The sequence below is a fragment of the Melospiza melodia genome, chromosome 3 (genome assembly GCF_035770615.1).
Source record: "Melospiza melodia melodia isolate bMelMel2 chromosome 3, bMelMel2.pri, whole genome shotgun sequence".
Taxonomy (NCBI): Eukaryota; Metazoa; Chordata; class Aves; order Passeriformes; family Passerellidae; genus Melospiza; species Melospiza melodia.
The window spans coordinates 105,251,621-105,387,717 of NC_086196.1; the positions used below are offsets into that span (position 1 = coordinate 105,251,621).

Consider the following 136,097-nt stretch of genomic DNA (forward strand, 5'->3'; position numbering starts at 1 on the left):
TGTTGGCTGCTGCCTTCAAACATGATGTCACCTTGCCCCAATCAGAGCCCATTTTCTGGGAGCGTGATGTGAACTCCCCAGAGAAGCATCCTCTGAGTGACAGCAGCATCCCGTGCGGCCGTTGCTAGGCGACAAGATTCGGCTTTCAGCAGGATCTAATTTTAAAGTATTTAACCCTAGATCTGTCAAGGTTCATTATTTCCAGTGTGCTGCTTCATCCCTACTTGTTGGTGCCCAACTTCACAAATGCCCTGCTCCTCGCAGTGGTGCTGTTTTATTTGTCACAGATAATGTCTCAGAACGAGGAGAAGCAAAATCGCCCCAGGTAGAGCTCAATACCAAATTTCGTTTTAGCTCTGATCTATACACAGAAATATGGGACACAATTAGAGGTGAAAATCCTGCATTGTTGTTCTGGGAATCTTCCTTTCTTTGCTGGCTTGTGCAAGGGGCTCACCCCTGCTTTCCTTCTAAGGAATGCTGGATTTCAAGTGAATGAGTGCTGGTGGCAATAACAATTAGGCTTCAATTTTTAGTAATATTATGTGTCCTCTTGTTTCTAGCTGTATTTCATCTAGCTTAAGCAGCTTGTCATCTTATCTAAAGGCATTTGAAGAAAATTGTGTCATTTTAAAATTTGAGGGGTTTTAATACAGGAAAACTTTAGTTCTTTTAAATCATTATAGATAATGATGAAGATAATTATAGATAATTCTACAGAGAATTTTTGTTGGTGTTTTTTGTGGGGGTTGTTTGGTGTGGTGTTTTTTTAATAGTTAACTGCATTTTATTTCTTTCTAAAATGTAGAGGGCTGGAATGCTACTCAGGTATAAAAAAAAAAAAAAAAAAAAAGAAATAAAAATCTGACTAGCTGTGTCACTCTTTGATTAATTACTACACATCCCTGTAAGTGCACTCAAGTCCACTGCTACCTTCTTAATGTGATATCTCATTCAGCTGAGATAATGCTGCTATAACTGGTCAGTATCATAACGACAACAAAAGAAAAAACACTGAGAACTGCACAAGCCCTTCCTCCCCACAATTGCATTAAAATTTTAAAAAAAATTTAGATTATTCATATTTTAAATGCTAATAGTTCATCTCAGCCTCATAATCCCACCTAGGATTCTTCCTCCTCCTGTTGTTAAGGCTTGAAACTGACACCACCTTGCTCCTTGTGCTGTATCTCCTTCCCAGTTCACTAATGCACAAAGACAAACCAGTCCCTGCCAAAGCACTTTTCTCAGCAGTTGATTTGATCAGGATATTCTCCTGCTGCCTTTTAATCCTCCCTTCCACTGCTCCAAGCTCCCATTCCTATCTCTGGGCTCATGCTGCCCAAAAACCTGTTTGTGGCTTTCTCCTCCTGCGCGGTGTGTTGTGCCTTCTCCCTGTGCTGTCAGTGAGGAGCCCTGCCCCACATCTCCTCCATCCCCTTCTTTTGCATCCTGGTCTTTACACATCAGAGACCTGTCTTTAGCTCATTCCAAAAGTCCAAATTATTCCCAGAGGCACCACAATCCTTTTAAAAATAATCATAAAAAGTAGATCATGAACAGGTGTAATTATGATCAAAATGTTTCCTAAACTCCTGGTGGACCTCCCAGCTCTCTCCTTTCTCTGCTCATATGTCTGTCACCAGAGAGAAGACAAAGCCACAACATCTTTGCTGTGGTAACAGCTCCAGGTTTATGGATGGATGTTCCTTGCATGGCTAAGTCAGGACTTCTTCCCAAGGCTTGCAGATCTGTATCACAACTGGGGCACACGAGAGAGCATCCAGTTCTCATTCCACAATCTTCACAATGCTCCTCCTCCATTATTTCTTTCTCTGTAAAATCAGGCAATTTCTCTCCTGGGATTTTAATGTATATTGCTTTTATTTTTCTTTCACCAGCAAACGTGCAAGACTCAGGGATTTCAGTGTGGGCAGTTCTAGCCAGGCTGAGGTTTCTCAGCTATGGCCCCTGCAAGTGTGAAGAAAGCAAGAAACGAGGCTGTAGAAGATGCAGAGACCTTCAACAAAAGATGGCAGAGTTTGGGAAGAGGTTTCACTTCCCTGCAGAGGGGGAATTCCACATTCAAACCCCAAACTTTTTGAGCTGTTACTAAGTTCTGCTGGTTTCTGGAGTGAGTATCAGGATTTGCTGTGGAGCGACAGCAGTTCCTGCTGCTGCACGCAGGGCTGGTATGTGCTGTACCCACGTGGAATGTGAGCTGCAAAGTTCAGCTCTGACTTATCACAGGCAGCTGCCTGCTCACTTTTTCCATCCTCTCGTCCTCAGCAATTTCTTTCTGTACAAAGGCACCGCTCCCCTGGCCACGCACACACCCTATAGATGACTCAAGCTATTCAACCTATGGGCTGGGAAGGGACATGAGAGAGAGAAAGAGAGAGACTTGTTCCCATTTCTATTTTTAAATGCTGTGAGAACACCGAAATCACGATAATGAATAATAACTAAACTGGTCTGTGAGGTGCACTATCTGTACATACATATACCTTTTTTTTTTTCTTTCTTTCTTTAGTTTTTTTTTTACTGCTTGCCCTTTTCTATCAGAGCAATCAGGTTTTGCCGAGGTGAAGGGTTATTCTTAACGAGCAGCGTGTTACAGTCACCATGAGAAATAACGAGCGTGCACTGTGAGCACACATCCTGCTGTTCAGACTTGCCGTTGCTACGAGAACAGAAACAAAACACCAGTTTCGGCTGCTCGCAGCTTCTGAGGATGTGGTTTATTTGCTGCTTGTGATAGTCTGATGACTGAAGATGGCTCCCTTCCAATCATTTTTGAATTTTTCCTGTCTCTTAGAAACCCTTTTGTTGTGAGTGCTTTTGAGGACATAAGTGATGACAATGAAGTTTATTTTCCCAAAGCATAGAAAACATGCTGGATAAGCTGAAACATGTTCTTTGTTTATTTCTTTATCTGCACCTATTCCCAGGGTCTGTGAGTAAAAGTTTTGACAAATAAGACAGAAGAAAAGACACAGTTTGAGAAGGGAGGAGAAATGAGCCTGAAAGTAGGATGATTTTGAAACAATCACTGTAATTCTTAAATAAATTCGTTGTCTTGAGATAGCCCCCAGAATTCAACACCCATTGTAGCAGCTGCTGAGCACAGACACAGGGAAGGACAGCCTCTGTCTATCCTTTGCTGTCTGTTCTCCCCATGGAAACAAAACTGCCATAAGTGTTGGGAGGGATTCCCTTGCTCCACACATCACCTCTGAGCTTGCATTAAGCCCTGCTGCCGTAACCTGTATTTATTCCCGTGGGTGGGGCACAGAAGGCTGTATTTTGGGGGTCCTGTGCCAACCACCCCACACTGCTTGGCATTCCACCCCCATGAGCTCTCCCACTCCAAACTCCTGCCAAGAGGAGCAGTCCCTTGCAATTACTGAGTCAGTGCTGAGGGAGCCTCAGGACACCACGCTGTGGTGACACGTCCCTGAGTGCTGGGACAGCCTTGCTCTCCAGGGAGAGGTGAGAATTAAGGATGTGCTTGAGAGGAAACAGAACAAGGAAGACATTTTTTGCACAGCTGATGTTTGGGGAAGTAGCACTCACAGCTGCCACAGCAAATCAAGTGGATGAATCTGAGAATTTCCTGCAAAAGAGTGAAAAAAACCTCAATAAACCAGCAAGTTAACTTCGGTCACCTGTGTTTTCAGGGAAATTTGCTGAAGCTGTTTGCCAAGAGCCACCATGGGATAACTGATAAATTACAATGTTGTATGTTCTTGATATTACAGGGACTCTGGGATCTGTGAGAAACTGGGCAAGAGACAGAACCACTGTAAAACACAAGAGGCTGGCCTGATTCTTAAATACACTGCAGTAGGGCTGCTCTGGTGAGCCTAAAAATCCTGCAGCCAGCTCTCAGCTTAAAGCAGTAAGGGCACCCAGCTTTTATTTGCTCCTTTCACTTGTTCCAAGCAACTGGCATTGCCTCCTGTGATAAATGCCCTATATGAAGTACACTTGGGTCTTATCACTCTGTGTGGACGCAGGAGAATAAATTCTGTGCTCTTCCACTCCGAGTGCTCTCTGCCCAGCCAGGAGCACTGCTGCTGTCAGTGGGGAAGCAATTCATTCTGCCCCAACCAGGCACTGTAATTCCCTGAGCTCCTCTCCCAGCTTTCAGCTGTGAAACCTCTCTGCCAGCATTCACTGCACCAGAGACAGGGGAGAGCTGCATCCCAAAAGCATCTCTGGAGGCAGCACAACCTCGGGAGTGCTTGCAAAGAGTGTTCAAAGTATTTCAGTGCAACATTGCAATGAAAGACACATCCTAGAAAATGCAAACTTAAAAGTACGGGTTGGAGTCAAATGTACAGGCTTTAAATAATTTTGCTATACAAAATTTACTGCACTGACATGTAAGGATATACCATGGAAGGCATGCTGCTCTTATCCCTGATCTGTTTGCAGCAGTTGCAAACCTCTTTGCTTCACTAGAAAACTTCTGTAAGGGATGCAAAATGGAGTGGAAAGAGAAGTGTATCTGCTCTAATAGTTCAAAACTACAGCTTCCTTATTTCTTATTCCAGGATTGCTGTTTAAGCTCTTCTAGTCAAGCAGAACAGCAGCAAGATCATTTGGATGAATGATGACAGTGTGTGTTTTGCCTATCTCCCCTTTTACACTTCCTAAAAATGCACAGGGCTATTGCTGGCAATAGGGATCAGCAACATGTCCTCCAACACTAAGGCTTCCTGTGGAGACACAAACATGTTTACTAATCTGGCCCGTGTCATATTTAGGGCTTGCCAACTTCACTACTGTGATAAGCAAAAGAACAGCACACACCATCAAAGCCTCAAGACTAAGGAAAAAAATGAGCTTCCATTATGGGCACCTTCTATTCGCTCCTACTGGAGGGGAACAAAGACAAAAGGAGGTAACAAAAAGATGATTTATCACCTCTAGCACTACCCACTACTGAGGAGCAGCTATGAAGACACTGTGCTGAAATCAAGTGGAAAAAAATGATACCATGGAAACAGAACAAAAATAATAATTTGCTGCTACATCTCTGTCCTAGACCAGGAAGCCCTTAACCTGCAAATCACCAGATGCTCAGCATATACTGGTGAAGTCTCATCACATTTTTGCCTTATTACACTTTTCCTTACACATCTGTTTCCAGTCATGTTCAGAAACAAAATTCTGCATTGACTGGCAGAACCAAATACACCTTTTATGATGTTTTCATTTTCTGCTTGAAGTGTGCTGATGGTTGCATGCACATTTGAATGTTTGGCCAGTCTGAGGATAAAGAAGCAAATATGAGGTAAGTAGAAGCGTCCCAGCAATGTCAGAAGGAGGATGAATGCTGGAGAAGCTCAAAGGTGGCTCTGAAAAAGAGACCTACACGCTGGAGAGAAGGGACCAGAGAAGGGCCCCTCCAGGACAACACTGGGTGCAGAAAGCCAGGATCACAAAATCAGAGAATTGTTAGGGTTGGAAGGGATCTGAGGAAATCACCCATTGCAACCCCTCTGCCAGGGCAGGGTCACCTGGAGCGGGTGGCACAGGACGTGTCCAGGTGGGCTCTGAATGTCTGCAGGGAGGGAGACTGCACAGCCCCCCTGGGCAGCTGTGCCAGGGCTCTGCCACCCTCAGTGTAAGGAAATTGAGTGCACAATTGCTCTGACACCCTCAGTGTAAAGGAGCAATGTCTGTAAACTGAAACACAAGAAGTTCCACCTCATGCTGAGGTGGAATTTCTTGTGTTTCAGTTTACAGACATTGCTCCTCATCCTCTGGGCACCACTGAACAGAGCCTGGCACCCTCCCCTTTGCCACCCTGAGATATTTACACGCATCGATGAGATCCCCTCTCAGTGATGCCCCAGACTGTGGAATTCGGGTTTCTGCACGGAGAGGGCAATGCATGGCCCGGGATCTACCCGTGCTCTCCTTCACTGGGATATAATGGATACGCTCAGCATCTCCTGGTGAAAAATGTGTGTTTTATTATTGGCTTTTCACAAATATTAAAATGAATATTATATGTGTTGTGTTAGAAAGTTATGCTGTGTTAATTTTTTAGTAGTGTGTTAAATATAGCTTTAAGTTATAATGTTAAAATAGAAACTATGCTAAGTAAGATACTTTTTAAAGAAAGGACTCGCAGCGAGATAGCAACTATAGGACACCTAAATCTTTCAGAAAAAAAAGAATTTATTGCTCCATTATCAGAAGAAATGAACGTCTTCCTGCCTCGCTCAGCCATAAAGACGCCGGCAGGATTCAGAGGAAGAAGCTGACACTGACCAGACAGAATCCTGTGTTTGAATGGAATTTATGCATCATGTATGAGCTGTATGAATATGCAACAGGCTGTTGTTTTTAAGGGTTAATCCTCTATTAACGTGTGTCCTTTTTCGGGCTTATTTTGCCCAGAAAGAGGTACCCAGACTGTCTGTAATTCTTTGTTTCTATTGTCTCATATTGTCCTAACCCAAATTGCCCAAAATTTTTATTACTCTAATTATATTACTATTTTAAATAACCATTTTATTATCATTAAAATTTAAAAAATTTAAAAACAAGTGGTTGGCGTTTTTCACATCCCTCATTAAGGGCTGGAGGCTGCGGGAAGAGCCGGGCGCGGGCACTGACCCGCACTGGGCGCTGAGGGAAGTGTCGGACCCGCCTTTTGTCTCACTGATCCGCCATGGGCCCGCGAATACCCGCGGCTCCCTCAGCGTCTGTGCGAGTCCCGGGGCTCCCCCTGCCGACAGCGCTGCCCGGCCGGGGAGCCGCGGGACCGGCACGATGCGCCGGGATGGCGCCGGGACACCGGAGCATCGCGATTATCGCGACGTGAACCCGCACTCCCGTTCGCGAGCGAAGCTTTTTGGGCGGGGCGGCGCCCCGTAGCCCGTTGCCGAGGCAACGTTGCGAGCGCCTCGCCAGCATCACGTGACCAGGCTGGCTCCACCCCCGCAGCCGCGCCCCCCTTCCGCCGCCATCTTGGAAGTTGCGTCAAGATGGCGGCGCCGGCGGCTTAAAAGCTCCGCCCCCGCCGCCTCGCGCACGGCGCGGTTACGTCACCGCGTTCCCGCCGCCCTGAACCCGGAAGTGCGTCTTGCCATTCGCGGGCGTGCGGGGCCGGCGGGAGCGCCCGAGTCCGTCCGAGCGCAGCCGAGCCCGGCCGAGCCGAGCCGAGCGCAGCCGAGCCGGCGGGGCGGAGATGGCGGCGGCGGCGGAGCTGCAGGGGAAGTACCAGAAGCTGGCCCAGGAGTACTCCAAGGTACCGGGCACCAGCGGGGCCCGCAGCTCCGGGGCTGCAGCGCTGCTTTCCGCGGGGTGCCGGGGGTGCCGGGGGTGCCTCCCCGGGCGTGAGGCGGGAGCCGCGGGTTTGCGGTGCCGGGGGAGCGCGGCTGAGCGGCCCCGTGTGCAGGACGTGCTGGTACAGCCACAGCGGGCTTGGCTGTGCCGGGGCACTGACACCGGCCGCGCTTCCCTTGCTCCTCGCTTCCAGGCGGGCTCGGGCCCTGGCTTTGCCCGCTGAACATTTGCCCGGTGCCGGCCGTGTGAGCTCCGGGGTGCGGGAGCTCGGCGGTGTCGGTGGCGCTTGGAAGCGAGCAGGACATTTGCTTCCACGTTTGCCTCCTGTCTGTCCCCCTTCTTCTGCCCCAGGTGATTTTACATCCCGTTCCTGGTGCTGCTTTACGAAGATGTGTACCCATAGTGGAGAATGCCTTTCCTTTCCGAGGTGCCTGAGGTGAAATTGTGGAGCCTTGCTCAGCACAGAGCCCTTCATTCTGTCTTCTTCACTGAAAGGAAGAGGAGATTCTTGGTCTGGAGTGGCAGAGTTCCCCAATAGCTCTGGGGAAGAAAGGCAACACTTTTTGTTCAGCCTCACATCAGCAAGTGGCACAAGGCGCTTGTCTGTGTTTGACACTCCTCCCAGCTCACAGAACCATGTCTTTAAACACTCTTCTTCTTGGAGCTGGTACAAAAACACCATGTGTAGCATCTAAATAGTTTACAGATAGATAGCCTTTTAGTGCTGCCACAAAATAGCTTTAAGAACATTTAATTTGCTTTGCAGCCTTGTAGGTCACAGAATTCACATGCCTTGTTTTATACAGAGGCTCTCTTATTCCTTGGAGATCAGTAGTGGCTGAGGATGAGATAATGGAGGGATGTTGGTGCTTGATTCCTGAATGAGCATTGGAAATGTGGACTTCTGACTATAGCTTCCAAAAGTTCCCACTGCTGGATCCTTTTTTTAAGTATGGTGCCCAGAAGCTTTCTTTGAGCTTCACCAAGCACTTCTCAGCCTGTGCCATTCATCCTTTTTGCTGGAACTATTTTTTTTTTTCATCTCATCCTATTTCTCATGCAGTGCAGCTCATTGTGGGACTCCCCCTTTGCAGAAATCTCTTCTCTTTGTTGTTGGCTGCTTGTTGTGTGCAGTGGAAATGGAGAATAGCCCTGGAGTAGCCTGCTCACCCAAAGGTGCTCTGAAAGCCGTGGAGAGAGGGGGACAAGAGCCTGACAGACTCAAGCAGTGCTGGGTGAAATCCCTGCCAAAGGATTGCTTTTCCTCTTGGTTCACAGACCAGTCCAGAGGGAGGATGAGGAGAAGAAGAGACTCTGACAAGTTGCAGCTGCTAGCTGTCTCCTGAAGGAATAACCAAAGCAGCTTTGGGGCAGCCTGTGTGGGTCCCACTGCAGCTGAGTCTGTGGGTGCAGCAGGACTGAGCTGCTTCATTCTCTGCTCCTACAGGAGCAGCTGTGGCCCAGAGACAGCTGTAGAAAATTCCTGCACTTCTCCTTCTTGCTAGGGAAATCTGTGCTTGGAAGTTTTTCTCTGTGCTCTGGGAGGTTTCTTGCCTTGCCTTTGTGATGCCTGAGCAGCACAGTGGGAATACTGCAGGGGAAACAGCTTAGCAGTGACTTCTGACCTTTCAAACACACTCAGTCATCACACTGAAACAATGAGCCACTGCTGGTTTACCCTGAGTCTTGCTTTTTATGCACCTGCCAGATACCTGCACAAACCCTTTTAGTTAATATCTGCAACAGCTGGACTCGCACATGTCAAATGAGTGCAAACTGCCTTTGGAGAAACTGGGATCCAAGCAAATTTTGAGGAATGGGAAGATGGAAGTGTCAGAGTCCTCATTGCTGCAGGGTAGAGGTACTCTGTGGAGTGACTCTGTGGGAAATAGATTTCTTGAGGATCACTTTTCACTGCAGTGATTTTAGCTCAGATTTGGGTACTGTGCAAGTAAGGCTTAGAGGGCTTTTCCTTGTATGCTTTTTGTTCTCTCTGGATCATCTGCTGCCACTGGCAATAAGTAATTTTGCATTAGATTCCTCTTGAATTGATACAGATTTTGACTTTGAGTCCTGCTTGTGTTCCAGAATTGGTTATAAACAGTTTTGGGAAGAAGAGGGGAGAGACAGAAATAGCCCTGAATATGACCAAGAGCTTCATAAGTTGAGGAAGAGGTTGCAGCTTTTCTATATTTGTTCCTAGTTCTTCATATCTTAATTATATTTAAGTAACTGGTCTCCAAGGATATTTATTAAGAATTCTGTTGTATTTGACCAAAATGTTCAGGGATAAAATTACTGCTTGTTCTTTGGCAAGTCAGGATATGAATTGGATGCCTTTTAAACCTGATACCACTGCTATTTACCACTAAGAAAGTACTTGAAAAAGCAGTCATATGTGGCACTCTCCTGAGAGAATGTGATGCTTTCTGCACTTTCTCATGGATGGTTTTTGTTCATTCTGCTGTCTTTCATAGTTACTGGCATCTCTTGTTTTTCAGCTTCGTGCTCAGAACCAAGTCTTGAAAAAAGGAGTTGTAGATGAGCAAGCAAACTCTGCCTCACTGAAGGTAATCTCTAAAAACTGCTCATGTCAGGTGGACTAAGCTGTGACAAAATTAGTGTATAGGGGTACTTTTTACTAAAAAGTAATGTCAATAAAAGAATGAAGAGGGAGCTTGATTTTAGTAAAAGAATTTCTGTTTTGCAGCTAGCCTGTTCTCTGTAAGTGCTGAGTTTGTAAAAGGGGAAGTTTGATTCTTGATAATTATAGAGTGAAATAGCTACTTGGGTATGATCTGTGACCAGCTCAAGGAAGTGAAATACATTTTTTTTTAGTTCAGAAATGATACTTTCTATCTCTTCAGTGTTTCAAAAGTGTAGCAACTTTCTAACTTGTTTTTAACTTGTAAAAATAAATGTGAAGATTTTAAAATTATTTTTTTTTTTAATCATTCAGGAACAGCTGAAGATGAAGGATCAGTCCCTGAGGAAACTGCAACAAGAAATGGACAGCTTGACCTTTCGAAATCAGCAACTTGCCAAGCGGGTGGAGCTACTTCAGGATGAACTTGCATTAAGTGAAGCTCGGGGCAAAAAGAACAAGGTATGTGCTGGAGGCAAAGAAAACTTGCTTAGCAGATGTCTGCTCCTCACCTGTCAGAGCCTTGACCTGAGTTTTAGCAGTGGGTATTTTGTGGCAAGGGTTGAGCTTAATGTTCTTGTCAGAACTTGTGTTATTTTACCTGATGTGAGTGAAAACACCCATAAAACACATGTTTATATATATATATAAAATGCATGATGTGTAGTTCTCTACTCTTCTAGTCTGTCACCTGGCTGATGCTGAATTGCTGTCTTCTTTTATGGGTATTTATTAAGTGTTCAAAAAAGTGGGAAATACTTTGGAGCTCTGTGGTTAGTCAGCTGCTCTGCAGAAAGCTGATCACTCCTCATTTCCCATCCCCACCTCTTTGCTTTGTAATTTTGATGTTGGTAGTTAATTCTTCAGCCTGTGATCATAGCTTTTCTATGTGAATCTTGTCAAAAGCTTTGAAATCTAAATTTTTAGCTTGTATTCTTTATTTCAAAATGACAGAATTATTTCAGCATTGTGGTCTTTTCTGCCAAAATGCTTGCTGATTAAACCTTGTGATGTCATGTTCTAAGGCCAGCTGTGCCTTCTGTAGGTGATATCACAATTCCAGGGGTGATGTGCTTGGACTTCAGTAATTCTTAATTCTCAAGCATTTCTTACTGCTTTTCTCATGAAGAATCCCCTCTTAATTACTGCTGTCTTTTCTTTTTTGTGCTGTCTTTTCTCAATGTGCTGTAGTTATCAAGACTGGCTTTAAAGAAATCATTCAATTGATTAATAATATGATCATCTTCCTACTTTTCCCATAAACTCTTGCCAATTTTTCTGCTGTCCAATTCCTTCACAAGCACAGTGCTTCTGACTGCATTATTCATGCACCACAATAGATTGTTCTTTCAAATGCAGCTTGACCCTTCTGTTCTTTTATTTCAAACTGTGTAAGTTACTGTTTTTCTAGCTGTGTTTCCAAATTTTCAAGGACATCAGCCTGTCTTTAGTAGCTTTGTAAACAATTGCCACTGAGTTTCTTTCCTGTTAAAATGCACAGCTTTAGTTCCCTGGTCTGTGTTAGAGTGCAATCCCTTTAGAAGGAGCAGAACATGTGCCCATATCTCAGGTGGAGTCCACAGGCTGGCATCAAACACAGAGGTGACTTATCTGCCCTCACATCCCTAATTCTTGAGGTTTGGTGTTGAGTTTAAATGCACAGAGTCTCCCCTGTGTTTGGAGATAATACCTTTCCTCAGCAGTGTGGTATGGGGATTCAGTGATCTGAGTCTTTTGGATTAAATGAGTGGAAAATGAGGAAGAAGGCAGAGGGATATGTATGGTTGATGGGCAGGGAAGAGCCTGTGCTTCCATGGCACCTTGTGCTGCAGCCTGCTGAGAGCAGCCTGCCTTACACCTGGGCACAGATGTGCCTTACACACAGCCAGCAAAGCAGCTGAGCCTGGGTATGGAGGGTTTGGGATTGCTGACTGCATGGGATCATCAGGATCCCAGTGAATTCAGGTGGGCTGCTGCCCATCCAAGGGATTGATTGATTCCTGTGGGTGTGAATGGGACTCCTGAGTGGAGGCTTTCCCCAGGCAGGGTCACGGGGGTGTATTTTAAACAAGGAAGGGAAAGTGTGCTGCCTTGAGGCTGCTGCTGAGTGCAATATTCACACTTTTGATGTGTCACTCAGTGTCAGCAGGACATCTCCTGGTGTGCCCCTCTGGGAGTTACCTGTGGGAGCTGTTCCCCCAAACCTGGCACTTGGAGATAATGAGTGCATTTTGACTCTTTTAGAAAAGTGTAGAATCCTCATCTCAGCTGAGTCAAGAACAGAAAAGTGTCTTCAATGAAGATCTGCAGAAGAAAATAGAAGAAAATGAACGACTGCATATACTTGTGAGTGAAATTGTGTTTTGCCTTTATTGTTGGTTCAGAGAACTGGTGTTACAACCAAAGATATGGAAAGTAAAGTACTGTCTGAAAACTGCTGGGTTTAGAAGCTTAGTTGTATGCAAAGCAGTAGATTAGATCAGATTGTTTATAAAGATGTTCACCAGGCAAATCAAGTATGTTTTGACTTCTTAAGACAGTGTGTAGAATCACATAATATGTGTTTTCTCATTCAGATTTTTAATTTTTGGTGACAGCTGCCCTACTGAAAATAGCCTGGTACTGATAGGAAATTTCTTATTAGTTCATTTACTGTTTCAGAATTGCTTTAAAGTTTAAAATATTTTCTGCAAGTTGCCATAATTAGGAACTACTTCACCAAAGTGGAATGCATTTCACTTTAGAAAACTTGAGAAAAACCTTTTGGCTCAAGTTCAGTTTTTCATGTGCCTGCTATTAGTCAGCAATATATTTAAAGCAATATATTTAAATATATTACTACTACAAAACTTTCCCGAATCTTTTCTCTGTAAATAAAATAAAACTTCTATTTTTCTGAGAACTGGTAATTGCTGTTAACCTGATCTGCCTAATGAAATTGGAGTAACTTAAAGGACTGGATTCAGTAGTAAAATGAAGCTTTTAAAAAGAACTTTTCTTTCCTTGCTGTAGTTCTTTGAAGCAGATGAGCAGCACAAACGTTTGGAAGCAGAGCTGAGGAGCAGACTGGAGGTTTTGGAAACAGATGCTGCCCAGCACCAAGCTGTGGTGGACAGCTTAACAAAGAAATACACAGAGACCATAGAGAAGCTGCAGAATGATAAAGCCAAACTAGAAGTAAGGAGTTTTTCCTCTTGCTTGCAAGTTTGCAAAGTTTTGAAATGCAATGTCTTGCTGTGTCAGCACTTACATTGTGAGATTATCTTCTTGCATAAAGATCAAGTCTCAGACACTAGAAAGAGAAGCTAAGGACTGTAGGCTTCGAACTGAAGAATGGTAAGTGGCTTTATTTCATTGATGTAAAGAAATCATTGCTGTGAAACATTAACTGGATTGTTTTTAAGAATAATAACATTTTATAAAGGGGTTTAATTGAAAGACTTTGATAAAACTCAGTTTGTATTATCATGAGGACAAATGTGAGCAGTGCAGGTCAAGCCTCCTTTTCCTTTGCTATGTATGGAACCAGACAATTCCATTAGACAGTTTCTGCTTTGAGTAAGAGCAGTTTTGTCTCCAGGCTTTATCAATACCAGTAATGTTGATGAAAGTTTGAAGAATTTATTTGTAATTGAAAACCATAGAGAGTAAAAACTGTATGAAACAAAGATATGTGAGTTTGTAAAAACTGCTTCTAAGAACAAAGTTTGGGTAACATATGCTGAGAGAACTGATAGAAAAGAGTTTCAGAAATCCCCCTTCACTGCAGAAGCTTCTCGAACAATTTTTTTTCTTCGGGTATAGTGTTCTCAGCTAGAATATTTGAAAGTTTTTATCAGGGAATGATATTGTTAGTTTTGGAATATTTTCATTGTCTTGAAGACAAGTTGTAGAAGTTGAGGACTGTGGCCCAAATGAAATTAGGGTGCATTTCTCTGAAGTGCATTAAGCTGCATTTTTTAGAACATACATGTGCAGTACAGATCTTTAATGTAATGAATAAGATGTATAGTGAGTGGTCAGATGCAGAGTTCCTGCTTTCACATGGTAACCTTCAAGTGTGTATTTTAATTATGTTGATAGATGTGAAGATACTTGTATCCAATAACTCCACTAATACAAGTCAGGGTTTAACTAAAAATGACTTACAAAAGAGGGAGAAGGCTGTGTTTGGCTGCTAGTTGCTTTTTTTGTGGTGTTTGAAAAGCTGTAGTTTTAATCTGCTACTAGTCAGTTCAGGCTTTGTCTATCATGTTCTATGGGACTGGGTAATTGATGTCATTGTAAGAAGTTATCCCTACTATTTTAATTATACCATATTAAGTTTTAAAAATAATAAAGCCTGACACTTCATGTTAAACACTGCAGTCACTGTCTGCTGAACACATGGCAGGATGTGTCCCTGAGAATGCTGCCCTTCTGTTTCCCTGCTTTGTCAGGGGGAGGGATCCATTTGCCTCTGACACCCACACTTTACTCAGAAAAGCCAGAGGATATGGGACTTGACAGCCTGCATGCCTTGAAAATTAAAGGGCAGAATGTAAGGCAAAACATGTCAAACTACTTGTTTGTCATTCCTGTAAGTCTGAAAAGGAAATATCAGTACATTTGCAGTTTGTCTTGGAGTTCATTTTCTATCATGCTCAGTGCTACTGCAGTACCTGCTGTACAGTTTCTGTGCAATTATGGAGCTGCTCTCCAAGAAAAGTATTTAATGTGCATGAGCTACCTATTGGCCAGTTTCTTCATATCTTCCTTGTCTATTTTGGATTATTTTGCTTTGTTAGAGTTGCTGAGTTTCTTTGCATCAAATATTGTAAGGAAAGAAAAAAAAAACCCTGTCACTTTGACCCTCCACTATATGTGCAGGAGTTCTAGATGTCAAACAGGAAGCAAAACAGTGAAGAATTTGGGGCCCTAAGTTGGGTAAGGTGTGGAATTTGGTCTGAATCAATAATGGACCTTCTTTGTAGATACATGTATATAATGCTGGAATATGTTACTGTTCATCTCTGCAACCTATTCTCATTATATTAGCAGTCTTAATTACTTAGGTTCACATGTACATGCACAGTCAAATGCAAATGAAGAAAACTTAGAGAAAAATCTCTTGGGAATGCATCAGGAACATAATTGTCAAGTCATGTCAGAATAGGCAGTATCATAGCAGTGTTTAAATATGGGTTTTGAAAAGCCTTTGAGGTATCTCAAACAGTGATGTGACATAGTTAATTGAATTATTGACAACTCCTTGCCTGCTTATTGGAATGCATTGGATGCACAGTAACTAATTTGGAGGCCCTGTTACCTTCCCATCCAAATTCTAGTAGAAAAGAATGCTTTCATATAGCTTATATAATAGTGGCACTATAAGAAAATGAGGTGAATTTTAACTCTGAAGTAAATGGAGCTTCTCAAGAATGAAATTTAGGATTTTCAGGTTTATGGTAACTTCCTGCTTTTGTTAGGATTAGGATTCAATGTTGTATTAAATATGAGATAAAGAGGACAAATGACTCCCACTGTATTTATTCTAACTTCTAGAAGGACACAGATACCTGTACACTCAAGGGATGCCTCTAGTGAGTTATGGTGTTGGTGATACAGATGAAATTGTAAAGGTTTACAATGTGTGTGTGTGTGGTTTTTCGTTTGTCTCTTTGTTATTTAGCCAGCAACAGCTAAAGAATCTTCAAGCAGCTTTGGGCAGTAGACTGGAAGAATCTCTATGCATAATTAATGAAAAAGTTCCTTTTAATGACACAAGTACGTATTGCCTTGGTCTGGGTATCTTGTTTGATTCTTTTTTTTTGGGTATCCATCTGGAGGGAGTACTCCTTCTGAATTAAAATGTATTAGCTGTAAGAAATGTGGGACATCTGAACAGACACTTGGAGGTAACTGTAGTAAGTATTCCTGATACTTGTCATGGTCTTCTTCAGTAATTCTAAAATACCAGGTTTTTATATGTATAATGAAAATTGCAACTTTTGAAGGCTTTTGAGTGATTTGCCACTTGTCTTATTTAGTGTTGACAGGATGAAGGAACACTGTCAATTTAATGGCTGCTCCATAAAGATTGGATACTCATCTCAAAGAGTATTGTTTTTGGCAGGGTATATTCAAGAGGTGCAGTAAGTTAAGGTGGGGGAAAACTGGTGGCTGCAGAGATATTGCATCATTATTGATGCACTTATTACTGGTGGGGAATTTCTGTCTCATTGATCAGAAAACACACAGAGTAGTTCTTACCTGAAGGCTGCTTAGACTTGTTTGTCCCTTCATGGGGAAAAAAAGCCCTTTGGACCTGGGGACTTTTACCTGAAGCAATGTTTTTTCTGCTTCCTTTCCAACTGCTGCTAGATCAGCTGAAGTGCAGAGGAGCCCCTGGAGTTAGGAGTGCTCAGCCTTTGCATGGCTTTGTTGCAAGCATGGGTTAGTATGTGCAGCTGTGCACTGTGTGCTTTCCTAAACAGCTGAACACAAGGCTGGGCAGGCACTGCCTCCTCTTCAAGACCAGGAGGACCTGGAATAGTGAAAAAGCTCAAAGTAGTGAAGAAAGAGCAGAGAAGTGAAAACAGGCTTTTGAATTTCTTGTCTATTTCATTGGTGGCTGTTTGCATTTTTCATTCAGTTTAAAACCTGCTGACAGTGTTTTAAGTAGCCTTAGGCTCTCTAAAAGCTGATCTGGCAGGTGTTGCAGGGGTGAGTGTGCCAAGCTCTCCAGTGGTTTGGCAATCCAGTGAGTCTTGGCTTGGGAACAGCAGATTATCATCTCTGCAGGAAAAGTTGACTCCCATACAGCATATCACACTGAGGTGTTGGTGCCTGGAGTTGGGATCCTTTTCACTTCTCTCACTTTGCCTGGCATCTGCTGCCTATTTCTACTTCTCTGGCTTCTTTAGCTTGCTTTTTTTTAGGTGCTTATCATTGTAGCAAGAACTTTGCTAAAATAATTTATCTGCTCACTCAGCTGCCATACCTTTGCTTGTGTAGTAGAAAACACTGCAAATGGAGAACATTTCTTTAGTGATAGATCAGTGGAAGTCAGGAAATGTTTGTTTGCTCTGGATTCCAGCTGTCTTCCTATAGACCCTGTAGTTGGCTTCAAGTTTAACTAGCAGCTAATTTCAGTAACAATCAAATGACTGCTAAGCATGATTTACAGAGCAGAAAGTTTCCTGAAGCATTTATTTAGAAGTAGGATTCAATAATTTTGGACAGGGTTATTTTCCTCTAAATGTAACTACCTCTTCCCATGTTTTAATAGCCAAATGTGAATGAGACAAAAGGAATAAAAAACTGTAAATTTCCTTTGTGAGCAAATTTTAAACTAAGCTGGTTGTTGTTCAACTGAATTGAGAATGGATGTGACCCCTTTTAAATCTCTAAGGCTTTGTAAGCTGTTCTCTAGGTACAAATAGCCCTCTGCCCCTCTAATTGTGGCTGCTTGTAACTGAATAATCATTCTGGTTACTTCATGACTAGAGAAGAATGCTGAAATACATGGAGAGTACCTCTTAGTCTTAATTATCACCATATTAAATGTATACAAGAGCTTTAAAAAGCATGGAAACCATTCAAAAATATATTAGTCTTACTTGGCCTCTCCTTGGCATGTAATTGAAATTTGAAGATAATCTTGAATTCTTTAAGTGTGTTTGCTTTTAAAAGATTTTTTCACTCTTGTTTGTGATGAATATTGTTCTTTAGGCAAAAGGAGTCTGCTCTTATTTCTCAAATTCAGGGTCTTCAGATGATTAAATTTGACTTAAAATCTGAGGCAAGTATTGAACTGCTTTCCCTTCCACTCAATCACAGAAATCCTTAAGTGAGGATATTTAGGGCTACTTTATTGGAGTCAATTATTTGTATCTCTTTAGTTAAAATTGCTTACATAACCTGTAATATCCCTGCAATTAATTTTCTTTTTTAAATCAGTATTTACAAAAAAATCTCTCCCCCACAATTTAACAAGTGCATAAAACTGAATTTTTGTCCTGTAGGATCTGCTCGATACAATGCTCTGAATGTACCTTTGCACAACAGAAGGAATCAGGTAAGTGCTTCTTGTGCTTTCATGTGGCTCTGCACGACTTTCTATACAGATGCTCAAATAAAACCAGTCATTTTAGTACCTCAAATGGCAGAAGATAGCCTGTCTTACTACTGTCATGATATTCTGAGAGCATTTCTGCCCATAGAGCCTCTGCAATTTTCAAGACCTTGTGTACATTGTTGTTACATCAAGGAGTCTTAATAAAGTTATAGGAAATATTCTTTTATTGTGTCAACCTTCAGTAAGCTAGAAGTTGGAACACTTCATTTTTAAAGTTGGTTAAAACTACAGTAGTTCAGAGGTTTTTTTGTTGGAAAAAGGTAGGTTTGGTATCCTAAATTCCTTTTCCCTCAAACTGAGCTTCTTCAGTCACATCACTTGAACTTTAGAGAATGTGTTTATTTGTAACTGCACAGTGGTGTGTGCACTAAAATGCTGTATTGGGTGACATTACTTGTCACCAGTCACAGCCCTTTCAAGGAAAAAATCATGTCACTTTGAGATCTCTGCATGGTTCATTTACATTTTGTGGGATACTTCTTGCCAAAGCACCTCTTACTTGCAGCAGAATAACTCTTATATATTGAAACGTTTTTAGAAAACAGTTTCTGTTCACTGCTGTAATTTAACGAGATTCCTTGGGAATGTTGTTTATTCAGTATTCAAAAATGAGCATTCTGTGAATGGCTGAATATTTTAAGGGTTTTTACAATAGCAAATCAGAAACCTGCATGCAATCAAAATTTTCCTGTGTTGCTACCACTGAGGATGGACTATTCAGCACTGTGGGGTTTTTCTATTTCCATGTGTCTCTCAAGTCTTCAAGTTAGTGCATTCAGATGCTGCAGGAAGATTTAAAATAGCTGCTTTCTCCATTCTTCAGAATTGCCTGTAAAGAGACCTTTTTCCCAATAATGTCTGCTGTGAGAGCAGGTGACTTGCTGTTCAGTTTTGTGATGGAAATAACCTTAAATTTCAGGTTGCTGCTGCTGAGTTCCAAGAAAAATCTCAATAGCTGCATGGAAACTCCCTCCTTTTACTATTTTCTGCCAGCACTATGTCAGGCAGCCTCATGCTTCAAGATCTGCAATCTTGAAAATACTTCAAGACAGATTTTTATGACTGGCTTTGCCAGTGGAGGCAAAATGTTGGTGTATTAGCACAGGCTGTGTGTGTTTCCCTTCCTTACATGACTAATTAACATATACAAGCTGGGTATAATGACTGCTTTAATTACTTGCCACCATCCCAGATCCATAATCAAGACTGACCTGATTTAACAGTCCATTGAGGCATTAAGAGTACATCTCTGAAAGATAAGTTATTCTTGGCTGAAATGTCACTATAACATTATTCTCTTCCCATAAATCCCAACAGGGAATAGTTTTCTTCTCTCTTGAATTTATGTTCCATTCTGGATTAATTTTTTTGGTACCTTCCTGCTTTACTAAAGCCACAGAACAGCCTTACTCATGAGCAGTAGCTCAGCTCTGTCCAGGAGAATAAGAATTGAGTGTTCTTAGAGGAGCAGACACCTTTAATTCTGGGAGAAAACATCATTGCTTTTTACTAATTAAATTGAGGTTTCCTTGCAACCTGGTGTTGAGCTGTTGTCAGCAATTAGTCTGTTGTGCTTTGGAAATTTCAGACATGGTTTCTGTAATTGTGCTGACCTCTCAGTGTTTTTGTGGTTTGCAAGTTTGAAAAATGCAGCAGAGGCAAACCATCACCAGTTGTGTGAAATAAAAAGATACTTTGTTGTCAGAGAACAATGTGCCCTTCTGTAGTTTATGAATAAAAATTAAGTTAAAAATAATTGCTGTTGTGTATTTTAGGCTGAAATAACAACAAGAAAGAAATTGCTGATAATAATTTTTTGTATCCAAACAGGTTTTTTTCTCATATTTAAATAGATCCATTCAAACACAATCATTTTATTAATGTCTTTCCAGCTGAAGCTGCGAGACCTTGCTGGCCAGGCCCTGGCTTTTGTCCAAGAACTTGTAACAGCTCTCCTGAACTTCCACACATACACTGAGCAGAAGGTACAGATCTTCCCCATTGATTCTGCAACAGACACAATATCACCCTTGAACCAGAAGGTAAAGTTTACACACTTCAGCTACAAATATATTCAATTAGTTAGACTTCAGTGAGTGATTGATCCTAGGGAAAATTGCACCACCTTTATTGGAATGCTGTGAGTGTGTTCCTGAGAGCCAGCCCCTCCTGCATGGGACATCTTTTCTGCTCCATGAATTCTCTGAATGTGGATGAGGTGTAGCTGCAGAGAATCCTTTTCCTCTGTGCCTCTGCTAGAAGAGAAATATTAATCAAATCAAAGCTTTGCTTTTTTAATTGCTGAATTGAAGTGCATCTGTTGAAAGTTCTGCTGACTTGTTTTAAAATAATAATGCACAAATATTGCACTGCTGAATAGAGCTTGTTTTAGTTAATGCACTGGGGCATAGGAGATGTTGAGGCAGAGCCTGGTCTTGTGTTCAAAGTGTTTAGCTGTAATATTAAATAAAGAATAAAAGGTAGACTTATATGAGGGAGAGAACCTGGACTCTGTTCCCTTGTCAAAAAACAACTTTATAATCTGATTTTGGGCTGCTTGTGTGAGGAGGTTTCCTGTAACTGTTCTGAAGCTTCAAGTTTGTAAAGCACGTTGAAATTAGTATGAGAAATCTGACTCATCTCTTTTGACACAATTCCATGGAAAGATTTTCTGAGAGTGTCATCCAGAGCTGTTGAGCTGCATGTTTTGACTTTGTTTTCCTCTGCTGTGAACTAGAGAAAAAAACTGTGCACTAGGATTTGTGTGGGGATGCATACATGTGTGCTTTGGAACAAATTGCATTGAGAGAAGAGTTGACTTCATAGTTTAAGGGGATCTGTGAGTATTTAAGCTGCAGGGAGTATTTTATGATTCAGGCTCTTAATTTCAGTTTAGGAGTTGCCAGGGCTCAGACTTAAGGTGCTGAGGTGAATTGTGGTTTGCATTGATCAAGTGGCTGCAGTGCATGTGGTGTCAATGTTAACAATGACAAAACTTTCCTGTTCTTTGGAGAACCTCCTATAATCTCCTTTCAGGTAACAAATATTTTTATGAAGGTGGTTATCCACTAGAGAAATCCCTTTCTATTTGCCTTCTCAGTTGTTTCAACTGATTTAGCCAAGAGCACCCTTCTGCAGAGATTCAGCATAGTTTGAGAACATTTTCTTGCTCCTGCCACCAAATGCACTCAGAATGGCCCGTCCTTCTTGTGAAAATGGTGGGGTTTAGTCATCTTTAAGAGTTTTTGGGGCAGGAGTGGTCTCTTTCTTTTTTTAACGTGGCTCAGTGTAGTGACTGCATTATCAGATATTACTGCAGTTTACATTTACACTAAAGCAATAAAATCAGATTTCCTAGACATCTCTCCTCACAGATTTTTCCCTGACCTCCTAGTTAACACTTCTTTATTGTTTTTCAGCACAGCTGAAACAGGCAACTTAATCAGAACCATAATTTCATTTTCCTTTTCTTATAATTGAGTCTGATTCAGTAGTTCAGGCTTTGTTTTCATAATTGTCTCTTGTAGTCTGCCCCACTGTGTATTCATGGCCTAATTCCCTCAATGCATGCTACTTCTCAGGGCTTTTGCTGTGACTTTCCAGCACTGAAGCATCTTTTTTTGCTCACTGAAGCTGTAGTTGCTCCTGTACTTTTTATTAATTTATCTATTTGCTTGGCAAGTGTTCTCAGGGTGATTTTTTTTTTTTTTTAATTTTAGTTTTAGCTACTCCACCAAGTTGGTCAAAAATGTCCCCTTAATATGGTAGAGAAGATGAAACAAGTGTCAGATAGTGGCTTAGCAGACTTGCACTGATTTATTTTTCCCCAACTCCAGGTCTTGTCTGGTGCTTTCAAGCTATTTTCCCCACCAAACACTCAAAGTAGATGTGGACAATTCCCTGCCAGGTTCAAGTATTCCTTTTCTCTTTAAGGGTTGGATTGCTGGGTTCTGCTGGGTCTACAGCATCATGCTGGATAATTCAAGTCCTCTCTCTTGCAACACAAGCCAGGAGCATTCTGCATGTGTTATTTCTTCCTCTTTAGATTTAGGAATTTTCCCTAATTCCACCCAGGTTTGTGCATGCATGGATCAGAGCTTAGCATCTCACTCTTCTTGTTAACACTGTGTTACCACACTGTAATAACACACGGAACAATTAAAACCTCTTGTACTCTGTTTGCCTGGGATCTTTAGCTGCTCTTGTGGTGTAAATAATCAAAGGTGAAGGGATCTTTCTGTGGGGTAAAATAAAAGCCAGGATTGCTTTTGACTACCTGTATTAATTTGTGGAAGAAGCTTTTTTGTGATACTGAAGTACCAAATTGGAAAGCTGATGGTGTTGTTACATTTGATGTGTAAGAGTACACCTTATGTTCTCAGGTCTGCTTTTTTGAAGGCAAAATTTACTGTAGGATTTAATGAAGCAATTTTTAGCAAAGTCAGGCAGGTCCATGAGGTCCATAAAATAAGAATTCTCCTGTGATCAGTTGGAGCTCCATGCTTTGCATTAGCATAAGCATGCTTTGACTCCTGTTGAAAACTGGGCTGGACACAGGTGAAAAGACAGAAAAGACACAGGTCTTGCTCTCAGCTTGACTTGGGTTTAGTTCTTCAGTACTTTGCACAGCACAGCTTTGCAAATGTTTGTGCTGATGGATAAGGCTGGGAGGCAAACTTCTTTTGGGAGGAAGGTGGGATAGTTTATTCAGTGGCTAAATGGTGCATGGATCTAGCCTTAATTGGATGGAGTTGAGGAAGGAATGTTTAAAACTATAAAAAGCAAGGGTTTGGTGTGCTGTGCATGGCAGCTGAAATGAGACTGGATGCCCTGACAAAGCCCTAGGTGTGGTTTTGCCTGGACTTCCAGTGCTTCTCACTTTCCCTCAAGGTGTTTTTGACTGTAGAAGAGGTTGCTGTGCATCACTGGACTGTTGTCTCTCATTAGTGACATCTTAGGCATCATTAAGGGGGACCGGGCTTGGCCAAAATGTCCCGTTCAGGTGTTACCTTGACTAAGGAGATCACAGGAGCTGTCAGCAAGCACCGTTTTAAAACCTCTGTGTCCTCAGTTCTCACAGTATCTCCATGAAAACGCTTCCTTTGTTCGCCCTCTGGAGGAAGGAATGCTGCACTTGTTTGAGAGCATCACGGAGGACACGGTGACAGTCCTGGTAAGATTTCCTCCTTTTAGTACCCAAAAAGGTTTTTACAGAGCAAAAACACTTACCTATTGTTTTTTCCTTTCAGGAAACAACTGTGAAGTTGAAGGCCTTCTCAGAACATTTAGCTTCCTACTTAGGCTTTTTAAGAAAGATTCTTCCTTATCAGTTAAAAAGGTACCTTTCATTTGATAGGTCAAATTTAAAGGCACTGTGTCAGGCATGCAGCACCATCAGCACCTACAACTCAAATATTAAGTCAGACCTTAAAATACTCTGGCCTCTGCTGTCTTAAAAGGCTGAACTCTTTTTTGTGTGTTTCTTTTTTTTTTTCTTTTCTTTTTTTTTTTTTTTTTGCATGTTGTTTTCTAAACCTTGAGATTAGGCACAGCTTTTTGAGGCATTAGGACTAAAACCATGTATTTTAAAGCTCCTCCACACACACCCTCCCTCACAGATGAGACTTAAAAAATAATGAAGCTTTCATTAATGTTTCTTAGTTATTCAATAGCATTGATACTATTCAGGTGTGATACACTGTAACTGTTAATGCCTTGAGCTTCTCTGAGGGTTGTTCATCAATCAGTAAATGTAACAATGTTGTAAAACTTGGCAAGGTCTACATCCTTTCTGCTGGAAAATCTTTGTTCCTGAATTGATCGAAGCGAGATGAATTATAAGTACAAAGAGTTGCTTTAAGAGAGGGCTTGGACTAAGGAAGGAAAAACCCCCTTGATTTATGCCTCCTTTATACCTGTTCTCGTGCTCCTTAGGAAGCAAAAGAGAATTTATGTAGTAGAGGGAAAAGTCTTCAAACTTAAATTGTTGCAATCAGTTCCTTGCTGTGAGAGTAAATCATTCCTGGCTTGTGACAGAAACACCTGGGAGTGGCCATGCACACAGTAATTTTCATGTATTGCTAAGTTCCTCTGCTCTGTTAGCCTTTTCAAAATCAATTCCTGGCCTGCTGTTGCTTTCCACTGGGGAGTAGAGAACACCTATGTGCTCTAAAACTCATGAGCTTGTTATTTTTAAGACAATTGCTTGCTTTTAAAAAAATAATTCATATATTCCTAGTTTGGAAGAAGAGTGTGAGTCTTCTCTTTGCACAGCTGCTTTAAGAGCTAGGAATATGGAGCTGCACAGAGACATGAAAAGGTTGACTGCAGTCTTTGAGAAGCTCCACACATATGTCAGTCTTCTGGCCTTACCAAGTAAGTGTCAGTGCTGGCTTGGCTGGCTACCTGTGACTGCTCTTCTGTGGGTTTTTATGGGATGATTGACAGTCTGCCTCTTAATTATGAGTTAGTTAATAAACTACATTTTCTTCCTAATCATCACTTCCAGCCCCTCGTTTTTGTAAGGTTATAACAGCTGTCTAACTTTACTAATAAATAATGAAATAAAATTAATAAAATGAGGTAAAGCCTTTGTGTGTATGTGTTTGGGGAAACTATCTCCAAATGCATCCTGTAAATAGCAGTAGAAAAATGTTTATTTTATAGCTTCAGGTTATTTCAGTCTTCACTCTTTCTGAAGGCCCAGATTCTTTCCTACATGTCTTTGAGTGAGCATGTCTTTCTGTATGTGTGGTTTTTGACACCAACGCAATTGATATTTATGAAATCTGAATAAAAACTAGGGGACTTGAAAATCTTTCACCTGCCTGTTCTGCCAGAATTGACAGATACCAGTATTTGATATTGAAGGGGAAATTTAAGTAAATTAATCTGTTGTGACTCATCCTCCATGCAAATGGTTTTAGTAGGTGGAAACTGAATTATTTTCAAAGCTAACTTTTTTTCATTCATGCTCAAGTCTTAGTTTTGTGGTTTTCCTTCTTATGTGTTACTCTTAGGTACAAGACCAGAAGGACTCCTTAGGACAAATTACAACTTTGTGTTTACAAACATTGCTGCAGGTCTTCATGGATTCCATGACGTTTTAAAAGGTGAGAGTTGGGAGTGTTGTCTTGTTTCAGCTTTGCTGCTTTCTTGTTTAGCGTAGCACACATGCACTCTCTCTGTAACAGTGCTGAAGGTATTGTATGTGATCAGTCTGGTTTGTTTTACCTTTACAAGCTAAGAAACTAAACCTACTAACCACTTGTTTTAGACATTCATGCATGGTTTTCATTCCTCCTTTCTCTTAGCTTTGTTCCTCAGAGTTGCTGGATTATTTAATTGTGGCTCTCCAGATTTTCCTGAGCAGCATCACTTTACTTTCTGAGCTTCATTGCTCTGCTGAAACTAGCACACAGAATGGAATGCTGTGAAATGTACATACTTTCCCTGCTATATGTAGCATTGACCTAGTACCTGCCTTCAAAGTTGAATTCTTCCTTACTATTTTTAAGGTGATGACTATTTTTAACATGAATATGTAACCAAAGGTTACAAATAAGTCTGAGTTCTTTTTGAAACTTGTCTTCTTCTGCAAAATTGTTTACCTTACTTTTATCAGAATAACATGGATATGTTATGTTTTCAGTGAAAGGGTATTTGGTTGAACCTCAGAATTTTGAACTGATGTTCCTGCATGTCCTAGAATTTCAGTACCATGTAGCTGTTTCTGGGGAGAAAATAATCCCCAGAATGAACATAATAGTGGATTTTCGCTATTCTGCTGTTTAAACATTAAGCTTTCCTAATTTTAAGCAAAATTAGGATTTTTTTTCCTAATAGCATGAGTATTCTGGCCCCATTTTGCAGAGTCCTTCTTTTAAAGAAAAAAAGAAGATATTAAAGATTGTACCTCACACAAAATGAGACCCTAAAGTATGAGTTTTGTAGCTTAGGTAAGTTTAGAATACTTTCTACCTCTTAATCTGGTCACTATAATGTAAATTCAATCCAATTTATACTTTAAAGGAAATACAGAAAATAGAAGCAGTGAAGAAAACTGTCAGTAGAATTCATTAACTATCAACAGAAATATTCTTAATATCTCACACTCCCATACTCCAGAATGTTTTATTTCTCTCTACTTTCTCAATCCCAACTAATTTTGAACTTCTTAAGGTTATTTCAGTTTACAGTTTGTGGTGGTGATGAGCTGGAATTTCTCCATTCTGTAGCAATAGTACTCTGTTTTAAAATAGGTGCACGTTGTTCACTTGTCAATTACTTTTTTTTAATTAGGCCACATTGAGAATGTTCTTACATGAGAAATACTTGATTCTTTTTAAATGTTGGTGTTATTGAAATTAATATATTTAGGCTAAGATGCTTTTGTGAATGATTTTCAACAAGTTTTTTATTCTTAATTTGGCGTAATATGCTTTTCATTTTCCAGATATTTCCAAGCACTATAGTCAGAAAGCTGCTTTAGAACAGGAAGTTCCAACTGCCACACAGAAACTCATAACTACAAATGACTGTATTTTATCCTCTGTTGCTGCTTTAACAAATGGAGCAGGCAAGGTAATGGATATTTTTGTTTCAAACAATGCCTTAACTTGTGCAGATTTTTAAGAAACAAAAATAAACTTAGCTGAACCATTTAGAAAATCTGTGTGCCTCTGATATTAATAATCTGTAGTGTCATGTTGATTCTTGAGTTATTTTCAGGATATGAGTTTAAAACAACTGAGTGATAAAAGTAGATCCTGTGAGGGGGATGCTGTGTGTTAGGAAGGTCTGAGTTACATGGAAGAACCTGCAGCTTGTTTCAAAGTCTTGTTAAGAACTCCAGCTTCACTAAATACTTGTCTTTTCAAAAAATAATTGCTCCAATGACTCTTTCTGGTCAACTTAATTCAAAGAGCCACTTCTTGATGTGTTTAGATGGCCTCGTTCTTCAGCAACAACTTGGATCACTTCAGCACCTCTCTGAGCTACGGCCCCAAGGGAGGAGCAGAGTTCATCAGCCCTCTCTCAGCTGAGTGCATGCTGCAGTACAAGCAGAAGGCAGCTGCTTACGTGAAGTCCTTGAAGAAGGTTGGTTCAGCCAGTGTGCCTGCATAGAGGGAGCTCAGTTCTGCTGGTGGTTATGCCAAGCAGAACACAAACTAAGGGTTTGCAGGGTTTGGAATGGTAGAGATTGTCTGAACAAGAGGTTTTGGCTGAGGATATAGCAATAATGCTGAGGATAGCATTGCAATAATGCTGCTGAAAACTTTGGTGTGTAGTTGCCCTCACAACTGAGGGTATGTGCCACTTCTGGCATTACCCATTTCCACTAATCATTTCTGTGCCAAGACTCCAAGGAGAAAAAGGGTGACTGCTTATGTAAATTTTCTCATGCATTCACCTGGAATATGGAGTGAATGAAAACATGTTCTTACACTTGCATTCACTGGAAGACATAAAGGGAAAAAAAGGAGGTAAACTGGGGAAAATGTGCTGAACCAAAGGATTAAATGGTGTCAGATCTCCCTGTTGCCTTCATTAAAATTAACAATTAAGTGATGTGCTTATCAGTTGTCACTAAATCACTTTACTGCAATGTTTGTAAAGAGGACCTTAAGATGCCTTTGATCATTAATTAATACTCAGAGTTTTATGAGCACTTTTTAATCAACTGCTCCTTTTGGGGCTGTATTTCTTGAGAGCTCAAACTATTTTTTCCTTATACCTGGTAAACACTTGGAACATAGGGTTTTTTCCCTTTACTAAAGTAAGGAAAGTAGTAAGTAAAGAAAAGCAGAATGCATATTCTGATCTAATATGTAACATGTTTTGAGAGGGGTTTTTTGATTTTTCTGCAGCCTTGTGCAGATTCAGTGCCTTATGAAGAGGCTTTGGCCAATCGCAGAGTTCTCCTGAGTTCTACAGAAAGCAGGGAAGGTCTTGCACAACAGGTATTGTGCTAACATGTAAGGCAGTGTATTTTGTAAAGGTGAACTTGTATCAAAGTATCCAATTTATGTCTGTGGTCATTTGTAGGTGTATATGGATATGCTGAACCTTAAAATTAGACTGTAGATGTCTTGTAGAGTTTTGAAAGTAAAACCTTTGTCAGGCTGGGTTATCTGCAGGATGTACATGTAGGTAGATATAGGAGCCAGGATTATGTCATTGATTCCTTCATTTGGAAATACAAGAAGTCAGGTAATCTTTAATAATTAAAATAAATGCAAAATAAAGACAGGAATAAGGCATACGAAAGGATTAATTTTTAATGATGTGTACTGATTTGAGTCCTCTTTTGGACTATGCAGGAATTATTTGCACTGGTTAAGGGCACTGATCTTTCATTTCAGTTAGAGTGATAGATTAGAGTTTCTATCTGCCAGTATGCATATATATATATTTTATTTTTTTTTTTTTTCTGGAAGGTGAAGCAGGATGGGTAACATGGTATTTAAAAGGCCTACCCAGTTTGTCTATTGCTTCATGTGAATGAGAATAACTAATTAATACTTACACTTTATTAGCTTGCTTACTCAGCCTATGCTTGATTCATTGTTATTGGGCTGTTACAGAAGCATGTACTTTGGTAATTTTTTTCTTTATAGTTACCAATATTCTAAGTGTATTAGTAGGAGTGAAATGAATTTCAGCAGAAATGTGCAGTGATTAGATGTGTTCTGTTCCATAGTTGTTTTCTTACCTGGACAAAGTGGGTGGTTCTGTCTGTGTGAGGTGGGACAGCTGGGAGGAGACAGTTTGTCTTTCTAGCATAGGAAAAGCTAGTGATATTGCCAGGTACACATCTTTCAACATTTTATAAAATTCTTCCTTGCTTTGGTTTTTCACCTAGTACAATGTTGCTATTTTTATGCATGTGTCAAACTAATTAAATAATGTGGCCATTTTTGACAAAGAGCCACAGCTAAGCACACAGCTCAGAACAGTGGTTGTTTACCTGCTGCACTTTGTTAGCTCACTTATGTAATGGTTTAAAATAATACTGCCCTCAAACATTTCCTGTGTGTGGGTTTTTTCCTCCCTGGGTTCAATAACCTGGACTGTAAACTTTCCCTCCTAAAGGTCCAGCAGAGTTTGGAGAAAATTGCAAAACTTGAACAAGAAAAAGAACACTGGATGTTGGAGGCTCAGCTAGCTAAAATTAAGCTAGAGAAAGAAAACCAAAAACTGAAGAATTCTCTCAGTGGACATTTAACTGAAACTATCCAGGAGCATTCAGTCCTGCCAAATACAGCAGAACAAAAGAAGGAAACCACAGAAAAGAGTCTGAGGGAACCTATTAAGAGCACCAGTCTGGTAAGTGACCTTTCCCTTCAATAGAGAAAAATCCACTTTCTTTAGTAGCAGTGCTGTTTGATCAGTGGAACACTAAAAATGAAAGCCTTTTGACTGTATTGAAAAGCATTCACTCTTGGGGTCCTTGTCTTTGCAAAGCTGCTTGCAAATTCTTTCTGCAGAGTTGGGCACTTCTTGGATTTTGAGACTTTGTTTGCTGTCTTTAGTATTGTGAAGATATTTTTGTAGTTCTGTCCATGTGTAACTGAGGGGGAAATAATAGGTGCTTAATCTCCTGATTTGTCTGTACATAGGGAACTTTGCAAGTGCTGTGTATCTCAGGTTGGGCCTATGTTTCCAATACTTTTATTCATCTCTAGGTATGTTATAGCAAATGAAAGTAGGTAGGTAGTGATTGTCAATGGGTTTGAAGACTTATTTGGGTCAATTTGGGTTCAGCAATTGCTTTTGGAAATGTAGCATGCATTCTTTCCTTGCTGTTCTGTGCTGGTAAATGGCTTTTTCCTGTTTACTAACATATTTTAAATGAATTGGCCTTTCCCCTGAATTCCACTTCTGAAGTGGCATAGTGGTATTAACAGGAATGTCATCTGTAAGAAATAATAAATCCACTCAGCATTCAATAGAATTATTTTTTGTCCTCCCTGCTTTCCTGCTCCAAGATAAAAGTAACCAATGGGTGGTTTGAAAGCCCCAGTTCTGAAGTACACTGGCATCTTAAGTTTTTGATCCCCTATTTGATTCCTTAGGAGTTTGAGGAAGTTACTCATGGGTCAACATATTGTATGAATGTTCCCCATAAACAGGAATCTCTAGTCCTGTTGAGATCAGGGGGAAAAAAGCCCCTTAGATTCTCTGGGAAGATATCCTTGCCTGAAACCAGGTATTGGCTTGCACTGCTCCTGTAGAGTTTTGTCAGTGCTTACTAGGCAGAGGGGAAAGGAAGGAATTTGGAATGTATTCAAGAAGTCCAGGTTGATTTTTCCTTCCTCTTAAACCTGACAAGTAATGTTTCGGTGTGCTAACGTGGCTCTGAATTAGTTTCATATGATCAAGCAGTTGCATAACCATGGGAGCCCAGCTGCATCTTGTTGCTTTTATTGCCTTTTCCCTGTGTACCTCCTAAGACAAGAGATATATTTTTGAGCTGGTGTCAGGTTTAATTCTGTTCAAGGCACTCATGTAACCACTCTTGTTTAATTTACAGGTGGAAGTACTTAAATTTGATTTCAGTTTGCATGGTTGCAAGATTGTTTAAATTCAAAGTCCTTCTAAGACTGAAACCAAAATGCAGCTATGGTTTCTATTTTTTTTGCAGTTTCTCATTAAGTGTATTTTTTTCCTTGTTCTAGATTGGAATGTTGACTGTAACTACTGATAATGAAAAGGTAATCTGTTTTAAACATTATTAAAGTCCATCTGTTAAATACTTCAATTCTGATTCTGCTAAACTTATTCCACAGGTCTAATTACCAAGAATACTCCTGTATAATGGCACAAGTTGACCACATAGTCTTTATATACTAAATGGTCAAATTTCTGAAATCCACCTGTTCTTTAATTTTCTTTTTCAATTAGTGAACTGTTATTTGGCCCTTGTGAGCCTTTTGGAGCAGTGTGAACTGGAGTCAGGGTCTGCTCTCTGAGGAAGGCACTGGTCATTGTGGGAATCTATAAAATCAGAGGGTTTTGGGAAAGCTGCAAAAGGCAAGGCCTCAGAGACAGCAGAACTGTGGTTAGAGCTAAGCAGTAGCCATAGGATAGGTCAGCAGAAAAATTATGTAAAAAGTAGAAAAGCAAGGACAAATAGAACAATGGTCTGTGTATTAACACTTGGCTAGAATAACTCCCTAAGCTACAGAAAAGTTTATCTAGTGAGATATTAGGGAGTTCTAAGCTTAATAATGGATCTCTGTGCATTGTGTTTAAGGCTTACAAGTAAGTATTGTATTAAAAATAAGCAGGCGTTGTTTTACCCAAAGGTACATGTGCTTATGGTGATTGGATAGAACTACTGTCAATGTGCTTTTGCTTTGTGTGATTGGGCAAAAAACTTATAAAATAAGTTCTTGGTCTGCTGCCTGGGATGTGAGCTGCTGGCATCTTCCCATTGTCATCACCATGTAATGAGGCTGATGCTGGAAAATAAACCAGCTCAAGGCGCGTTCCTGGCAGTCCCATCCTGTTGGTGGTGTTTGCAGGGACCCTGGCTGGCGATGGCCTGGCTGTGCCTCAGGAACCCCAACTGTATCCCAAGCCTCCACTCTTAACCCCGGGGGAAGGGCTTAAGCATAAAACACCCCTATCTGCAGTTGCAAAGTACAGGTCACACTGAAACAAAGCTTGAACCAGCCCTCAGGATAAATGTTAACCCTTCATTTAGCCCTGCTATAATGTAACGCTTGCTCCAGCAGGAACTGCTGAGAGTAAGGTTCACTGCTTTCCCTTTTCTGATATCACAGGGAGCTGATGTGTACCTTAGTGCACTCCTCCTTCTGAAAGTGTGATTGAAAAGGGGTAGGGGGCTAGATAGTAACTGATACAAGTCCTTAGAGGCTTCTGCACAGTGCTGAACTTGAAGGTAAATGACAGATCATGTGAAAGCTGACTCCAGTGGGTTAGTCTGTAAACTACTGATTTGTTGGTTTTTTTAATTTTTTATTTTCTTTTTTAATTTCAAATGTCTAAAACTTCTGGAACATGCAACATTAGTAATGGTTATGATTTTTGTATGCTTCTGAAATACAGTTATGTGAAGGAATTCTTCCTTGTTGGGAAGAGACTGTAAGTTTTCATGTAGGTGAAAGCTGTTCACTTCTGGATTTTCATCTTCATCAGACACATGATATATTAAAGCAAGTTAAATTCTTACCTCTTCAGTCAGCTCCTTGTCCTGTAAGGAAATCTGACATTGAGTCCCGATCAGAGTGACAAATTGCAGTGTAGCCTGCTGTAATTCATCTGTTGTCTTTGTGGAATTTGATACTTTTTGATCAAGTATCATCTCTATCTTTTTGATAGAGCAGCTAGGGCTCAGAAGGAAAGAATTAAAAAAGTCTATATAGAGGCAATGTTGTGATTTGGGTATTCAGTCTACTAAACATCAATGTTGTTTGGTTGAACTTTTCCTTGCCAGGCTCCAGATGCTGAGTCTCGTGAAGACCTGATAAAAACTCACTACATGGCCAGGATAGCAGAGCTGACCTCTCACCTGCAGCTTGCTGACAGCAAATCAGTGCACTTCCATGCTGAGGTGAGCATGCAGGCAAGGACAGTAAATCTCTTTTTGAACTTCCAACAGGCAAGTGCTGTGATAGTGAGTTTCAATACATGGAGCATAATGTTTTATAATAATCTGTTCCTGGAATATTTTTGATTGTGGTCTGGCACGCATAAAAACAGATACTATAAAAGAACTTTTTATGTTTAATAAATCCTTTGGTAGCCATGTCTTGGCTGTATTAAGTAGTATAATGTGTGTCATGTATAGATTTGTTCACATAAGCTGAAGCAGCTGGCTTTAGTTACCAAGGAAGTTTTGACTTAATTTTATAGTGATGCTGATGTCATTCAAAAATATTAGAGTGTATTATGAAGCGATGGAAACAGCTCTCCTGAGAAAATTGGCTCTTAGGCAGAAGTTATACTGCAAGAATGAACAAGATGATGCATTGTATCTATGGTTTCCTTTTCATTTCAAGTCATGAGGGAACTTTTCTTGAAAGTAGTTGCTGTTTTGATTTGTGTAATAAATGATATGGAATATACTAAAGCTCCAGGTTAACAGAGCAAATCCTCTTAAATGTTATTTTTTTAATTGAAGATGACATAGTATGGATGAATCATCTTTTCTGTGATATTTGAGCCTTGTGTGAAGTGAGTTGTTTGCATTGCTTTTTACTTATGAGAAGTTTTGTAGCAGTTACATGAAAAATACAATATTTAGAGGATTGGCAATATGGTAGCTCTGTAAAATGAAATATTTCATGTTAACTATTCCATTACCTCTGCATTTAAAAATGTGCACAAGCTCTTGAGTTTCTTGAAATCCAAGTATCACAGATGGAAAAGTCCAAAGCAGGCACTTAAGGATGCCACCAGGCAGTACTGAGGAAGTGACTTTTGTCCCTTGTACCCTCCCTGTCCTGTTCTTGGTAGTGTCGAGCACTTGCCAAAAGACTTTCTCTGGCAGAGAAGTCCAAGGAATCACTCACAGAAGAGTTGAAGCTCGCCAGTCAAAACATCACCAGATTACAGGCAAGTAAATTTTTCTGTAATGTAGTAGAAGCACTTTGTAATCATGTGTAAGGGGAAGTTAGAGCAGAAAAATTACAACCATCTAGCCTGGCTATGCCATTCCTAGGTCCTGTGTTGTGGAATACAAAATCCAGTGGTATGTGGAGAAGAGCCTTGAATAATACACTTTAAATCCCAGGTATAAAGTTGAAGTGGAACAGGCTTCCAAGAGAAAGTAATATTGCCAACTTGCGTGTTTTAGCCCATTTGATGTCAAGGATTTTCAAGAAAATGAGAGAGTTGTAATGCCAAAAGGGGTGGTGGTTTGACTGATTCCAGATGAAGTAAGGAATTGTTAATCCTTTCTTGCACCTGGGTCTGAAAGTTTTAAAAAATGCCAGTTTGATTTGGATTTTTTAAATATAGGTACCTTAATATTAAGCAAAGATAGTTATGGGGTAATCTTTAAGAAGCTGTTGTTAACAAAAATCAACTCTTATGCCATCCTGTGAGTCTCCTCTCCCTTTGTCCTTCTCCTCCACACAGCTGAGAAAGAAGCCAGTAGTACAATAAAGTATAAATAAATACACAATTCATAAATTCCTTCGTGTTTTCTTTACACTTAGTTCATATTATTATTGCTCATCTGTCTGTGATGGTGAGTACCAAAATTGCTCCATACAGACTGTGGATATAATGTTAGAAGCTTTGAGCTGTTGTGCCCGTGAACAATCCTTTTTAAACACTTTCTTGATTTGTTCCTTTAAGAAATTCCACAATAGATGTTGAACTCAGCATGAGATGTTAATTTTCAACTGCATTTTAAACTTCCTAGGAAAAGATAGCAGGCACACACCATTTATATGTTTAGTAGTCTGCATAGTACTGAATAATACTGAGGTTGGAAGGGTCCTCTGAAGGTGATTTACCCCCTCCTTTGTCAGAGCAGAGAGTTCAGATCAAGCTGTGGAGCTGGGTATTTCCTATACAGCCATGCTGGTCTGCTGCCACAGTCACTCCATGACTTAGGCATTGCATTGCTCCTTGTTCTGTCCTTGATCATTCAGCTTTCCTGGGCCCCTGTAACTTCCAGGGCAGTTTTACCTGGGACCTTGCCAAGCAGAAAGAAGTCCGAATCTACTCCTCTAGGTCTAGGAGTCTAAGGCTACTGTAATTCTGCTATTCATCTTGCTTCCCTCAGGATCCTGAATGCCACTAACTCAGCCAAGGCTGCCATTGGCTTTCACATCCCTGAGCAGCTTTCCCTTATTTGTGAGTAACAGGTCCAGCAGGGAGCATCTCTTGGTCCCACTGATCACTGCTGTCAGGAATTTCTATGCCACACTCAAGACAACTCCTCAGTTGCTTGTGTTCCACCTTGCTGCCCTTCCAGGACGTGTCAGATAATTAAAATCCCTAATGAGGATCAGGGTCTGTCAGTGGGAGATTTTTATCTGCTTGCAGCAGATGCCTGTCATATCACCCTGTTGTTCTCCTACTGATCAGATTTATTAGTCTTCAAGCCACTTCTTCACACAGAGCATAATTTCTTCCCTTCTGTCCTCCCTGAAGTGTGTTTATCCCTTCATTGCTGTGTTCTAGCCATGCACACTATCCCCCCATGTCTCTATAATCCCAGAGACATCATAACTCTCTCTAGCTCCATGTGGAGTGGTGCTTCCTTCAGCTTTGGATGTGTGTGCAGGCCATGTTTTAACCCCACAAACATTACTTGTTTCCTGGCTGGAAGCAGTGGTGGAAAACTTAGCTGTTACCCCTTTTTTGTAAGCCATAAAAAGTGGGGGAAAAAATCTAAAGGAAACAACACAAAAATAAAGGGAACAAACCATGCATGGGACTTCAGGTAAAAGAAAAGTAGCTGCTGACTTCCTTTTATAAAACAGGGGGTTTTTTAGCTGAATTGCACACACTCAGCATCAAAAGTGGAGCTGACTAAGTGGAGGTGGAAGTGTGCTGCTTTGCCAGGTATCACTAACACTGAGCCAGGGCCTCTGGTTGTTTCATTTTCCCTTAGGATGAATTGATGACGACAAAGAGGAGCTATGAGGACCAGCTGAGCATGATGAGTGACCACCTGTGCAGCATGAATGAAACCTTGACTAAGCAAAGGGAAGAGATTGACACCCTAAAGCTGACCAGTAAGGTGAGCTGGCAGTGCAGCTGGGGTGGGAGGGTTACATTTGGTGTTCCTGCAGCACTGCCCTTGGACAAAACAGCTCACAAGCTGTAATTCTTGCTCTGAACCAGTTGGAAGGAAAACTCCAAACTTGTTCCTTCAAGTTTCAGTGAAGAAAACAATTCTTGCTAAACATGCATGTGGGAAAGAGCAAGCTCTTCATGTCACTGCTTCACATCAGGTTCTCAAAGTGTACTCTCTAATGGCAGATCACACCATTTTTTTGTTTAAATGTGGTGAAAATGCAGCTATTTGTAAACTCAGCTGTTGAGGCTGGGTGGTTATGATGTAGTTCTGGGTGGAAGTGTCCTTTCTGCACTCCTTTGGGTTGCAGCATGCTCTGTCCTTGGCAGCTGGTCTCTTTCCCTATTTCCACATTCTAGCTCATCTGTCCCTTGTGCAGGAATGAAAAAGTTGCCACTTGTATTCTTCTGTGAGCTTGAAATGCACACTTAAATTCTTTACCAGGCAAGGAGTCTACCCACTTGTAAAAAAATCAGAAACAGGTTTTTTTACTTATCTAATGATGAAAAATACAGAAGTCTGCTTTTTTGAGCAGCCAGTGATTAAACCATGGTATATCCTATTCTGATACTTCTAGGGAGGAACAGATGTTGTGAAGGCCTTTTCCCTTCACTTGTCTGACTGTGAAACAAATAAATTATTATCATTATTTTCCTTATTTTTGGGATGCATGGAAGCACGTAGCACTGAAGGATTAATAAAGTAAAAATAATAAATAAATTCTATGTTCTGATTAAAGATCCTATTATGGTGATTTTAATTTTTTAGAGTAATCTTTTCCCCCTGCTTTTCTTCAGATTTCTGAGTGTTTTAACTTGGCTTTGTATTCTTTAAAATGACTTTGTGGTGTAAAAGCCGTTGTGTTTGCAGAAGGAAGCTCTTGGCTGCATACTGACCGTGGCACTCAGTGTTTTTATAAAATGTTTTCTGGAATTTCTCACTTGCCATAACTGTAAGAATTGAAGTGGTACTCTGTCTGTAAGGACCTCAGCACAGAAGCCACACAGGTTTTCAGATGTTAACAAATGTAGAAGGGGATCCACTTGGAATCCAGTTGGAATCCAAGTGATGCAGTTAAAGCCCTTATCACTTGGAGAGAGTTGTTGGTTAGATTCAAAACAAATGTTATCTTCAGGAAATAGGAAGACTGAGAATTGCCAGCAAGTAACTATTGCACAAAACTTTATTTTAAGCTCCACATTTCCTTTGTGGAATTACTGAAGGTCAAGTGTGAGTTGGCTAACTGGAACAAACTCTGTTCTGAGCTAGGAATAATCTGTACAACCTGAATTAAAATAAAATTCATTTTGGAAAAAAACTCCATATGGTGGGGGGTTTTTAATGTGATACAGTTATTCTGTAAGAAGTTATTTGGAGTAGCACATGAAGGAGGGTTGTGATTTCACTTGGCCTCACTGCCCTTACAGAATTAAGGGTATTAATACAATTGAATGTCTTGATGTCCCTCAAATGCTTTGTCACAGGTTTGTTGTAGTAAGGCACTGTGGTGCTTGTTTGAGATATCTGGTACTTGCCTCTGTTGTGCTTATAGAAACAGAGGAATTTTCAGAGGAAATGGTTGCAGTCTGTCAAACTTAGGAGTCTATGGAGTGTTTATTTTCAGTCTGACTGTACCTTGCTTGCTTGCTGTAGGCATAAATAATTAGACATCACATTTTGTATGTTACCTGTCTAGACTCCCTTGCCTGAATGATAATGTTCTCTTTGCTTGTTTCTTGTTGCAGGGAAATTCTAAAAAGAACAAAAATCGATAGTTTACAGCTGAGTCTTTGGAAGCTGCTGCTGCACAGGATGCAGAGAGTGACAATTCATTATCCAGTTCCTGTTTGTTCCAGGAAGCTGAGGCTGGTTTTGGGTCTAGTAAAAACTGAATTGGTGCTGTAAATGGCTTGAAAATATTTAGAACTTGTGACAGATAAAACAGAACTTAATGTTGGCTCTAAACCAGGAAATACACACTCTGTGGATAATTTATATAGTAATTACCTTCAGTTTTTACTGTGCACTTTTTAAAACCAGGTTTTGATTTCATGTAACAACTTCAGATTTTGTATATTTTCAAATATGTTTCTGCATTAACAGATTTGGATTGGTGCAGTAGGTGTCTGTTTTTGAGTTCTCCATTTAATGGTCAGCACATGTACATTCCATTACTTGTTAATAACAGTTTAAAAATGAGTTCGGAGACTTTTTTTGGCCATGCAAGCTGTGCAGTTACTGTAAATGTATTCCTCCTGTTCTCAGCCCTCTAGAATTAATTGAAATTGTGGCTTGAAATGATTTTTACAAATTCACCAAGTAAATGGGATCATTGTTAGACTGCAACAGTGGAAACCTTTCCTGCTTGTATTTGGCACTTTGGATTTGGAGGTGAAGAGCACAATTTGGCTGAGTTGGGCTACTTCAGTGAAATTGCTTTAAGGCATTTCTGTAACATTTTGTTTACACATGTATGTATATATATATATATATTGGTTGAAATAGCTGTTTAAGGCTAGAGGAAACTGTGATTGTCATTTGCCCCAAAAGAGTGAAACAATGTGTGTAGAATAGATCAGCTTACTGTGCTCTCTTACAGTAAAGAAGAATATGAGATATGTAGAAGATTTAAGCACTGAACTTGCAAAAGGTCTTCATGGAATTGAGTTGTGATGGATTCACTGGGGGGATGCACATGGCTTTTCCTGTGTTTTCAGAAATTTGTGAACTTTAGGCCTCTCCTAAGTTGTTTTCTTTTTTTTTTCCAAGTGAAGTTTAATATCACAAAGTTTCACAGCATTGATTGTTGGGGGTGGGGTTTGTTAGTTTTGGGTTGGGTTTTTGTTTGGTTGGTTTTTTGGTTGTGTTTTTTTTTGGTGGGGTTTTTTTTGGTTGGTGGTTTTGGTTTTGTTTTGTTTTTTTTTTTTTTTGGTGATTTTCTGGTTTTTTGTTTTTGTTTTTTTTTTTTGTTTTGGTTTTTTTTTTTTTTTTTTTTTTTTTTGGGTTTTTTTTTAATCAGATGCTGTGCTGCTCCACACTTTTTACACCAGTCTTCTGTTCCATAATTTCCATTATGGCACTTACTTGTCCCACAGGGGTTTACTCTGATATCAGATGTGCTGAAATGTATTATCAGTATGTAATAATAAAATCAACCACATGAAACCAGCTTGACTTTTTCCTTCCTTCTGGCTCTGCCCAGGCTGCAGAGTGTGACATTGTGGTGGAGGTTCCAGATGTTGCTGGTGGGATACCTTACACCAGTCTAGGTGCTCTCAGTGCTTCTCTTTGTTCTGATAGCTTTTCCTTTCAGAAATGCAAAATAGAAGTGGTGGAGATGGGGAGAGCCTGCAGGGTTTCCTATTGATGTTGAATTAAGAACTCTGTGCTGGTGATAATGAGGGTTGGGAAATGTTGGCTTTCTCTCCAGCTGTTTTATGGAAGCAGATACAGCTTCAACTGTTTCATTTAGGGTTGGGAAGCTAATTGCTTTCTTCCAATTCTTTTGATGCTGCCTTTTCTGAGAACCTCCATCTTGCACTGAAGGTACTAATCCAGTTATTTTAATTCTCTGAATCAAATGTCTGAACTGACACTACTTTTACTGATACTGCTTTTCATAGGTTGCTGCCTTTAGAAAAAGATTTTGCTTAGACCATTTTTTTTACATATCTGAATAAAAATAGTGTGTGTTTAAAATTTGCATTAAAAAATCAAATGCATGTTCAGAGTATACCCCAATATCCAAGCTGGAATTCATGTAGAATGTACAGGCATTTAGGTACAATTCCAATGTACATCAGTTATCGGCATTTTTTCTTTGCAGTGTTATTTGGGAATGTATTTGGGTGTCCCCCTCACCAAACAATAACCATGCTCAAGAAGAGACAGTTCTGATCACTTCAGCTGCCTTCAGTTTTTCAAGGAAATGTTTTCAGTAAGTTCTAGACAACTGCAAACTATCAATACCCAACAGTAAAATCTGGCAAAAGAAATTTAAATCAGTGTTTTGGATACTGCTGTAGTAGTGTTTGTAAGGGGCCACAGGATATTACATTGAACTCAGTGGCATTAGAAACTGGATCAAGTGGAAATACAAACTCCTTGTGCTTATTATCTGCTAACCAGGTGATGCTGAATCTTCCTCAATGTGTGAAATGCTGTTAAATGCCAAAATGGCTACTGCACAAGGCTTTGCTATTAAAAAAACTGAAGACTTGTTTCAACATTGCAGCCAAAAATTCATCTTTGAGGCAAAGTTTTCCAGAAAAATTATTTTGAACTACAATATACCTTATTATATATATAACAATATACAAAACCATGTACAATGGTATATGCAGGGTATCATGGAATGTGCAAAATCTGGGTAAGGAAATTTTATTAATGGAATAAATCTTCAGAAATGTACAGTGTGAATGTTCGCCTTCGAGGTGGTTAATTGGGGAAACCAGTGAGAAAGTGTTGTAAAGTGTAAAAACCTTCAGCACAATACAGTGTAAAACCAGGGGTAAAGAAAAGCCTGAAGTTATCTTTTTTAAGGACAGTTCACTATGACATGCAAGTTTTAAAGCATTTTTTGAGTGCTTAATTAATTTCTCCATAGTGTTGAGTGCCTCATGAATAATCTCTCATTCTCAGACTGAAGTGGCTAATTCAGAAAAACACTATTTTAATGGTTTTAATTGGATTTTCAGAAAAATCTTTGAGCTTTGTTTTAAAACTATACTAACATGTTCAATGTTTTCAAAATGTTCAGCTGTCCTAGGTTTCTGAAAGCACATCCCCAGCAACTATTCTGGGTGTTCAAAATAAATATTTGCTGTAGTCAGACATTAATTTGCTTCAAGATTGCCTTCTTAGGAACCATTGCTTCATCAGTCTGAAACTGCCCAAGAAGCACCAAATCCATTGTCTATTTTAAAAGGCTTTGAGCTCCTGGAGGTCAGAGGCTTCCCTGCCTTGAAAGCTTAACTTCTAAAACAGGAATCTTAGGCTGGTGTCATAAGCTGTGCTAGAGTGCTGCATCTCTTTGCTGTTTGAACAGTGATTATTTTGAATTATACATATACAGGGATGTATATGCTACATCTCTGATTTAAACAGCAGTCAGCTGAAGTGTTGGTTCAAAGTTGGTGGTGTTTGTCATGTCTCTTGTTAATCCCTTCAGCTTCATTCTGATCCAGTTCAATGTTTCATGGCATGATGAAATGTGCCAGATCCTCTCCATGCATGTGAAATATCCAGGCTGGAACAGTTTGCTTTCCTACCTTTGGCCGTTTATATGGTTATTTTACCTTTTTCCCAAGCCAGCTTTATTTTTAATTTGTATTCATAATCCTGCTGCTCCACCTGCCCTCCCTTCCTTTGCTGGCAGATGAAGTTTTGGTGTGAAGGGCTTTGGCCCAGCATGTTTCCTAGGGGCTGACTTCACTGTTCAACTGTGCTCCAAAAACCAGATTTGCTCCCACGTGCAAGGCATCACTTGCAAACAGGAAAGGAAATAAACTTTGTATCCACATACTGCCTATCAGAACAAGGGAAAAGTTATTTATTGGCTTGGCTGAGCAGTGTCAAGGCTGTGGGGTTTTTTTTAATAGTGTAAATCCTATGATATATTAAACTTTGCAGAACCATCTGGCCCTGTAAATTGGGCAAACCTGTTGTTTAATACAGTCTGTATGTAAGGTAATTTGAGAGCACTATCTTAGCAACAGGAGGGTCATAATAAAAACAAAGCCTAGTGTGGTAAAAAATTGTAATTGCTGCCAGAGGTCTGATTACTTCCTCCCACAAAGGCTGGATGCTGCTCTAAGAATGCTTGTTGTGTCTTACTCTGCCTTTTCTGCCTCTGTCACTACCTGCAGTATTGCTTGATTTCAATCCATGTTTGTTTACAGAGGGCATTTTTGCCTAAATTCCTGAATATTTCTTTTAATCACAGAGTTAAAAACTTCCTTTCAGTGCAGTTGTGCCTGCAGCTCTGCCAGCCTGGTTCCAGAGGGGGTCAGGGAAGAGCTTTGGGGGCCTTTGTAAGGCAGGGCTGGGCTGTGAGCTGCTGCACATGGAAACTGGCCTGGGGCAGCTCTCATTGTGTGCCCTGCTGGGTGTGCAGGCAGCTTTAGGCTCTTCAGTGCTCACTCAGAATCACCCAGCTCCTTACAGAGGCAAATACTCCAATTGCTGCAGTGCTGAGCTGCAAAAAAAACCCCAGCTGTGTGATTCTCCTTGGGTTTAATTTGCAGGGCAAGACACCCCACTAACAGGCCCAAAAGAATTCTGGTTATAAACCTCTTACATGGAAATTGCAGAGATAGCAGTAGAGAGCATAATTTATTTGTTTTAGCACTGATTCACCCTGTGAGTCCAAAGCTTTCTAAGCTGATGAGGTCTCAACTAATGAAGAACCCTTTGAAGCCCAGGCCTGGTGTCAAAGCTGTAGTTAGTCTCCCTTAAACAACACAGCTTTGTCCTGAGAAGAGTTAAACCCACAAAGCTCAGGAGTCCAGGTCATTTCCAGTTATTTTAGGCACTCGGGATTCTTTCATGAATTTCCTTGGCATCTGGTTAATGGTGGCATGTAGCTTGCTGCAGGCTCTGTCAAGTCCTTCGCTTCTGAATTGAGTGTGAGAACACCTTACACTGCCCCACACTCCCCTTTGAACAATTTACACTGCCCCACACTCCCCTTTGAACAATTTACACTGCCCCACACTCCCCTTTGAACAATTTACACTGCCCCACACTCCCCTTTGAACAATTTACACTGCCCCACACTCCCCCTTCTGCCCCCTCATCTGCTCTCCCTTACAGCTTCAGCTTTCTTTTCTCTTGCATTTAAAAGCCTTCAGTTTGGGTTTGGATAGTGAATGCAGAGCACTGTATCCAAGAAAGATTGTTTTAATGAAGTTATGAGGTTGAAAAGGTCTGAACTGAGAATTTCAGTGCAGTTTCATTAAGTGCAGCCCTTGGCACAGGGAACAGCTGAAATCCTGGAACTGGTGCTGCTCCTCTTCTGTGCTCAGTGACTTCCAAATTGTCTGTAGCATGTGCAGGTCTGGACAGAAAATATGAACCTGGAGAGGGGACAATCATCTTGACCAAAAGTTTATTTTTAAATCTGGAAAGTCTGGTTTATTTTTAGTCCAAACAAGCAGGCAAGAACAAGTTTCTCTTAGATTATTGATCTAGCCCATAAGGTCAAGAATATTTGAAGCCAATTTCTCACAAAAAGGACAGCAATATGCTAAATTTCTATAACCAATTTATATGTAACAAATATACATCATTTAAATAGTGAATATAATACACTGGTACGTTTTTATTAGCAATTTTATTCAGTGAAAGATGGATTCATTTAACCTGAGGAGAATTTGACTTTTCAAAACAAAATACGTCTTTGTTAAGATGAACTTTTGCAGAAATTTCTTGCTAAAAAAAAGCAAAGCAGTAGAGGAAAGAGTTACAAATAAGTCTAGAAACAACTGTTTTTCTGTCTCTATTTACAAATATTTGGTTCTAGCCAGATATGAACTGACAGGTTTCACTTTTGATAAAATAGTCCTAGACAGTAAACATTTGATAAACAGGCAATACACTGCAACTCATGTTAAGATCAATTTAAATATAGTCAGCAATGTAAACCGAATTTGTTGGTGTTGTAAAATGTTGAATGAGCTTTATAACTGCCTCTAGCAACATATAATACTGTATCTTTATGTGAAATGCTCTTCAAATTGTATTTACAGTAGAAATAACTTTTAATAGTTGTAATTTGTTCTGCATATACTATTCATCAAAGTAAAATTTTTTAAGGAACTTTGAATCTCAGTATCAGTGGGGTTTTTTTTCTCTGATGCTTCAGTTTATATTGCACTGAATTGTTTTGGAAGAGAAAATGATAGCAGAATTTACTGGAGAAGAATAGTCTTGCCTTGAAAATGTATACACTTGCCTCAGCAAAGGAAAATCTGATCTATTTTTAGATATGCATGCTTTGATAAGGAGATAAGAGCCATTAATACCCTTCCCACTTGAAAACCACTAGGAAGAGCTAATATGGAAGCTAAACGGGAAAAAAGGCTTCTTTGAATGTTGTGCAGGGGAACATGAGAGTTTGAAGGGCTCATTTTGGAGTATGCAGAAAATGTTAGAAATTATTTCCAGTTTCCTGGAATTTTGGCAAAACAGGGGGTATTGATCCACTGGTTCCCTCTGCTAAGAGGTTGAGTGTGTCCTGGGAGAAGGCAGAAGACTGAATTATTTATGGAAAATACAGTTTTTATGGAAATACAATTTTGACGTCAGGCCTGGACTTCAGGGGCAGAAGGCTTACAGGGATGGAATTCCCAAGGGAAGAGGTTGGGATGAGGTCCTGGCACTTCCAGGGCTGCCCTGCTGGGATGAGGGAGGCAGGTGGAGCTGCCCAACCCTGTTCTCTAAGCCTGGAGACCTCAGTCTGGCAGTGCTCAGAAAAGGCCTTCAAGGAGAGGAGAGAAGAATGTGACAATTCACTGGCTTGAAAGGTTAAATTCAATGGTTAAATTATGGTGAAATAATTCTGTGCTAAATTTGGCACTGGATTTTTTAAAAAATTAAGAAAGCAAATGCCAGAATTTTTAAAACCACAAATGGCCAATGTTCATCCTAGTGCAATTTGTGTAGTAGCGGTGTTCAGCTTACTGAAGAATTTATTTGTAGGGCAAACTGTACTGAACACTTCTATTGCAGATGCAGACAGAGCCTGAATGGTACTCCCCATGCATAAAACAAAGAGGTAGGACTGCAAAAAAAAAAAAAAAATAGTACCCCCCAGGCATAAAACAAAGAGGTAGGATTGCTTCGTTTTCACAGAAAACACAAGAAAACTTTACAGAGGAGATAAATGGGACAAAAGAAACCAGCTTGCAGAAGGAGGTCCTTCCTTACTAAAATACAAGGGAAACTGCAAAAACTGGAAAGCAGTGGAGCTGAAATGGATGTATAATGCTGCACAAAGAATTTTGGATGGATTACACGAGAAACTGAAGCTCACTCTTTTAAGTGAGCTGTCCCTACTACTTGAAACCCTTTCAGATGGGCAATTTGGGTGTCTGCAAGTCTGCTCCGTGTCCCTGGAAATTGTCTGGAGGCTTTTATAGGTGGTTTCCCCCTCTTCATCTTCCTCATTCCATCCGTGTGCTGTGGCCTTTCGGGAGCAGCCCTTCTGCCCCTCTGCTGGTGCACGCAGAGGGGAATGGGCGAGAAGGACACTTAAGGTACCACAACCGCACACTCCTGCGGGTTATTCGGACATTTCCCGAGCCTCGGAGGATCTCCCATCCCCGGAGGAGCTTTCCCGGCCCTGGCTGCCCGGGCTGCCCGGCCTTTCCCGGGGATGCTCGGGCGGGATGCGCCGGGCGGGGCCTGTCCCGGCCACCGCCCCCAGCCCGGCCCGGCCCGGCCGCTGCTGCTGCGGCGCTCCCGGCGGCGGGCGGGACCGGAGCGGGCACGGAGCGAGTGAGGAACGCGACCGGAACGGGTAAGGAGCGGCTCTGCCCCGGGACGGCCGGGCCGGAGCAGCGGGGCACGGGGGGGACTCGGTCCGAAGTGGAATTTTCCCGGTAGCTGAGGCGCAGCCACGAAGTTCTGCCTTGGAGCGGGCCGGCGGATGGGGCTCTTTTGTTTTGGTGTAAGAACATGATGCATTTAACAGAAATATTCGGCTCCTTTTTCTTTTTTTTTAATTTCTTTTTTCCCCCTATCTTCCTTTCCTTTCCTTTCCTTTCCTTTCCTTTCCTTTCCTTTCCTTTCCTTTCCTTTCCTTTCCTTTCCTTTCCTTTCCTTTCCTTTCCTTTCCTTTCCTCTCCTCTCCTCTCCTCTCCTCTCCTCTCCTCTCCTCTCCTCTTTTTTCCCCTTTCCTTTTTCTCTTTCCCCCTCTTCCTTTGCTCTTCTTTTCCAGTACAACTGATGAAAAGGGGCTGGTTTTGCCCAGGGGATGGTTTTGCCTGGGTACTTTAAACCACGGCGGAAATCGGGAGGGTTTGTGAGCCGGGCATCCTACGGGATTTCATTCCCATGACTTCTGCCTTGTTTTAGGGAGGAGACTGGAGTGTTTTTCTTTAGTACTCGAAGTGAGTTGAATTCCTGGAGCCTTTCTCATGTTTTCTTAGCGGTTCGGCTGATGATGTTAAAGCGTGCACGCAGGGTCGGGGTGTTTGGAAGCGTGGCTGCAGGAATCGCTCCCATAGATCCAGCGGGGGCTTTGGGAAAACGCCCGGAGCGGATGCAGAGGATGTGCTGCACAGGGCTGGGGTGTTTGAACCATGAGTCCCTCTAGTGCAGACCCCAGGGATGGAGCTTTAAGGATGGTGTAAACGAGAAAAAAAATGTAGAAAATATCCCCTTTGTGGCTTTAGGTAAGTGCTCACCAAAGGGGGGCTTTGTATTAAAGTGTTTTTTTTTTTTTTTTTTTTTAAGGTGTAACTGTTCTGATATTTATGGGAAAAAACAAGGGTGCCGAGAAAACCGCTGACTAAGCTGTTCTCCGGACCCAAAGTAAAGTTTCACAATTCTATGCTTCCACGGTGTTTTTGCTGTAAGGTGGAGAAACCCTGACTGATTTCTCTCCAAACAGGACTTAGCTTTTTTTCGGGAGGGTGGTAACGACCGACTGGGGAGGAGGGAACAGAAGTTTTGGAGCCTGAGGCTTTTAAACAATGAACTGTTCATTTTGGTGTTAACTCGCTTTGCCCTGTCTGGGGACCGAGACTCTGCTGTAGCTGTGAAAGGAGAAAAAGCAGCAGCTGAAGGGAACACTTTGCGTTGTCTGATTTGTGCAAGGGGAGAAAATGCTGTGAGGAAAGATCAGCTGCCTCCTTTCCTCGGTGCGTGAGAGGAGGAGAACTCAGCCCTGTGCTCTGTAACCAGCTGTGGCTGAGCTTTAGAGTAATTTGTTTAAACAGGCCAGAGATTGTATTTACCTGATGCTGGAGCTGTAAATTACACCCCTGGGAAAAGCTGCCCCAAGGCAGGAATGAGGTCCTTGCTTCATGCTGGGCTTTGATTGTTTTCCTCCTCCCTCATGAATATGCAGTAAGTGTCATTTTCTATCACTTCAAAAGTTTTTGGGGTTTGTAAACTTAGTGGCCCAGCTTGTTGATGATCTCTGACTAGCAGGTTAATGTGGGTTTGTAAGTTAATCTGTGTGTGGACATTAACTCCAGCATGAAAACTGGGCAGTGTTTGGCTTTGTGTTTGGATAAACAAGATCCCTCTAGTCTGGCACGCCTTTTCTCCTGCTTTTGGTTGGTATAAATATAACCTGATGTCTTCTCCTTCAGCAAAGCAGGCTGCCCACGTGTCTGTCTTAAAAGGCTTTTGGAGAGGAACCCAAATGAGGCTTTTTTTGGTGTCTGTGTTAGGAATTACACTTTCTGACATGACTGTCATCAGTTGCTATTAACAGTACTTGTATCCAAACAAACAAGGATTTAATCATTACATCTTCCCCTCAGTGCTGGCATTCCTGTAGGGCCTGAAAGCAGGGACAAGGGGAGTATCCCACAGATCAGGTGAGAGCTGCTCTGCCAGAAAATGTTCCTGACAGCTGCCAGACAGCACTTTTCATGTCTAGAAGACCTCCACAAATCTTATGTCATGGGTTATACTCCAGGAAGGTATTGCCAGGTGTTTTTTGGGCTCTAAGGCATGAGGCAGTTTTAAGACATAAAAATTGACTCAGAACTAAAAGTAAATTAAAAAAAAAAAAAGGGGGCTGTTATGCTGTTCAGTGATTTTCCTAAATACAGTATTTTTGTCAGCTTCCCTACCTTATATTACTCACTCTGAGATTAGTGGCAAGAGTTTTGAAGTATTCTTCTGTGCTGTGTGTTCTTTGTGGCATTTCATCCCTCCCTTCCCTTGGACACTGCAAACACTACAAGAGAACCAGACTTAAACTTCTTTCTGTCCACAGCCAGCTTAATATTTTGATATGTGATCTGTGTGCCAAAGTACTCAGGCTTTTTTTTTTTTTTTTTAATCTAGAGAGCTGCTTAATCCTAAAAACAACAACAACAAAAAAAAATTGCTGTTACTAAAGTGGGACAGCCACCCATAACTGCATTTCTGCTGCTTCTTAGTCCATTATAAATCTGTCTCTGCCCATGGGGAGAAGAGAGGGAGAGGTTTGGGATGCTAAAGTACTTGCCAGAGCCCTGTGCAGAGCTGCTGTGACCACAGCACTTCTGTGGGATGTGCGTGCTTTCCTAATAAAAACATGTTTCCTAAACACAGTTAAAAAAATTGCTTCAGTAGATGCAGTAACATTCCATTAACTTAGTGACCTGCAGGAGTACTGCAAATAAAAATAGATTTATTTTCCTGTCTCTTCTAGGCCAGAGCATTTTTAAATTATTATTAAAAGAACCCAACAAAGTTCTGTACAGTGAAATGACAGCTGGTGTTAATAAACAATTTACATGAATCCCTGCTGTCCCTTGGCTCTCCCAAATGTGCCTGTGGAGTGTAAGCTGTGCCATGACTGTGGTGATGCTGAGGAGGAGTGTGGTTCAGAGGATGAAGCAGGACTAGCCCAGGGAGCTCAGTGTGAGTGGGCCCTGTGGGAGATGTACAGGTGACAGGAACACAGTGAAATAAGTGAATTAAATATGATTTACCTGTCTTGTCTATGCTAATAATGGGAAGAAATTAAGTGGAACAGCACAGATCAAAAGCCAACCTCCAGCAAAAACGCTTTTTAAGGGTTACAGGTTTGCAGTGAGCATTATCTAACATTAAAAAAAACAAAGGCGTTTTCACAATACACTGCTATGTGTGACTGTTTTGCTTTGAGAAGATGCAATCATGCCTTGCATCACCCCTTGCAGTCACCTCTTGCACACAAGTGATGTGTCTTAGATGGCACTGTGATATCCAGAAAAGAAGAGAATAAAAAACTCTGAGTAGTTAATATTGATTTCATCAGGCTTTTTATTATTTCTTCTAGGAAAAACAAACTTTTTCTGTTAAAGATGTTCACTAAAGCATAGAGAACCATTTTGTGGTTCTCAGGATTTAATCCAGTTCTATTTTGAGCTGGTAAAACGGTTCCTAGTGTCTTTGATAGCAGGCTGTGTCCTCCTGAGGGTTTCCTGGCCATCCCATTTGCCAGCAAATGGGGCATGAGCTGGGTGCCCCTGTCCTGCCTTCCCTGTTCCAGCCAAAGATGCACAGAACCACAGGTCACTATACCTGTGTTGGTGACACCTGGGACAGTCTGTCACCTCCTGAGGTGGGGAATCTGCCCAGGAAACAGGAAAATGCTGGGATGCCATCTGCAGGAACTGACTGAGAACTCAGAACTGATGTGCTCAAGAAAGATGCTCAGACTCGTGCTGGGTACTGCTGTTTGCTGTTCTTACACATATGCCAGAGACAAAGGTGGTTTTTATCACTTTGGTTATGTTAAAAAGAAAACCAAACAGGTTCTAAGTGTACCTGTGGCTCTTCTTTATGTAGCAGAATTATGCACTTTGTGGTGTGATGCAAGATGTTATTTCATCTCCCTGAAACAAAGCAGTTACATGTAGCTGTGGCTTGGGAAAACTTTTTTTTTTTTTTTTTTTTTTTTTTTTTTTTTAATGTTAGAAAGTGCTTGTTGCAAGCTGTGAGCCTTGGATGTTTGGTAGCTGGAGGCTGATTTTTTGCCTGATTCTTTCTCCACGCTGTTCCATTCGCTGGTTTGTGTGTTCTGTAGGGGGTCTGGCTCTCCTCAGGTGAGAGAGGTGGCCTGTGGGGTCAGAGGGCCTCTGCTGCTTTTTGCAGCTTCAGGTCGGCATTCCAGTGTCTTTCCTGATGGCAAAGATACCCTGGGTCTCTATTTTAGTTTCTATTTTTTAAAAATATATTTTAAAAAATTATTATTTTTAATTTATTCTATTTATTTTATGTTATCTGATTCCTAAAGTTATGTTCCTGATAAGCTCTGCAAAAACCCCCTGAGGGTGCAATGAGGGTGCAATCCCAGGTGGCTGTGCAGCTGTGATTTGTAAAAATCCCTCGATCCCTTTAGGAAATACCTTTGGTTTGTCTCCATAAAATCATACAGACACTTCCAGTAAATGTCCCTAAGCTTTTCTGCCTTGATTCCTGTTCCCCACTAGGGAAGCAGGGAAGGACAAAGCTGATGTGACTCAGAGTGGTGATGTGACTGTGGGGTGAGGGAGGGTGTGGGAATCACGGCTCGTGTCCATGGGAAGGGTGGCTGAAGCTGATGGAGTTACACACAAGACCAGTCATGCATGAGGTTTTGTTGTCTTTTCCAGGCGGATTTGGAATGACTTCACATCTGAGTGTTAGGGAAGGACTCCCAGAATGGATCTGCACATGAAAAGGAGTTTTTTTTACAGTGTGTAACAGCTGAGGCTTGAGTGATTATCCATGGCAAAGATAGGAATTGTTCTGAGTAGCTCTGCTAAATTTTCAGATCCAGTGGATATCCTCAGCATCCAACCTCCTCCTCTTGTCAGCAAGGAGAGCTACTCCTTTGGGGATGATCCACTGCAGGCACAGCTGTGCAGAGGTTAACAGAGATGTGACTCTGGCTGCTTTTCTTTCATTCTCCATTTGGGAGCATCCCATAGGATTTCCCTCTGGTGTGACTCTCATATCAGCTCACAGCCTTTTAGAGCAGAGCAGCTGGAATTTCCTCAGGCCTCCATCATGCAGTGCCTGTGGGATCCCTCCCTGGCTGCCTCCCAGATGCTCTCCTGGTGTGCAGGGACAGCAGTGCTGTGAGCTGCTGGTGGGGAGTCCCCCACACCCCAAACCCTGTGACATCCTCCTCACTGGAGAGTGTTTTAGCCTCTGCCCAACCCTTTTCTCTATCGAAGAAAGTGAGTGTTGTCTCTCCTTGAGAGTTGTGATGGGCTGTGTTGATACCCTTAAAAATGTCAATTTTTTCAGGCTTGTGCCTTCAGGCAGGAGCAAGCAACAGCGAGAGGTGTTTGAGGGAGCTGGGCCTGCCTTTGCTCTGGGGACGTGCGCACTGTCAAAAGCTGAAACCCTCAATTCCTCCAGCTCTTGGGGCCAAGAGCAAGGAATTCCAAATCAAACAGATTAGCTGCAAGCCCTGAACTTCTCCCAGCTGTGCCTATGCCCCAGAGAGTGAGCAATGTATATAAAATGTCACACTGCACTTTGAAGTCGGTGTATTTTTGACTATTACACCAGTTCCTTATTTTTTAAAATGAGTAATGCAGTGGGAGGCTAAATTCATATCCCAAACACAAGAAAATGCCAAGAAATTCCTATGTCCCATCAGCTGTGACTTTTGTTTATGTTTATTTCAGACGTATAGACTGGATACATTTTTTTATGTGTATTTAGGATAGAAAAAGCAGAGTTAAATAAATAGAAGTGAAGCCACATGTAATATCAAAGTAAAATTTGAGGCAAATCATCATAAATCAAGCAGTATTTTATGCAGAAGTTGTGCTTCGAGTTTTTTTCTTTTTTTGCAGAGTTAAGTAATAACCAAAACAGTGACACAAAGAATATGGCAGTAAAACACAGAGATAAATCTGCCATGTTTTTCTTGGATATCACAAGGGTTTAAGGTGTTTTATATACCATATGTGCTTTATTGCTTAAACTGCAGAGAATTTGTACCTCCCTGAGGGACTCTTGCACTCTGTGGCAAAAAGCTTGAAGGATTCTCTGGGTGTTTGTGGAAAGAAAAGCAACAACTCGTGGTGTGGTTGTGGGACAGCCTCACCACAGCGTGCACAGGATGCAGAGCTTGGCATTAAATTTCCATATGGCCTGTGTGCAACAGACAACCTTGCTCCTGGAAATAAAACTGACATGTAGTGGTGAATGGGGTCCATAGTTTTTCTGGAAGGGTGGAAATAAAAATGGCCAGGCGCTGTCCACAAACAGAGCAGCTCACGGGAAGAGCTCAGCTTATTTGGAAGGGATTATTTAACTCTTTTGTCACACTGCATGTAGATGAATCTGGGGGGTTTTTTTGAGCTGGGAGCAAGTAATGAGGCTGGTGTTTACCCAGCTGAGCCAGTGGCACACATAAGTTTTGTGCTTGGGTGTTCCAAAGAGAATTTGTTTACAGGATGTGTAGCTTAACAGTTCTGGAGCTGCAATGGCCTCTGGAGCTGGACAGGCAGTAAGGAATGTATTTATAAAATTATGCTTTTCTGTGTGTTGGGAGTGTGAGTACTGTCTATTAAACTCTGCATTTACTTGCTTTGTGCTTTGCAGAAGGGAGGTGTTTCCCTGACCTTCCTCTTTAGCTCCTCCAATATTTTAATAGAGGATCTTAATGTTTGAACACAGGGGCATGTGCTTGAGGGTTTCAATTGGTGCCAGATTTTAGGGAAGGCCCCTGAAGAGAGGGAGATGTGCAGGGGGTGCAGCTGTGCACTGCGTGGTGCAGGAGGTGACAGGAGGCCGTGCTGTCACAGCGTGGTGGGGACATGGCTGATGGCACACCCTGAGCACCCAGCTGCAGCTGGATCAAAAGTGCCAAAGCCAACGCCTTGGGACGCACCTCAGAGTGAGCAGGGAGTCATTTATTAGTGCAGGAAAAGGTAACAATATCCCCCAGCAAGTCATGGAAGTTGAGCTGTGTTTTTGCTGCAGATTTGATCTGGGATTTCTGAAGCAACAAAGGACCCAGGGATAGCTACAGCCTGTAAAATCTCTCAGTAACGGGATAGGATTTCTCTTCTTTCCATCCTCAAGGTATTAAAATGAAGAAATTAAGCTGCAATGACTGCTCATTAAATGCTGAGGGAGTGTGTTAATCTGATAAATGGGAAGATTGTTTTCAGGCAGAAGAGGATGAATTGAAATGAATTGCAACTTTTGGGTTCACTGGTATTAATGCACCTAGGATCAACTGTTATTTCAGCCAGCTTTTTTTTACTGGCAGTTTCAATATTCTAAAAATGGTATTTCCTGCCTCCTCTCTGAACAAGATACCACACATGCTTGTAATTTAAATGTCACAGGCCCCATAACATGTGTGATCAATGGTATCTTGTATCATTTTCCTTTTACCCAAAGCATTTGGGTTACATTTATGTGGGTCCCATGGGGGCCCTTTGCTTTTTGGAGGGAAAACACATCTATCCTGAAGCCTGAATTTTAGTTTGATTTCAAGGAAAAACGTTCCAGTTCATAGGAAGGAATTGGAGCACAGTTTAGGACACAATAGAAATTGAAAGCATTATTTTATTGCTTTGTGCAGATGTAAAAGAATCAGAGAACAAGTGATGTAAAGCAGCATAAGATTGATTTTTATTTTTTTTTAAATAGTAGATGAGTGGTGCTATCCTTAACACAAAAAAGGTTGCATTTCCTTGTATTAGCATGACATTCTCCAATCAGCTTGTAAAAATCCATTTGGGCTTTTTTCCTCCATTCCTAGTAGTCATTTTTTGGGGATCAGTGAGCAATGTTGCTCACTATCTATTTCAACACTTGTTGCATGTGTGTTTTTATTATAATCAGCATCTTTTTTTCTTTTTAAAAACTCCCATGTAACTGCAACAGCAACAAGACCTGAAAGCTGCAGCCTCTGACAGGTACACTGAGAGCATTGTGACTGCAGAGGAAAGTGATTTTTCCCACTTTTTTCCATGTGGAAAAGTGGATTTCTTCATTGACACGTACTGACTGAAGTTAAATGTTTGGCAGGTGGAGTTCAAACATCTTTTTTTTTGTAATGGGAAAAAAAAAACCCTGCCAAATAATCTGCAACACCACATTTGAAAAAGGGAGTAGTAACAGACCTTGGGGGGAAAAAACCCCCCTGAACATCTGGGAATAATAAAGGACACTGAAAAATTCCATTTCTAACAAGAAAAGGAAACAGTCTGCAAATGTGTTCTTTATTGTAAACACCCGATTTTATGGTTTCTTTTCCATTGGTGCATCTCAGTGTTGTGTGATTTCCCCTTGAGCATGGCTGTGGTCGCACGGGAGGGTTGTGGCAGCATCCCCAGAGCCCCTCCACAGAGAAAGGCTTCTCTCCCATCCACATTGTGTTTGTTTTCTCTCTCTGGCCATCCCTTATCTCCTGTAAATGCCAGAGGAGTTTTTGGTGGCAGCCTTAGAGGCTGTTTCCTTATGTTCTCTTGTCCACCAGGCTGCCCCAGTGTCCCAGATGTTCCAGGAAAAAGCCACACCCCGAGCCAGCATCACATTAGCTGCTCCTAACAAATGGGGCTTTGAAAAGAGGGCTGAAACCTTTGAAACTTCAGCTCTAGAAATAATTAATGCTGAAAGAGCCATGGTGGCAACAAGAGGGAGAGGAGGAGAAGGGTGTGATATGGGAGGAAAAAGTGATGACCAAGTCAGAGACCAAATAGCTGTGATTTTTCTTTCCATTGCTGCGCTTTATGATGAAGTGATTGTGTGGGTGAAGGACACACTGGTAGTTGTGTGTGTCTGAGCTATGACAGTAATTTGTACTTGTTTGCTCCTTTTTTCTCTCTCTCCTTCTGTAAGTGGTGATTAGAGTGCTTATAAAATAACTAGCATAGTGCAAATACTTTTCTGAATGAAAAGGTCGAGAGTTCAGAACCTAATGAAGGAGCAGAGTCCCCCTCTGTTGAGAGCTCTCTGTTGGCCAGCCTCAGAGTGAGCTGATTGTGCCACAGCTTATGGCACTTTCTTACTGGCTACAAACTGCCCCAGAAATAATGGAGTAATGATAAAAATAGACACTTGTAGCACAAGTTTCACTTGGCTGAACTGCAGCATGTCTAGAAGTGAACTGTTCTCTATGAGTTACAGATAAAGAATGGCTTTTATGGTTATGTGATTCTGGAGAGCAATTAAACAGCCTGACTGTGGCTCTCTGTGCATGAAGGGCAATAGCTCCAAGTCATCATTAGCTGACCTTAATTACCAGAGTAATGTCCACGCAGGTGGTTTTTGTCTCTGTGAACTCCGCCTTCCTTGTGCTTTCAGGCAAACGTGGATGTGTTCTGACAGAACAAGAGTAACTTTCTATCAAATGAGCTGTGTTTATATGTGCCCCCCTGCTGTTTCATTGTACTCCATTCCTCCTCAGGCGCTGGCAATTTTTTGCTTGCTCCCTCATCAGGCAGGAGCAGTGGGGAGGAAAAACTTTGGGGGCAACATGCCCTGCATAAGGATGCAACGAGCATTTAAATTTCAGCGCACAGTTTAGAACCACGAAGGCAAGATTAATGATTTACTGGTTGCAGTCCTGCTTAGAGGACATCCAGCTGAGTCCTTTTACCAAAGACACTTTGTTTGATGAAGTGTAGTTTATTAATTGGTTTAAAGACCTGTCCTTTTTCCAGGCCACCAGCCAATTCAGTGCTTGGCAGATGTGAGTGCTGTTGCTTGGCCTTGACTTGTGTTTCATCAGCGTTTTGTCTGCGGTGCAGGCTTGCAGTCTGCTCCTCAGCAGGAATGTACTGCTCATCCTTTGGGCTAATTTCTTGTTTAAAAGTTTAATGCCTTTCCAATGCTTCCTTATAACATTTCCAGTTAAGAGTGTAAGCCTGGGTTGAAGGAACTGATGTAAAGGGATTCCTGCCCATGTCAGGCGGGCATCCAGGTTTCTGCCCTGATGACAGCAGCATGTGTACCTTTGCCATCAGCACTGAGTTGCTGCAGCTTTTCATCAAAAAAATAATCCCTTCTCTCCCTCCTGATTCTATTTTTGGAGACAGCTGCACCATTCTTAGTAAAATGCTGGGAAGGAGGGGAAACCTTACCCAGAGGCAGATGCCTGGTATGGAAAAATCTGTCCATATTTGAAATGATGCATAAGCTGTATAGTATTATGTTGTATATAATGAAGCTGAAAGTATTATTCAAGCAATCCTGTACTGCTGTGGGGCATTCTGCTCTCTCTGATTGAGAGGCTCTGTGCATCAGATGCTCTGAACAGCTGTAGAGCTTAGAACTCCCTTCAATCCCCAGCCTAGGAGAGCAGTGGGGATTCACAGGCAGTTTATCAGTTTCTACACAGCTTTCTCAGATTATACATGTAAAACAAAATACACTGGATTTGTGAACTGCTTGCAAATTTGAGCTTTGTGTGATTAGAATTTGATTTGAATAATGTTTTTTGTTTCTCCATAGATGGCTTGCGGGTGATGTGCTGTGCAAGTGCCTCAAGTTTTCCTACAAGATGTGTTCCCCAAATCCAGCAAACTGGGTCACCTTTGATGACGAGCCTCTCTTCCAGTCACCTCAGAAACTGGTTGACAATCAGAGTAGCTCCAGACCCAATGGCCTTAAGCTCAACCTGTGCAGTGTTCATGATTCTTCAAGCAGGCCATCCTCTACAGGCAGCACTCCGCTCTCGTCTCCTGTGGTTGATTTCTACCTGAGTCCTGGACCTCCCAGCAATTCTCCACTTACTACACCTACCAGAGACTACCCAGGAAACCCCTGCATTCCAAAGTCTGGGATTCACATGCTTTACCCCATACCTGAATGGCCATCAAATGTTAACCCTTCTCCATCCCCTGGGACGTGCTCATCCCTGGCCTCACAGAAACCGAGCAGCCTTCCTTTGAGCCCCTCACCTAATGAACATCCAGGTAAGACTTTGGTCTCCAAATCAGCAGATGCAGGAAGTGCTAACCCACCAGGAAGCTGTGAGGAGCTGGCTCCGGGACACTTCCCATACTTCCACAGTGACTGTGCTTTTTCCAGTCCTTTTTGGAAGGAAGGGTGCTCCCTCAGCATGTCTCCAGCTAATGCCAGCATGCACAGGAAGGACAAAGTGCTTGACAGGAGTGGGTGTCATCCTAGAGACAAAGAAACATGTAATGATCAGAAAAGTCTTAACCAGGGCTCCTTCAGTTACATCTGTGAGAGGCTTGAACACCTACAAGCTGACAGCTGTGAGACCCTGGAAAACCCACCCATCTCCAGCAGCCCCGCGTGGCACAAGCTCTGCCCCGCCATCCCACGCAGCCTTTTCAGGAGCCAGAAATCAGACGGGTGGCCATTCATGCTGAGGATTCCTGAGAAGAAGAACATGATGTCATCTCGGCAGTGGGGCCCCATTTACCTGAGCGTCCTGGCTGGAGGGGTGCTGCAGATGTATTACGAGAAGGGCCTGGAGAAACCTTTCAAGGAGTTCCAGCTGCAGCCGCAGTGCAAGCTGTCCGAACCCAAACTGGAGAGCTACAATGTCTCAGGGAAAATCCACACTGTGAAGATCGAGTGCGTGTCTTACACGGAGAAGAGGAGGTACCACCCCAAAGTGGAGGTGATCCACGAGCCAGAGGTGGAGCAGATGTTGAAGCTGGGCACCACCGACTACAACGACTTCACCGATTTCCTCGCCACGGTCGAGGAGGAGCTCATGAAGCTTCCTACTGTTTCCAGACAGAAGAGGAATTATGAAGAGCAAGAAATTACTCTGGAAATAGTGGATAACTTTTGGGGGAAAGTCACTAAGGCAGAAGGAAAACTCGTGGAAAGTTCTGTCATCACACACATTTACTGCCTGTGTTTTGTGAACGGCGGCGCCGAGTGTTTCCTAACCCTGAACGACCTGGAGCTCCAGAAGAGGGACGAGCGTTACTTTGAGAAGGAGCAGGACAAGAAGTGGATCGAGATTCTCGATTGCCATTTCCATAACTGTGTCAAAGCGCAGGAATTTGAGCAGTCACGGATTATTAAGTTTACACCCCTGGACGCCTGCAGGCTGGAACTGATGCGTTTCAGGACGCGCTACAATGGGCAGGACCTTCCCTTCTCTGTGAAGGCTGCAGTGGTGGTTCAGGGGGCATACATTGAACTTCAGGCTTTCATCAACATGGCCTCAACTGCTCACATCCCCACACGCTTACCCTCTGTGAAATACTGTGAAAATGTTATGATACGCTTTCCTGTTCCCACACAGTGGATCAAAGCACTTTGGACCATGAACCTGCAAAGGCAGAAATCCCTAAAAGCCAAAATGAACAGGAGAGCATGCCTTGGGGCTTTGCATGAGGTTGAATCTGACCCCGTAATCCAAGTCTCGGTTGGAACAGCAAAATACGAGAGTGCCTACAGGGCCGTGGTGTGGAAGATTGACAGGCTTCCAGACAAAAATTCAAGTAAATAATTTGTGCTGTGGGCTTGGATGTGTGTCTTCACTGGGTTTGTGCTTGGGTTTTTATCTGTTGGTAGAAGCCAGAATAATTTTAAAAAAAAGTCTTTTAGACTTACCAATTTCTTTAAACCATGATTTCATAATTTGTTTGATGGAGGCAGGTGTACTGTCAGTCATTTAAAGTGTGTGGTATCATGGAAGCAGAGCTGTTCATTCAGAGTGAATCTCAAGTCTGTAGCAGTAAGGCTGAGGGAAGGGTTTATGCTTCCTGTGTACCAGCAGGGCAATGGGTGGAATGGGAAGCAGAAGTTGGTAAAATGATTTATTAACCAAATATCACACAGGTAATAGAAAAGGTGGTATTGGCACTGCTGGGTCTGGGCTTTCTAGCATCATTTAAGAAATGGAAGGTATGATACAGAACTAGAGGGTGCTGTGATTAAATTTGCTGTAGGAAGTGCTGTGCTTTTGCCAAGGATGGTTTCTGTTACCTCTTTCATGGGTTTGCGCATTGAGATTGTACATTCATGGCAATAACTGCACTGACAAAAAATGCCTCCCACTTTATTCCCATTTCTTTCTGGTGGTGGTACCTCACTGAAAACTTGTAGCAGTACAAACAGCTACGTTTTTAATTTTACATATGGAAGTAGTTAATTTAATTTAAAGGTGAAAATATGACTTTTTGAAGAAGAAAAAAAAAATAAATATTTGGGTTTACAAGTCCAATTTTTAGTCATATTACCAGTACCTTTCTAAAGGCATATACTACTTTTCTAAAGGCAAAAAAGTCTTGAGGAATACAGTATCCCGCTTCAAGTTCTGCAGAGTGAAGGCATTTGATCCTTTGCTTGATCCTTTGCATTATGTGTACCTGAGGCTTTGGGGATCTGTGTAAGACAAGGGCACTTGTTAAAGCATTTAATGTAAAGTATCTGTAAAATCTGTACTTTTGAAAAAGGGGGTAAGGGTATGTTACTAACATAGGGATCTTGTGTTATCCTGTGTGGGCTAACTGCCTCTTTAAAACGTCCAGAAAAGATTTTACCTTCCTAAGTCCCCTTTCAGGCATTCTACTACTAAGCCAGGACTAATGGTGGGGGAAGAGCAATGACAGAGGGAGGGAAGTGAAGGGCATGGACTGAAAAATGGACAGGGAGGGCAGAGGAGTGGTGGAAAGATGTAGGAGAATGAGAAGGCAGAAGATTCTTTAGGTCTTCAAAATCCCTGTCCTGTGCTCCAGGTTTCAGAGATTTGCACCATGTTGCTATGACATATGTGTTTTCCCAAGGCTTACAGGACTGTTTGGGTAGCTTTTAGTATTCTGTGCTTTTTAATGTAGGTTTCTGTAAAATCAAGTCAGCAGTTAAGGCAATTTTAAAGAAGAATCTAAGTCTTACAAATTTCCTGCAGTTCTTTCACCTGAAGATTTGGTGTGCCCAGTTAACTTCAGATTTAACTTATTTGAAAGGAAGAACTGGGGTTTTTTTTTTTTTTTTTTTTTTTTTTTTTTTTTTTTGAGGCATCTCACAACTCTACTTTATTTTCCACCAGTAGCTTAATCTTCTGACATTTGAATAATTCCTCTAGCTGAGATCTGCAGAATCATTTGTCTCTGTGAAATGTTCATGCATTTGAAAAAAACATTTTGGTAGTAATTCTGCCCAGTCAAATTTTAAGCCTCTATATCAAGTGCTCTGTACACAGTTAAGAGTTTAAAAATAGAGTTGTCCCAAGGCTTGCCAAAAGTCTGGAGACAGTCAAACTAATAGAAATATGTAAACTTTCATAATGTGTTTACCGCCAGAGGAAAAATATGCTGAGGACTTTGCTTTCAAAAAGCCTTTGTCCAAGGCTTCTTAAAATAAAATTTTAAAAAAGGAAGGGAAAAGGAAAGGTTGCTTACAGTTATATTGTGGCTCCATTTATGGGCATTGAAATATGTTAATATCCACTGGATTCTACTGGAGTGTTTTCTTGGAAAAGTGCTGGCCAAGTGAAGTCAGTAGGAACTGCAAGAAACAGCAGACTTTTAAAAGCTGCCTGTGCCTATTCAGATATATAGATGTTATATTGGGAGTCAGAATTTTAGCATTATTTTTTAAAAAAGGAAAAGAGTTTTGAAGGGCTGATCCAGTGAAGTTTCTGCAATTTGAGTCTATGTTTGTGAAACTGGGGCTTAGTGTGAGGAAGTGCAGAAGATGTTATGATTTTAGCACAGTACTGGGGCCAGACTTTGCAGCGGAGAAGCTGTGTCAGCTGCTTCCCAGGGAGTTCCCAGGGGGCAAGAGAGACTAAACTGCAAAGCACTGTGCTCTAATCACTTGCTGTGTAAATTTGAGCCCTGTGATTTTTCCTGCTAGGAGAAATCCTCCATCCTCGAGCCGTTGTGTAAAGCAACAGTTCTTCAGCTGCTTATTTCTTATTTCATTCTGCATCATGGAGGCACTGAGGAAGCAGGTCCTAAACAAGACAGCAGACTGGAGGTTGTGGCTGCTGGCAGCCTTGTTACAGCATCTGTGCATGGACTCTGCTGTGGGAGGTGATGTGGTTCCCAGGAACCACCAGGTGCTGCTTTTCTTTCTTCTAAACTGCCCAGGTGGAAACTCAAAGCCATGGCTTTGTCAGGGGGGCTCCATCCCTGCCCAGCCACCTCCTCCTGGCACTGGCACCACCGTGAGCTGGGGCTTGGTGGTGGCACTGTCCCTTTACTCCTCTGTTCCCTATGCCCTTCTCCCAGCAGACTGGAGAAATGCACCCATTTAGAGATGGCTGCAGGAGTTACTAGCTTCTAACAACCCTGATGTCTGTAAATCTGTCCTTAGTAATTGTTTATGTTTTCATGTTCAAAGTAAGAGTTTTAGAACTGGACCTATTTTGGCAAAACTAGAATTATTACATAACTAAGATAACCGGTACATTATTTTGGCTTAAAGTGCTTTGCTTCATGAGCCTTTCTCAGATTAAAGTTGGTTGAATGCTACTTACACAGGTGAAAAAGGGCCAAACTGCATTAATAAATGCAAAGTTAGATTATTAATTGCTTTTGAAATGCTTTTTGAATTCTAAGTGATATCTGAAATCTAGTTTCATAATTCTACTGATCTTTTGTTTGTTTGTTTTGGCTTTTTTGTTGGTATTCCTTGGAGACAGAGAGCAAGAGTTTGGAATACTTTTAAGAAACAAGAGCCAGATTTTCACATTTGAGCAGACTAAAATCTCTCAATTCACAGAAGTCTTAACAAGTTGCACAGACACCTAAACTGCAGGGTTTCTGTCTCATAAATTAGATAGTAAAATGTCAGTAATCTCCCTAGATTTTTCTGGTGTGGTTTGATTTCATCAGTTCTGGTGGTCATGTGTTGGCAGTGCCTGATAGGCCACATTTTGGATAGCTGGGCTTGAATGTGTCATCTTGAATATGTCAGGGCTCTGAATATGCCACCTTAGCACACTGTGCCTGCTCCAACCCACCTGTCTCTCTCCTCCTGGCCAACGCCTGGCTTTTTCAGCATTACAGTTTCTTTTGCAAAAGGATCTTCTACACACAGCCTCTCTTTCTTCTTCCAACTCCAGTGTGACACAAGGCCTGGGAAGCAGTGGTTTCACGGAGCAGAGATGGAAAGAACTTTTCAGTTTTAGGTGAAAACTGGGGGGATGTTCAGAGCCTTCCAGAATGCTGGTCAGTCACTTTGTCATCTGACAGCTGATGGGAAGAAGTTGCTCTGTGCTCCCAGCACAGCCCAGCAGTGGCAGAACTTCACCACAAGTGAAGGGGTGAGTACTTCCCTTTGACATTGGTGTTGGTGCAAGAGGCAGATGGGCTGGGGGAACCCTGTGTTTTAGGAATAGGCAAAAAGGTCCAATGGAATCTGTTCCAGAGGACCCAAGGGGTTATCCTTATCCAAATCCCAAACCTGTTGTCTCTGCCTTTGCAGGTTACCATCTAAGGAAAAGGAAGCACCCCAGAATTCCCAACACCAAGACCACCTCATGGCTGTCAGTCAGCTGGAATATAAACCCAGAGGTTTCTCTGGATAGTCCTGAATCACAACTATGCCATGTCTAGCAGGGAAACTTTCAGCAACAGCCCAAGAGGTATGGCTCATCTGTGCCTGTACTCAAGTGGACATCTGGATTATCCAACATTTACCGTCCAATATCTGCCAAGGAAAATTCCAAGCTGTGATTATTTCTGGATTCCATTTCTCAGAAGACAGAATAGTTTCTAGACAATTCCCATTGCTTTTTGTTTCTTCATAGGCCTCTCTCCCAGAAAACCCAAAGAAGATTCTGAATTTGATCTCCAAAAGCCCTTAGATGTATGCTGGTTGCCTTCTACCACAAATTAACTACAAGCAGCAAACTCTTTTTCCTCAGATCCTTGGTTAACCACAGCCTCAGAGGGCTTGGCCTTTTCCCTGGCCAGGACATGCCATGGCATCTTGGTGCTGCAGTTCCTGCTGTGCTCTCCAGGATGCTTCACTTGTGGCTGGCACTGTGCAGAGTCTGTGTGTGCAGTCAGCCCAACCCAGGAAACAGCACAAAGAACAGGTCAAGTAAGTTGTGTGTTGCCAAGCTGCATCCTGGCACCACCATGGGAAAGGGGAGCAGGTCCTGGGAGCCAAAAGGAGCACAGTTCAGATGGGACCACATCTTGCAGTGTGGCTCTAACAGGATGTTCCTCATGGTGTCCTGTTGCTGGGATGATGGAGGAGTCAAGGATGGAGAGGTTCCATCAACAGAGGTTCATTCCACCATGTCCAGGCAGACTGGAAGAGGGACTGAGGACCAAGAGAGTGTTAGTGCAGCAGAAATGGCCTTGGACAGAAAAAGAGGTGACAAGCAGCAGACCATGGACAAGGCTCACATCACAGAGGTGCAAGATCTGCCTGTCCCTGGGCACAGGAGTGATGAACACCATCTCCTCCTCATGCTTGTTCTGTGCTCCACTTTCATTCTCAAGACAGTGGCAGGTGGCTGTAATCCTTATTTCTGACTTGGTTCCCTCCTCCATTTCCACAATAAAGTCCCTGATGTTACAGTTGTACTTGTCTCTGTGTTTTGTGTTATTGTCCTGAGACATCAGCCGTGTGCTGCCTGCCCCTGGCATGGCACTCCTTGCAAACTGGGGATCCTTGTGCTCCAGTGCCTTGCAGGACCCTCTCCTGAGCTGTGCCCAGAGGGCTGTGTCATGTTACAGGGAAAACCTGCAGCACAGACAGGCACCCACCCCAAGGCTCCTAGGAGCAGTGGAGATGCAGCTCTTTTATTTATTTCTGCCTTACAAAATGCCTGTGAGCCTGTGGATGTGGAATATTAGCATGATTTTCCCCAGGGGATGGATAAAGCTCAGTTAATGTTAACTCCATCTTCAGTATTTCCTTTATTCTCTAACAGAATTGATTCCTGTCACTGGGGGAAGTCAGTGCATAAAGAATGGGACATTTTTCCCTGAACTTCAAGATTCCATTCAGTGTAATGGATGAAAACCAAATATACACTGCCAGGCTTGCCTTTGACAAAATACAGGCAATCCTTTTTCTTCTTATTTTTTAATTTTTTCCCCCCTGCCTGCAGCCAAAGCATAGTTAGTTATCCATGCTGGTGATTAAAATCCTGGAGAGAAGGAGAAATGCAGAATTGCTACGTTTTGCCCTGGAGAATTTGGAGAGGATTCTTTTCATTATATTAAATTATCCTGCTTTCACACACACAGTCAGTCTGCTGACTTCAGTTGCTTTGGGAAGCAGCTTTCACCCTGTGTTCCTGTGTGCCAGGAGAAGGGCTTGCCCTTATCATTGCCACATGTAAGAAACGCTGAAGCAAGTGATCCTTAGGATCATCCCTAGGATGATTAAAGTAATTCAGAATATGCTGCACAAATCCTTAATGACTCTGCTTTATTACATCACAGTTATTTTAGCAGTACATTTTTTTGTTCTTTGAAGAAATGGGGTATGTTCTTTTCCCAAGCAGACAGGGGCTCCAGGTAGCCTTTATCCTGGCAGGTGGGATGTATCTTGTTTGAGCAGCACTCTGAGCTGCACCTTTATCTTCCTGCTGTGGACATAGTGTAATAAATGATGGTACACTAGATAGCTGTAGCACTTGAAATAAGCACTGCAGTAAAATTTCTACAGCACAGAGCTCTGGAAAGGGGGTTATTGGACACAGGACAGCATCTCTGCCCTGTGCATCTCTGCAGCATCTCTACACTGGGACCTTCCAGTTTTTATTTTTCTGTCAGAGTTAGAAATGCATTTTTAAGGGAAAAGTGAGATTCCATCAAATAGTTTGAATTTAGCAACAAAGCCCTATATTTGTAATATCCTCTCAATGAGAAGCTGAAAGGATCTGGTAAATCTTGTGCAAATTAATTTGTAAAATTGCAATGACTGTGACAAGTGTGCTGAAGCAGACAGAAAATGAACAAAGGGCCACTTTATGCCCAAATAGCAAAAGATTACAGATAGAATAACCTTGTATCAAACAACAGCTCTGTGTTTATCAAAGGTGAAGCTGTGCTCTCTTGCTAGGAGATGAACCTAAACAAAGAAAAGATAATTCGCTAATGGTGTGGTGGTTTTCTTTTTCTTTCCCAAGGTTTAGATCACCCACACAGCCTGTCTTACAAACTGGAACTGGGATCAGACCAGGAGATCCCATCTGACTGGTACCCATTTGCTACTGTCCAGTTTGTTGTCCATGACACCTGTGCCTCAGGAACAGAAGTGAAGTCCCTGGGCATAGAGAGTGACCTGCAGCCCCAAAAACACGTGGTGCAGAAAGCTTTTTACAGCTGCCAGGTATTCTCAGAGCTATGCTTTCCATGTTTTCCTCCTCTTCTCCCTCCCTGCTCCCCCATGCAGTATTTGAAAAGCATATTTGCTTTGTATTCGAAACATATCTTGCATGTACTTTTGATAATGACTTTGAGCAAAAGAATAATTAAATAATAATTCCTTGTCTGATCAAAGATGAGACTGAAAACTAGAACTGTGAATGCACCTGCTTTTTTTTTTCCCTCATTTGAACTATTTTGGGGAGTAGTGGTTTTGAAATCTGTTGGGTCTGGAAATATTTTGATTTTGTGTCAAAGCTTTTTTTCATGCTGTTGCTGCAGTTCCCACTTTCCGTGTCCAATTATTTGCTAACTCGTACCTGCTGTTTTTTGCTTTGTACCTGCAGGTTGAAATTGAAAAGAAGTGGATTAGGCTTGATGGAGAAGACCCAGATAAGGCTGGCAACTGCCTAATGCAATGAAAGAGGACAGGAGGCACTGTCACAGGATATTAGTAGGAATCAATCTCCATAGGAAATTCTATTGTTAGAAGAAGGGCAGTGACCTAGTTTAGGGTAAACACGGTCATTGAATTTTTTTTTTTTAGTGCTTATGGGTTTGAGTCTGCAAATCAGTGCTCATTGGACTGGCCTGCATTCAAGTAAATTTCCTGTCATGGGAGTCCTGGTATGAGCAAGGTCTCCTTGTCAGAGCAGCAGGATGTGAGCATTTCACTGACTGATTCTAATGTACTGTTTTCCTGTTGTGTGACTGGGGAATGATCTCACACTCCCTACTGAAACCCAATGGCACTACTCAAAAGGTTCATGTCACTTGGGCATGCTAATAAAAACTCATGATCTATCAGCACCTGTGTAAGGTCCAGAAGGACCAATTACATTTTTTAGTGCTGTTTGAAAACTGAAGTCCCTCATGTTTTGGCTCTCCTTGATGTATGTGTGTAGAACAAGTCCAAGTAATATTCTCAACAAGAGCCTTAATTAATGAGTTGGAAATTGGGTGATTTCATTGGGAAAAAGGGTCCTCTGCATAATAATACTCTTTATTCTTCTGTGGCTGCAACTGTTCCCTCCTCAGCACTTTTTAGGTCCACTCAAAGTAATCTCTTGGGCAAAAAACCCCATATGGCAGATGTGATTGAAGTTTCTGTGCCAGCATTACAGTTCCTTTTCACTGCTGCAGCAAGTGAGGTAAGGGGTGGATTCTCAGTGAGTGTAAATCAGTCCTGGGCCCTTTCATCTGATGAGGCTTGGAGAATTTACACCAGAGGAGGCTTCCCCCCACAAACTGGAGAAAAGACTGGTTGCTGCTGTTTGCTCTGTGTCTCCTTTAGGATGCAAGCTCCAGATGTTGGTATGGAAACTGCAGGAGCTGTGGCTTTGAGTAACTTTCAAGACATGCCTGGAAAGGGAGATGTTTTCATGCTCCTGGCTCTAAAGGCATTTTCCATGGGGAAGTAATGCAGGAATGGACTGTCACAAGAGACATGAAGCTGTGATGCTTCATCAGGCAGCCTGAGCTACTAATCACCAATGTCAATGTGTTAATTGTGTTTTCCACAAACAATTGGCCTTTAGGGAAAGGTTTTAATACTTCCCTTCAACCATTATCCCCTTTGCCATTTTCTGCAGGCTGTAATTCCATGTCTGAAACAATATAATAAATTTTAAAAATGCCCATGATACCCTTTTTTTTTTTGGGCTGCAGTTTTCTTAAAATTAGCCTTACTTCAAACTAAAATTAGTGGAGAACAAAAGTATAGGAATGCACTGCCTCACTTTATATTTTGTATAGCTTGTAACTGTTTATATGAACACTGTGTAAAAATACAGATTAATGGTATTCCCCAAAAGTAGAAATATGTGGGATATACACAGAGAAAATTACCAGTCTGAGGAAACAGAAGACCATAATATGAACCTAGTTCATCACAATAAACTTTTTCCCCCATCCAGAAGCTGAGAATGAAATGGGTAATAGATTCTACAGTAAGTCCTGAGGGCAGGTTTTTTATGGGTATTGCATTGCCAAAGCCCCAAATAGACTATTATGGTATTTGGGCTTCTCTATATATCCCTTTTTATTAGCAGATTATATTGTTATAAATCTAAGCAAGCGTTGGACTGTAGCAGTGATCCAAATATGTCTCAGCTGTTGCCTCCTCTGTCTGTGTTTTGACTTGAGAAGCCATTAGCACCTTCAAGTAGTGTTTGGTGTGTTTTATTAATATTTAATTTTGGTTTATATTCTGCTCAGCTGAACCAAGGGGCACAGTGTTGCCACCAGGGCAAGGTGTTTATACTTGGTGACATGGCAAGCTCTGCAGTTTGCTGAAGTCCATGGCTGTACTACAGCTACAATATTTATTAACCTCTTTGCTCAGTGAGGTAGAGGAAGCAAAATATGCATTGCAATTACCTGCAGTTACCTTTGTCTGGGGCTGGCTTGTTTTGATTGGCATTAAACAGCTAATTCAGTAAATCTGCTAGCAGTGGTTGCTCTCCAGAGCCTGTCTCACCCAGCTGGCCCCTATCTTTCTGTTTTTAAGCAGGAGGAACTTATATATCTCCATTCCATCTCTCTGTCATCTTAGGATGTCCATTCACAGCACTCACCTGCTGGGCACTGGGTACCTGGTGGTGTTACAGGTCCTGCAGAAGCTGTGGCTGCTGCTGTGCTCTCAGGTGTCTGCTGTGTCTCAGGATGTGTTTGAGGAGCCTGGGTAGTGTTCAACCTTCAAGATATGAGCTACTGCTTGCAGTGAGTGGCTTAAATAATGAATGATCACCTTACAAGTCACCATTCCTGTTGGAGAGTTGTATTAAGGTGTTATGGTGCAAATGATCATTCAGACTTACTGAACTCAATAGCATAAAAAGGTCAAGCCACAGCTTTATCTGTGTTGCAAACCCCTGGATTTTCATTTGAGGCTTGCAAGACTCGTGATTAACTTTAATCAGAGTTGGATGAGGATAACAGGGAATTAACTCCATAGAAATACTGCTACACTGAAAGAAAGTTACTCTGTTTAATACATGGCTTTCAGTTTAAACTGACAATTAGTGCAGCCTAAGATTGAATAATTGCCCTGTTCAGTCTCACACTGATGTTCATATGCCTTGATGTCAGAATATTTAAAAACAGGCTGCAGTTTAATGAAAGAAAATTTGGGTTGTCTGACTTTTTTCCCCGCCATCAAATTCCAACTTCCTATTATATTGCAACATGCCAAACCAGAAATAACCAGGCTTCTCCTTTCTTCTGTGTTGTCTTGAGCATAACTTACTGACCAAATATTCTTAACTTTAAGACTCATTGCTAACATTTCCCATGAATGTTAGCTGCAGTTTTCTTAAAATTAGCCTTACTACTGGTAGTATCAGCAGCTGATACTGATCAAACATATGGGCTCTGAATTCTTTAGGCTACAAGTAGTCTAATTGTAATTTTGGGAAAGACAATGGAGATGAGGAACAGTTGCTATAAGCTGTTGGGATGCATAAGCAGTGTCCAGCTAGCAGGAGGACTGGAGCTTTAAATAACCCATGAGGTGTTGGCACCATGTGAGGAGCCAGGTTTCACACGTGTCTGATCTCTGCTTCCCGCAGCGAGCGCCTGCAGCCACTGAAATGCTTCCAACTGCCTGGGTCACTTCAGATGCTGGCATTTCACTAACATTTACTTCAGAGCAGTGTTTAGATGTTATCTGTGTTTCCTTCACAAAGGACCAGCAGGGTTTGGGAGATTTTGTATTTAAAACAGAAATCAATGAGAACAACTATTTTTATAGTGTGTTTGCCTTACTTAGTGTCGTATTTGCTGAAACCGACAAACTTTATCTTTGCATTCATCTTTCTTGTACTAATTGTATTACTCCAGGTAAATGGTACTTGATGTAATTTTGGATTCAAACACCCATTGAAGTCATTGGAAGCCTTTTTACTGATAAAATGAGGTCTGCATCAAAGTCTCTAAGAATAAAAGAGAGGCAAAAAAAAGAAGAAAGGAATAGTGGTAATGGTCTGTAGATGACTTTTTATGTCAGTAAGTAAGAAACCTGCAATGCCTGCTTATTCCAACCAGAAGACAGCACAAAGGGTAAGAAAAGAGGTGTTACTGCATGCCACAGCAGAAGCTGGGCAGAGATGGGGAACAATGGTTCTGTTGCCCCTGGGTAGAAACTCTGAAGAAATGAGGATGATGATGCACTCCATTGAGCTTGATACCAAGCCACTGTCATCCTTATGCTCCTGGCTTTATTTTCCTCCAGATTCTGTATGAATTGTCCAAAAGTATTTTACATCTGAACACATATTTTCACATGTTACTTTTGGTTGTGTTTATTTTACCTGGCAGACTTCTTTGCTGTGGTATTGGTGTCCATACTCCTATTTTGCATTTATTTGTCTTTTTGTTACGTAACACAGTAACTAACTGCTGCAGTTAGTAGTTCTTAGCAATAATTTTGATAACTCTGAAGCAGTGCTGTTACTTCTAATGGAAACTATAATTTTATTTGGGTCTTTTGTCAGTATAAGTGCAAAGAGATCATGCTGATAATCTTGTAATAACATTTTGTAGATTGCATATTGATTAAAAAAATAAAGTTGTATTTCAAACTAGCAGTTTCTTGTCACCTTACTAGAAATGTATCAAGCTAGTTTTGCAATTACTGTAATTAACTGGTTGATCTTGATCATCAGGTATTGTAGCTCATAAGAAAGAGCAGTTCTAGTATGTGAGTGGGGAATATCACTCAGATAAGGCTGGTAGCAGAAAGCTACCAGCAGATAAAGCACTAGATTACATTTATCATAGAAAGGTTTGGGGTGGAAGGGACCTTGCAGATCATCCAGTTCCAATCCCCCTGCCATGAATAGGGACAATTTTCCCTACACCACATTGTGCAATGTCCCAGCCAACCATGAACACTTCCAGGGATGGGACATCCACAGCTTCTCTGGGCAACCTGTGCCAGTGCCTCACCACCCTCCCAGTAAAGAATTTCTTGCTTACATCTAATCCAAACCTGCCCTCTTTCAATTTAAAAGATTCTTCCTTGTCCTAGCGCTAATTGCTCTTGTCACAGCTTTTTGTAGCCCCCTTTAGGTGCTGTAAGGTCTCCCTGGATCCTTTTTCTCCTGCAGGGAGAACAGCCCCAGCTCTCCCAGCCTGTCCTCACAGGAGAGCTGCTCCAGCCCTCTGAGCACCTCCGTGGCCACACTCTGAACTCACTTCAGCAGCTCTGTGTCCCTCTTCTGTTGGGGCTCCCAGAGCTGGATCCAGCACTCTGGGGGCTTCTCACAATGATTTATGGCAGACCCTTTTCTGCCTTATTTCCTAGCAGTACTAACCCAAAGAATGCCGTGGTTTTTCCTGTTGAGTGCTCCCTCTGGTCTCTCTGGGGTATTTGAATATAATGTAGTGACAACTGTTTAAGACTTCCACAAATTTTCCAAGTCTGTTCTGTTACTAGGGAAACAGTGAGACCTCTGTGGGGAAATATGGGAATGAGGCAAGAGGTTTATGAGGCAGCATTCAAAGAATGGGCTTAAAGAATAAAATAACCATGCCATTTGTCCTGTGCTGCGGTGTCTGTAGCAAAGCAATCAGCTATTCTGGGAACCACAGGGAAATTGAGTTAACATCCATTTTCACTTCAGTGCTGTGCTATCCTTCAGTGAGCACCTGCAAATGGAAAGCAGGTGCTTTGCATCCAGCAAAAGTATGGTGCCCTTAAAGAGCTTAAACATTGTGCAATGTTTAAAAGTATCAGCGAACAACATGATTCAGGGATATGAAAAAAATGAGATGGGAAATTGCTAGAATATAAGTAAAAACATGAAAACATTTATTTTGGGACAGCTTCCTAATATTTGCAATGCCTTGTATGTGCTATTTTATAAGACTATTCTTTCCTTAGCAAAAACAACCAGTAATTTTTTACAATAACAAGCATAACATGTTGTAAGTGGTGCTCTTGCTCCCTGCTGAAGCCTCACTAATAAAAAGAAAAGAAAAGCACTGGCTCAACATTCTGCTTTGCCATCCCAAATCCCAGGGTGATTAGGTATTTCTGGCTGTGAGTGGGTACAATCCAGTATTACTTTGCACACCTGTGACGGCCTTTTTGGTTTAATTGAGAATAACTTTCACTTCCATTCCCAGCAATAAAAGCCCAAGGGGAAAAGGTCGGAAGCATGGATGTGCTGGGAGTCGAGGAGATGCGTGAGGAGTGACCAGCAGCGGGGGTAAGAGAGAGGAATCAGGGAGCGAGCCGGGAGCCGGCAGGAGAGGGCAGCAAGCAGAGCGTGTTTGCACAGCGCTGTCTCTAAGGAGAAATGATCTCTCTCCAAGTCAAGTTGAAAAATTACCAAGGAAAGGGACTGAAAGACAGGAAAGCGCGGGGGAACCCATGCAGAGAAGCGCCTTCAAGGGAAGGTATTGGGAACAAAGTTGGGAATGGCTGTGGGTGGCAGGGTGGGGTAAAGAAGTGAATGGTCTCCCGGGGTGGGGAGGAAGAGCTGAAGCGGCTGGAGAAGGAGCAGGGGCAGAGCCGCTGCAGGCACGGCAGGTGCCTGTGAGACTGATGGGGGGCACAGGGAGGGTTTCCTACCCGAGCAGGGCAGGGACAGGCCAGGCAGGGGACCTGCCGGTTTTTGGCTTTTTTTTTCTACCTCTGTCGGGCTCGGGATTGAAGGCACTTCAGACTCAGGTGTTTATTATTTCTTATCAATGTTACAGTCTCACACCAGTGAGTTCTGCAGTCCTTCATTAGCAAGCCACAAAATGGCTAACAATCTCTTCTTACAAGGTCTTTTAAGGCTAAACCATCCAATTAAGAAATGACACCTAAATTATTTTCACTTTTAACCCCATAACTGATCACTCAAAGTCCTCACTGTGGATTTTTCTATCCAGTTACAAAACACCACCCAAACCCATGAAGAAGAAGGAAGAAGGTAAAGAAGAACAACCTGTCTCTGCCCTAAACCTCCATCTTGCTTCATATGTATTACTATATTCTAAAACCTCAAACTTTTAAGTTTCCACCCTGTGATACTACATGCTTCTAACCAACTACACACCCATAATCCCAGTGCTATCAATCAATTTTGGAAGCTTGCTCCACAGCCTCAGGTCAAATGCAGTGCTCTCCTGGGAGTCAGAGCCTGTCTGTACAGAAAGTCTAAAATTCTCAGTATTCAGAACTCCCAAGAGGGGCCCTGCTTTCATGCAGTGCATCCTGCCACTGTGCACCAAGCAGAACTCACCGGGCCTGGAGCATCCCTGTTTCACACCTGCACCGCTCTTGGCATTGGTGACCAGTCCTCAGGACAATCTTGCTCATGCCATGGAAAGGACAAGGTCAGTGCTGTAAGGAATGCAATGAAAATATCAAACAAAACCCAGCAGTGAAGAAGGGAGGATTTAAAGCAAGAATTTAGGCATTAGCCTGGTGGTATCCAGAGGTGAGCCACCACTGTAACCTTCTTGGACTGCCATCTGGAAAGGGACCTTCATGTGTCATCTATAGCATGGAGCAGATGTCACTGTCTAAATGGAAGTAATGACACCAGGATTTAGATGAGACTCCATCTGAAATGGAGGGAACCAACCACTGCCTGAACAGAAATGGGAAAAGGCTGTTTTAGCCCATGTAAGTCCATTACTGAATCTCTTTGATGCTAATTATGTGATTATAATGTCAAAATGAGAGTGCAGAAAATCTGCTCTGGGTAGGCCTACTCAAAAGTGGAGCTTGGGGGTGAAAAGAAAAAATCCAAAAATGGAAAGGTGTGCGCAGTTGTGTATTAGGACAGCAGGAACCCCTCCTTGTTTTCTCAGAAAAGGCAGCTCAGGAATATGACCTTTAGCAAATACTGGGGTCTTCATATAAATGCTTCCCACAGCCAGTGTGACAATGAAGGTTACTCTGCATACATCTGAGTTGTTCTTTAGCAGAGTTAAATTGGTATTAATGAGGCAGTAAGAAGGACAGCCTGACTGCTTAGCTGTGCTTCAGCCTGTCTCTCAAAGTCACTTGCTGGGTGATTTTAGTGGTTGCTTGGTGCTGCAAATTCCACTGCTGCTGCAAAGGCCTGATGCAGTCACTCAGCTTTATTCCTCTTGAAATTGCCAAATGCAAACTTAGGCAGAGCAAACTGGCCTTGACCAAAACATGCTGCTCTGCTCTTATTTAACTTCACACTAGAACTGCTGGACTTCTGCAATCGTCTGCTCAGCAATGAACTTCCATCAGCCAATTCAAATAAGGAGAAATGATGTTACTGGGCATTTATTCTCCCATTGCACCCTGCCTCTGTGTGGTTCTGCACCCCCTGGAAGCTAATCCCTCCCCAGTGGAGCCAGGAGCAGATGAGTGGCAATTACAGACAGGTGAGGAAGGGTAAAACCAGATGGCAAAGGCAAAGGATTTAAAGAGACTTGAAGGCAAAGACAATGGACAAAAGAGGAGGGAGCTGAACTGTGGCTTTTTTAGGATGCAGGTAAGGAGGTTGGTATCTCTCTGGGAAAAAATACACATCTGCACATCATACCCAAAAAAGCAGATAGCAAAGGAGGTGAGGGAACAGGAGCTGAGCACTGAGCCTGACACCAGCAGGATTGTGACAAGAAGAAGCCCAGTGAAATGACCCCTCCCCACACCAGGTGGCTGCTCTTTCCCTGTGAGGCTTTCTGTCCACATAAGGCATATGTATCAGGCTGAGTATTTGGGAGAGGAAAGGCTTGTTTCATCCTTAGTTAGGCTTACTGATACTACACAAGTCTTTGGGCTTATTAAGGAGCTGAGATATACAGTACTATTCAGTATATTCAATCCATCAGACTGCCATTTTTATGTAGCCCTTTGTACAGGTCAGAGCCCTTCATAAACCACCCAATGTCCTGAAAATCTGTCATTGCATTGAATTAAGGGAGAGCTCTTTCTGTAGTTCTGATAAAGTGGCTTAAATCAGGTAGAAAAAAAAAGAGAGGCTCTTGAAGAAACAGGAGTCACACATGATAAATGAAAAAGGAAGAAATCACAGGTCCCAGTATTATCTGTCTCGGAACTCTGAGGGAAATGATGGAGCTTGTAACAAAATCATGCTGTTAATAAAATTGATTATGAGGCTGGAGTGCCATATATCTATGAGTCAACAGCTGAAAACAAAGGGAACACATTAGAGGATATCTTTAAAATGAAATTACACCTCTGCTCATGTCATGTTATCTCCATGAGGACTGCCTGGATTCTGCAGCCAGTTCCTGCTGAGAATGATTGCCTTTACTTGGAAAGAAAAGGCAAGATGGTGTTTGTATAATATGCCTTGAGGAAGAATTGTGCAGCCCTGCAGTTGTGTGGCTGTTCCTCTCCAGCAGTAATGCTGGATTTAAACAGGAGAGGGCATTCATGACCAAGCATCTGAGTGTGCTGAGGATTCTCTGTTTCTTAGAAGGGAAGACATTTGAAAATGGTAACTTTTTTTTTTTAATGATTAATAAAGACTTATCATCCAAAAATAAATCTTCTCTAGACATCATGTACCAAAAGGAGTACAAATAATTACAAATTAAAACCTGTCTAGTAAACGAATGTTTGAGGTGCCCTTAAGCAGCACTATGCCAAAGGTAGACAAAACCCCTGAAAAATCAGGAGGGTTTGAACAGCATGTTAATATTTTCTTTTCTAAAACTATGGTGAGCTCTTAAAGACACTACAATGGGGAGAGCTGGCCTGGAAGCTGAACCAAGACTGATGAAACCCCAATGCTGTTCTTGGGTGCCATCTGTGAGCTTGGGCAAGATGTTTGGTGGGTCTGTGCCTCAGTTTCTTCTCTTAAAAGTGGGATTAAATGTTAAAAACTTCTCTAAGCATGAAAATGACAACACTGTTGGCAGGACATGGACAGTAGGTTAAGCTCACCACATCAAAGCTAGCCAGTCAGTATGAGTAATGCTAGTCACAGATATTTTTATATTTTTCCCCTTGTTGAGAAATGACTGCATTTTTTCTGTGCATACCAGACTTTCTCACGGTGTTCAGCTGAGCGAGCTTGGATGAAAAGACACCTTCCCTAGGAATTTGTAAAATAAATTATACAAGGTGTGTTGCTAGGCCACAGATGAAAACAGAAGGGTCTTGGTTAGCAGGAAGTGGTCTCTCCATCCTTCCCTGTGCAGCTTGGACAGCTGTATTCCCATTCCTACTTTATCCCCTGTGATATCTGTGTACTATAAATAGGTTTATCTGCTGTCCCAGCATGAAGGGAGCTGACATGACCTGGTGACAGGCCCTGTGCATTATTCAAAATCCAGAGGGTATAATTTAGAACAGATGGGGGATGCCCACAGTGCCTTGTGGGAATGCAAACACAGACGCATGCTGTCCACCTCAGGTAAGGATAATCTGCTTTAGTCTGCAAATTTTCCTGTGGACATAGGCAAAGTCACCTGACCACCATCTGAGACAGCTGAGCAGTCCTTTGGTACCAAACTCCCCAGCTCTCCTTCTTTTGGAAGTTAGGTGTACAAACTGCTCTGATTCTAAGGCACTTTGTAAACCCTGAGATAAACAGAGGGAGGTAGGAAGCAGGGAGCTCATTTATGAATCCTCTCCCTGCACTTGCACCTTTCTAGAAGCCCTGAACAGGCTTCTAGAACGTGAACCCTGCATGCTGGCAGGGTGATGGCTCTGGGCCAGGTCTGGCTGCCTGATGAGGAGGTGGCAGCCAGCTGCAGGATCCCCATCTGCGACCTTCAGGGCCCAGCAAGAGCCTCAAGGCTGCAGCTCCTTCCTGCTATCTCTGCTGACATGACAGGAAAAAAGTCAGGAGAAGAATAAGGACACTTTTGGTATGCACTGGCCCAGGCAGTTTCAAACGAGCACTGTGCTTTAGGAAAAAATATGGTTTATTATTTAAGTTATTCTGTAAGCAAAGCAACGTGGCTTGCCTTTTCCTCACAATGATGGAGGGCATACAGAACAGCTGAATATGCAACTGCTGTTTAATTCAAGACTTAAGCAGTGTCATTAAACATATTTCCTTGCAGAGAAAAATTACTTCAATAGCAAATTGCGTTTGTCTCACTTGTGAAAACACAGCTTATTAAGGGTGTTGCTTCTTCTATTTTGTAGGTGTTAGTCTGGCTATTTAATTAAGGGTCTGACAGTATTTTCATTAAAATATTTTCATTTTTCAGGATGTGTAAGCCTTAAAAATTAAAGCTTAATGGGTGAGTCTCCTTTTCCCAAGCCAAACAGCACTCCAACGACATAGCTACCTAAAAAATGAAAAACAAAGGAAAATGAAAGGAAAAATAGATTATATTTCTAGGTTCTCAGAAGCCTCAGAGCAACACCGACCGAAGGTGCATAAAGACCTAAGTATATATTCCCCTGCACATATGAGATTAATGAACATTTTTCCAGATTAGTAACTGCTAAATTAGTAGATCTCTGCATTAACATATGAACAGATTGCTGCAAATGTAAGCAATAATTGAGTAGTTGTAGCAGATTGCTCCTGCTTAACTGCAACGCTTAGCTTCAGCTCTCCCCGTTTAGGAGGTAATCACGACTTCAGGGTTTATTAGAGCAAAAATGACACGTGTTTGCAGCCAGCTCTCCTGGGTGCATTCCCACCCCAGGTAAATCCTGGGTGATGCTCCAGGCTGCACCTTGGACCCCAGACCAGACAGTGGCGGCTTGCCCTGAGTTTTAGGGTCTGCCTTTAGCACGATGTCCCTGTTATGAATAAGAAGATGACTAGGCCAATATTCAAGCAACAATCAATTTATTAATATGGTAAAGTATGAGCAATACAGTGCTGGGTACAGTGGGGAAATTTTCCCTCCAACTGCACACTGATAGTTGAGGCTTACAAGTATTTATAGGGGTACTCATCAGCTTTCTCAGCAGTTTCTATTTCAATTTTTTTTTACATCACAATTCTATACACTATTGTGATTTAATTTTTCTCAGGATATGTCCCAAAAGGAGTATCCCCAGATGGTGGTGGTCCGGTTTCCGAAAGAAGAAAGACAATCCCATCTGGTGGGGTCCAGCTCCCCAGATGTGGGTCACCTTTTAATTGCAAAGACTATAAATCTCATAACAGTGATGTCCAGCTTCCCTTGGTCAAAACTATAAATCCTTGAGCTGATGTTCATCTTCCTTTCTCAAGCTGTTTTTTTCTGCTTTATTAAGAAGTGAGATAAGCATATTTCCTTTATATATATATTCCAAAGCTATAGTTTCAAGGATACAAGCAATATTCTAAAATTATACTTCAAAAGGTTATTATTGCAGAACTCTTTAAGGATTAGCTACAAGCAAAAAGCAACATCCTTAACACTTTAATTCCAATGCTCCTAAATCAACTATGGTTAATTGCAAACAAAAGATAGGTTTAAAGGCCTTCTTCCATGCTTTACTTTCCTCTGTCATTATTAGAATTCGCAACTGTCCCATTGTCGGGACAGGTACATACATTGCCTGTATGTACCTGACACGAAACACAGCTTTGTATTTCACATGGCCCAGAGCCGGCGGGGTTTGGGGTGTGTGTGCGAACAGGGGGCCGGCGGGGTTTGGGGTGTATGTGCAGGGCACAGGAGCCCGGAGGGCCGGCGGGGTTTGGGGTGTGCGGGACGGGAGCCTGAGGCTGGCGGGGTTTGGGGTGTATGAGGTGCAGGAGCCCTGAGGCCGGCGGGGTTTGGGGTGTGAGGGGCAGAGGAGCCCCGAGGGCCGGCGGGGCTGGGGCTGGGGCTGGGGCTGGGGCTGGGGCAGGGCCCGGGCGGGGCCGGCCGCGTCCTCCTGGCAACGGCGCCTTAAAAGCGGGCGGGGGCTGAGGCGGCGGCTGCCGCTGCTATGGCTCACGGCAGCCCCGTGGTGAGTGCCTAGGCTGGGCTAGGCTAGGCTTGGCTCAGTTAGGCTAAGCAAGAGGGGTCTGGCCGCACCTCCTTGCGGGAGACGGGATGAGCATGAGCAAGTCGCTTCCCGGCCCCAGCCTGGGTGGGAGCCGCCGCCCGTTTGCTGGCGCGGGAAGCCCAAGGGCGACGTCGAAAGCTTTTTTCTTTTTAAACTTTTAAAACCTTTTTCTGTTGAAAATGTCCGTTTGTGGGCAAAAGCGTTGTGGCAGGGGTTGGCCCTGGCTAGCTGCGGGGTGCGAGGGACACCTGCTGCTTTGGCGGCCCGGCGGTGCCAGGGAGGGCGGCGGAGGCCTCTGTGCCATGGCGGGGTCTGCCCGCTGCTGCCTCTCCCTTCCTGGGGCTGCCTCTCCCTTCCTGGGGCTGCCTCCAAGGACGGGAATCCCAGGAGAGGGAGCCTTGGAGGCTTTGCTGGAATGGGATGTGGATGAGCCCCTCCTGCCACCCCGCTGCACACGAGTAGAACCGGAGATGGACAGTGCCCGCTATGGATGGCCTGGTTCTGGCGAAGGAATGTAAAGGGATTCAGCTGGAGTACAATAGTGGCTGTGCTGTAACCATTTTTCTCTAATTTGCAAGCATGTGGTGGTTGAATTTTACAGTTGCTGTGTGCCGTTTTTATATAGCACAATAAATATTTGTACTCACTGTAGCTTGGCAATCCTGGGGAGAGGAATAGGCCCGTTGAAAGATTTACATTTAGATTCTCTTCCGGATTAGCAGTGAAGGCAGAGCATTTGACATATGGGCTGATCAGCAGCTTTTAGTGTAGAGGTACAAGAGGAAAATTTTTTTCCCTTCTTCATCTTTCTAGTATCCTGAAAATGTCCTGGGGGACTCCTTGGAGGTTGATAACCCCTGATAAGAAATTACACTTGAGTAAGGTTGTTTTAAAGTAGTTGTGTTGGTTGCATTTTCCAGAAAGTGTAACATGTTACTTCTTAATCTCTTCTTTTCGTTGAAAAGAAATTGTTTGTCATCTGCACTTTAAAACAACTTTGGATAAGTAAAATATTGATATTTAAAAAAAATATATTATTAATCCAGAATCTTGTGAGGTTTCCTAAAATATCTCTGCTTCATTTTTCACCTTGTGTAGGCTATTCTGTGGTAATGAGAGTCAAGATTAATAAGCTTTAAATTGATAAAGGCTCATTATCTTACATTTGAATTGGAGTGTAGGAATCTTGAAGCTCATGCGTATCTGCTGTCCAGGAATGACTGGAGGATTAGGATTTAATCACTGATATCATGGGCAGAAGAAGGAATAAAATGTTCTGTTGGAGTCCTATTGTAATGTAAGAGGAATTATCTGCATTGATAAAAGTAGTGTTCAAATTTCCAGTTAGGTTACTATGCAGCATCAAACTGTTTCCACAAAAAAAAAATAAAAAGTCTCAATTACTTTTTGTGGGTTCTTCACATTCTGCTCCTGATGGAACTGGCAGGGTTCATTTTTTAATATTTGTGTTATTAGTTGGCCCTTAGATTAGGAGCAATGATTGCAGTATGATACAATGGGGTTAGACAAGTTTGTTTGAAAATGCAGCACAGCAATGGCTTTTGAATGTTTCTAGGATTTTCTTAAGCATTTACCAAATTACTGGTAGCCTAAACAATAATTTGAAGCTCAAATCCAGTACTTTTTTTAGGGTGTTAGATTTAAAAGAATGAGTGGACTTGCTGACCTTTGCATTTGTCATTCAGTTTCTGAAACTGATCTGTTCATGCTGTTCAGTTTGTAACAGCAATTTGTGAAGTTAGACTTTGTGCTATCTTTTCAAATGAGTTAATGCTCATCTTAACTTGCAAACATTTATTTTTCCCTAATGTAGCCTGAGCTATACCAGTCCATCATCGAAGATGTGATTGAAGCTGTGCGGGAGCTCTTTGCAGAGGAGGGTGTAGAGGAGCAGGTTCTGAAGGACTTGAAGCAGGTTTGTTGGGTCCCCTTGCATTAATAGCAGTTGTGTTTGTGTTGTCTTTTTCTGTCAATTTCTTTGCTCTCCAAAACATGCAAACTTTTGCCCTGGCTTAAGAGTTACAAGCACCCTGTGAGAAGTGTGGGGGCTCCTGGGAGTTGAAATTGGTTCGTTTTTGCTGCCCTGTTTGTTGGATACAATCAGTCAATTTACTCTTGGAAAAGCTGGGAATACCTGATTATCTTTTTTGATGCAGTTTGTTTTTAAAGCTGATGTTTGTTGACCTTAATAATCTTGCTGCAGCTTTGGGAAACAAAGGTGACACAGTCTAGAGCAACAGAAGGCTTCTTCAAACACAGCCACTGCTCTCCACGGTTCAGCCTGCAGCTGCCACACAGCACTCACAGCCTCTTGCAGACTTCAGCAGGTCAGGTGTTGTTGGACACAGTGCATGCAATTTAAGAATATCTCGTTGACTTAGGAATATTTTTGGAAGACTTGAAATAATCTTGGTTTGTGTATATATCTAGTTTAATGTGGAACAGGAATTCTTTGAAAGCAGGATTTGACCAGCAAATGATGAATTAAGCTTTAATAAATGAGTAGGATTCTCTCTACATGCTTTTGATCAGCTGCTCATTTCCAGTGGCAAAACATGCAGAGAGTTTTAGCCTCCTTGTCTGCAGCCCTCCAAGTCTGAAGTGCTTGTAGCACTTCAGTTGCAAATTTACCTGCAGAGTTGAGCTCCTGCTTCCCCTTTTAATGTGTGTCCTGATGTGCAGGGGTTTTATGGCTCGTTTGTGCCATGCAGTTCTGCTGTCAGGTTGGGGCTTAATCTCCTTCTCAATTTGTTAAAATGTAATCCCTTGCTCAAACAGAAGAGAGGGAGCTTTTCAGTTCATCTTTCAGTTAGTTTTTCTAAAAGCAGCATTCCTGTTGCAGAGGAGTACTTGACTTTCACACAGTCCCTGACATCAGGACCTATTCCTCTTAATAGAGTCCAGCTGAGCACTGTGGTATTGTTGTGGTAGAGTGTGGAACTCAGCTGAGACTTATCCCAAAGCGAGAGGCTGTTAGGATCTTTGCCCATGAAGGACAAACCCCATATGAGATGATTTAATGAAGATCCATGTTGTAGTGTATTTCAAGCTTGGGCAGGCATTCTTTATCAGTGGGGTTCTTCACTTTCTTCTTCTTCCTTTCTTGTGTTTGTTTTTTTTTTTTTTTTTTTTTTTTTTTTTACAGTCTTCCTAGCTGAATGAGCCATTTTTGGAGGCAGGTGTTTTACTAGTTCCATGTGACTAAAGGGAATAAATATACTTTTGTGTTTGCAGGCTACTGGAGGTTTTATATTTAATGAGCCTTTCCTTCTTACTCTTAAGTTTTTAAAGGGCAATACTATGGCCAAGCAGTGTGAGTAAATCCATTTGTTTCTAAAAAGGGGATTTGAATTGCCCCATGGCTAGAGATTTTCAAAGTAGTTAGGGCTACCTAAATTGCTTGCTTCTAAAAGCTCAGGAAAGTTTTCCCTTTGCCCTTTTTTCTCCCATGGAATTCAGTATTGGGTGCTGTTGGAAACCTTGTCCTACTGTTCCTACTTTTAGCATCATTGGATTTGCTCTGCTGTGATAAAACTTCTTGCATGTTTTCCTCAAGTTGACAAGGCAATACTTGTGCTCACTAATGAGGATGAACTGAAGTTAGATTTCTTTAGTTTCACCCATGTTTGTTGTAAATTATTGAATGATAACTGTATCCAAGAAATTAATGTTTTTGTAAAGTGACTTTTTATTTTTTTACAGCTTCTTATGTCATCCAAGCTGGCCGAGGTTTTCAGCATTTCACAGCAGCAAAACTGGTATGTGGCTGTAGTGATGTCTTACTGTAATTTTCATTATGTTGGACTTCTAAATTTTTAAAATTGTTTGCCAGTTATTAATAGGCTTCAGGAGGGAGAGTTGTCACACTGCTGCTTCTGTTGGAGCAGTGAAAAAGGATGGGCTGTACCAGCTGGTTCTGCAAAAAGTGAAGCCAGAAATGTTGGAAAGATACAGCTGCCTGTATTTAGCCCATAGGATGAAAGTGTAGTTGAAATGGCACAACTATATAGACTTTTAAAAGAAAAAATTTATTACTGATTGTTAAAATAGTGCATGGCTGGGAAATACTACCTCTAGGGAAGCTGGGAGCAGCATTATCTGTGAGGTGTAGAAATCATCCAGAAGGAAAATGAATGTTTTTATAGTTGACAAGTTTGGAACTCTGGGCATAGCAAAATTTCTTTGGGGAGCAGCCACTGATTGCCAGGGCTTGATGAACTTACTGAGTGCCTCCTGAGCCTCAAGCTAAGTAGCTTGTCAAGTTGAAATATAATATTGGGAAGATGTTTGTGCAATATGTGCGTTTCCTGATTGAAAAGTTGGATTTCCTCAGAAGAGCTAGATTGAAAGTGAGGTGTATATCCAACTCTTTGCTTCCCAGGAGGAAGAGAGACTAGGAAGTGACTTCATAGGCCTAGGCAAAAAACCTGTGCTGTGTGGAGTAATGCATAAACTCTGTCATTGCAGAATACTCTTCATGGGTACTTGAGGGGATTATGGAAAAAGTTGCCGTAACAAAATGGGAGTGTGATAGCTGGAAATCAGGAAACACCTGGGGCAAGCTGTTGGTCTGTCAGTGCAGAATACTCTTCATCTGTCTAAATCTCAGAAGCATGATGCAGCTTTCCAGTGAAGATGCCCTCCCTCCTGTTTCCCATGGATACTCCAGGAGTGGCACTCAGTGCCCTGCCCTGCCTAAGCCCAGCTCTTGTGTTGCAGGGCCCCCCACGAGTGGGTGTGACTCTTGCTCTCCCTCCGTGTGTTGCTTACCCTCTGCAGATGCCAGCTGGGGTGATGCTGCAGCCAGCACCAGGTAAGGGTAACAGGGGCATGTCAGACCTTGCAGGGCCCTGGGGATGTTCAAGGACAGTCCCAGGGACAGCAGATGGAACAGATGAGAAGTTAAAGTGTAAGGTAGAGGCAGTTACCCTCCTGTTTGTACTTTGTTTTTGTAGTGGCTGTGTGGGGAAGTAACTGCAATGATTAGTTGGTGTGTCAGTTTTACAACTCTTAACAAGTGCTTTCCTTTGTCAGCCCAGACACAGGTATCTCCTGCTCCCTGTCTCTCTGGGACAATCTTCTGTGCTTTCAAAAAGCTAAAAGCACTGTGGTGCTTCAGAGGCAAAATTGATTTCTTATTCAAATAAAATTCAACTATCCATTAACCTTTTTGATCCTGTTCTTTTGGTGATAACACTGCTTGTACAAAAACTGCTTGAATGTTTTGGAAAGCTTAGTTCAGTCATTGACTCTTCTCTCAAACAGCCATTCTTTGATGAAAACTGACATCTCTAGTTATCTGTTTCAGGCATAATTCCTGATGTTATGAGACCTGTAGACTGGTACCAGTAACTCTGTCTGTGTGAACATGTGTGTATGGGGAAAAGTCAAATTAAATTTGGAACTTGTCTTCTACACTTGGCATCTCAATTCTGACCCTGATAGTAATAACTTTAGGCATTCAGTATTTGGAGTGGTTTTCTTAAGAAAAGATACATAAATTAGGGGTTGGTTGGTGTTTTTAAAAACTAAAATTAGTTTTAGGTATTAGATATTCTCTTTAAAAAAATTTAAGGTGTTTAGAGAGAATACCTAAATGTCCTTAAAGCATGAACTTGCCCTGTAGCTATGGACTAGTTTAAGGTTTCATCTTATATTCCTTAATTTCTGAAATTACATGGAAAAGTTAAAACCCAGGGTATTTATTTATTTATTGATTTATTTAAAATCCAGTATGTAGTTAAATTATTGAGCTTACTGACACAGGTACTGTGTAGGCCAGACCCAAAAAGAGGTGTTAAACATGATGGACTGGCTGGAAGCCATGATTCAGAAAGCTTCTGAATGCCTGCTTTTCTGAAATTACATGGAAAAGTTAAAACCCAGGGTATTTATTTATTTATTGATTTATTTAAAATCCAGTATGTAGTTAAATTATTGAGCTTACTGACACAGGTACTGCGTAGGCCAGACCCAAAAAGAGATGTTAAACATGATGGACTGGCTGGAAGCCATGATTCAGAAAGCTTCTGAATGCCTGCTTTTCCAGGGCTGGAATTGTGCTTGAGGAAAGTTTTGCTTTGCAAATGTCCTTTTTCTCATAGTTTGTCCTGGTGTTTGCTCTTACTTTTAGTGGGGGCATGTCAGTGGCCTGGATGAGCCTGTAGTTTCACCTGCTGAAGCAGTTTTGAACTCTTCTCTCTGCAGGGCAGCTTTACAAGGTGAATGTGCCTGTTGTGGTTACACAGGCCTCAGGAGATGGAAGCCTTCTCCACTACCCTGTTTCAGGGCAGCAGATGTTTCATCCCCTTGGGCAAGCTTCAGTTCTGCAGGCCAGTGTCACACAGCTGAGTGCATCTGCTGCCCATGCAGCTGGTGAAACACTGCAGCCCCAGGAGGCTGCTCTCCAGCAGGCTGTGCTGTTTAAACCAAGCTATGTGGAGAAACATCACCTGGAGAACTCTGCTCCCTTGGTCCAGCAGCCTTCTGTGAGTCTGCAGGAATATGAAATTAATGCAGTGTTGAATCAGTGCAGTGAATCCACAGAAAAATTCCAGCATGACAACCTTCACACAGCTGTGTTTACTCCAGAATGCTCTGAAGGACTTTTTATTGATGAATCCTTGGCAAGCAGCTCGAGCAGCGTCCTGCTGGATGTGGAGGGGCAGCTGGACATGGAACATCCGGAGCTGCTGCAGCAGCAGGTGTCTGATGATATCATTGACCTGATTATTGCAGGGGAAAGCTTGGATGGAAATGCATTTCTGAAGGGTCAGGGCAGCATGGCTTCCTCTGACAAGGTAAGGCTTTTGTTTCTCAGCTAATGGAAATACATCTGTTAGAGGGGGTTGTTTGAACGCATTTCTAAGTGACAACTAGCTCCTCTAAATGAGAAGAACAAAAGTTGTTTTGATTTTATGGTTCAGTCTTAAGCTTGTTTAGAATAGCAGTTGCTGACTGCTTGTTTTTACATTAAGAATTTGTCAAAACTACTGCTAAAATACTGTGATTGATGAGAATATCAATTTAAAAATACATTCTATCTATGCATTACATTTTTCAGTATTAGACTTATTGATTACTTTTGGGGTTTTTTTGTGACTAAGCAGACATGAAAGACTCCTTGAGAACTTCCATATCATTCTGGCATGATCTGCATATGGATACTGGTCAATTGTGAGCAAAGTGCTTTTGCAGGATCAGCTGGGATTAATTTTATCTTGTAATGTGTGAAGAGCATTAAAGATGTATTGAGAATGCATTCAGGATGAAAAGTCAAATTTGATAAGTGAAAATCTCCTTGAAGAAAATGTATTTCCTTGGGGAAAAAGTCCTGGATAAACTAGAACTCAGCTAGAGCTGTGTGGGAAACTTGAGTGATTTTAATTAACAAGCCTCTTTCCTGACCTCATCTAATTTTAGCGCCTGAAATGATTTGCAGATGTTTGAAGTTCAGGCTGGCTTGGTGACTTTGAGTTGTAGTGCTCATATGTGATTGAGACAAATTTATTAAATGCAAATTTAATGACAGTAATGCCAAATGTCTGTAAATAGAAAGTGTAATGTTGCTCATCTGAACTCTGATGGCAGCATGATGAAGGCTGTCTATAGTGAGAATGGGAGGTCAAAACAAAGTGTTCCTTTCCTGAACTAGAAAGTGTACGTGGATGGGAATTAAGTGCTACAATAAAGATTTAATGAGAAACTGAAGATGGCTGAAACCTTAAAGCCCTTTTATGCTCCTGTGAATGCTCTGTTTAGGAATTTTGTCACTTTTATGAACAGCAACTTGAAGTACTGAAATATTTACTGTTGCTCCCAGCTTTTTATATCTTATTTAAACAAAGCATTTTGAATGAGTTCAGGGAGAGAGAACAGTTCCTCTTGACTTTCATTTCAAAAATGAAAAATGCTATTTTTGGGGGTGGAGGAGTAGCTTCCTTTTTTGGTTTTTTTGGGAGGGTTATTTTTTGCAATAGAAATTCTAAGTGTCCATTTGATTGCTGTTTTTTGAATACAAGGCTGTCACAAACATCTTTTGTGAAAAATCCTTTCTTTAGGGTTTTTCCCTCTTCTAAGAAGCTGAAGCCCCAGAAAGAGAATGTAAACAATGGTTATCTGCTGCTGTAGAGTGCAACAAGTGCACCTGTGATTAACCCATGTTCCATGTTTACAATTGAGAGCCAATCAAAGACAAGCTCTCTCTGAGACAGAATCAAGGAGAGCTCCTTTATTAATTCATTCTTTTTTCTATTCTTAGCTTAGCAGCTTCTAAACTTCTCTCTCTATTCCTTGTAGTATAGTCTTAATGTAACTTATATCATAAAATAATAAATCCAGCCTTCTAATAATAAAGTCAAGATTCTTATCTCTCTCTTCACCCCTGAAAAACCCTTGCAAACCCTGTAACACAAGGGTGTTTAGAGAAAAGGGTAAGAAATTTTTTTCTGTGTTGCTGAGGAATATTTGACCTGGGTTCCATTTAAGTTAAATGCAACGCAATGTTTACAAATATACTCGGGTTTTACGAGCAGTAGGACCTGAAACTCCCATATTAGTGCCCCTGGCTTGTTGATACAAAACTCTCAGGCTTTGTGCTGAGCACGGGGGTGTTGGTTCACAAGCTGTCCCTGGTCTCTTTCCCCGCTGTCCCACGGAACCCGCGGAGCAGGCGGAGTCTGATTTACCGCTGGAGAAAGATCTCTGCGGTGACATTGAAGGCATAAGTCAGCTCGATGGCACCGGGGACGTTTCTTCCAAGGAACAAATACCCCATACCAAAGATAAAGAAGAGAATGAGTTCATTGGCTTTATTGATTCAGAGGATCTGAGAGTTCTGGATGATGAGGAAGACTATGATGAAGAATGTGACAGTTCTTCAAACATAGAGTCCAGCGGCAGTGATGGGGACAATGAAGACCTCCAGATAGACATAGTTGAGGAGGTAATTTACTTTTTAGCCTTTAGAAGCCCATAACAATATTAGATCTCTCAACTGTTGAATTGTTGGATCTAGAACAGTTCCTGGTTAGTTTGATGCAGGGCATGCACAGCGAAGTTACAAACCTCTGGAGATAGGAGGTGCTGCAGAGAAATTACTTGAAAGCTCATTATGAGAAGTATGGAAAAATGAAAAAACTGTTAGAAAGTAATTTGTTTATTGGATGAATTAAAATACTTAGCTATCAGAATTAAAGCTGTATTGTAGACCCCTGGCCTCAGTGGAATGGAGCTTTTGACTTAAGTAAGATATTATTTAAAGAATTAGGTTTAGTTAAGATCAGGATACAAATCTAAGTTTCCTTTCCTTCTAAAGGACCACAGGGAATTAGACACAGAAAAATGTGATACAAGAACTTTGTTCTCTCTTTAATCCCCTGTGTTTCTTTTAATGCCCTAGGTTTTCCTTTTAGGTAAAGATATGCAATTTTGTATCCTATGGGTTTGTTCACAAGAACATCAATTTGTAGCATTTGGACTTTACATAAATACAACTTGATCGGTATCTCAGTTACTGAATACTGCTTTATCACTTAGCAGTTTTGCTTTTTTGACCTGTGTTTTTGTTTAGGGTGTTTTGGGTTTTGAGAATGCTAAGGTGTAAAATGAGGTTTGGTGCTTGTAAATGAGGTTGGTGCAATGTGGACTTCACAGCCTCCAGGTCTTGATTTTTGCAGGGGTAAGTTTATTGTTCTGGGAATGTTTAATTCCAAGTACATTCAATGCTATTCTGAAAGAGTGTATAAACCAGAATTTTAATCTCTAGGATCCCTTGAACTCTGGTGATGATGTCAGTGAGCAGGACATTGCAGACTTGTTTGACACCGACAATGTGATCGTTTGTCAGTATGAAAAGGTACAGTAATACACTTTTATCTTTGTTCTTTAATCATCCTAAATAATACCTGCACAAATCCATCTCTGCTCTCCTGTCAGTGCCTTTTGAAGGAACTCTAATGCTGTAATGGAGTGTTTAAATGATGTGTTTAGCTGACAATAGTTTGAAGGCTTTCCTACTGTTTTCTGAAAAGAGGATAATCGTAATGGGCTATTAAAGGAAAAGGGAACAACAAGTCTGGCAAAATGATGATTTGTAAAGATGCAAAAGCTTGTTTATTTCCTTAACTTTTAAGTAAGATCAACATCTCTGTGGATGTATGTAGGCATATTCAGCTGGGAATTAAGGCTTTTATAAAGGATAACAGAAAGAGAGGTGTATGTACTTTCTTTTCTTTTTTTTTTCTTACTTGTCTTTGTAGTGCTCACTGAGAGATTTTCCTACCAGAATTTTGTTGTGTCTGAGAAACAAAGTAGTTGTTAAGTGCCTTATTGTCCACCTTCATTTTAATGTTTAAAATTCAACCTTACTTTGAGCTCCTGAAGATCAAATCAAATCCTTTTAGCTACTGCATGGTTTTGGATGCTTACATGTCAGTAATTTAAAAGAGAAAAAAAGGGCATGTTTTAAAGCAGATATGGAAAAATGTGTCTGTAGTTTAAGAGTGTGCCTTGACTTTTTAAAAAATATTATTTCAGAAGTACCTAGAGACAACTTTGTGTGTGTCTAACTAGGCCCGTCTTAATGATTGTCTGTGGTTTAGGAAATGGAGAGGTGCTAAGAAAATTGTCTTCATAAAACTGTGACAGATTGACCTTTCCTGAGACCAGTTATTTTGAAAAGGTACAGGGATATGTGTAGAAAATGTCTCTGAAATGAAGCTATTGGTGTCTGTATTGTAGTGAAAGGTACACCAAGTGTTGCAGCCTCAGAACTCAGACATTACAGTTGCCATAGGTAGTGCATACTGTTATCCATAGCAAGTTTTGTCTGAAATAAGCTGAAAAATTGTCTGAAAATCTAAAAGAAACTACTAGGAAGGTCAGCACTGGGCATGCCTTACAGGAAATTTAATATCAGATGTTATTAGAAAGTGAGAGTTACAGAAGCTGGGGGAAGATGTTGGTAGCTTTCCCCTTTGCAATACAGATTTAATAAAACATGTAGGCCCAGAAGAAAGTAGATAAAACCAGTTATGTCTGAAGTTTCCTTGTTACCTTTAAAACAATGTTGTTGATAAAATTGCTGTCCTGTTTCTTTTCTTTCTGGAATTGAAAACTGATGCTGACAATTCAAGGAATTTTCCAGGGATATTTAAAATTCCTTCTTTTAGTATTAAACAAAACTTTCTGGAGTATGGATCTCTTTGCAGGCATTTAAAAAGAAACAGAATATGCAAATTATTTATTACTTTAAAAAAAAATTAAATAGCAGTATTTGCTTTTAAGCCAAGTTTTGGTGCTTTTAGATTGTTCCTAACACCTCTGTGCCTGCAACACTGCATTGCTATGTGGAAAAGAAAACATTGCATTTTAGTTAAGCTACACTGGTTTGCAAGGTGTGCTGTGTTTTGGGATTGCCCTGTTACTGTTCTCTTGTCCTGCTGGTGTTGAGCTGTCATGGGTAACACTTTTTAGGGGGAAGTTGTGGGATAGGAGAGTGGGACAAGATTCAGGAGGTTTCTCTCTTGAGGGGGCTGGGAGTTCTTTATAAACAATTGAAGTATAATGCTTCCATTGAATATTCCATTGAATATTTTGGGTCATAAAGATTTTAAAATAAAAACCAGGTGTGTAAAACAGGCTGTGCTTAAATCTTGTTGGTTTTTTTTTTTTAATGACTGGTCTAATTTATATTTTTGATTTCATTAATTTTGATTATTATTTTTTATCAGATACATCGAACTAAGAACAAATGGAAGTTCTACTTAAAAGATGGAGTGATGTCCATTGAGGGTAAAGATCATGTTTTTGCAAAAGCCACTGGAGATGCAGAGTGGTGAAAATTCAGTATGTCCTTAAAGGCTGTGGCATTAATTCCTTATAAGCCTTGTGTGAAACAACTGGACTTTCTATTGTTGTGCCATTGAAAAAAAAAAAACAAAACAAAACAAAAAAAATCGAAACTAAAAAAAAATCAAACCCCAAACCAACAAATCTGTGATGAAAAATATGCAAAATCTGTGTTGTTAATTTGTGGTGTTAATCTGTTTAATTTTCAAACTAAACCACTGCACTGTTAGTTACTCAGCTGTCTTTGCTGTTTTTTCTGATTATTTAATTTTTCCAATGAATTAATAGCTTTAAAGTTTGAAGTGTTATATCTGTTTGTAATTCAAGAAGGTAAAGAATACTTAGTAATTAGTAAAGAACTACTTATTGATTATAATCAAATAAGTTTTAGTTCTGTTATTTTTTCCCCAGTTCTTAAAAGCTGAGGTATGAGTTGAAATATAAAATTACACTGTTGTGTTCTCTTTTCAAAGACTTTTGAGTTGAAAAAAAAGCCAATATCTATGCAAGTCTGTAACCTGTGGCTGTTTCAGCTGCATATTTCTCTTGATTTTTTTAGTTGCTTTGTGTTTTTTGGACTTAGTTTAAAGACATGCACTCTAGATGCAATAAGGGAAAGATCCTGGAGCTCTCAATATATGAGAATTATTATTGTTTATTCTATAGTAGCTACGTCTACTGAGATGCAATGAGGAGTGTGATGCAGCATTAAAATTTGATTTATTTTCACTGTCAATGCAAAGTCATTTAAGTTTGCTACTGTACATCTCCACTTTGTTCTAGGAATACAGACCAGTAAGCTGTGAATGATACAAATTGTGCATAATAATAAAAGTGTTATCTCATATGCATTTCTAGCACAGAGTTGTTTTTGTGTTCCCTCAGTTTAAACTCTGCTTAGAGAAGTGGGTACAAGCCATGCATGTGGCAGTAGCCCACCCTACCATGAGATCTGCATTCCTCCCAACATCAACTTTTTGTTAGTTCTTCCAGAAATAAAGGTCCAAGAGAAGCTTTGGGCCCTTGTCTTTCAAAGCTGCAGCTTTTCCCTGGCTGGCTTCTGTTCCTTGTAGGGCAAGATGGGCAATTCCATGGTGAAGCTGCAGCCAGGCTGCCTCAGAGCAGGATCATCTTATTGGAAGGGCAGTGCTACACTAAGGAACACCTCCCCCTTTGCTGCTACTCCCATGTCTGCTGGAATGAGACATTTTGCTTATCTCTAATCTCTGAGAGGGTGCAGAGGCTGGCAGAAGGGAAGGGAAAATCTGAGCATGGGAGAGAATGAATGAATGGAAGAAACAAAGGGAAAACCCCCAGCCCTTGTTGGTAATGGTGCAAACCCTTGTGCTGATGCCAAAAGGCAGGAAGTAGTTCTTTAAAATTTGAGTCTATTATGTGCTTTTTTTGGATGCCTCTGCTACTCTCCAGAGTCAAAGACAGGACACTGAACTAGAGCACTTGAACCAAGTGTGACATTCCTTTTGTCTTTTATAGATGCTGCTGGTGGAATGTGAAGAATTGTGTGTCCAGAGGCAGTTAAAATATTGCAATGTATGATTTCTTTTCCCCCATTCAGATGACTTGTAGCTGCACTGATGCTATGCTTCAGACCCATAAATGCACAAAAAATGCAGCTCTTACCACATGATAGATGCTCTTAGGTTTCAGCACTCTCTCACAGGCTCTGAGGTGCTCATGCTCTGTAAATGTGCACATTATGAACTGTGGGACCATTTCCAATGCCAGAAAGGACTGGGAGCAGAGGTAGTGTGGCACAGGAATCCATGGGACAGGACTGGATGTGCACCATTCACTAAGCACCACAAAGGCTCTCAATGGTGCTTCTGAATTTGACCTGTTTTTCCTGGTCACTATAAAATAAAGGGGCTAAAGAGTTTTTAGCTAGTTTTACAGGTAATATTAGTAAAGAATTACAGCTTTGAAGAAGACATTTGCAACTAAATACACCTGAAGTTAGGAATTTTTATACTGGAAAAAAAATGTTTCTTGTTAAAATGTAAACTCTAGTCTGTGACTTGAACAGTAATCAGTGCTTTTGATCTGAATAGTTTATGAATTAATGTTTTTGATTGCTGCTACTTCAGTTTAGCAAACATATTGCTGCAGATGTGACAGGATGAGGTGTGTAATACCAGTTATGGCCTTCAAAGATACTTCAGTAAATGGCTGTCTAAAATTTTACACCAGAAAGAAGGTAAAGTAAAAATAATGAGATAGAATAACAAGGGTAACTTGTATGAGAAGATCTGTCATGAATCTAAATTTCTTATTGAAGGTTTACTTATTTGGTTATTTTTGTGCATAGACAAATTTTAAGTAAATAAATAACATTTGATGTTTTGTCAGTGGTTTATTTTTTTATACAGCAATTTTGTAAATGGTGGATTTCACTGCACTTGCAGCACGTACAAAAAAAAAATAAAATTCAGAGACTCTCTTGCTGCTTATCTGTTACTTCTGCAGCTCTGTAGGGCAGGTGCTATCAGTTGTTATTAATTCTAACTCATTTCCCTTGCCTGTGGTTTCCTAACCATGTTATGTAGTGGGGAGGGTGTGCTTGTCCTGTTGAAACATGATGCAAGTAAATCAGTTGTTGCCCACTTAAGATATTGTGCTGTCGTGTCCTAAATTGTGTGCGGGACTCTTCCATGGGATGTCAGATGAAGAGTCTCAAAAATCCATTTTGAGGTAGGTGACAGAGAAGTTTTAGGCCCAGTAGCTATTTTTTTCACCAGTACCTTTGGCTGTATTATGGTTAGATGTCCTATCACAGTCTTTTTGGATCATTGGCTAAGATCAGGGGCTGGTGTATGTAAAGAAATTTATCAAATGGAATTTGTATTGATTGCTAAACCACAGAGTTTTAAGAGTCTCCTCTGTTCTCAATCCTGCTTTATTCCCCACCTGTGGAATTGCTCATGAGCACAGCTGTGCTTACATCAAGAGCTTTTGCACTGATTGAAACCATGGCATCATGCTGAAGGTAAGAGTGGGTCAGAGATGTTATTGCTAATTATCACAATTATGAACTAATGATAGACCAGTCACTGGTACAAAGAATTGCTTTCATTAATGTGAAGCAAATGTAGCTGGTGGTGCAGTGTTTGGCAACAAGAGGAGTGCTTTGGAACTCAGTTGCTGTCACAGACTTGAAAGCAAAGGACTCAGCTGAAAAGGAGAATGTAAAAGGTAAAAGTGATTGCAGTAGTACTGTTCTCTTATGTATCAGACTCTGCACTTAAATTAGCAGTGCAGTCACAAGTCTGGACCAGGCATTTAGCAAGATCACTTAGCATCAGGCAATGCATAGTGAAAGAAAAGAGAGATTTTAATGGGAAAACATTGTCACAAAAAGGTAACTCTGCTTCATCACCTGGAATAGAGTCGGATTATGTGTGCTGAAGAGGATCTGGTGCATTCCTGAATGCCACTGGTGATGTCAGAGAGTGGGACAGGTGGAAATCATTCCTGAGACTGTCTCAGGAGGGAAAAGAAGGCAGCTCTCCTGCTGCAGAGAGGGAGCCTTTACAATTTACCTGATTTGTGTGTGCACATGTGATGCCCTAAATTGCGTCCTGTGTGCAGCAGAGGAGGTTTTGCATCTCTTGTGATTTCCAGATCACACATGGCTGTGCATGGGTTAATAATTAAAGTAAACTGCCCACCAGCTCAGACTGAGATCTAATGTAAACTGCAAAATTGCCTGTGACGAAGATTCAATAGATAAACTTTCCTCCTTAGTGACATCTTTACAGCCTATTGCTTGAATGCTCTTCTTTAACTGTGTGTAGGTGGCTGTGTAATTGGAAGTTTCTGTTGATGATATGGAGGCTTCTAGTTTAGTGCCTCTTTCTTTAAACTAACAATGCCAGCACAGCTGATAGGAATGAAAAAAGAAGCCATGAAAGGTAGCAAACAGGCTTTAAATACTCCAGGGAAGCAGATCTGGAGAAAAAGAAGCCAGGCTGCAATCACTGCAGTACCTGTTAGCTTCAAGAACAACTTTACTCCTGGACTCTTCTGGTTCCCCACACAGAAAAGTTTTGCCTAATAGCCACCTTCCACACCTGTCATCACAAAGGAACAGAAGGGAAAACACCACTTTGAATGGCAGAAGAACAGTTATGTTGCATAAGAATTACTGACTGGCATTTTTATTTATTATGAAATGTTCAAGACACTGTAAAACAATCCCTAGTCACTAAGATAATCACAACTGCCCTTGCAAAGGGTAACTTGGCACTCTGGGTAAATTTTCCTTGTGAGATGTCTTGTCCGGTGGTGCAGGATAGGGCTTCTCTAAGGCTGACAAGAGCAGGAATGCTTGGGAGGCTTTGGTGGGGGCCGTGGCTGCGCCGCCGTTCTTGCAGTTGGAGTTATAAGCAGAGAAATAGTTCATCCTGTAGAGCTCTGCTTGGCTCTTGCAGCAGCCAAGCTTGCTCATCAGCAGGAAGAAATCCCTCCGAAAGGCTTTGGTGAAAATGGCGTAGAGGAAGGGGTTAGCGCAGGAGTTGACGGGGTAAAACAAAACCAGCAGGATCTTGGAGTTGGTCACTGTGATGAGAGGAACTTTGAAGGCAGCGGATATGGCAAAAAAGGAGATGGGGGCCATGCAGGTGAAATCTGTGAAGATCAGTATTGCCATTCTCTTGGCGACCTTGGTGTCTTTATTGGCGGCCACCAGCTCTGGGTTCTGCACGGCGATGTAAATCTTGATGTAGCAAGCACAAATGACAACGAAGGCGACGACATTGAGCACCAAGATGAGCAGGATGTAGGCTTGGGACAGGCCCGTTTCGATATCCATGGGCAAACAGATGCTGACCTTCATGTAGCTGCTGACCCCGAAGAGAGGCAGCAGGGCTATCCCGATGGAGAAGAGCCAGCCCCCAAGCATGATGGGCACGGCGTGGCGCAGGCGCAGCTTGCGGTCCAGCTGCATGGCGTAGGTGATGGTGTGCCAGCGCTCCAGGGTGATCACCGTCAGCGTGTACACCGACAGCTCGCTGGCAAACACCGTGAAGAAGCCGGCCGTGCTGCAGCCGCCGCCCGTCTGCCAGTCGATGGCGTGGTTGTAGTACTGCCCGCTGGTCTGCGCGTCCACCGAGGCGATGAGCAGCAGGTACAGCCCCATGCAGAAGTCGGCGAAGGAGAGGTTGCACATGAGGAAGCGCGGGACGGTGAGCTTGTAGTGGCTGGTCAGCAGAACGAGGAGCACGGTGAAATTGCCGGCGATGGCCAGGATGTTGATGAACCAGATCAGCACCCTGAGGAAGCTGTAGCCCAGGATGTCTTCGCAGGGATTGAAGGCGTCTGGTTCCGGGGTGCACGTGAGGACTTTAGGCTGGCAGAAGTCATACTCAAAGTCAAAGCCGGCCATTTCGCTGTCGTCGAAAATGGTTGAGTAGCTGTAGGGAGAACTCTCATAATCTGTTCCAAAGGAGTGTGTCTTCCTCTCTGCTGACCACAGCAATGTGCTGTTGGAGCCATCGCTGTAACCATGAAAAAACCACCCCCCAAACAAAGTGAGTTATTTGTTACATGCCACTCACATTCTTTTGCAAAAGACAACAGATAAGAGTTGTTCTAAAACAGTGATGTCCTCCATGTGTTTCTACAGGGTGTTTACAAATAACGAAGCCTTGTAAGGATGCTTTGTGTTTGGGAAGCAGCCTTGGAGAGCAGCAGGGGTCACAGTCCTATCCACAGAAATGCTCTCTTATACAACTTGCTTATTTGTAAGTACTTCACTTTCACTTCTTTTGGAGGAGCCATGGTTCTCATGCTGCTGGTTGGCTGCAGTCCAAGCCACAGCAATACCTGGGCTGATGGGTTACAGGTTTGATGCACAGAGGTTTCACAGGCAGTTGTAGAAGCCATACTGACACAACCTATGGATTTTAACTGTGCACCTTTGCTCCCCTTAGGAAAGGCACTTAGCAAACAAATTCCTGAGACTGTATATGGCTTGGGAGGTGCTGAGGAATTTGCTGTTTGCAGTATTATAGGACAAGGAGTAGAAGTGCATGGTTAACTAAATCACACTGATAGCTAGGAATTTGTTAAATTTAGGCTGCACCCAGTGCCTAATTAAAAACGTAGGTTTTTAAGATGGACTTCTAAAATCTCTAGGTCAGCAAGAGTGTGGTGATAAGCCTGCCAAAGAAGAAATGTGTTAAAAGTAAACACTGTCTTTTCTGGCACTTCCCTGCCATAACAGGTGCCCATTTCCCAACTTCCAAATCATCCTGATATGAGTGTTTGGTGGGCAAACACTCAGTACGCAGTGTTGACACCTGGAAAATATCTCTATTGAGGACAACTCTTGAGAAAACTGGTAACTTTAGGAAAATTTAACTACATGCTTAAGCTTCCACATCTACTGAAGCATGTCCATTAAATGATATTTCTGGAGCAGGGTCTTAACTGGCAAATGAAATTGAGCTGCTTTTCAGCTATTCCTGTGGGGCAAATAATGTCCCAAACTCATTATCCTTACTTCTCTCTGTATATGGAAAACTGCATTTACTTGCCTGGTTCAAACTGGAAAAGCAGGGAATACTTTTGACTCCATTTACTTATAAAAATGATTGTGATTTTCTGAGAGGCTGTGTGAATGTGCTGCTATGTGGAAGCTGGATTTTTGTGGGTTTTTTTGGTTTTTTTACTAGTAAGAATTCAGGACTTTCAGATGATTTCTGCTGTGGTTCTGCAGCCGTTAAGCCCATGAACCATAACCTTATTTTCACTGGCTTATTATAATGCCTGCTCATTGCTGGGAGAATTGCGGGGATTGGGATTTGCCAAAGGAAAAATCTTCAGGAGCCAATAGGCTGGGCAGACTATTTAATGCACAGCAGGAGTGCAACAGATGCTAATCCAAAACAAGCAGACAGATAAAACCAAATGGCAAGTGTAGGAGGCCTCACCAACCAGCAAACAAGATAATGTCCAAGGAAGTAATTATCCCAATGAATCAATCACATCTCAGCTGTATCTAGCCATTGGGATTTTGTGACCATAAGCTTGTTTCTTCTAGACTTTAGAATGCTTTGACGCCTCGTCAGGGCTGCTAAGAAGTCCCAAGATCTCCCATGTAGCTGCAGAGGGATGAAGAATAGCAAATCTTTTAACTTCTCCCTTAAAAGCTGGGTTAGAGCCTGTGCCATCCAGCACAGCCAGCACAACAGTTCTGATATTAGCCTTTCTCATTGTCACACTGAGCACTGTCAAGCAAAACTGTGATGATATGAAAAGACTTGTTTAGACCGAGTAAACCACTGGCATGGGGTCATCACACTTCTAGCTCAGGGACTCCATTCTACCATGGAAAACTATTGATATGCAGAGTTTGAGTTATCCTTTCTATAGGCAAAAAAAAAAGTTAACAATAACAGCTCTTCTTTGAATCACACCAATAACAGCATTTATTTCAGGGGATGGAAAGTCTCCATGTAGGCCACTAACTTCTGTAAATATTTAATCATAATTTTGAAATCCTTTCAGAATTCAGAAGGCAAACTGGAATGAGAAATCTTGTGAAATCATGAGGGTTTTTTATTCCCCTTTCCTTTAGAAAATCCAAATCTTGGTTTAATGATAGTAAAATTACCACTGTGCAACTTGTAGAGGTGACTGAATTGGCAGGCAAAGACCTGCTTAGTAAAAAACATGTGAACAGGAGAAAGGGGAGGAGGTCTGTATTTGCTACTTCCATCATTTCTATGCAGAGAGGTACTTACAGCATTTCGTTAGTTGGTCTCCTCATGGTGCTTTCACACTCCTTGGAGAAGTTGTCAAAAATGGAAAACAACAAATTCTGTCTGCAAGAAGGATGAGAAGAAAGTTAAGTTTCAGGCTGGATTTTGGCCAAAGCCTTGTCTTCTCTGCAAGTGATCTTCAGAGACATGTAAGGTAAGCCAGTGCTGGCCTCAAGGCAGCACAAATGTTCCTGCAGACATCTGGAAGTGGGAAGGAGAAGCCTTCAAATGCTGTGAAAATAGGCAGTGTCAGGATGTGTAAGGTGTGTAAGGATGGTCTTTCAGCTTGGTTATTGTGTAAGATGTATTTTTTTTAATAGTGAAATACCTAGAACTTGAATTAAATTGTGTGTTTTGAAATATTGCATTGAAGTGGGCCAGATTCTCCACCAGGGTGAATGGAAGCAGTTAGGCTGGCTTTTGGAGAAGTGCCTGTTCACAGCTGCTGGGAAACTGGCCTGATACAGAGCCCCAGAATGGGCCAGGTTGGAAGGGACCATGGTGGGGCATCTGGTCCAACCTCCCTGTGTCATCCTAGAGCACATTCCAGACAGTCCTGGAATATCCCCAGTGAGGGGGACTCTAACCCTCTCCTTTTAACCTGTTCCACTGCTTGGTCACCTGCACAGAAGTAAGTTCTTCATCCTATTCAGATGGAGCTTCCTGTGCATCAGTTCCTGCCTGTTGCTTTTTGTCCCATTGCCCAGCACCACTGAACAGAGCCTGCGCCATCCCCTTGACACCCTCCCTTCAGATACTGACAGACCTCATTGATGAGGTTCCCTCTCAGTCCTCTCTCCTTGGGGCTGAACAGCCCCAGCTCCCTCAGCCTTTCCTCACAGGAGAGGTTCTCCAGACCCTTGACCTCCTTAGTAGCCCTCCACTGGACCTGCTCCACATCTCTCTCATCCTGAGGATCCCACAACTGAGCACAGCACTCCAGATGTGCCTCAGCAGGGCTGAGCAGAGGGCCAGGATCCCCTCCCTGACCTGCTGGCACTGCAGTTCCTAATGCAGCCCAGGGTCCCCTTGGCCTTCTTGGCCACAAGGACACACTGCTGGCTCAGGGACAGGTCCCTGGATCCTCTGCAGAGCTGTTTTCCATCAGCTCAGCCCCAAGGCCATGCCTGGTGCATGGGGTGAACCTTCCCCAGGTGACTATTTTAAAAGCTGTCTGGGATCTGGAGGTAGACTTTGCGTGCTTGAAGTAAAGCAGTTTGAATAGTACAAGTTGAAAGGTGATACATTTGGCAAAATCTCTGGTTCTGAGCCTTTGAAAGTAGCAGCCAGGTATCTACCAGTATGAACGGAAATGGCTTTGTCTCACCTCATTGCTGATGCCCCTGGTAGGGGAGCAGTAATTTCTTGATTTGCATGGGATTTCCTCCCCAGCAATTTACAAAGAAAACAGTCACTTAATATAAATATAAGAAAGTGACTTACTAAGGCACATCTGTTTTTATAGGCCATGCCCATGCTTCAAAGTCAAGCACCCAAAAAACAATAGAGTATCAGAAATGTAGTTATCTTTATCAGAATAAATACCCTTTTTCTCTGCCAGAGTTGCTCCTGCCTTTGATACACTCAGAGATGTGATCTGTGACAGAATCAGTTCATTAGCAATGGAAATGCTTAACAGTAGAATCTTTGTTCTGTTCGTGCAGAATCAAGAACTCAGTAAAATGAGGTAGGCAGAGAAAGCACAGATTAACCCCTAATGTTACCCTAAAGAATTGGAATGTACTCCTGCCTTTCCAGGACGTCCTTGAAGTGAAGGCAGGGGGGTGACACTGATCAGGCCTCCCACAGCTGCCTGCTCAGTCATTGCTGGCCTTCATTTGAGATGGATGAGAAATGAGGCACCTCCATGGCTCAAACTAAACCCATCTGGAATTGCTTTGGCTGCCTGAAGCCAACTGGAGTTTGGTTTCTTTGAACCATAAATGCTGAAAAATGAGCTCCTGTTGTCTTGGGTTAACTGCCCCAAGTTTGTGGATGCAAAGCTCTCCCTGTGCCACAGTTTCCAGTTGTGGGGAGAACAATACTGTCTATTACTTGAAATGGTTGGAACTAAACTGTGTAATCTCTCTCTGTAGGCTTGGGGCAGGCATTAAATTTTGGTGGGTAATTGAAAGCTTGCCCTTTCTACTATGTCATCATATCACCTGTATTAATTAAGCTAAAGGCTACAGGGGTTTCATTTTATTTTTAATTAGGGCAATGTGCTATTGATAAAAGTTTGTTTTCTGTGTGCCAGTAGGCTTTTAATTGAGATACATTTAAGAAAAATGTAAGCTTTAAACAAGCTTAGAATAACGTTTCTGCTGGCAGATCCGGGGCACAGGATGGGATCCATTTCTGCTCTAAAATAAATGGACATAATTTTCCTGGCCTTAGCAGAGATTTGCTGTTTCCTGCAAGGCCTTGCAATGCACCACAGTTTTAGGGTTTAAAATGTAACAGGAATAAAGATGATCAAACCATGTGAGCCAAATAAAGCAGAATTGCCATTTTGGAACTTCTGAAGCACTACAGTACCATAATGTGCTGTTTGGACTTACCTTTCTGTCCTTAGATTTCGAAAAGCACAGCAGTGGCTGGGATATGTTAGGACAGCTTCCAGAAGACTGCTGAATTTATCCAGTGGTGGCAGCCTCTTTAATGAGTAAGATGAGGTTGCATTCAAGACCTGAATGGCCTCAAGCCCATAACTAGGCAGGGACTCCAGTGCTGTTGAAGAAATATCCCTGTGAAACAAAGAGAGCATTCACTTTTCTTTTCATCCCTGCAAAAATACCACCAAAGCATGACAGTAGACAACAGCAACTGGTTTTTTCATAAAGGTTCAGATCTGCTTCAGCACCTGATGCCCAGCTCAGAGACATGGTCTGTGAACTACAGAGCAGAAGGGTAAGAGCATCCCTGTGGCTCAGCAGCTCCAGCCAGGCAAGGAGCTCCCTTGATCCTGGGAAACTGAAACCCACCACTCCAGGGGCTGTGTCCTGACCTTTCCATTGGAAATTCATGCATGGAGTGAGAGATGTCTCTTTAAGCCAGAGACACTGAGAGAAGAAGGTGGGCAATAGTGACTCTCCAGCCAGCTGACAGGTAGGACACTCTCCTTTCTCTCTGCTTGGCTCTGAAAGGCTGTTCTAGGTGCTTTAATTAAATGGCTATTAATTAAAACCTCAAAAATGTTGTCATTCTTGCCAACACAAACTTAAGGAGTTTGGCTTACAGTAACTTCAGAGGGGCTGTTGCTGTGAAAAATGTCCATTAGGACATTAAACAAAGGAAAAAAAGGCTCACAATTCTGAAAGTGATGTCAGTAATGCCATGTTCCATAAAGCACCAATAAAAGGCACAAAAAAGGCATGTGCAGCACAAAGTGCTATTTACAGAAGCACACAGTGTTTTATTGCCAGGGCAGCCCTCCAGTAAGTCCTTGATTAATAAATCATGAGGATGATAATAACGAGTTTTATTCAGCATGAACTTACAGCGTGCAATCAACTGGTTCACTTTTATAAACAAGTTCTAAACCTATATATTGCCAAAACATGTCCATCCTACTAAAGGATGGTTAGTTTACAATGTCAGAATATAAGGTACAGGATCAGGAGGATCTGACGCAAATAAAGCAAAATGTCTAAGAGGTGGAGATCAATGCCAACGCTGGAACTGATATGTGTTGTGCAAACTCCTTTCACTCTCTAATTTCATGGCATCTCCTTGCCATGTTTCTACTTTGTACACAGAGGTTAAGAGATCAAATCTCCCTCCAGACCTGAAGCCTGTGTTTGCTGTGGTGACACAGCCCTGGTGGCACAGTGCAGTTCCCACAGGACACTCAGGTCATGGAGCTGTGGACACTTACAGGACATCTGGCCCTGTGGCCCCTCTCAGGGCATCGTTGTGGATCCGCCTGAGGTTCTTGTTGTCCTTCAGGATCCTATGGAACAAAAAATGAACTCTCTTTACATCTGTGTTTTAAAAATCAATTTTTTGGTTTCTTCTTCACACCTGTTTTCCATTCTTTCTCCCACCACAGCAGTGGTTGTTGCACTGCCTGGCTGGGGAGTGCTTGTATTTCCCATGTGACCTTTACTTCCTCTGATGCTGTCAGATCATTATCATCTACACTTAAATGTGATAAATTCCAAATTCTTCTGACTTTAACCAGGAGCAAACAGGCGGGTTCTTTCACTTCAGCAGCAAATACACATTTTGCCCAAACCAACACACTAGTCCTCCAGTGTGTGAGAGGGATTAAAAACTATTGATGTTTCCATGCATAAACTGTAGATTAGCTCTGGGCTACTGTTTCAAGTTCTACACTAATTTATGAAATTTTCTTAAGAATTATGAGCTTTTCTCACAAAAGCTGTACTATTTTAAGGGAAGTTGTTTCAGGAAAAGCCGTGAGAGCTGCAGGATTAGCAACTGAGTCACAGTGACACTGAAAGTTGCAGTTTTCTCATGGGTATTGGGAAACAGAAGACACAGCAAGTTAAACTGAACCTCTGACTATTTAAATTCTTATTTACTGTGTAAATTACTGAGGAGGGATAGCATACTCACAGTTGATTCAGCTTTGTCCCATTGAAGGCATGGCTGTGGATATCTTCAAATCCATTTTTATACAGCTTGCTGGAGATTAAACAAACATAAGGAAAAAAGATTTGGAAAAGGTGAGGTTACATTTTGTACTACAAGTTTCAAACCTCGGTGCTGCATTCATTTTAATGATTAGAGTCCCTGCTTTTAAAGAATGAAGGTAATATAGCTCTTAAATTAAGAAAGGTGCAGATTAAATTCTCTAAGCTCCTTCCTGCTTAGCTGCTGAAGAGAACTTCTGCTGAGGTACAGATCTTCCACCTGCTGAGGGGCTCAGCTGTGCCTACCTGGGGCTGAGATCCAGAAACAAGGCATTAGTCCAGGTAAGCTCCTGGCACACAGACAACAACCTGGAGGCAGGAGACCTGGATTTTGTGGAGTCAGCAGGTGCAGGTGGAAGACTGCAAGGCTGAGAGAGGTGTCAGGTGGAAAGCAACTGTAAAGCCTGGAGGGAGCTGCTGGATTGCAGATCCTCTGTGGATGGACAAATCTGCCAAGGGACAGCTTTGCAGAGAGGCAGGGGTGAGCTGTGCATCATCCAGCAGGCAGGGAGTTATCAGCTTCTCCAAGGTGCTGCTGCAGGCTTGATTTGTGCTGTGGGAGCCTTGCTGTCCCCTGCACAGGGACACTGGATGCCACCCTGCTTCCTGACTCCCCCCCTGGGGCCAGACACCTAAAGCCTCAGCTCTGCTACACCTCAAAGAGGAAAAGAGGTCCAGCTCTTTTCCTTCAGCAGGAGATGTAACCTATAGGTCTATTAATATCAATTTGTGATATTAAGTTCATGTATCCAATAGAAATTCAATACAGTCACTTGTATTTATTACTTTTTCTTTGATGTTAAGCCCTATTAGAAAACTTGGAACTGTTTATGAATTAAACAACATTTTTGTGGCTCTTCCACTTGCTTTTTGGACAGCACAAACTGGCCCTGTGAAACCAAGTGCTCAAATGTGGGGAACACCTGGCTCTACTTGATAGATGGTATCTACCTCAGCACAACGCTGAAATTAGCAATAGCCCTAAAGACCATGACAATATGTGGGATCAATTTCCCAATCCACAAGAAGCATTAACTGCTGGAAAGGCTAAATTAGCTATTTGCAGTGCAAAGTATGACTGCAGGGTGACTTTACACCTCCATAGATTACTTGTGTTCCACCAGACCATGCTGTAGCAGGAGGAATTACTCCCCCTAATTACAGCTAACAACATGGGGTGGAGTTAACACGGAGCTCTACAATTAGGAAGCTGCTGATAAGATAATTCTTTTCTTCTTGTGGTGAGATCCCAATCACAAAAGGATGGGAGAAAAATGACTGTTGGCTGTTTCCTGACTCAGACTCCCTCCCATTTAATACACTTTAGGGTTACAGTAAAGACTTTAAGCACCTTTCTCCATCTCTTTTATGTTCATTTTCTTGCACCATTAGCAGAATAATAATTTTTCTGGAGTTATTTTGAGAACTTGCTGGGAAGAAAGAGGCTCATAAGATGAAATGATGCACTAATCCAAGCAATTGCTCCTCTTTAGCATCGTGTAGGAGTAGCATTCAGTCACATTTATGCCCAGCTCCTCTTTCCTTTCCAGAAGGTATTGGTCAATACAGAAAATCTGGGTTAAAATTGCTGTCATGCTGGCACATCAGCCTGATGAAGAGCCCATCAGCTGCAGTTCTTGCAGCTCCTTTGCAGGTGCAAATACCCCTGGAGTTTTGGGCAGGGCTCCTGTTGGATGTGAGCTGGAGCCTGGCCCCTAAATCCGGGCCTGTGGCTACTACACCTGCTCTCTGTGGATCACAGGGTCCTTCCTTGGGAAACCCAAATTTTGGCCTAAATGCTTCCAAGAGGCTTAGCTTGTGATTTCTCGTCTCCCAGCACTACTTTGTGGAAGTTTTCCTGAAGCCAAGAGAGCTGTGAAATCCATACAGAGTTCTTGCTGTGCTGGCAGAGGACATTGCACCTTGGCTTTCTGCATTCCTCAGGTGGGGCATCTCATAGCATCAAATCCACCCACCTCACAGGGGGCTGGAACACTGCTGGCTAAAAGGCAAGTCTTGGGTGTGGAGACTTACAGGGATCTTATAGGAAAGTAAACTGAGGCAAAAGTAATCAGGGTTAAGAAGCAGTAGCCATAGTTTGTACCAATTTATTCTGTGTCGCCATCCCTCCTTTTCAGAGGAATCCTGTGCAGCTGAAGCTGAGCTCTCCCAGACTGCTTGGTCCCTGAAAGCACTGTTTCAAGAAACCACATCCCTGAGGTAAGAACAGAGACTTTGGCCTCCAGTGCAGTTTTTGTAGTTTATATCTTGGTGATGGTACTTTTAAAAACAACATTACATGGAAGATGAAGATTTAGATCTCTGGTCCTATTTCCTTTCCTAAATAAAACTCTGCTCTTCATCTTGAAGAACATCCCTATGTTTCTTAGGCATTTAAAATTCAGCACACAATACATATTTATTTTTTATGGGGCTGAATGTCAAGATTTTCATGAAGTCAACCCACTTTCCTCAAGCAGAAGTGTTATCCTCACAGAAGGAGCTAGAGCTAGGATTATTTTACTCACAGAGTCAGTGATTCATTGTTCATCCCTTGGAAAGCATTTTGGGGTATAATTGTCATACGCAAGTTATCACAGAGCTCCCTTTGGAAGGAAAGAAAAAAGGAGTTCTTGTCAGTGTCTCAGGAGCAGGATGGAAAACACAGCTGGGTTAGCATGGGTCTCTACTTACAAAATAAAATGAGCTTCCATTGAGAAGATCTGTGTCAGGTCTGGAAATTGTCTTATTCCAGTGTTACAAATGCTCCTAGAGAAAAGCATAATACCTATTTATAGAAGGAAATATTACCAGAGTGGATGCAACAAGAAACTGACTTGGTAGGTGTAAGTTTAACAGTGATTTAAAAACTGACTGACAAATCTAATTTTTAAAGTAGGCTCCAAAGGTATTTGTAAGACCTGTAAAAATCAAGTTTTCAGAATTCTCAAGCAGTGTCCTAGAGGAGCAGCATATGCTCTCACTACATTAAGCATGAGGGAGAGATTTTAGTTACATCTTCTGTTTAGTACTCTGTTAAAATGCAAGCTTTATTCTAGAAATAAGCACTTATCAGAACTACTTTGCAGACTTCTGTTTTGTCCATCACTGCCCTGCCCTTGAACACAGAAAGACCTCACTATTGGCTAACTCCAGGTTAAAGCTGTTGTAAAAAATGTACGAACCTCTAGGATGCTGTAATGCATGAAAAACCTTTCTCCTTACACTCCTTAATTTGATTTGTTTACTCCTTTGGAGAAAAGAATAAATAGAGCAAACAGAAAAGGAATAGAACTCTTTCTTACAAGTATTTTAGCCTTGGAAGATTTCTGAACGCTCCGTCCTCAATGTGCAACAGATTTTTTGTGTTCAGGATTAATCTGCAGCGAGGGAAAAAAAAGTCAGTATTATAATCAATATAAATTTGGGAGGACCCTGAGTTTTGCTTGCAATTTACTTTCTCAGAAAACAGCCTGCAAATGTGCTACTAGGTGCATTTTGTGGTACTGTTGGTAATAAAAACAGCCTGCAATTTTTAGGCAGCCAACACAAGATATCACTGCCTGAATTCTCATGGTTTTCTGAGCTGATCTGGCTTGCATATCCTGGTCACTGGTGGGAGTTGGCATTTTAAGCTTGGACCTGAGGGTGTGAGTGTGCCTGGTCCTTGCTCCACAATCAGACCCCTTCAAATCATTCCTCATTTCCATTACATTGCTGATGCTCTTCTTAGCCAGGAAAGGCAGTTCCTCAGTTTAACCTCTTAGGAGCTCCATGGACTTCCTTAGAGCAGTGGTTGGTAGAAGTGGATCAGCAGAAACTGGGAGAGAAATGTGTGAGAAATCCTATTTGCTAGTGGTCACCTAAAAACCAGACAGATCTCTTAATCATGGAGCATTTCCAGCAGCTGAACTATCTGGAAAAGCTCTGTTTGCCCTAAAGGCCAATAACTGAAGGCCACCTCCCTCCCAGCCCATTACAAAATACAAAGGTTTTAGCATATGAAATGGTAAAAAAAGTTGAAATTCAAGGATGCCATTGAACTCACTACCCTGATCATCCATTGAATGTGGATTTGAGTGCAGCTTGGGACATCAAGCCCTTGCAATGTGAGTCCTGCTCAGCTCTCAAGATTCAAGGAGGTTTGTTTGCCAGCTTCCTATAGCTCTTCAATGGCCTTGCTTAGCTTTTGGGTTTTGGAAGACAGGCATAAGACAAGCTATGCATAAGCTGTAGGTGAATGCATGGGGTGAAACCTTTCATTCCTTCCTTAAGCACACCACTGATTCTAGTGGAAGCTGGACTCAGTCAGAGGTTGAGTAATCTGTATCCCTTGCTTGTGTGAGTGACTGGCTTCAGTGATGTTCACATATAAATGAAAAAGGAGATGAATTTGTCCTCAGTTGCACAATTTTCAGCCACTCACTGGTCATGCTGTGCGAAAAAGGCAGTAATGAGATATTGAATCAGATTTAGAGTTTCCAATTCCACTAAATATTTCAGAGCATTCTCCTACTCGTTGCTTGTTGCTTTTAACTCTCTCTCTCTCTCAGATGCCTGTGCTATGAGGTCAAGTTTAAAATCAGTGCATGTTCTGTTTGAGTAATATTTTAGTGCTGCACAGAAGAGCTATGCATACTAAGCAGCTGCATTTTAATAATGTAGGGCTTTGAAAACGGCATCTTCAAAAAGAAAGATTTTTCTCATCTGTTGTCATCTCAAATTATTTCCCCACTTAGAAAACCTGACAGTGGCAGAGCTCCCCTCCTGCCACTGAGCTCACAGAAAGCAGTGGGACTCTGTGCAGGGATGTCTCTAGATCTCCAAGGCCAGGCCTTACAGAGTGCTCACTGTTTTACACAGGACTTTGATTGGCTTTGATTGAGATGTGTGATGAGAAAATTTCTCTCCAAAGTCACAGAGAGAGATCTGGTCCAGGAATACTTCTCTGCAGCCTGTGAACTCCTTGGTGATCCGAAACCACAGCGTGGATGCCTTTTTTAAACTGGTGCTCACATTTCAGACAAGGAGGGGAGGCTGTCAAAGGCACTCGCTTCTATTCTCTCCAGGGAGTCGCTCTGAGAGATTTCACTGCAATGAAAACAGCAGACATAAAGCAACACATTACCAGAAAAGACCCCAGAAATTGGCTTTCCACTTTGTATTTCCTTCCTTTATGCACATTTGTTCAACCCCTCCTGTCAGTCTTGTCTGTGCCTCACCTCAGACATCCTGGCAGGCCCTGGCAGTGGGGTTTGGGAGAGGACCAGCCTTTTCTGTCTTGGCAAAAGGGAAAGCCAACCCTTAGGAATAAGGGCCACTGTAAGAGCCAATTTCCATTTCCTCAGTAAATTACAGGTGAGTTAGAGACTGAGGGCCAGAGCAAATGTAAGCAGAGTGAGCCCAAACCTCGTAAGCCTTTTCCTCCCTCCCATTATTGGTTCTGCTTAGAGAATTTATTTGTGGGGTGAGGACATGGATAACATTCCCAGTGCTTCATGTTATTATCAAGTCAGAACTATGGTCCTCTCATCCACAGATGTAGAAACACACAGATATGGATTCAGCACACTTCATGAGCAAAGTTTGGATTTAAATGCCATTTTCATTACATGCGTGCAAACTGAAAAGAAGTATCTCTTTTCATTCTGACACAGACAAACATGACAGTGTTTGGTGGCACTCTGGGATTGTGATGTACAGATGCTCCTGTTCCACATGTGTACTCAAGATTAATCAATACTGACATAGAAAAACAAAACAAATTTATTAGATGCTTGCTAAATGCTCTAATGTTTTATTAATTCTAAAAGGAGCAAAGCAGAAACAAAGTTTCATTGAAAATTTTGCTTTTTTATTTTTCCAATTATTTATTATTAATTAAAATTTTACAATGACAGCCTAAAGGGAAGATTCTGAAAGCTTCCAAGCAGAGAACTGATGAACAAGTTGATAAGTTGCTCCTTTTCCAGGTGAGCATAAATGAAGGATGGCAAATGAGTTTTCCGATAAAGAATGTCAGCCTAGAAGCTTCCAGAAGTTATGAATTGATGACCTGCAGAGCTAACAAGCCTGAAAAGATTGTTTAGCATCTTTGGGATGTACATTCATTTTTGTGATGGTTAGGATCTAATAGGCTGTGCAAAACTGAGTCCTGAAAGTAAATTGTGTACATTGATGCATATATAAGGGAAAGATCTTCAAAATTTCTCAACAGAATTGGCTAGAAGGGCACACAAAGCAAACCTAAGATTACACACTCTCAAGAAAAAAATATTTTCCAAACAACTGGACTGTGTTTACATCATCAGAGTCAGCATTGTCACAGTCCTGAGTGTTAGCTTAATTCCATTGCAATTATGAGAAGACAACTCTATTGGTGATACAAAATCCCTTAGACCAGAATAAATTCTGTGTTTCATTTGTGGTGGCAAAGGGGGATGCACACTAGAAATCACACAGTTATTGTGTATGTGTGTTTTAAAGAACTATCAAAGATGTTTTTCATCATCATAAATTCAGTGAGAATGTTATTTTTGGTATTGCATCAGTTAATTATAAATAAAAGATGGATGTAAAATAAGTGGCCTGATTCACAGGCTAGGTGGGATTAGTGCCTGCTCACAGAACTTTTTTGAGGTCTGAAACATGGTTCTCTCATGGGATCCTCCCTGTGAGCCACAGTTTTTCTATTGGCATATGTTGGAATGACTTGAGGCATGAGAATAATTTAGCATCTTTCAGAGAGTGATGTGTTGCCAAATAGCTTATTCATGGATTTATAATTATAAAATATGTATTTTTCAAAGCAGCACTAAATCTCAATAAAATTATGAAGTGTTCTACAAACTAACTTCAGAAAAATACATTGATTTCCACACAGTAAATTTAGAGAGATTCATTAAAAACACACAAAAAGATCAATTAAATTCCTGTTATGGAAGGGATGTTGTCCAAGAACAAAACATTCTTGATGGAGACTATGACATGTGTACAGTTTGAGAAAGTGTAGCCTCAAGTCATGCAGGTAGGAGAAATTTTGTAGATTTAAGTTGGTCTCCAGTGTGAAAATAATCAAGTTCTCATTAAACATTCAGATGCAAGTGGATGCAAGAATACAGCACCACTGGATTCTGCTTTAATACTGTATTGCTGTTGGATATGTGCAGCAGAGAAGTGCAAAAAGTGCACCTTGAAAAGAAAGCAGCATCTTCTGTGCTGCTGCTTAAGTTCTGGGGGAGGTCATTTCCCGCTCCTCACTGCACTGCTGTGTCATCAACTTTGTCCTTTAGAGGCCACTCAGTGCAGACAAAATAAAAAATAGAAAATAATGGAGACTCAAGCATGCCATTTCAGCTGGAATAACAGCAGAAATGAGGGCAGGAGGGGTGAGAAGAGCCTTATGGTCTGAATCCTTGATGGAAAATGGGTACAATGCTGAGGGTCAAGAAGCAGCGCAGACCCGGTGAGCAAAATTACAGCACTTGGAAACTGAAAGATCAAAGAAAGGGCTCAATCCTACTGATCCTCTGCCAAGCTTCTCTCTCACTGCAAAATGCTGAAGAAATGCCTTATTTGGGTCTTCTACAAACGCATAATGTGCCATGGCTGTCATTGCAGAGGTAATGTTTGATGATAGAAATCTATCTCCTCTGCTAATCAAATGCTTCTCTCATCAGTTACTAAGCTGTATCCAGTTCTCTCTGACATGATTAATATTTCATTATTTGATCTCTAAACAGCTGTTAAAAATCACACATTTTCAAAGGATCTTTTGTGTACTGTTTACATGAAAAGGAATGCTATGTTTATCCTTCCCCTGTGGTTTTATTTCATCAATAGAGTGTATTAGCATTTTTACATTATTATAAAAAGGATGATTTAAAAAAGAAAATTAAGGAAAAGCCTATGGAAAATATTGACAACTTACATGATGAAGGCATCTTGAAGTCCTTCAAATGCATGTGATGGGATTACTTTTACAGGGAGATGAGTAAATGATCTGAAAAAAACAGAAGAGAGGAAGGAAAGGGTTGTAAGGCATGGGGTTTCTTTGTTTATAATTGTACCATTATGGTAGGGAGAAAACCAATAAAGCATAATGCCACCTTATTTTTCTCACAGTTCTCTGTACCTCTGGTGCCTGATCCATTTGGCATTGATCTCAGTTAAATGGAATTCAAAAGATATGGTGTCAGTTCCTCAACAGCATAAATTTGAGAGTAATCATCAGATCAATAATAATCATAACCTATTTAGTAAATTTATAGCCTGATGAAAGTAGGCTGCTGCATTCACAGTTAAAGGAAGCTAGAGGCTATTTAAAGTTAGATCCTCAGAACAAGTGGCTTTCATATAAAGCTTTCTCTATTAAAACAGTATCTTTGTGTTGGCTGCACCATGTTCTCCTCCCAGCAATATCCCTGTAATGTTGCAGTGTGGCATCATGAATGTGGCTGTGCACAAAGTGTAGAAGAACTTCTAATCAGGCTGGTATAAAGGAATTCTTTTTTTAAATAAATTGCATCAGTGTGGTTAGTTGATTCAAAGCAAGTGTGCATTTTAAATTTAATTTTTCAGTTTCTCTGATTGAGAAATTAACAATGATGTGGGAGGCAGAAGCACATTTTACCATTCTCCACATCTGAACCACAGTACTTTTACCAGCCAATTTATCTATCCATGACCACATTCTCCCTGATAACAACCATAGGAAAATATTTAACATATTTCAAAATGTTATCTCTGTGAAAACAGATAATTGCTCCATTTTGCTTTAGAATGACAAATATCAGAGACATTTGTTTCCCATCCTTAAACTCACCCCCTCTAGGCTTTTTGACTGAAATGTTTTCATGCTATTCACATAGCCTGCTTTTTTTTTCCATTGTTATTATAATCTTTTATACGAAGAAATATGTTTATTGTTGGCAATATTTATGTTAAATGTTCAACAAGTTTTATATATATAAATATATTTTATATATAATATATATAATTATATATTTCTATATATTTTACATAAAATATAAATTTTATATATTTTAAATTATAATTTTAAATATATAAATTTTATATATTTTATATATTTTTATGTTTTATATAATATTTTTTAATATATATTTAAAGACATGTCATACCTACACATTAGAAAGGCAGACTGTATGCATACCGTGTCTAGGGGTTACAAATCTGGATGTACCAAGGAGCCTGGAAGTCACTTCCTAGCTATGTTCCAAAAAGTCTGTATGATTTGGGGCAAAAAATTTAGTTCCTTTGGACTTTGTCTTCCTGTCAGTAAACTGGGAATAACAATGCTTCCCTGCCTAACAAGGATATATATGTTTGTCATTCCATTGTGATTGGGTCATACCTGTATCCAGATTGATGCTGGCATGTTTTTCTCTGTGTGAGGTTTGGCTAAATCAGGAATGAAGCTAAATCATGCAGCTTGAAGAATGTATTTTTTCCCTGAAGGGTAGAGACAGGTAGAAGTAATCTGCTGTAGGTTTTAACACTCTGAGCCAAAAGGAAAAGAACTTCAGAAAGAAGCCAAAAGAAGAAGCTGAGAAATTCCTGCTCTATAACCCTATAAGTGCACCATCAACTCAGGAACAAAGGAAATGGAAATGTGACTGAAGGTGCAAAAAATAAAACCAAATCTTGACTTTCAATTACATCAGGCCATGAACCTACTGCCTCCCTGTGACATGTTGCTGGGTGAGCAGGGTGCTGGTTGTAATGGATGTAGAATAAGTGGCAGGTGATGATCCTCAAGGATCATCATTGGAGTAACAGGTGATGATCCTCAAGGTGCTTTCCAACCCAAACCATTCTATGATTCTGTGAATATTCACTGAACAACCCCAGCTCTCTCAGCCTGTCTCTTTAGGAGAGGTGCTCCAGGCCACTGAGCATTTTTGTGGCCTCCTCTGGATTTGTTCCAGCAGGTCCACATCCTTCTTGTGCTGGAAGCCCTTGAGCTGGGTGCAGCTCTCCAGGTGGGTTCCCACAAGAGTAGAGTAAAGGGGAGAATCCCCTCCCTTGCCCTGCTGCTTTGGATGCAGCCCAAAATACCACTGATTTTCTGGGCTGCCAGCACACATTGATGGCTCTTGTCCAACCTCTCCCCCACCAGCACCCCCAAATCCCTCCCAGAGCTGCTCTCAATCCATTGTCTGTATTTGTGTTTGGGATTGCCCTGGCCCACAGGCAGGGCCTTGCCCTTGGCCTTGCTGAGCTCCCTGAGGTTTGCAGCCTCAAGGCCTCGAGCCTCTCCCACCTCTCAAGGTCCCTCCTCCCCTCCAGCGTGCTGATCCCGCCACACAGCTCAGGGACATCCCCAAACCTGCTGAGAATGAGCTCTGTCCAACTCACCATGCTGCCAGCAAAGGTGTAAATCAGAGCTGGTCCCAGTGTGACCCCTGAGGAGTGTCACTTGTCCCGCTCTCCACTCAGACATTGAGCCATTGACCAGCTCTGAGTGCAACCACTTTTCCACCAAGTGTCCTATCCATCAAACCCATCTCTCTCCAATTTCAACACAAGGATGTCATGCAGGCCAGTGTCAAATGCTTTGCACAAGTCCAGGTAGATGATGTCAGTGGCTTTTTATCATCCACCACTGCTGTAACCCCATCCTAGAAGGCCATCTAATTTGTCAGGCATAAGATTTGCCCTTAATGAAGCCGCATTGGCTGTCACCAATCACCTCCTTTTCTTCCATGTGCCTTTGCATGGCTTCCAGGAGGATCTGCTCCAGGATCTTGCCAGGCATGAAGGTGAGACTGAGTGGCATGTGTTTCTTTGGGTATTCCTTATTTCCTTCTGTAAAAATGGGGGTTATGTTTCCTCTTTTCTTAATTCCATCATGATGTCAGCTTTCCTAACCTGATCCCATCTGCTTAATTTTTCTGTGCTCCTCCCAGGCTACCTGTATCTGCTTCCACCTTCTTCCCTTCTTTTTCTTTTGTTTGAGTTTGTCCAGGAGTTCCTTGTTAATCCATGCAGGCCTCCTGGTGACTTGCCTGACTTCCTCCTTCTTGGGATGTATCACTTCTGAGCTTGGAGCTGATCTGGAGCATTCTTGGGACCCTTTTCCCTCCAGGGCTTTATTCCCTGGGACTCTGCCAAGCAGGTGCCTGAAAAGACCAAAGGCTGCTGCAGTCAGGGGTGATGAGCTTGCTGAGTGCTCCCCTCACTGTCCTAAGATCCTCAAAATCATTTATGGTCGAGAGCCAAAGGCTGCCCTTGGGCTTCACATTCCCCACCAGCCCCTCCTTGTTGGTGGGAACAAGGCCCACACTGCACCTCTCCTCCTTGGCTCCTCTATAACATGGAGACAGAAGTTATCATCAAAGGATTCCAGGAACCTCTTGGATTGCTTATGTCCTGCTGTGGTTGAAGTCCCCCCTGAGGACCAGGACTTGTGAATGTGAGGCTGTTGCTCTCTCTTTGTAGATGTCTCATCTGCTCTGTCTTCTTGGTGGGATGGCCCGTTCAGATTTCTTTCTGACAGCACTCAGATTGTGAAACTCAGATATGGCCATTCAGCTTTTGGCAAAAAATGTTTTTCAAAGCTACAAAGCTTCAATACACCTAACTTGCCTACACTGCTGGCCTGACTTCTGTAGCTCATGAAAGGAGGGAGGCACCCATCTTTAATACAAGTTGCCTGCACTGTTTTGAAGACTTTTGTTAAAGGATAAATATTTGCTCTTTTAAGAAAATCTGTAAAGTTTCTTTCATATCTAATGTATCATGACTTGTGTGCTTGTACTCATTGCTGTCATTCAGAGCTGACAATGCTGCAGCTCCACAGAATTGCAGGACTTCTCATCTTTGGAAAAAGACAGGAAGAAGTGGAGCCAGACTTCCTGGCATTCAGCAGCCCTTGGCATTTCTATCTTATCAACATTGGTTTTCAAGGTACATAATTCTATGCAGTAAGGTTTGAAATGGCCAAGCTAAATGTATGTAAGGCTATCCAGGAGCATTTGGAAAGACAGGAACTGCCACCACATGGACTTGAGGTCCAAGAAAAGCTTTTGAGAGCTCTGGATGCCCCAAGAGCTCAGGACCACTTCAGTCCTGCTGAGGAGGAGTCAAAGCCCAAGCCCACTCACACCACTGGAGGAAATTGCTGTGTTACAGAAGTGACCTTTTGCAAAAAGTGTTTAGTTGAACTGATTAATAATAACAATAACATAAAAAGCACAGGCCCAATAGCAAGAGGTGTGAATGAGTTGTTGTAGCTCGGTTGGTTGTTTTATTTTAATATGTCTATTTTATAGGATTACTTGTATTTTTAATGCCCAAAGGGTGAACACATAAGGTAGACTGCTGTTGGCAAGCATTTAATTCTGTAACATCCCTAAGCTTGGGAGGATTGGGAATATTGATTGAAACTATGGCTGAAAAAACACTATTTTCCTAGGATTTTTATAATTTTCTGGGGGGCAGTGTAAAGGGTTGGCATTGATTTTTAAAGCCCTGCATTGGGCATTGTCTACCTGAAATGTGAACTGTGATATCACACAAGCACCCAAAGTAGCATTTTTCACTAGGTGATGATGGGTCATATAATCTCCTATGGAAGACACTTTGTCCCTGAAACTGAATTCTTTTGACAATCCCAAAGAGCCAAATATGTCCCCAATAAAGACATGACAGAACTATCTACTTCTTCAGGCTTTTGCCACAGAGTTTTCTATTTGATATTTTATAATTTGGTCCCTAATCACATGTCACTCACCCAACTGCAGAAGCTCTGAAAGCAGGGGCACATGTTCAGATACAGCAAAGTGAACCTCACCAAGAAATGAAGTTTTTGAAGGGGCAAAAAATCTGAAGTTATCCAATACCCATTGCTGCACAGTTGGAGTTGGGTGCCTTTGCAGCTAGACTTTGCTTAAAACCCCAAAGTACATATGAGATTTCAAAAGAAGAAAAATAATGTTTTGTTTCAAAATATAGTGTATTAAAGATTATTTTCCTTCTGAGGACATGTAGCTGCTGTAGCCAAAGGGCATTCAAAGGTGTCTGAATAACGGAGGTTCTATAGTGTTTGTGTAATGTCCAAACTAACAGCAGGAATTTGAGAAAAAATATGGTCAATTCAGGACTGTATAAACCCCATAACTCTGCAACCTGTCAGAAGCCAAATAATTTTGAAAAAGTTTTTTAGCAATAATGTCACATGGCAAGGATAACTTGGGTAAAGAAAAATGGCTGAAATTTCCCTATGGGAAATAGACTGTGGACATAGCAAAGTATCAAAAATACATTTGGAAGCACAGATCATTACAGCATCAGATTTTACTCAGATCTATCTGGAGTTACATAGTGGAGCTTATTTTCTTGACTGACAATTAAGGACTATTCTGAGGTCTGGCACTGATGGAAGGATGTGGGCAGAAGGAACTGTGCTGGAACAACCTAAAGCAGCATTTCCCCCCCAGATCATTAATGCACTTGCAGCCCCACACTGCAATTCCCCTGGTACATGGGAATGAGGGGTTATGAAGGGAAAAAAATAACATTCTCTTGCTTTCTCTCTCATGCACAGAGCTGTGCAGGGCAAGAAGAGAGCTAGGAGGACTGAGAGAGTATGGAAAGAGAGGCAGTCGGCACTAACAAAGCTCCAAAAACCGTATGAATAAGAGAGAGGGGAAGACAACAGCTAAATTGGTAAGAAGAAACTGGTATGAAAACCAGAGGAAGAGATGAAAGAAAAGTAAAAGAGGTTGAATAACTACTAAACAAAAAAGTGAGAATATATGTACACTGTGGAGTTAGTGACTACATTCATATGTACAGCTTTGTAATTGTATGGTGAATGCAAGTTTTTAAATAAAAAAATACAAAGAAGTGGAAATTTTAATAGTACAGGTTCCAGTTCAATATAAATCAGGCTGGAAGCAGGAGATGTACATGTCTGTGAAAGACAGGGATTTTTTTAACCTTTAAGTGTAAATATTTTTTTTGTAGGAGTATTGAGCTAAATCTTGGTTGAACTCTTTTCTGACTGTAAAGTTGGTTTCTACAGCCAGCCTAATAGCAGGACTTTGTGTACAATCATTAGGATTAAATGCTATGTTGAAGGTAGAAATGAAATTTTTATTTCTTCTTTTTGTCCATTACCTAGCCCTGTTGCTCTCAGTGAGGCAGAAATGGCAGCAGCCATAAACCCATTATCTGTCCTAACGTGATCACTGAGGTTGAGATGTGATTTCTTCTTGGGGTGACAGATGGAAAAAGGAGAAATAAAAGATAAAACCAAAACAGAGAAAGAATAAAATCAGGTACGTTTAGGGCTCTTGATAACCTCTCTGGGCTGTGATGTGCATCATCCTAATAGACATGTTTAATCCACTCTGTATGTGCTGTGAATACTGAGGAAGAAACATGATGGGAGAGTCTCCTGCTCCCATGGGCTCTGCTTTCTCTGACACTAAGGTAACACAGGGAAATAGGGAGGGAACCAATCCAGGAAACAGGTTTTTCTACAATCTCTGACTTTGGAGGAATGGTTCACATGGCTCTAGATGAGTACAAATTAGGTTTTCTTGCTCCTATCCATTCTTGAGCTAGGGAGAAAGGGAAGAGGAGCTCAGGGTTAGTATCATCCCTAGGGAATTTCAAGAGCGAGTTAAATTTACAAACAAGTCAGATGAGAATGGAAAACACAGACTTTGTTTCCAAAAGGGTCATAATATGAAAACCCCAGCTCAATTCATGCAGAGATAACCAAGTGATCCTGGAAATGGCAACCATCCTATTGGCTGCTCCTCTAATCCCATATTTTGATGCCACGATTGTTTAGATCAGAGCTGTAACTGAGCCCATAAACAACACAACACTTTAATAACTACATATATCAATTATTTGGTCTGGTCTCCTAAACCATGAGCTTGGACTATAGTGTGAGAGTGGAGAAAGGGAATGCCCATGATGCCTTGTTTTAATTTAATCCTAATTCCCAGCAAAGCATTAAGCAGAAAGTTATGATGGACCACCCTGCAGAGATCTAAACAGCTGTCAAAACTCACAGCAGCTTTTTTACTAAGAGAGGGGGAAAAGAAAATAGTGAATAACTTGTCAGTGAGCTGAACCTCAAGGAGTTTCAATGAGCCCAGTGAAGAGGATTTTGATGCTTCAGGATAGAGGGAAAATTAATCACACAAACTTTGGGAGAAGAGGTTGCAAGAAGTCCAACAGAGTTGTGAAAGAATAAAACCAAACCCTAGAACTGACAGAACGCTTAAGTTGACTACTCAAGACTTTAATCGGGTTTCTTTAAATGTAAGCATGCCATTACAAGGCGTTGGTTTTGGAACAGGAAAAGCAGTTTATGCCTCCGGCCGCAACGAGATACCACAGAAAAAGCCCTGACACCTGCACCCCGTTCCTCTGTCACTGAGGCTGCCGGACGAGAAAAAGTCCCTCGAGGATGCTCGCCTCCTTCCCAAGGGGAAAACTCTGCGTCCGTTTCAAACTTTGAAAGTCCCAAAACTTCAGACGCGCATCCCGCACCTCCGCGCGGCCAGGGATGCTCCGAGGGCCCAAAGGCAAAGGCACGGCGGTCCCCCCGTCCCGTTCCCCCCGAACCCCGTGGCGGTCCCCGTGGGTGGGAGCATCCCGCGGTACTTACGCGCGGGCGGGCGCGGGCAGCGCTCCGTGCGCGGGCGGCGGGCAGCGCAGCGCTCCGTGCGTGCAGGCGCAGCGCAGCGGGCAGCGCCCGCCCGCCGCCACCGCCAGCAGCAGCAGCAGCAGCAGCAGCAGCAGCCGGGGCACCATGGCCGGCCCCGCTCGCCTCTCGCTCGCCTCCGCTCGCCCGCAGCCCCCGGGATGCGCCCCCGCCTCCTCCGCCCGCCTCCGCCCGCCCCGCGGCTGGAGCGCCGCCCGCCCGCCCGCCAGCGGGGATGGGGATGGGGATGGGGATGCCGCACTCCGGCCACGGGGAACAGCCTTCCTTCCGCGGCTGCTCCACCTGGGAAAGCTGGCTGCAAGGCCTACAGGTGGCTGGCAGAAGTTGCCGTGGATTTTCAGAAGTTCTGGTCCCCACAGTCTTATCTAGGAGGGACCACAAGCGATGCTGCCCCGTTCCTAGAGGAAAACTCAACTCCCCAGTGCCCCGCTGTGAAAAACGCCAATCACTTGTTTTTTAAAATTTTAAAAGTTTAATAGTAATAAAACGGTTATATAAAAAAAATAGTAGTACAATTAGAGTAATAACAATTTGAACAAATTGAATTAGGAAAATATGAGACAATAGGTACAAAGAGTTACGGATGTCCGGGTACCTTTTTCTGGGCAGCACGAGCCCGAAAAAGGACCCCCGTTAACAGAGGATTAACCCTTAAAAACAATTGCCTGTTGCATATTCATACACCTCATACATGGTGCATAAATTCCATTTAAACACAGGATTCTGTCTGATCATTGTCAACTTCTTCCTCCGAATCCTAACAGCGCCTTTGGGAAGAAGTTAATTTCTTTTGATAAGAGGGCAATAAATTCTTTTTCTGTGAAAGATTTTAGGTGTCCTGTGGCTGCTATCTCGCTGCAAGTCCTTTATTTTAAAAAAGTATCCTACATAGCATAGTTTCTGTTTTAACATTTTTTATAACCTAAAGGTATATTTAACATAGTACTTAAGAGAATTAATACAGCATTACTTTCTAACACAACACATATAATATTCATTTTAATATTGGTGAAAAGCCAATCATAAAATACGCATTTTTCACACCTCCCTTCGTAGTGGGAAAGCTGTGAGAAGGTGTGGGCCCTGCACACACCCATTTATCTGGCTGTGAAAGTCTTTGAGAGTTTGTGCCTGGGGGAAAATGTGCCGCATTTCCCTTAAGGGGGTAAATGCTTTTAGTCCGCACTCGTTGGAGGGTAGAAGGGCCTCGTTGGAGGGTGGAAGGGGTTGGGATACAAATGTCCGTGTCAAAGCCTCTTTATGGCTCCATTCAGGGTCCTGTATCGCTGGTGAAGGATTGTGATTTGCCTGCCGGGTGGTCGGAGAGGCATCTCTGAGTGCGTGACTCGTTACTTTATGATCAATTATAACCTTTGTGTGGAAGCAGCAATCATGTTCTCAGCACTACTTCTCTTCACAAAGGTCCATTCATTTTGTAAAGGACTGTTTTCCATGTAACTAGCATTATTCTGCTGTTGTTATTATTGTTTATTGCTACAACTGTAGCTTTGAGAATCTAGAAAGAATCTAGTTAGAAGATAGTTAGAAATCAGGACCTTATTTATGGCAAGTGATGGAGCAAGCCACCAAAAAGATAATTGTTTCCCAGAGCAGGCTTTGTAAAATAAGTATAAGGGTATGGGTATAGCATCCTATCCCTCTCTTTGAGAGTATACAGGAAAAGTCAGAGTCAAGGAGGGAATGACCCAGCACCACAGGGGATTTGCCTGAAAACAGTTCTTCCAACTTTAAAATCATGGAATCAAATAATAAGGCTTTATACATTTCAGGAATAAAATGTGAGACAGGAAGGAGGCTTGAGATGTGTGTGGTTCAGGGCATCCCTGTGTTGGCAATAGTTGGCAACTGCCAAGAACTTCCCTGCACTGGCCTCAACACCATGACCTGTGTCCATCTGGGCCAGGAACAGGAACCAAATCTTGCATAGGAGGGTAGGGTGGCAAAGCCTTCCTTTGCTGTCCCTTCCCAGAGCCCTTCAACCTTCCTCCTTCAGTGTCATCTGCTCCACTTGAGCTGATAGTGACATTAGCTTTTACCCTGACCTTGCAATGGTTATGAGGTGGCTCCATCACTTTATTCTGCCATGCTTGGCACAACCTTTTATCCAACTCTACAGCAGGGTTATTCTGATGGATGGTCTACCTAATTCCAGCTAGCATGTGCCTTTGTATTGATCTCTCCTCCTCCTACCCTCATCTCCCCATCATCTTTGAAATCCAAGAAAGTGATGGGGCTTTGAAATCAAAGGATCAACTGAACTGTGCCAGCTGGAAATCGTGGGATAACGTTGTGCCCTTGTGAGGACCTGCAATTGCCTTGAGATTTGTCTGTGTGTCACTGCTGACCCTTTCCTGATGCTCAGCTGCCAGTATTGAGGAAAAGCAGGTTTCTGGCTTCCTGCAGCTTGGTTTCCTATGGCAGGAATAATCAGTAAGGAAAAATCTGGTTATACTCTTGTGTTATTTACATGTGCCCACATACATTGATTTGGGGAGGAGACAGTCAGAGGGCCAGCAAGAAAGTCCCAACTCCAGAATTCTTCTGCCAAGTCACTGGGTCCCATGGAGGAGCTTGGTTATTGACTGATTGCACGTGCACTTGATGTGAGGAAGCAAACTCCCTCCTGCTGGACAGTTTGCCTGTCCTCAGAATACCCAAACCCCAACAAAATGAAAAGGAATTTGTTTGACAAGCCATTCTGGAAGAGCATGAGGCAGCAGCATGGCTGAGGGACACTGCTGTCACTCTTTCCCTGGCAGGTGTCGTTCCTTGCCCCCATTATCCCCAACATTTGATGGTTTGCAGGATTTCCCTGATGCTCAGATGCCTTTGAGGATATTTTTAATGAGGGTGTTAGAACAATGTGTGCTGTTTGAGGATGTGACTGCTTTTCTCAGCAGAGTCCCTGCCAGGAGAGGTGGCACTGCTCTGCCTGGGGGACAAGGCACTGGGAGTGGCCTCTGTGACCTTCAGGGCTTGCTCTTGGCTTGTGATGCTGAATTCTAGGGACAGAGTGGCCTCACTGAGAGAGAACATTTTGGGCAAGGTGGTTTTGTGTGCTGCAGCCGTAGGAGAGCTGGTTAGCTCCAGCTGGTTTGGGTATGAGCTGCCCTCCCATCTTTGGCAGCAATGCCAACATAGCCCAGGCTGCAGGGGAGTTTCTCTGTCCTTACCTTCTTCTCTTCTGCCTTCTGTATTTTGACCTCCAAGTAAAGTACCAGTGGCTGTGAGGTGTTTTGTAACTTAAGGCTCACTGAGGGCTGGGTTTGTGCTGATTTCAAGACATGTCAGATCTCTGAGCCTCCTCCTGCCCCTTCAGCAAGTTTGGCAGAGCACCACAATTAGCTGCATAATTATAAATCTTGTATTTATAGTATATTTGTCGTTACACTCATGGGTGTAAGAGTATATAGCTTGTGATCATATGCAAAAGCCATTTAATAATCTGAAACAAATATACTTAATTGCATTCAACCCACTTTTATGCCCCTGAAAGTACCCCCTGAAACTGAGGAATATTACCCATATATATAAAAATATTTTGATGCAAATTTTTTTCCACATACCTAAATTAGAACTGTAAGCAAAAAAACTTTATTTCTGATAGAAAGACACGATCATTAATCATGCTGTGTGCACATCTGTTGCTGAGTTAATATCTATTCAAGATGAAGCAGTAATTATCTGTAGTATAGGCATATATTCATGCAGAGGTGTTTAGGTGTTTAACCTAAACTGACAGATTCAGCAGTAACAGCAGTTTATACATAAAGGAGCCTTCTACAGCTCTGTAACTACTACAAAATTACTACAAAGAGCTTCACACCTACATTCTTACATGGCTATATAGCCATAATGAATGGCAATATATGTATTTCATAGTTCAAAGAACAATCTTTCTTCTGGCAGTACTTCAGTGGGAGCTTGAGTTCGATGGGCTGAAGATTCACTGAAGTTACAGGAAATTAAAGATATGCCTGATGTTATTCTTCTGCTCAAGTGCTGGCAGAGGCAGGGATTGCTTTAAGCATGTTGGAGTGCTCTCCTGAATCCTTGCCCCAAGGCCACAGTGCAGAAGTGTACGTGAGCCCTTCTGCACAGAGGAATTGCAGGATTGATAACAGCTGCCAGAGCTGCAGCTGTAGGTTGGAGGTTTGCTCTGCACAGGCAAAAAATGCAAACAGGACAACCCCCCAGTCCTCACTCCTTTGGATCTGCCACTGACCTGAGATGTGGGGTTGATGGAGTTAGGACTGGCAGATCTGGCTTGGAGGAGCTGGTGCAAGGTTTCTCACTCAGGGCTGCAACCTGTCAGCCTGCTTTGTCCAGGAGCAATCCAGAACTTGCAGTCATTGTAGACCCACTTTAGGCCAGTTATTCTAATTTATTGTCTTTCCTTCTCTTTCCCCATTTATTAACCTTAACACGCCTTTTTGCAGCTCCTCAGAGAAGTGGTGCCAGTGGAATATTCCTGTGTAGAAAAAATTGCTTCTGAGATACAGAACACAGCTAATTACAGTGCTCCGATTAGCTGAATGCCCTTAACAGAGTCCAAGGGGGGAAATCATAGTGCAGCATCTGCTGTAACATATGCTTTTCTAGTTTCCAGAAGATAACAGTGAGCATGTAGGCTGCCATGGACTGTGCTTTCTGCTTGAAAAGCAGAGCAGCCTACAAATGCTCCAGTATTTTTTCTACCCGGCCTCTGTTAGAGACGTCTGATGCTGCGTATGTCTGTCAGCAGGAATTATTGGGGTTTTTTTGGCTTTAGTCTCCCACACGCAGACAGACTCATGAAGATGCAATGGTGATTCAGATCTCATCGTTCCTGAGTGCACACTTCATCCTAGGGGCAGGTGTCACACCAGGAGCAGCAGAGAGGTGACAGGCAGCATGGCACATTGCAAGAGCTTGTGCTCACTGCTTTCTGTGTGAGGCTTTTTTCTTTCACGGTGGTACTGGAAAGATGAAGTGTTTTTCTGTGTATTGTTTAGTGAACTAAACTTAAAGTGGCTCATTATTTTCTATCCTATAGATTAACTTGGCCAGAATAGTTGATATAGCCCTGCCAATATACTGCTCAATGTGCTGAGCTGTGTTAATTACTGTTGAATTAGAACTGACAATGATTGAGCCAGCTTAGTCAAGTACTGCTTCCCATTTAACATTCCTTTCCATTACTTGAATTTTTTATCACATTTTTAACATTTCACTGTCTTTTGCTTTAACCAGGCCCAGAACTACAAGAAGAAACATATTTGTAAAGATGCTGTTAAAAATATGTCACTACAGTCACAAAACAGCAAGTAATAAGTAACTTTGGACCACATCCATCCTCCTGAGCACTGATTAATAGGAGAGTTTGTTTACAGAAAGTGGGTCTCTGTTATTTAGCCAATTACTTAATGATCGACTCTTTCTTCCCGGTTTGTGTGGCAGCATTGAGCTATGATTTGTGGCAATTCTTGACCAAAAAGATGCTAAATTTTTGGAAAGAGCTTTGGCCAGGGTATAAAAATCAGTGATTTACCTCCAGTAAAAGCTGGAGGAAGGATGCTGAGAGAGAAAGATGCCAGTGGCTCGTCTGTAAGCAGTTGGAAAATAACCTGAATCTGATCAGATCTCTACAGAATTGTTACTGTGCCCCAGGATTTCACTGTGTGTGCTTTCAGGGCAATGCCAGTGCTGTTGGTTCTTCATGAACATGGTGGCAGGATTAGTGCTCGTGTCTTTGTGAATTAGAGGACTGTGACCATTCTGTGGGTGTCCTGCATCCTGCTGTGGAGGCAGTGAGTGCACTGGGGAGTTATCCCTGGGCTCTCAGCAGCGGCACCAGCTCTGCAGGGGAGGCTAAATGAGCAGAGTCAGGGGAGTGGGAGTTTTCCCACTTGGGCCCTGGTATTAATTCTCTGACTGACCCAGTTAAGTCTGGCTCATCTGTGACTGTGTGTGAGCTACACTTACAGGTGTTGAGGCCAGTGGGGCTCCTCGTCTGCACCAAAATTTGAGTGCCTGAAAGGGGCACTGAACAGAAAAGGCTGTGAATCCATACAGGTAGTTACACAGCAAAGCCTGAGGGCTGGGTAAGCTTTGAAGTAGAATGAGTTGTAAGCTTTATTCACTGGATGACAAACCCCCATGTCTTTGATCCAGTAATCCGTGTGTCAGGTAGATGATAAATCCAATAATTAAGTACAGTGTAGTCTTACAGCTCCTCTTCCTAAGACTTTCTTTCACCTTTTTATTTATTTATTTATTTATTTATTTATTTGTCTGTTATCTCAAAATGTCAAAAGAGGGTGGTACAGCCTTTTGCAAAGAGGTCTGGGCCATTCACAATGAGGCCTGAGCCTGATTCCTCTGTCACTTTTAGCACATATTATGCACTGATTTAAAGACTATTTTAAAATAAATTAAAGCCATCGTGAGAAATGAAGGGAGCCCTGCTCTTCTGGACTGTGTTTGATGCTTACCTTGTTGAATTCAGGAAGAAGGCATTATTAAAGACATAAAAGCTGTCTCTGTATCAGGAGCTTAAAAACACTCCAAGGGAAACAAAATCTGTTGTGCTTAGCTGCTGTAATTTAAAAGCCAAATTCTGCTCATGTTTGCAATGGCATAAATTTGAATTTGATTGAACTCTGGATTAACGTTGCTGCAAATGAGACCAAAATGTGACTTCCAAAGTTCATGAGGTAAGAAGGAGTTTTGCACCCAACCTTGTTAATCTTACATATGTAAGCTCTGTGCTGTGGGATGGCACCTTGGACAAAAATACCTGTGGCACATTTGATCTCTTTTTAATGGTCTTAGTCAGAATGGGTATTTTTAATTCTATCAGCAGATGTGGCCAGATTGGTAAAATTCCACTAGATTACACTTTACCATTCCCATGATATTTGTATACTGAGTGAAAAAAATAATGGCATGCTGCCTAGATCCTGAGATTTTGGTTCAAGTATTTCATGGACTTTCAGGTTCAAAAGGGCTGCAATTACATTGAGTTTCAATTGCTACATAAGGCAGGCCAGCTTGTGAGATTCTGACAATGCAGAGATGGATAGGGGACAGCCTAAAAAGACTGCAGTGATTTCCATAATTAAATATTGGTTTAATAGTCAATACAAGTTCATTAGATAGAAATGATAGCTCACAAACTGTTAATAAAAATCAGAAATGCCTGTACTATATTGATCTAAAAGTTTTTTTTTTTTTGGTAATAATATGAAATGGTTTGGAAAGCAGTTAATATTCCTGTTTTTCCTGGGAGTTCATTAAAGCAGAAATTCTCGAGTTAGACAAAGATATGTAAACTTAGAATGGAGAATAATCCAAATCTTGGTGTTAATTTCAAAAAGTAGTTGTGTTATCCATCTTCATCTTGTTCACTTTCTCACCTCTTGCACTGACATCCAAGAGGGTTACATTATTTCAAGGTCAGTATTTTCAAGGGTGATGCTCTCCAAGGGAGCAGGACCTTGTGTAATTGGCCATCAGTCAGAAAATGCATTAATAATGATAAAACATGGAATGATTTCTGCTTGCCCTTATATAACTTACAAAGCATACAGTCCTTTTTCCCCCAACTCAATGTCAAATTAATGGAGTCTGTCAGCTGTTTAGGTAATGGGCTAGAGCAGATATTATGTTTTTGGAGGAGATGTGTGTGCGTTGGATTGTCAGGCCAGAATCCAGAAAGATTAATGCTTTCAACCATCTTGACAGTCAGATTATCTCCCTGAATATACAGTGCCCAGTAACCCTAAGGAAAGACTATTTTGTAAAACCTTTTAATGATTACTGGCAGAAATTCAAGAAAAAGGCATTTTGATTTACACCAACATGAAGTGAGATTGGAATCAAGATCTAAATGATAGGCACTTGTGGTTAGCCTCATATGCCTCTTTTTTCTGTTCATTTATTTCTTTTTTTTTTCTCTTCAGTAACATTTCACTGGTGTGGATAAGGAGTCAGTGCCATGCTTGGTGGGCTTAGCTGGGTTGTGATTTTGTAGAGGTCTATAGTATCACCTGAGGTTGAAAACCTGGGGCTGACACCAAAATTCTCTGCCTACTTATTGCCTATCCAACCATTTCAGCAGCAGCACCCATCTCCAAGGTGTGGTCTGTGAGCTTCATGTAAAGCTCATGGAAGAAGTGAGACCCCTCCAAAAAAGTGATCCCAAGCCATGCAAACTGTATAAAAGGTAAGCCAGGGCATTTTGGGCAGAGACATGGAGCCCAGCTCAGCCTGGACTGGGTTTCTGGAGGAAAACACCTGCATCCATTCAGGATGCAGAGCTGCAAAGCACCACACCTGTCATTTGGGAGGAGGAAATCCTTGCAAACACATCCTTGGCTTTTAAAGAGCTTCCACAAAGGGAAGAAATACTGCTGCCTGTAAGGGGAAGGGAGCCTGGGTTTGGTGCCTTTCCTGCTCAAAGGCAGCTTGGATTTGTGCCTCCCACCTTCCAGCAGCTCTTGTTGAGGCTTGAGCACCTGCAAGCTGCTGCCTGGAGTAAAAGAAGGTAAGAGGTGGTTTCTCTTATATTTTACAGTTTGCTATAACTTTTGCTTGCTTTTCTCTTTTTTCCTCTACAATTTCTGATTCAGATTAGCTGAGAGATCTTTGGTGCTGTGGCTTTGTTGTGTTTCTCTGTTATTGCTAATGTCCTTCTGAGATGTGTGCTCTACCAGCTGCCTCTGGAACACTTCTCCACTTGTTTTCTCCTCAGGACACACTCTGGTTCTCCCACTGAGCTTAGCCTAGTGTGGATGAAAGGAAGTGTTTTGTCAGGCTCACCAGGGCCAGTCTTTTTTGAATACCAGCCAAAGGAGACTAAAATGGAATCCTCAGATGGTGACTTCCATCACCAGAGCCCAATGAGGTGGGGAAGGGCCACAGTTGGCATCTTAGTGCAGTGCTTCTGATTACTTACCTGTTTGGATTTGGAGTAATTGTCTACTTCTATATGACAATTTGGGATGTGCCACTGCCCTTCTTGAGCTCTGTTCCCCCATGTACAACCCCTCAGCTGTGTGTTCCCTGATGTGCTTCAGATCCCATCCCTTGGCCTCCTCTGAGCTTCCTGCTCCCCCCAGAGGCATTTGGCCCAGCCAGCCTTGGCACACTTCAGCTCTCTCCAGTGCCACCACTCCTGCCCTGGCCCTGCCAGCCTGAAGTTCCCAGAGGAGCAGGTCCTTGAGGCCTGTGGAGCTCTCCCTGTATGTTCACTGCCTGGCTAGCAGGCACTGCTACCTGAGACACGTAGGACACTTGATTTTTCCTCCCTATTTCCAGCTCCCCCACAGCATCCTTTCCTACTTATTTCAGTTTGCTCTGTTCACACTCTCCTGCATCCCCACACCAGCCTAAGAAGCCCAAGGTGTTGCCAGCTCTGGGTTTGGTGCTGCCCTGTCGTGCCTCTTGCTGGCTCCCCCGAGCACAGATGAAGCCTGGGTGTGAAGGGGAGCTGGAAGGAGCTCTGCCTTAGGCAGTCAGCTGTTGCTGCATGCCCAGATCACACAGCAAGCACCCTTTGGCTAAACTCTCCTGGCTCCACCTCATTCCTTTTGGCTCAGAGTAAGTGTGGGATTGTGTGCATAGCTGCCAGAGGAGAGTGTTTTCCAGATAAAATGAAGCAGAAGAATATGGGTGGGATAAATATCAGAAAGATGTTTCATGGATCTGCCCCTACTTTCCTTTTTCTCGGTGTGCTATGTGCCTTTCCCAAGGGCAGGCCAGCCCCAGGATCCTGATCTTTCTTTGCTGCACTCCTTGGTGTAGCTGCTGAGAATGGGGCCAGGTTGTATCAGTGGGGGACGCCAGTTGCTTTAAGCCTCCGCTTCAGCTGCTTTGGGGTCAAATAAATGGGAACAGGGTGCACTTCTTGTGAGATCATATATAATTGCTGCAGCTCCATGGAGGAAATTTGTTCAGCACATCTCTTGGTTGTGAAAAATGTTGAGGTCAAGATAGTCCCTTTTCACACCTTTCCTCATTACTTTTTGATGTGTGTCTTGTTTAGATGAGCAGCTGAGAAACTTAAAAAAGACAAGCAAATATTCTCTTTAAAAAAAAAAAAGACTTTTGTTGTTTTGACCTTTATTACATAAATATTTAATTGGTTACCAAATCCTAAAAGATGGAGGGAGCTTCAATGCTCCTCTTGTGTCCATGAAACCTTTGTACAGATTTGTATTCTGCTAAGGGGGGGTAAGAGGCTCAGAATGGAAAATAAAGCAAAAATTTTAATTTGTGATAAATAAAAACTAAAGCAGATGAGTGATTTTTAATTATATTATTTTTAAATTTGTGAGTATGCGTGGAGAGTGAACAAGTAACAACAAAGAGTTATTTGTTTTTTTATTAGTCTCTGATGTCAGGATGCCTTTCACTTATTGAAATTGCATGGGTGTGAGCAATCTCATTAACAGCAAATTGAGCAAATTCATAGGATTGAAGTTAGTTGTATGCATCAATCCCACTGAGTTTAAGGGGATAAATGGTGAAGATACCCATGGATCCTCTTGTCCTGAAAAGATCTTCTGAAGAGGTAAATACTTGCGGGAGCTGCCATGGAAGGCAGGTGTATATCCCATCCTCCATCTCTCCAGATGAAGCAGTGAAACCCAACTTTTATAACCCAGTCCATTTATCTAAGTTCAATTACTCCAAGTTCCTGCAGATGTGACAGGTTGGAAATTATCCCAGGGTATAGTTGTACATCAGTCTTTAGATGTGACTTTACCTCTGTATAATAACTGATGCAGTTTAGGTGTGCAAAAGAAAACTGAATTATAGGTGGCCTAGGAAACTGCCTTCTTGAGCAAACAGATTTTTTTGGGAGTGCACTGGTTTAATGAACCAGCTTGGTGCCAACCCAGATCTAACCAGATTGTCCTTGTGCCAACGTCGAGGCAGATGGCTTGTGAGAAATGGCTTGCAGAATGGAAAAGAACAGCAGGAAGTTTTCACTGGTTTGGAAAGGCTCGGTCTTGATTCAGAAATTGTGTTCCAGAAGAAAAGCACAAGCTGTTTGGGAAACAAAGATATGTCTGAGGTTCTCCTGTCCCCTCTGCCCCTGGCTTGGGATGTCATGGGAGAGCTGCACCAGCACAGGGAGTTCAAATAGGGCATTATTTCACTTGTCCCACATACCAAAAGTGCAAAGGGAAGATCTCTCTGTCACCTCTCAAATCAGGCAGACCCAACCTGATCCATTTTCCTGGGAACCCTTTCATGGAAGAGCACTGTTAGCGTGGGTGAGGGCAGGGTGGCCAGATCTGTGGGATGTCTGGAGTGTGGAACTCCTCGTGCATCCAGTCATGGTCTGACTGAGGGGTGCGAGGCACAGCTCATTGTCTCTGAAATCAAAGCACTTGGTATCAGGCCAAGATGTATCTGAAATGGAAAAATCTTTTGATATCCCATAACAGTTATAGTCCATCCAAATTAGCTCTAAGTTCAATCCTTAATTATCCCTGCTCTTTCTTTGCTCATTAACACTAAAGCTGTACACAAATGTCCTTATTCAGTGTGGCTTGAGGCCTGCCTTTAGTTATGTTTGACATTGCAAAGAATGAGAAATGCACAGGGCAGAAACATGGAGATGTCATGTCAAATGTAAATAACTACCAAGAACTTGCACCATTCCTTGTCACCCTGCTGCCATTCAAATCAGCACTCACAAGACTGGGTAGGGATTCCATTTCCTTAGCTGAAGCATCCAGGTGTTCCTGAAAACAGCACTTCCCAGTGTGGAGCTACTATTTCCACTATGCTGTTGGGATAAATCCAACATCATCAATACTTAAGTAGATGGGAAAACAACAGCAAAGTTTTACATTGTGCTTTTATATCTAGCACTTTCCAGTCCTTCAAGCATCCCTCTTCACAGGCCAGCGTCTCTGAAAGTTTAGAGCTGAGGCATCTGGAAGCCAACTCTCTCATCAATGGCACATGGGGAGTTCAAGTTGTATTTTAGTCCCTGGCCCTTCATTATTTTTCAGGGGTAAATAGTGATTTCTGTGTGAACTTTGGGTTCTCAGCTCTGCTCCTGCAGGCTCAGATGTGATGCAGCAAGGAGCACATCCACAGCTGGATCTCTGCAGCCCTTTCAAGTCTCCAGAGCAGCCCATTGATTCACCTGGCACTCATATCCTCAATTTCCCTGATTGTTTGTTACATTAAGAACATGTGTTCTTAATGTTAGATTAGATACCTCTAATATCTACATTAGATATCTCTAATAACTTCCTTAAATCCCAACTCAAAGACATTTGATATTTGTGTTTCTGCACAGGAGAAGCATCCAGTGATGCAAAGGAAACTTGCCCAAATGAATTTAAATGGCCAACCAACTCTGTTTGTCTCCAGTTCTAGTTGCTCACAAGCTCTCCTGTGTCTGTACATCTGCATTTTCTGTAGGGACTGATTCTGCACTTCAGCATCCTCAGTGATTTTTCTTCATGCCTTCCACTGAAATACTTTGGAGTTAAAGCAGAAGTGAGATCACTCCTGTATGCTGTGAGGTCATGTTACTTCTCTTGCAGTAAGAAAAACCCAGCACAGTGATCTTGAGAAAACATTTATGATATATATAAGTTTAAATGCATCTAAATCCATTCTATTTTCTGCTATGAGGAAGTCGTGATTTTTTTTTTGGTCTCCTTGAATGGATTTTTTTGCATTTGTTTTCATATCTTGTCATAATACAAAAGTTGCAAATTAAGGCACAAGTTTTACAGTTTTGTCTTTTCAGATTTTTTTTTTTTGTGCATAGAGACCCCACAGTGTAATGTGCCTTAATTAATGGAAAGCAAGAATGGATTGCATAAACTCCCAGTGAATATTGTCTTAGCAAATTAAATCTGATTTAATGCTTTAAGCCGAAGACATATTTGCATAGCTAATGAAACTGATTAACTTGGAATTAATTTGCAATGTTTAGTCATAAGGCTTAAAACTAAAGTGATGTTAGTAATGTGTTGATTATTATTAGTACTCAAGATAATCAGGCTTGCTGGATGATTAAATGTAAATACATAGTAAAAAAATTGGTTCAGGTTAATAAACAATTTCAAATAGGAAAATGCCCCATGATGATAAAGTGAAATGAAGGAGTGTTAATTGTACAAGCAGAAGTTAAGACAGCTCTTGTCTGCTGGAAGTGGGTGAAAAGCTGCTTCTTTTTAGCTTCCCTGTTATTTGGTAATGATTTCTTTGTGGTCTGTGTTACACTTGTGCCCGGGAACACTCAGTATGGGCCACGGACCTGGCGTACCCGAGTGCTGTACAAACAGATCCTGGGGAGCTCAGGGAGGTGTGGGCAGGAGCTGATGGGTGGACGAGATTCTTTGTGTGCATGGACAGCAGGGACCTTGGTTTGCCAGAAGCTTCCTTGCAGCTGTGATTTTTTTTTTCCCCCCTTAGTTCTGCCAGCTTTGTAGGAAAGTTCTGCAAGGAGGAGAATGTAGAGGCTTTCAGGGATGTATAGGAAAATCCCCCTTAAGATAAAGTGTCTATTGGGCAAAGATTGGAAGGGCATGCTTAAAAATGAAGTGGTGGTTGTGCTAAGAGGTGGCACTGCTGACTTGTAAGGATGCAGAGGTTACTGGTTCCTTTGCATAAAATTGGCTATTTAAATAAGGTTTTTTTCTGTGCTTTGAATTTTCCTAGTGTGAATCAGATCAGAGGTGACTAGATAATTTCTTCACTTGGTTACACTGATGTAAATACCAGTTAAATGGATGTACAAATTTGTTTTCATACAGCTGTGAGCAGAATTTGACCCAGAGAATCATCCTTTGACCCCACATTAGCACACACTTATGCTTTGTCTATGAATTAGGCGGAAGAAGTAGAAATCAAATCAACTTTTGCTCATCAAGAAGAAGAGCTGCTATTCTGTTTGAGTTCTCTCAGATTCTCTCTCAGGCTGGAGTGTCCACAGAGCTTATAAAGATCAAAGACAACATTGGGGGATGGCAAATATCCTTTTCTGGGTCTGATAAATTTGCCAGTTTGGGCCATTTGACTATCGTGGCCAATGCTGGAGTCAGTGTGAAGGATCATGTGAACTTTCCTCACCCACTTCACTGGGAAGTCTGTAGTAAGCTTTACCTAAACCTAAAGTCCAATGTAAAACTAATGGTCTTGTGACCATTTTAGTTTCAGAAGGTGCTGTGGGAACTTGCAGCAGAAGGGCAACAACAAGCACGTGGTGATGCACACATGGTGGTTGCTGGCAGCAGAGAAGCAGATGGAAAGTGCAAAATGACCTGTTCCGTGTCCCATTGCATCTCCTCATCATGTCTCTTTTCACTTCCACGGCTGGGTCTCATCCCTCTGTAACTCACTCCTTCTCAGTGGCTGAAGATGTGTGTGGTATGAATTTTTTGTTTTCTTTTCTATTTTGCTCTCCTTCCTTCATACCACTAGATTTTGGTTCAGATCATTTTGACTCGTCAAGATGAAGTTTTGCAATGCCTGTGGCTTATAATCCTATCTCTGTTATGGCTGGTGAAGTCTTGATAGCCACAAGAAAAAAAGCTAAATTTAACTAAGCTGAGAAACCCTTCCTGCACAGTATCACAGTGTGCTGCCACTCATTCTGATATCTCAGGGGGCCTTCCCAAGAGGATATCATCCCTAATTCCGCAAAATTCTCCAGGATCCCCAGCTGTCAGTAGTTAAACAGCATAAACATGAGTTTTCTAGGCTGAGCAGTAATGTTGTGCAGCTCTGTCATCTCTGTAACTTAGCAGGGGTCTGGTTCCATTGACATCATACAAATCCACTTTTTGCTTCCTGAATCACCTTTTAGAGGTGAGAGCTCTGTCCTCCTGGGTGATGTGAGTGCGTTCATGGGATGTTTTGGGAACTGATGCTTGTGTTTGCTGTGGGATTTTATGTAAGTGAAGAGTGACTCAGAGCTGAATAAGGACAGGGAGATGTGTCCTGGTGTGAGGGCAGGTGACCCAGATTATGTGGGCACATTTTGTGGCTCATGGTCATCTTGGAGTCTGTCAGCTGAATCCTTCCTCTCCACCAAATGATGGTGACACTCCTCCTTTGTGCCACCAACTTCAGGGGTTTCATGCTATGATTTTAAAGAAGCTGCCAAGAAGACACCCTAGCCTGTGGCTGGATGTTCTAGGTCCTGCTGTAATGCAATAATATGGATTTCAGACACCATTCACAGCTCCCACCAGCTTCTCTGTGTCCAGGGAGCCCTGGAGGGGTACCATGTGTGATAACCTTGTTCCATGGAAAGGTTTCAGGTTTGTAATATTGTCCAAATGCTGCTGCAATATAACCCACGTGTGCACTCCTGTATGTAGCTCACAAGGGGTGTCCAGATTTTCTTGTTACAGCAAAATTTGAAAGGAATTGTAGTGAAAACCACTTAATTCAGGGCAGAATCAGACCCATTGTGAGGTTCAAGATGTTGTCATATTCAGGATAGTTCTGTACACTGATAATGTTATTGGGAAAAATTGCCTGTATTGCCTCCTTTACTGCATAAAATATCTAACCTTGCACTGTGTATAATGCATGAGAACAATGTTTATAACACAACTTTTCTGCTTATAATGTAATAGTGTTCTTGGTCAGCATCCCTTGATGTTTTACAACCAAATTGTAAGTCCATTTAAATGATTTAGTGCACCACAGCCTGGTTAGTAAGCACAGGTAAACAAGTTCTCTGGGAAGATTTAAACTGTAAGGACAGTCACTATAAAGTCTATCAGAAATTCATTGCACTTCACAGATGGAACAGATAAAAAAAAAAGTCTTTAACTGCAGACAGCAGGGAAAGAAAATCCTAAATTATCAAGATGCAATGAAATCCTCTTGCAGGGTGCAAATTGTTGGAAAACAATTTTTATCGATTATTTAAAAGAGAAGATGAAAACTGGTGGTGAGCTATTTTATAAATTTCCAGATGACCTGTCCCCAGTGGGTGGTTGTTTTTGGGTGGACAGTGAAGGGGAACTTCTTGTAATGACTTTTTGTGCTGCCAAAACCTGCCACCCATCTACAGACTGAGAAGTGTCTGTTCTGATGGTCCCAAGCAGTCAAAAATCACATGTAGCTTTCATGCAAACCTGTCCACCATGAAAAAGAGTAAATGTCAGGATTTTTAATTTTGCTTCCTATTGTTTGGCTTGTGAGGGTTGCTTTTTTCTTTCTCTCCCAACTTCTGTCTGTGACCTTGAGCATCAGATGCTTATTTTGTAGATGATGAGGTGAAAAACAGATCAGCTATTGAAAGATTTGCCATTTAGTCAATCAAGATGACAACACTAAATCAAAAAGGAGCAACAACAACAACAACCACAGTTGCTTGCTGTGAGCATGGACTAGAAAATTTAGAGCTAGTGATGCTTTTCAGAGCTGTGAGGTGCCAGCAAAGTACAGAAAAGCAGGACAGAGCCAGCAGAGAGGCTCAGAGCTGGAGGGAAGGAGCATCTGTGAAATGGCTGTCAAAGCCACAAGTCTGAAATTTTTGCAAGTCTGTAGAGCTACAGTTAGTAAAGCTTTGCCAGTTAATGCTGCATCAAGATCTAGGTTGTCCTTAAATAGGAGCCCCTTTGCTTAATGAGGATCTCTCCTTACAGACTGGCTGAACTGCAGCAGTGAACTCAATCTTGGTGTAAATTTATTGTGGGGGCCCAGAGTGACTTGCTGGAGTCAATGTAGTTGGTGTCTCAAATCAGGGCTGTGTCTCATCCAGAGCTCTTGGCTTCATTCTCCAGTTTTGTTGCAAGCCAGATTTTGAGGGATGGGGAAATGGAACAACATGCTTAACATAATAAGGTTTAGAGAAAAAAAAAAAAAAGGAAAATATTTCTGTCCTTTAATCCTGAAGAATTTCTGGTTTTACTATTTTGCACTGAAGAATTTTACTAATAAAGAATTAAATTACCCCAATACCATTGTCCTTGCAGGGAATTTTAATAGTCTGCCAAGTTGTACTATGGTTAAAGGGTAAAGTTTACTTTGTTAAATTTGAGATTCTCCAACATCAATCTTGCTCTGGGAATATGGGAACTGACTTGCCAGCTACTATCAGTTATTGGAGTCCTGTGTACAAGCAGATATCAAATCCTTTTTTTTTTTTGTAAAGAGACTTTCTCTTACTTAAAAACTGCTTATGCATGGAGGAAATGAGAGGCTGAAATATTTTTTGCTTCATGACCCCCATCCCTTGCCTGAAAAGAAAGAAAACCATTCCCTATCTAACTTTCATCTTTCTTCTGCACCCAGACAATAGATGGCCATGTTTTGTTGAGTTCTGGGCAGATGTTACCCACTGTGAAAAATGTGTATATATATATATTTATATATATAATATGTATATCTATATATAATATGTATATATGCAGTATATATTTATATATGCATATATATTGAATATATATAATGTGTATATATATATATATAATGCTCAAAAAGATAATGAAAACAACTCTGCTGGCAATAGGTGTTAAATGGTGTCTGAATTCTGACTGTTGGCCGGCTGGGTATTGACTCTGCAAATAAACAGAAGTCTCTTCCCAAAATCTTCCTATCAGTCATTTGTAGTGCACCATTGACTCTGCTGCAGGAGTCCTTATGCAGACATTCTTTACTTATGCCATGCAGGAATATTTAGGCTGAATTCCTCCTGAAGCTGCAGTTTGCAGTAAAGTTGTTTTAGGATGGCAAATGCAGTGAGATCTTTGACTCTGTAAAGAGATATGAGAGTTTAGGTCTGTGTTTGTAGGATACTTTCAAAAAAAAGGGCTTTGAATACAAGGAAGGTAATAGTGACTAATAAATATGAAAATCTATAGGTCTTTGTAATTTTCAGTTAAAACAAGTTGCATTTTCATTTCAAATGTCTGTTATTGATGATGAAATGGATTTATGCCCTCACTAAAGGTCCATACACCAATCCTTAACCCCCTGCTAACACCCACTCCCTGAAATCCATCAAAGCAGTGCATCTCTTTGGAGTCTGCAGTCTTGCATTTGCTTGGCTGTGCCTGCTTCCAAGGGACTGTGCTGCAGGGACAGTGGGGATGCTCTGCCTTTGCTGCTGCAGACTAACACAATTTGTGCAGGGCACAAAAATTAACTGGCTCAGCAAGCTGGGACTGTATTTCTTTCCCTGCTGGAAGGAGGGATATAAAATTTCATGTATGCATTTGTAGGCTTTGTAGATGTGGAGGTTCTGTTTGCTAAAATTTGATAAAGATAAGGCAGTAGTAGGCAGGTGATGTGGTTGGATCTTATTTCTGCAAAGCTGTTGGTTATCTTGATGCAGTAGAGGTTATGTTGCCATGCCATGATCATTTGTCTTCGGTGGTC

The 136,097-nt window shown here is 41.9% G+C and overlaps 4 protein-coding genes and 1 long non-coding RNA gene across 6 annotated transcripts; 4 read left to right on the forward strand and 1 right to left on the reverse strand.

Annotated features, from left to right (window-relative positions):
- The first annotated feature begins 7,161 nt into the window (after positions 1-7,161).
- PPP1R21 (protein phosphatase 1 regulatory subunit 21) lies at positions 7,162-38,756 on the forward strand. Its single transcript, XM_063152466.1, has 22 exons — positions 7,162-7,270; positions 9,810-9,878; positions 10,268-10,414; positions 12,197-12,298; positions 12,965-13,129; positions 13,230-13,288; positions 15,624-15,718; positions 17,959-18,011; positions 19,964-20,113; positions 23,143-23,244; positions 23,321-23,409; positions 24,310-24,446; positions 25,091-25,183; positions 26,527-26,654; positions 27,018-27,170; positions 27,941-28,033; positions 29,166-29,399; positions 30,752-30,787; positions 32,536-32,652; positions 33,558-33,656; positions 35,671-35,799; positions 37,602-38,756. Exons 1-22 carry the CDS (start codon positions 7,211-7,213, stop codon positions 37,629-37,631), a joined length of 2,340 nt encoding a protein of 779 aa, XP_063008536.1. The 5' UTR covers positions 7,162-7,210; the 3' UTR covers positions 37,632-38,756.
- Positions 38,757-45,385: 6,629 nt separating this feature from the next.
- STON1 (stonin 1) lies at positions 45,386-69,382 on the forward strand. Of its 2 annotated transcripts, none has more exons than XM_063152468.1 (4): positions 45,386-45,526; positions 55,981-57,959; positions 64,562-64,764; positions 65,147-69,382. In XM_063152468.1, exons 2-4 carry the CDS (start codon positions 56,030-56,032, stop codon positions 65,219-65,221), a joined length of 2,208 nt encoding a protein of 735 aa, XP_063008538.1. In that variant the 5' UTR covers positions 45,386-45,526; positions 55,981-56,029; the 3' UTR covers positions 65,222-69,382. The 2 variants fall into 2 exon arrangements, with proteins under 2 accessions (XP_063008538.1, XP_063008537.1); XM_063152467.1 differs by lacking the exon at positions 45,386-45,526 and adding an exon at positions 45,975-46,253.
- On the forward strand, positions 61,284-63,002 carry LOC134416160 (uncharacterized). The gene is made up of 2 exons (XR_010027190.1): positions 61,284-61,732; positions 61,894-63,002. It is a non-coding gene; the product is annotated as an uncharacterized LOC134416160 (long non-coding RNA).
- An 8,255-nt stretch (positions 69,383-77,637) lies between the features above and the next one.
- Positions 77,638-89,561, forward strand: GTF2A1L (general transcription factor IIA subunit 1 like). The gene is made up of 9 exons (XM_063152469.1): positions 77,638-77,658; positions 79,532-79,633; positions 79,922-80,045; positions 81,421-81,476; positions 82,438-82,531; positions 83,926-84,520; positions 86,374-86,662; positions 87,485-87,574; positions 89,451-89,561. The coding sequence occupies exons 1-9, from the start codon at positions 77,638-77,640 to the stop codon at positions 89,556-89,558; spliced, it is 1,479 nt and encodes a 492-aa protein (XP_063008539.1). The 3' UTR covers positions 89,559-89,561.
- Positions 89,562-93,605: 4,044 nt separating this feature from the next.
- LHCGR (luteinizing hormone/choriogonadotropin receptor) lies at positions 93,606-117,805 on the reverse strand. Its single transcript, XM_063153358.1, has 10 exons — positions 117,660-117,805; positions 107,024-107,098; positions 105,313-105,387; positions 104,702-104,776; positions 104,536-104,613; positions 101,931-101,999; positions 101,227-101,301; positions 99,911-100,096; positions 97,332-97,412; positions 93,606-95,081 (listed from the first exon to the last, which is right to left on the reverse strand). The coding sequence occupies exons 1-10, from the start codon at positions 117,803-117,805 to the stop codon at positions 93,800-93,802; spliced, it is 2,142 nt and encodes a 713-aa protein (XP_063009428.1). The 3' UTR covers positions 93,606-93,799.
- Positions 117,806-136,097: the final 18,292 nt, after the last annotated feature.

Excerpts from the sequence above, each read along its gene's own strand:
- PPP1R21 (XM_063152466.1), top strand. The coding sequence starts at position 7,211 with ATGGCGGCGGCGGCGGAGCTGCAGGGGAAGTACCAGAAGCTGGCCCAG. Across the intron at positions 15,719-17,958 it reads AGTTCCTTTTAATGACACAA|GATCTGCTCGATACAATGCT; the intron begins GTACGTATTGCC and ends TTTGTCCTGTAG. Across the intron at positions 23,245-23,320 it reads AGGACACGGTGACAGTCCTG|GAAACAACTGTGAAGTTGAA; the intron begins GTAAGATTTCCT and ends TTTTCCTTTCAG.
- GTF2A1L (XM_063152469.1), top strand. The coding sequence starts at position 77,638 with ATGGCTCACGGCAGCCCCGTG. Across the intron at positions 81,477-82,437 it reads ATTTCACAGCAGCAAAACTG|GGCCCCCCACGAGTGGGTGT; the intron begins GTATGTGGCTGT and ends CTTGTGTTGCAG. Across the intron at positions 82,532-83,925 it reads GATGCTGCAGCCAGCACCAG|GGCAGCTTTACAAGGTGAAT; the intron begins GTAAGGGTAACA and ends TTCTCTCTGCAG.
- STON1 (XM_063152468.1), top strand. The coding sequence starts at position 56,030 with ATGTGTTCCCCAAATCCAGCAAACTGGGTCACCTTTGATGACGAGCCT. Across the intron at positions 57,960-64,561 it reads GCTTCCAGACAAAAATTCAA|GTTTAGATCACCCACACAGC; the intron begins GTAAATAATTTG and ends TTCTTTCCCAAG. Across the intron at positions 64,765-65,146 it reads AAGCTTTTTACAGCTGCCAG|GTTGAAATTGAAAAGAAGTG; the intron begins GTATTCTCAGAG and ends TTGTACCTGCAG.
- LHCGR (XM_063153358.1), bottom strand. The coding sequence starts at position 117,805 with ATGGTGCCCCGGCTGCTGCTGCTGCTGCTGCTGCTGCTGCTGGCGGTG. Across the intron at positions 100,097-101,226 it reads GCCACAGGGCCAGATGTCCT|GGATATTTCTTCAACAGCAC; the intron begins GTAAGTGTCCAC and ends TTTGTTTCACAG. Across the intron at positions 97,413-99,910 it reads CGAAATCTAAGGACAGAAAG|ACAGAATTTGTTGTTTTCCA; the intron begins GTAAGTCCAAAC and ends TCCTTCTTGCAG.